Below are 144,179 nucleotides of genomic sequence, written 5' to 3'. Positions count from 1 at the left end.
TGGCATGTACACAAATCCTTTCAATTAAAGCTTTACTGTCCACGCTGGCCTACTTCTCTTAGAAGCCTGCTGCCCTTTAGTGCAGAGATATATAAAGGCCAGCCTGATTAGGACATCTTTAGCCTTGTTTGTCTTCCATGATGGAATGAGAATGAACTTCATGAAAATGAACATCAGCACTGTTTCTGCAACTGTTTTTTTTTCTTTTCCTTTTTACCGTTAAAGTGGGCAGAACAAACACTAGCACGCCTCATCTACAGTGATAGTGTCCCTGAAGGTCACACAGATGATTTTTATAAGCTATTAAGATTTTATGTTTGATAGAAGTCTTCCTCAAAGATTATGGAGGATTCCAGCAGGGACCTTTTAGAGCTAGCTGATTGCTATCGTGGCCTCTGAGCACACAGAGCCTCCATCACGCCAGAGCTGGGATCACATAAAAGTTTCCACTTCATTTAAACTTCTGTACAAAGTTGGGTATTGGCCAGAGACAGGGGGAACATTGTGTGATGTGCAGTTTTAGAAACATCAGCTATACAGTCCTACAGTGAGCAACATTATCAACAAGTCACGGAACGATCAGAGGAATTTAGCAACCAATGAAAATACACAAACAGCTTATGCCTTTCAACCCCCCCCCCCCCCCCCCCCCCCAAAAAAAAAAAAAAAAAAAATTATAATAATAATAATAAAAAATCTATAGAAACTTTAAAAGGCAGTGATGCTTAGGAGAACTTAGGGAAGTGTGTGTGTGTTTGTGTACCTGTATGTAGGTATGAAATGTATGTTAGTGAATAATCAACACAGATGAAATTAGAAAAAAATATCTATAAAACATCTAAATCAGTAAGAATTTAATACTAAAACACCTCAGATAATCTGCTTCATCAGCACTGTGTGGGTGTGATTTGAACAATGGTCATCAGATTCTGACACCGCCTTCCCCCATTCATCCAATCACTGCTCCACAGAGCCTCACAAAAGGTCGTATGGTTGAAAATAATAATGCCATAAAATCTGTGCACATGGATTAATAAATAAAGTGAACAGATTAGTAAACTGAGTCTTGGTTTTGGCTTCCATCATATGCATCAGACATGGAGACTAGAAATAAAGTCAAAATGATGCTGCATTTAATTGTCACACAAGCTAAAGGAATGTATCCCATTATCTTTGTGCAGTAATGGACATCCAATATTTTATCTGAGCAATTAATCGAGATTTCAGATACTTATGAATGATCATCATGTTGTGTTATGTGCAGAGTAATATGAACTATTCTTTCTTCCTGACACATGCTCCCTCAGGGTTACATAGTTAGTTATAATACTGTCAAATACCACTGTTACGCTGATGATACCCAACTATATCTCTGTTTCTCTGTTTATATATTTCAACAAGCAGTATACGACCAACTCAAAAATATAACAATAAAAACCAAGTACAATAAAAAAGTGACTTCTTTGTTTTGCATACAGAAGTGTCTTTCATCACTATTATATTTAGTTCACTAAAGCACAGTTTGCTATAGTTTGTATACTCTTTTATGCGACTGCAACGACTAATGAAGAACATTAAATTACCTCATTTCAAATTATGACAGGGTTGCAGTGACACTACAATGAGCAAAACTGCAAGACAGCCAGCTTCACAGGACCACCAGAGAGTAAATCTTTCCAGCAGTCAGATTTAAGTATGACACCAAATACAGCGACTTCAACAAAATGATAAAAGATGTACCCAATGTCAAGGATTTTGAACAAGTGAGCTCTTTCAGAAATTTTCGTGTATATTATTTAATTCAAGTGGCTTTTATTCGCAACAAGTGGATAACTGTGAAAATAATCAGCGTTAAAAGCACATTCCACTTATAATCTTGACCTGGAATTCCTACAAGATAAATATATGAATAAAAATCCTCCCTTCGCCATCTATTTTTGAGGGGGAAAAAGTGGTTTATTCACTTTTTAGCGAAACATCACTGGCAAAGTGGTCCAGGTGTAAAAGCTGGAAAGCAGGACAGAAGTAATGATGAAATGATGCCATTTAAAACCTATTCCTAACCTATTAACTTAAACGTCTAACAATCAACAGCAGTTACTGTTCTGAAGCGATAGTTAAGACCTTTAATAACTACAAAATCCTCAGCACCACTCCACAAACAAACATTACGTCCTCACCCCCGAGACAAACAAAATCACACCAACCAATGAGGAGAAAGTCAGAGGACCCTCAAATGTAAGAACTGTAGAACATTGTTTCCTGTCTGCCATCCCTGACAAAGTAGCCCTTATCGTCATCGCTGTTGACTTTCATCCATGAGCCAATGATGCAATGGCAACAGTTTTCATGGCAGCTAGCATGAATGAAGAAATGAATTCATGAACTGTGAGTTCCTGTAACTGTAAATGAATTATACTACACAGTCGTGGAAATGCCAAGCCTCCATTACACTTGCAGATACCAAGGGTATGGAGTGACAGGCAGCAATATGTGTTCCAGAGTCAGAGAATATTTAGGACAGTAGAATTTAGAAAAGTTATTCCTTCCTTTGAACAAACACTGTTTTGACATGTTGCTGTCATCAAATTCTAAATGAGGATGACATTTTCAAAATTTCAAAATAATTACATTTATCAGTTTCATCATTTGATATGTTGTCTTTGTGCTATTTTCAATTAAATATGGGGTTATGACAGCATGGAATGATCAGATCAAGATGACACGTTTCAAGAATGGGACTTGAGTTTAATTCAACTTTATATTAATTCAAATTTCTATTTTATTTATGTTTAATTAAACCTCATCTTAGAACCTAACCCAGACTGGTCCTGTGCTTTGTGAGTTTGGTCTAGATGAGTCCTTATCTATTATCTCTGTACTCAAATTTGCATCCATTTCTGTAATAAATCATCGCTGGTGACTTTCATCCATGAGTCAATTCTTTGATTAACATGAAAACAACATGAAATTCACCTGGACAAACCATAGCCTGTTCAAGTTTGTTTGTCTGTTCTTTATACTCTTCAGACTCTTTAATTTTGAGGAAGATGATGAACAAGCTCCAGAGTAATTGTTGCAGTGTTCTGTTTGCTTTGTTGAGTATGCTGATGGACGTGTCATTGCTCCTAATAAGGATGGTCATGTGATTAGTGAACACATTAAAATAATACCAAATCTCTACATATGAGGACTTAATAAAAGAAAGTAGCACTGTAAACTAGAGGATGAGTTTTATCTTGTCTTGTGAAAAAGGACAGTACTCTGGACAACTTTGCATCACATGCAGTTTAATGTATAGTAAATTGAGAGAGTGCAGTCTGTTAGTATGAGAACGTGGCAGTACTGAAAGGTGTTATGAAGTAACATAAAAGCATTGCAGTGAAATAAATTCCCACCATGAACTCTTGGGGACATAGAAGTAGTAAAGCTGTGAAAAATCCGTGGTATTCCTGTGGAAACCTTTCTCGCGCACCACCACACAGATGCAATCAGAGCCTCTCACACCACCCACCATGTGTCAGAATACAGCAATCCATCAGCCGCCCCACTCGCGCTGCGATCGCAGGGAACGAGCTGCAGATCCAGGAAGCAGTGCAACAGTAGGCCTTCTCAGATTGAACACAAACTTTGAAAACTTAATTGTAAATGGGTCTTAAATCTAATTGCGGGATTTACTTCCCTGTCTGTGCCCACACATCTTCAGACGCCCCGAGGAACAATCCTGATTGGATGGTTGCCCCTCCAGGGCTGCATCCTCCTGACCCCTGGGCTCTGTGATTGGTGCATTTGCTAATCAGAAGTGGCGGCCTGATTACACGGGTGGTCTAGGGAATAAAAAGCCACAGAGGAACCTTGGAGTCACCTTACACCGCTGGAAAAAAAAATAGCTCAGTGTCGAGTTGGATGTATCCATGTCGCTTTCCACCTACACACGCACCTGAGATAATCACTGCAGGTTCGGGGGGGTGACTGGTACAAGGGAAAAACGGTGCGGCCTCTGTTTCATTAGGAGATTGAGGTGATGAATCAACAAGCTATTTCTAGCCGGAGGAGCATTTAATGAGTTTGGGATCTCATTGCAAAGTGATGTGAATATAATTGTAACTGACATTTTTCTTCACGTGTAAATTAGATTTGCTCACCGTGATGCAATGCCTGGCAACAGTTTTCATGGCAGCTAGCATGAGTGAAGAAATGAATTCATGAACTGTGAGTTCCTGTAACTGTAAATGAATTATGCTACACAGTCGTGGAAGCCTCCATTACACTTGCAGATACCAAGGGTATGGAGTGACAGGCAGCAATATGTGTTCCAGAGTCAGAGAATATTTAGCACAGTAGAATTTAGAAAAGTTATTCCTTCCTTTGAACAAACACTGTTTTGACATGTTGCTGTCATCAAATTCTAAATGAGGGTGTCATTTTCAAAATTTCAAAATAATTACATTTATCAGTTTCATCATTTGATATGTTGTCTTTGTGCTATTTTCAATTAAATATGGGGTTTTGGCTGGGTGAAAGAAGCTGTAGTGTAGGTTTCAGCAAGGACAGAAGCACCATCAGATCTGAGCCACGTCTCCACAAAGTAGTGGGAAGCCAAACTGCTTATCAGAAATCAAATAATTTACTGTGAAGGACTTTGTAGAGACAGATCTTATGTTGAGTAAGTCCATGCTAGTTTAAATACAACTGGCAGTAGTTAGATTTGGAGAGGTACAGCAGCAATGTTATTTGGGTTGCTGAGATTATTCCGACTAATTGTTCAAATTATGCGATTAACAATTTCAGCACTCACTAATATTGGATATATAAATGAGTTTATGCCCTCTAAATTAGATGCAGGGTTTGGAAAATGGTCCAAGTATGGGCTCGCCAACTTACATCAGCTCCACAGTGCTGGTAATTTAAAATCATTTGCACAGCTATCGGAGGAATTTAAACTACCAAGCACAGATTTCTTCAGGTACCTACAGCTAAGGGATTTCTTATTAAAACACAAGGATTGCGCTAAAGTTGTTAAGCCAACGCTAATTGAAGAATTGTTGATAAAAGTACAAATAGGAAAGTGGGATAAGAAACTAATAAGCTGTTGCTACCAAATATTCTTGCACTAAGTTGTAAAATTTTGAGGGAAAAAATAAGGAAAAAATAGCAGATATGATGTATGTGATTTTGTATATATGTTCTGAATGCAACTGAAATAAAAACTAAGTTTTAAAAAAAAATTATGCGATTAAGAGCATCTGGGCACAATCGAGTGGGTCAATGCCTGGATGGGATGGTGGCAGCGGTGCAGGGAAGAAGCTGGATAATTGTGTGAGACCAGAAGTGTGTGGTGATGAGCCTTCTTCTGGACATGTGGCAGATGATAGCCAGCATTAAAAACTGTCTAAAACGTGTCCTGTAAAATATGTGCACCCAGTCTGCCAGGATAGATGCAATCCTCCAGACGAAATGATGGATGATTCCAGGAAAGATTAAACTTGCTAGTATATCTCTGCACTGCACAGACAGACTGGAGCCACGTATGGAGGCTAAGAATCTGGCTAAAATGACCAACGCTTTGGGAGCTGGAGGGACTGGACCAGAGACAAAAACATGCTTTCCTCAGCCATTAAACAAGTCCTGTTTGAGAATTTCAGAAGTCTGGCTGGAAACGCTTTTATCTTATTACGTGATGAAAAACGAAGGTTGAATAATTATGAAAAGCAGCTTTGCAGAAAGTGATCTTGTTCTCGGAGGGTATCAACACAAGGAATACATCCACATTCATTTTGATGGTAATGTAAAGGACAAGTAAACAGTGTTTTTATGTCGCCAAAAATGCAGTTAGTAAGTTAGCTGCTCAGGATTAAGTGCTACAGTGATAATATGCCAAATATCTTGTCTGCAGCTTGTTTTCCTGCCAACAAGTGGCCAGAAAAAATCACATAATGCAGCTTTGAAGTCCTCCACTCAAAAATGTGTTATGCTCATTGTCTCATATTCATCGGTAGACGGAGGAATTATATTGCAATATGTTCCATTATATTTGAAATCCTAACCTGCTGCCTGAATTTTGTGTTTTCTTTCACAAGAATAAAGACATTTTTACCATAAATTGATGCAGAAAAGGTACAAACTGGTGCAGAACAAATCACCAGAATGCAGAAAATTGACTTTTTTATTGGTGAAAATAAACTTTTAAGTGAACATCTTGTGTCCAGCGGTTTAACTTTTGAAATGAGAAACATTCACATATTCATGGATTCTGGATTTTTTACACGAGGGAGAAGGGGGAGATAACATTTTATCAATTGTTAACATGTAAATTAAACATTTAGTGTGGTAAAACCATATCAGACACTAATTATTATTCAAAACAGAGCATAGTCTGAAGACTGATGTCTGGAGGGGGCCTTTAATAATTTCGAACACTTTAAGGTGACAGCGGAGCTAGATGTACTTCTATGAGTCATGACCCATTATTTCGTCATGACTTACAGCATACGTATAATTACCGGCACTTCATACAAATCCTTAAGTGTTAAGAATTACCATATGCCAGTGTTTGCCCCACTTACATTATCTTACTACAAAATGTTTACTACTTTGTACAGCATGTCACGTGACACAGCATTGACACTGTACATGAAGAGATGTTTCCCCTCAAAGGCCTGTGTCTCTGCTGTAATAAGGCAACCATCCACTCACAATAGTGTAATCTACAGTTTGACTGCTCTCAAGGGATCACAGAACCGTTAACATTTTATTACCAGACCTTCGAGGCCACAGTGATGAATTCCGTTTCATCAGCTTGTGCTTTAACACTTTGGCTCCCTGATGTCTTTTTAAAAGCCACTGCTCAATAGAGAATATATGAGGTGCGTCCGCATATAAAATGTCACTATTAAAAATGTCCATAAAGAGAGCGTCCTCCGTGGTCCCTTGCAGCTGACATCTCTCCTTCTTCATCTCTTCCTCTCTGAGGCTGGCAGACCTTTATACTTCCCCCACCCTCCCCACATCGTTCTTGAGTGAGGTGAAAAATGAAAGGCAATAGTGTCTTGCTCTCAGGATGGGAGAGAGGGTAGTGGAGCGGAGCCATGGAGCTCTCTGTGTGGCCAGCTGATTGGCTGGTGAGGCTGTGCAAAGGCTCCTGGGAAGAAATGAGTTAAAGGTAACTCTCGACTGCATGGCACTGGCTAAGGAGGCATGATGTTTGGATAAGCATGATTGGAGCCATTTAGATTCCACATGGAGGATAGGGACTCCTGTGGAGGCTCGGTAGGTTATACACATACCATATATTTACATCCTTACAGGAAGGTTACTCTCTTTACGTATCATAATCTTTGTCCTATAATTGTTGTTAGAATTCAAATCATTATGTATTGAATCTGCAGTGAGACTGTACATGCTACTTTGTTACCTTGTCCCTGGATGTGTGTATATATATATATATATATATTAGCATTTTTTTATATATATTTTTTAGCATTTTTGGCGACATAAAAACACTGTTTGTTATTGTAAGAATAATATAATGACAATGGTATTAATTTAAATGATGGTAATTGCTATGGCAATGACTGCAGTGTTAATAGAGACTGTAACTAATCAATTAAATCTTCAGTCTGCAGTGTTCAGCTGGTCATGCTACAGCCATGGTGAGTGACACCAGTAGGAATATGTATAGTGTATTTATAACAACATGGTATCATAGCAGAAGTTGTGACTGTGGACATTCAAAACATGTCAATACATTGAAGACTCATTTGCTTAGTTACACTGTTCAGTCCAGATTGTCATGACATGCTTATTGTTGTGTGATAATTATAATCATTCCAAACTGTATTATTAATGACACACACATTATATATAACACAGTTGGGAAAGTTGTATTTTAATTCATGTTGATAGAGCCTCCACACCAACAAAGTGAAAATTATCTCTTTTAGTGATCATTTGGGAAGAATGCAAATAATAATAACCTGCATCATTAGTTATCATAAGAGCCTTTGAAAATGTTCATCATAGAAACATGACCTTACAACGACACAAGCTAAACTAATTGAGATACTGTTAACTAGTTAACACTGACAATTTTTATTTTTATTCATTTTTTTTTTTTTTTACCTTCACTTGGTTACCGTTGGAGACTGGAACAAAGGTCCTTATGGGGGATTGTGGGCTACCAGAGACAGAGGCAGACTGTGTGATTCTCTTGCCCCTTGAATGGACGGTACCACTGGGAGAACAAGCCTGATAGGAGAACAGTTTTAAAGAACTATTTCTCTGTTTCACTTAATTCCACAGAAGGAACAGGAGTACATGATGACATCCCTGAGGGGGGTGCAGGGACTGGTGAACATGAGTAAGGGGAGCACACTTGGGTCGCATACAGTGTGTGTCAGTGTCTGTCCTCGGCTGCCGCTCTGTGAAAATCCAGGAGAGTATTCCCATTTAAAAATGACATGACTACTTTTTTCAGCCAGTGAAGGGAGCCTACCAAACTAAATGACAAATCTGGCCTTTGTTTATGACCTGCACGACACAGGGCAGTGATTTCTGTCCTCTTCACGATGTGTAAGGCCACATCATTTGTCTGTGTCTTTCAAATCTGTTGCTGATCACAGTTTCTTTCATGATATCACCAAATGAAGTCTAAGTTTATACTCAAAAAACAATTGCTAAGGTTTAGGGATAAAGTGGGATAAAAAGATCTTCTTCATGAAGGTTATGGACCTTCAACATCATGGTTATCACTTGGTTAAGCTTAGGGGGCAGTAAGACAGATCTCCCAGGTTAAAGTCTGAAGTTTTGTTGATCCATCTCTCCACTGTGGACTCCTCCCTCTCGCTCATGCAGTCAAAAAATTTCAAGCTTCTTTTAAAATTGAGGGTGATCCCATTTTTATCCACAGTGACTCTACCTTGCTCTTATATTTGTGCTCAATTTGTTGCGGTGTGTAAATTATAGTTGAAAAATCAGTTTGTTTCAGTGCAGTATTATTCTATAACTACTGTTGGTGAACAAGATTTTCTGAAAACAGGTCTCGGAAAAGAAAACATTTCCCATACCAGAGATTAAACGTGTCAGAACCAGTGAGTTTAGAACCACAACCATTTGTGGTATTGCATCAAAAGGCACTTGTGCATTGTACTAAAAAGTCTCAAATGGTGACTCAGACCTGTATTGACCTCAGCTGCAGAGAGACTCTAGTCCTTAATTTGAGACAGGCTTTTATTACAGCCGGGCATTTACTCCTTATTTTATATCACCACATTATGGTAATGTGTTCAACTCAACACTTCCCCCATGTTGTCTTGATAAATTCAGCTTAATGTACATTTCATCATGTTACAGTCACCACTCTGCTGCAGAGCAGACTGCAGCCTTCTGGGTTTTTTTTTTGTTTGTTTTTTTGTTCTTTTTTTCTTCAGTTTCCTGTAAGTTACATGGAGTGAAATTTATCATTTCCTTCACAGGAAATCCTTTTTCATTAAAGGCTTTTAATATGAATTTTGAGTAGCTTTGTTAGATTGCAATTATACATCATAACATTAGTCAGAATGTGAACAAGCAGGTTGGTCTTTATTGATGTTGAGGCAAAACCTTCTCCACTATAGAATTTGTGCAGTGAGTCCAGAATAAGAGAGAGAATTTAGCTCATCGCTCATCACGCTGTCGTCCCATGTTCAATCGATGCCAGCTGTCCAGGGCGAAGTCACATCGGCAAGGTGAGAACATTGGACACCCTGGACCAGAACTGATGACCGGACAGAAGTGAGCCACCCTTCGAGCTGCCGAGTCTTCTGTGGATTTCAGCCTCCATTTACCAGAGTGTCCCTCAGCTCAGCAAAGCATCTGTCTCAATCAATGAGGCCAGTAACCACAGGCTCCAGACAGCTTGTCTGTCTGCCACTGTGTTGTCTCTGACATTCAATCTTCCTCACCATCTGAAGTTACCAGCCGCTGAGAGCTCCCACTCAGTTGGCTGGCCAGCAGAAATAATTATTAAGGGTGCAGTGTGTAGGATTTAGTGACATCTAGCTGTGAGGTTGCAGATTACAACAACTGAATACCCCTCGCCTCACCCTCCCCTGTAGTGGAAATGCCAAAGGTGTTCTCGAGAGCCAGTGTTGGGTTTCTACGCTCTGGGCTACTATAAAAAAGATGTCGGTGCAATATGGCAGACTTCACGGAGGAGGTCCCACTCGCTTCCAAAAAAAACACACATTCTTATTTTCAGGGAATAAATATGGAAATAAAGCAAAAATAAACAAACACATAAAGCATAAGCCACATAATAACTGGGTTGACACGGTCACACAATGTTAACAAGTACTCCACTACACATATAATGTTTATAGAAGATCAAAACCAAGTGTGAGTGGACGTGTGCTTCAGCATTAAGTGTCTTACGCAAAGTTCTACTCCTAAACATCCCCTAAAGCAAAGAAGAAATGAAACGTCCCCGAAAGCAAAGAAGACATTAATTCTTTTATAGTGAATAAAGAAAAGTGGGACTGATGGGAATCATAATGTAAGACCTGAGACGGGCAGCCTGACAGCAATTTGTGATTCTACAAAACCTAGGGCGAGAAAGGTTGTCAGCTCACAGGGCGGGCATGGGACAGATTCAGCTTTGAAGCAGATGCCAGCTTTTGGAGCCTGTGAGATCCATCAGGCAGACAGGGTGGAAGACAGTAAGCTGCTGAGAGGAAGTGAGCACTGCAAAGATAAATGCCTCCATGCTGACTTTTGGCTCACGGAGGCCCTCCCATTGCTTCTGCAGCAGTGGCTGCACAGCTGGGGAAGGAGCGGGACGGAGGTGTGGAGAAGTCAATGTGGGTACATCTTCTCTCCGCTGAGGTGAAGCAAATGATTTTCCTGTAATCCCTGCAAAAGCTGTGACCACTGGAAGGAAGTGAGTTACGGTCAGGCCACAGTGTGACTCTGTAGATGTGGTTCAGTCCATGCTGTCCATACTTACAATACATAAGGCTCGTTTTCACTCTAAATGTGTTAACACACGCCTAACAACACATCTTTAGGCCCAATAATCAGAGTTTGATCTTGACAGGCTTGATCTGCCTGAGTTGCCCCCCCACACTCACACAAACCTAGCAGTGATGTCAGTGGCTGGGGTTCAATGTTTAATTGGTGCACTTTCAATTAGTTGACTCCAGTTAATGACGCAGCAGGTCAGCCCAGGTCGTCACATACCGACGCTGCTTTGTCACGATCAACAGCGTCTCATACAGACTGACGAGGTGACCTTTAGAGTCTGTGTACGACGCGCAAAGCCTTCCCATCACTCGACCCCAACCTCCACCCCTCCACTACGCTGGTTGGGGAAGTTGCTGAGCGTCTAATATTACTGTGGATGGGTTTACACTGGTTAGTTAGTTGAAGCGTGGAGCAACTCATGACCTTGGAATGAGACCAGGACATTTAAGAGTGTTACATTTCTTTAGGAAAGCAAACATTTCAATATAAACAGACACTTTACTTTCCAGTAGTAAGTTGAGCAATTAGTCATGACAGTTATTCTCACTTCATATATATAAAACACCAGATTAAAAATGCATCTGCCATTGCACCCGGTGTCGCTACACCAGGGCCCAGAAGCTTTCAGGAGCAAGAAAACAGGAAAACAACTCTTTGCTGCTGTACTATTGTAGGCCCACCTGCACATTATGAAATGCAACTGCAGAGCGATCATCCTCCAAGTTTTCATTGTATCACCAGACATTTGAACCCACTTTCTTTCAAGGCGAGTGTCAGCTACGTATGTCTTGATGCACATCACCACCTTCAGCAGTCTACACTCACTGTCACGTTAACAAGTCAAACGATTCACCTGAGTTCATCACAAACAGTTAATGAGCATAAAATAGTTCCATCTTTAGTATGCCCATCATTTTATATCACCATTTGGACATTTTTTAGTGCTTATTAATGGACAGTATTTTCAACAATCACAACTTATCCTATTTTGTTTACTATATAGTCATTCATCATCTGTTACTGTGGCCTCCACAACTCCATTATAATGTACTATAAACCATTAAATGTGCAAACACAGCTTATGAATGCTAAATGTGGGAATTTAAAGTAATGTCTTGACAGATCTTCCAATGCAAGTAGTTGTACATAAATGTTATTTTTTGGTTTTTGCTCCCCTGAAAAATATCACCACATAATGTTTATTTCTTGGTATAAGTTTAAAAAAAAAAATAAAATCTATATGTACTCCTCTATCCAAACACGCTGAGCAAATATCAATAAAGAGAAGACAGTAGTAAAACTGGTGAAAGCTTGGCTTCTCACCGAGGCAATTAGCTAAGTGCAAAACAAGGCCGCCCCGGCACTCTGAGCAGCTGGCTGCTGGATGAAAGGAAACACTCTCACCTAACATCCTGATCGATATGTGTGTTCTCTGGTTGGCTGTGTCCCACAGCAATTATCACACACACACACACGCACCCACACACACACAGAGCGACAACACCGTTTGGGTCGAAGTACATTTGACCGACACCCCTCCAAAGTCAAATAAAAAGATCCACTCCAGCCTCGTCTGCTCTCACCGCAGTGTGCTGACACACACTCTGCACACACTCACACACACACTCACACACACACACAGTGCAGCTGTTCATGTAATGACTCCACAGTCATGGATTATCATGAACTATTTGTGTGACAACAAGTGATAATGTGATCACCCTTCCATTGCCGCGTGTGTTCTATTCATGTGTCAAAGATTGATTCAAGTCAACAAAAATCCTTAAAAAGACTTCAATACCACTTTCAATTAACATCAGGAATTTCCCATGGCAGGCCTACGAAGATGACTCAGTATTTATATTTGCATAAATAATACAGTGGCTGGGTTAGTAACTGAAGCTGATGAATCAGCAAATAGGAGGAAGATGGCGCAGCAAAGATACCAACTAGCATAACCTCGGGAAATTAAAGATAATAGATGGAAAACTATCATTTAAAAGAGCTGGGAAACCATTTGAAAGGTGAAAATAGTTGAAAAAATCTCTCCTAATCTTAAAGGGATAGTTCAGTGGAGAAAATGTTCTAGTACATATGTTGTTTGTTGTTGTGTGATTATGAACAGGGCACTGTAAATTCCTGTAAAATCACATACAGAGTGATAGCAGAGATTTCCATTTCAAAGGGAAATTCATGACAGCTTTTTCTACATTAACTACAATGCAAATGTATTTTCATGAGAGTAAATACGGTGAATTGATCTGCTGCTTTGAAGAAAAGTTTGTGGAGGAATGTGCATGGCAGGGCTGCTGTGCAGTTTGTTGAGACCATGTTGGTTAGAGAGGAGCATACTGATACTTGTCATCATGTCATTATGACTCTTCGCTGCGCTGCAGCTGGTGTTTCCGGACTGCTGTGGCCCGTGACAGCTCCTTCGCAAAGGTGTATGTCACCATTTGTCAGTGAAGAATCTGACGGGATGGTTTCATTTGCTTTGACTAAAGCAAATCTATTCATGCTGAGCTACCTATTTAATAGATACAAATCTCTATGTAGCAGTCTCCTTTAACTTGAGGAATTCTAATGTGTGTGCGTGTGTGCGCATGTGTGCACACGCGGTTGTGTGTGTGTAAAGCTTAAGCATGTCTGTTTCCAAGGTGAGGACACAGTGTGCTGTGTTCATCAATCACGCTTTTAGAAACCATTACTGTCTGTCTCTGTAACCTCGTGGGAACATGTAGGATGGAAGAGGCAGACACTCAAGGCTGAACATCCAACTTCACCACAGTTTGTGTTTGTTCATGCTGTTATACCTGTGTATGTGTGTGTGTGTGTGTGTGTGTGTGTGTGTACACATCCATGTGTGTGTTTGTAGTATTTATACAGAAATACCTCCTGGGTGACAGGTGTTGTGGAAATTTCTTAGAAGCACTCAAATAATGCACAAACACACTGATGGTTGTAAGCTAAAGAGATTGTTATTGTAACTACAATAAGGAGACATGCCTTAGTAAAAGCTAAGGTCAGAAAAAGTCAGTCACGCTTCTAGACGAAGAACTTTCTAACTTTCCAAATTTACCCAACATTTGACCAACTGGCAAGGAGCCATAAGGTATGCCTGCACTGATCATAACTTCATTGGTTCATTAATAACTCCACCTCAATGGCCACAAAGTCATGTTCTGATCATGCAGTCACCACACTGTCTCATGTTCCTTAACACATACTTAACACATACACAAGGGACACACGGGCGCCCCATGAACCTGTGCTCACCCTCCACAGAACATCTGTTTTTCAGCTGGCCTCACTCAGTGGGGTCTCTGCAGGTCACTGCAACACAGAAAAGAGAAGAGGAGAATATTTAACCTAAGTGAGTTTGACAACTAATGATTCTACTTCCACACAGGCGAATCCATCTGTGATGAAGTCTTTAAAAAACAATCAATACAACCAGATCGACTCAAGAAAGTAAAATATGTATTCCATCAAATCCTGCTTTCATACATGAAAACATTCTGTGTGTTTGTCTACGTGGTTCACATCAAGCGTGGACACGGGGAGTGACGGTGCTGAGGCGGCGCCTACAGTCAGGCTGTATCAGCAGTCGTCATCAGCCTACAAGAATATAAAGAACTTCTGGTGTGTTTTTCTTCTTTTTATCTGGGTATGTTTGTGTTTGTGGGATGATTTTTATTGTCTTTACCTTTTTTAATCAGTTTTTTTTCCAAGTGTCATTAAATCAAAATAACCAAAGTCAAAGCACTGATCATCCTGTCGAGGAGACGCATCCAGAGAGTTTCATCCAGCCAGCTATAGCTGCAGCACGCACACAGCTCTCCTCGCCGTTATCACGCTTGGATACTTTGTCCTGGTGCTGCTGTGAAAAATGTTTGTCTTTTTTTTTTTCTTTGATAAAAACAAAAAACCGGATCACACACAATTTGACAAAACATTGATGAATGAGAACAAAAAAGAAAATTACTCTTCAAAATGATGAAAATAATCATAATGAACATGCTTATGGCAGTGTTCGGAGCTGCAGTGTGAACATAGTTAACACACAGGCATGCAACAGTTTTTTTCCTGACGGATTTATTTTTTAAACGTTCCCTCGTTTTTGTCTTGGTATTTCTGTTTTCTTTCTTCCCTGCGTTGTTTCCAGCTCTTTATGTTTCGCTCACATCGCTGCAGCTCTTGAGGAAAAGCGTCTGAGAGGATGCCTGTGGGCTGTGACCTAGAATTTAAAACAAGAGAACACCATATCTGCAAGAATCAATATTGTTTCTTTAGCGTGCTCTTTGTTCTTTGTGACAGCGCATTGGCAGTCTCAACCAGTCGGCTTTACATAAATGTGGGCTCTGTGGTCTGAGAACAAAGATGATGCTGGCTGGGATAAAAAGCGCAGGGCTATGTGGGAGTGACCCCTGAGGCAAAATGCAACAATTGTTCTATATGGTGCTACAGTTACGGATATATGGCCAAAAGCAGCTGGATTGGTGACCTACATGCAACTGAAAAAAAAAAAAAACCCTGTGGAGGAATTAGGTACAAGATGAATTACACAGCTAAAACGTGAGACTAAAAAAAATAAAAAACACATATAAAAATGACAATGTAATGCAAAAGATTACATTAAACTCCACTAAAATAGACTACATTTTGATCAATATCAGTTATGAATATCAGGGTGATGTAAACAATCAATATGAATTATGTAGAAATATGCATGCATACAGTATATCATATATACTGTATATGATGTGCAAAATGACAAGAGAGAACCACACAAGAGCAAGCCCTACTGTGTTTATTGCTAAAAGTTAATATTAGCATGTTTGCATAATGTCAATGCTAGCATGTTTACCATGTTAGTTTAGCACACCATGCTAACATTTGCTACTTTGATAAACACAAAGTAGAGCTGAGGAAGATGGGAATGTTTTTAGTTTCACTGGTATTTGGTCATGAACCAAAGTACTGGACAAACTTTGACCTGATTACAGTCAAAGAGAGATCATTAATCTGTCTTGGTCAGGAGAGACCTGGCTCAACCCTTCCATCCCAGAGGAGCGCTGCATTCACCACCAGGACCAAACAACAGAGACAACAGCACTGACATTCACAGAAACAGTCATTGGCAACATCAGAAGACCTGGGTTCATTTGGATTGGGTTAAGGAACAATACAAGGACAGAGTGGAGTCTTACCACTCAGAGAAGAAGAAGAGGAGAACTGTTACAAGCTGTGGAAGGAAAGCCGGCAGTGGTCAGATAATGTCCACCAGATTAATTGAACCTCATGTGCATGCTTTGGATGTGCAAACACTTTCTTATCCATCCAGCAGCTACAGAGCAACATTACCATTCATTCAGAGTCATGTTTGCATCCACTGTGATGGAAAATTACTATTTCACTTATGCTTAGATAGTTTATCAGAATGTGCCCTTCTGTGCTTCCTGTACATCATGCACTTTCACCTGGTACAACATGTTTCTATTTTGCACTTCTAATGCTGCAGATACATGTTTTTTTTTTAGTCATAGCTGTGCACACAGCTGTACCCCAAACAGCTAACCACAAAACCGACCTGAACCAGATCTGCTCATGACCTTTTTGACACCTCTTGCTTGGTTCCTCTTTGCTTGTCTAATAGTCAGTTCCTCTGTCTGGTCACGGACTCGGCTCACTTTTGGTTTGCTCTTTGTCAGTCAGTTTGAACACTGCTCTGATCCATACTCGAGTGTGACTCTGTATTTGGGACTTCTCTTTCTCACACGACATCCACCTGTTCAACGTAAATAGCTCTGTTTTGGTCTGAACTAACTCCTGCGAAAAATATCTGGCTCTTTAGCTGCCAAATATAGCCGCTTTAAGGTGTGTGTATTCACTGACACGTGTTAACCTGATGCGTTATCTGCCTGGTGTTTGTCAGATCTTTGTCATTTCAACAATGGCGCTCTTCACATTCAGCTCACCTCTCTTGTTGTTGCTGCTGTTAATAAAAGCGTTCGCAGCATCGTATGGCGGCTGAGACCCACGAGACGACAAATAAAAAGCCTCCATGCTCAAGCAATGTTGCAGAAAGCAGTCAGGGGAGCCATTTCTGTGTCTCAATTAACAGCAGTCTGCCAAAGCTCCAAGCCCCCCTCCTGAATAAATGACTCCAAGGTTTATCTGAGCATGCATGTTAAATCAAACCCAGCGCTCTATTAAAAATACGATTTGCAGCAGTAATTGTGAGTGGATAGTGAGAGATTGGCTCAATTAACTGTGTGGAATGATCAATCTGTAGATGCAGGTCCGGCCGTGGTGTGATGGGAAGTCAGAAATGCTGAACACAGGCCTGTAGTTGACATCAGCTTGTGGCCATTTACAAACAGTCCCTGGAGTTAAACTCAGAAGCAGAACTGAGTGCTGTCCCCTGGTTCCGACAGACATTAACATGCACTGGACAGACAGCTTCACTCAGCTCGAAGTGAAACGACAGTTGAGCGTCTTGTCTCTGTGTTAAACAAGCAGATTAATCCAACTTTGCGCACTTTTACTCCAGTGCTCTGCTGTAAATCTGGCTCACCCAGTCGACTTAAATAAAGCTATTCAGAGTGGGAGGATGAGATAAGGCGGGAGAAGGGGCAGCTTAGCTCGGGGGATTTTGCCGGAGGATAAGATTCAGGCTGTAGCGCTCTGTGAAGGCACTCCCAGACCATAATGAAATGTTTTCCTGTTTTATTTAATTGAATTGAAGTTTCATTGTCTTCCGTTTTTCTTTGCCAGGTAGGGGAAGAAAAGTTTAGATATGGACTTTGGTTTTAATTCAGCCCAGCAGTGCAGAAGGACAGGCAGGGAGGAGGAGATTATGACAGGCATAACTGGATTTGTGGATGGATTTATTTGTTTAGTGTTGTTTCAGCCTTTAGATGGCAGAAATAGATTTTTTAAAGGCTTCACAAAGTCAGTTATGAGTGTTTGGAATTCATCAAAGACATTAGAGCTGATCATTGCTGACTTGGGGTGTCATGAATTAATAATCGCAGATGTGACCAATGATATGTTCATAAATAAAAGTAAACCTGCTGGCAGTTTTGGTGATGCTTTGTTTAACAGGCTCACAATTTCTTAGGAAGTTTCCTGGAAAGAGCTGCTCTGACACAACATCTGACACGGCTGAGTCAGATTCAGGTCATGAGCAGTTGTTGATTTCCAGAGGAATTACATTGAAAAAAATTGTCCCATTTAATCCCAGGTAAATATTTGTTCATCGTTCATTTATTTGTGGAAACTATATTCTTTATATTGCAGGACAGTGTGCAGGACACAGGACAGTAGTGCCTTTATTAGTCATTAAAAACAGTAATTCAGGGATAGACTGATGCATCATGATCCTTAAGCAAGACTTAAAGACTTCAGACCAAATTTTGTAATTTAGCCACTAAAAGCACAGCAGTTCCACAGCTTGCAGCGCATTTGTATGCCAAATACCTTAATAAAACCCTGACAACAATGTAAAGCACCACTTGACAGCACCATGTGATGTCAGCAAACAGCAGTAATATGTGCAACAGAGACAAATATACATTAGTGTATGTAGCATTATAATGACACAAAATCTGTGTAAACTGTTACAACCCTTTGAGACTCAGTTCCTGTACCCCTACGTTCACTCCCCTGTGAATGGGGTCTCCTGCCTTGACCTCTCCCTGTCTGCTGCTGCACTGTATGGGAGAGCTACTTTAAGCAGCACTGTAATCATAGACATAACCATGTTTTAGCCTTCTCTAATTCTGTTGAATTACATTTTCATGTTTCCTTGCAGGCTTGAACTTGTTGTGTAGCACACTCTTATTTTGACACTTTCATTATTTTCCAAAACGAGTCGTCTCCTATGGGCCCTCATCATCCTCGCCACTCTTTTCATTTGTCAGATAAAAAGTGCTATCAGGGCATCAGTGATGACATACAGACTGGACTCTGTCCCTGCTCTCCTTGGAAATGAGACCTGACTGAATCGCAGGACTGTAATGAAATAATTCCAGTGTTGAACACCAACCTCTTTCATCTTCTGCTGTAATCATTGAAAGTAAGATCATTTCAATTCCTGGATTGCAGTAGCCTTTTGCCTATTTTAGTATGACTGTTTATTGGGTATGGTTTTTGTTGTGGTATAATGAGCACCAGGAGATGGTGTTTGGTGTTCATGCCATGGATAGCATAGTCTTAATAAAAGTCTTAATAACAGTCCTCCTCAAAGTCCTCCTCTTTAGCTTCCTGTGTGGTGGATGATGAAGATGCACCTCCCAGTCCCTGGTTGAGCCTCTGATCAGCTGTCTCCATCCACAGATCAACAGCTGGCTCTGGGTCAGATGTCTCTGTGGTCGTCTTTGACAGGTGAATGAGGAGTGTGTGACAGATGAGATCTGTACCTGGTTTTCATGATGTTGAGATGTGAGAATCCCTCTCACATGCTGCACTGCTCAGCACCAGAGACCTTTTAACCACCTTGTTCATGTTGGAGTAATAATATATTCACTATTAGGACCAAATAAGCCACAGATGAAGCTGCCAAGTGTTTTCCTGCTGCTTTAAGCTCATCTGTCCTCTCACAGTGGTCTCTGTCAATCTACAAGGTGGTTTTTGTGATATCCTTCAATCCATCAAAGAGCAGCACCCAAAATTCAGTGAACTGCATTTCCAATTCTTTGACACGCATGTGTACCTGCAGAGCAGTTATGTGAACCTTTGCTGAGGTTGCGTATGTGTGTGTGTGTGCCATTTTTAACTTTACTGAGCATGCTGGTGTGAGTGTACCTCCATCCATTGTGTGTGAATATGAAGCAAACATGCCAAACTATGCAATGCTGTCGATGTTCTAATTGGTGTCTCTAGCATGACTTCTGATGATGTATAAGGTTTACATGAATAAACTGCGGTTCATTCAAGCAACTATAGTTGTAATACAGTGTTTTTCAGAACCTTATTAAATATGACCGGTCTTGGACTGGTTAGGCCCAACTGATTTTCTCTGAGCCCACCACGCTGTGATTTCTGCCTACACTACTGGTTTGAACTTTATTTTGTTCATGCCAGAGATGCTGGTTGAATCTGCTCCAAACTTTCCTGCCACAACAGATCAATACAGACAAATGACTACAGGATACTACACAATATATTACAGGAAACCATCTGGAAAGCTCGCACTGCTCGCAATAATTAAAACAGAAGATAACCCAGGTAACAGGGACTGGGAGAAGTGACATGGTTTAAAAAACAATATCCATTATATACCTCACCGACCTGGGGGTGGGGGTTGCTGCAGCACCCTTTGCACCCCTTCTTTCTTTAGTCCTTATAGGCTGAGGGCAACATGTCAGTATACGTGACACAGTGGTCAGTGAACTTTCCTCGATGTTCACAATGAATTGTCACCCACTGCAGTGGACACAGTAATTGTTGGGGAGGCATTATGTCATGCATTGCACCCCAATGCTCCTCTGAGCAATGGGCCCATTCGCAGAGTTGCCGTATTTACATGTTTTTTTAGTAATGGAGCTATGTGCAGTAACTGTTAATGGTCAGAAAATACCTCCAAAAACTGCTCATTAAACAACATCTAGTTTTCTATCCCTACATGTGTTATGGTGCTGGGCTTCATGAAGTCAACTGGCTGTAGACTAATTAGCAAAGTAAGGTTTTACTTTTTCAAGAAACTTGAAAGTTGGTTTTGTAGTATGTTCATCAGTTGATGTGGTGAGCTGCTGCATTCATACTTACATTGTGATTGATATAACAGTGGAAGTCCTGTGCATAACAGGGATGAAAGTAGCGATTGTGACTGGCTATAGTTGGCTTACCTATAATATCTGACAATGTATTCCTTCTGACCCTTCCTGCATCGTGCAGTTCACTCCCCAGGACACAAAACTACCAAAGGTGCAATGGCTCGGCTGTAGCTTACAGGCTGCAGAGCTCCTTGATTAATGACAACAGAGTCTGTTATTTATGTCACACCTTCACAAGTAAAATAGAAAAAAAAATCAATATGCAGTTACACCAGTGAAGAGTTGCTGGCAAGTCAAAATTCACCCCCCCTATATGTATTTAGACAAAACTGGTTAAGCAATGCAACAGAGTTCATTGCAGCCGTATATGTATGTACAATTGTGAGTCATATAATCCATCACTCTCAGCAGGAACTATTAAGCAGGGGAAGTAATATTTTCTCTCTTACAGTGCACTAGATAAGTGCATATCATTGTTCATTTCTTTCCATTCAGGACCCCAGTGAACACACAGCAGAACTCCAATGCTTTTTTCTTTTTGGTCAGACCAAGGTCTTACTAAAGCAATTAATATTTCTAATGTCTGAACACCTTGAGTCAAAAACAGGAGCACACAAGCAGCCGCTGTGTGAGTGATCTCTATGTTCCTTAATTTGTCTGACTGCACGAGGCCCTGCTCTGTCCACATCTTACACTTAATTCCTGCACAGTCACGAGCGCAGCGGAAAAGGTCAATGCCACCTCGCTAACGGCCGGTAAGCCAAGGATAGCTTCTCTCCAGAGGCCTTTGTGCCGATGGCCTATTTGCGTCGTCAGCTTCCCGTGTGTCACCGCTCTCTGCTTTGTTCTCGGCCTACCTGGGGGAAGGGCCTTCTGTCAGGTTAATTGCAGAGAGGAAAGCACTTTGCTGGAGAAAACACTGTGCATTAGTGATCATATGTACATTACTAACACGCCAGTTTCATTAGTATTCTGGGTCCCTGCCAAGATTAGTTTTGCGAGCTGGAATAACAATCGGAAGCATCGCTTTGTTTCCTTTCAATTTCGCGCAATGATTGATTAAAGCCAATGCAAGGTTTTGAAATCAAGCTAACATAACTGATAAATTGTATCAGACAGTAAACAAACATTGCTTAGAAGACACTTTCCTCACTCACTCATTCCCATATTCAAATCAGCCATAATCAATAATCCTGCCTCATCCAATCTCAAAGTTAATGTTGATCCTGTGGAGGAGGAGGAAACATTAGCTTCTCTATGAGCGCATTAAAAGCACCTTGGTCAGATTTATGAGTGTAATTTACTGCGGGCATGCCTGCTTTATCAATTTAAATCCAATGGACTGAACCAACATGCATTTGCATAATGTAAGATCACAGCTTTGTGCTGACTGCGGCGATGAGAGGGTGCGGGAGCTGCAGGTCAACATGCATGAATGCTGATGTACTGACGCAGCAAACACATGCATGCACAAGCATGACGGGTACGATTGTTGAATCAGTAAATCAGTGCTGAATCCATACTGAGTCAGTTCACCTAAAATGAACACAAATAAACATGTTTTTTTCACTTATGCCACACAGACAGCGTTTCATTTAATGAGATGTCTGCAAATTGAATTTGGTCTGGTGGTACAGAGCAAAGCATTTAAAAGACAGCAAATGGTCTCTGTATCAAGTCTGTAACATTGTATCTGCTTTTATTTATTTCTTCATCCAACTGAACGGTTTCAATTCCTGTTAATGTGATCTCCCCGCATGATAGCTCAAAGGCTGTTTCAAAGCCGTCACCACGCTGCCAGGACTAATCGTTTGGTGGAGAGAGATATTGGTGTTTACTTATTGTTCATTGTGTTGTCATTGTTTTTTTTTTATTTTTGCCTGAATGTATTCAAACTTGAGGGTAAAAACTATATTAAAATCAGCCTTCAGAATTCATCATTTGCATGTAAATATGGAGAGAGATCTACAAAACCAGACCTGACCCTGACCAAAACTTAATATTTTAAGAACCAAGAACCACTAATGAAATTCCATCTTCCATCTCCATTGTAGGCAAATCTCAGAGACTCATATCTCACAACCTGGACAAATAAGCACTGGGTGATAAGTCCTGCTTTACCATGAACACACACTGTAGTTTATTCTGACTCGACCCAACATACCGCTCCCAAATACTCACCGGAGCACCAAATGTGGATTAATCGACTGCTGAAAACAGCCCCCAAAAATGCACCATTGCTTTCTGTTTGAGTAATGTTAGTTGAAAACTACCAAATACACAGACACATTCACACTTTGGTTAATATGATTTAGGGCTGCTGCACCTTATATTTTGCAGTGTTCTAATGCACTGTGGCATGCTCAGACAGCTGCCCAGTATGAAAAAGCAGAATCCTCAGTTCGTGTGTTTTTTTTTACACGTCTTAACAGTGATATACTGTAGTTCTTTGTTATAAGCAATAAAAGTTTAATAAAATCTGTTTGGGTCCTTGGGCTAGGTAGTCTGTTAAATTTATGACAAGACCTAAACAGTCCATAATAATCCAAGCACTTTACCTTGAGCTGGGTGCTCCAGTTATATTATACACAGGGGTTTTACTAATTGACAATTATTCATGATTGCCGATTTCTCAAAACCTCAAGCATTCAATTCAAAATTATTTGTTTCAATACGTTTATTTTGTTTTATTAAAACCACCCAGAATATCATCATCCCTTGCCGTCCGGCAGGTGATACTGCACCACCAGACTACAGAGCAGCTTCTTTCCTCAGGCTGTAACTCCCCACTCCCACTCCACAAGCTCATTTTGATGATTTATTATTTATTCATCCATTTATATTATTATGTATATAGTCATCAACGCTGTTGATGTAGGGCACACTGGTTCCCAGGTCTGAGCTTAAAGCTGTGCATCCCTCCTCCTAGCTGCAGTTATCACAAAATGCCCCAGCATGAGCTCTGCGCAGTCAGAGCAGTCAAAGGCCCTCAAAGGCAGAAAACTAATTGCACTGGAACCCAAATGGCTGACTACAGCAGCTGATCTGTTTGGACTGAGCCGAGCCTGCTGAGTGGACCCTCTTCAGCTGCAGACTGGACTGAGAGGAAGAGTCTCAGGAATTCTGTAGAGAGGGCAGCCAAATCGGAACAGGTCCAGATGCATTTACTCAAAGTAGTCTAAAAGTACCACTATAAAGGATGACTGTTTGAAATCACTTATTTCCTAAAGAACTTTGGCATGCTGTACGATGAGCTTTAAAGGGTCAGTCACCTGAATTACAACACTTTCTTACTAACCTTGAGTGGTATCTAACCTTGCAGATGCTTTTGCTTGCTTGCTCGTAGAATGAAGCGGATTGTTGATTTTTTTTTTTTTCTTAAAAATGTGGTCACACTGTGTCCATTGTGCTTACACCTGGTTGAGATCTGATCGCAAGGGTCTGGCTGATCCATTCTGATCACAGTGCACTCATCATATGGATTGTACACCTGCATGTATTTTTACCTGATCCAGATACTGTTACATTTTAATACTAGGTGTAAATGGGACTTACAAATGAACAGTAGCATGTCTTTTTATAATCAGTACATGGTTACTCTGCAAGTAGTGTGGTCTTTCTCATGACACAGTGTGACATACTAAAAGGACACAGGTTTTCATTTTTCTCCACTCAGTTTGGTGGCTTATATTTATGTTTTAAAAGTTTACACAGCGCTACATGTTAGCTAGCAATTATATGTATATAATGGGCAAAGTCATACTTAGTTAGGTGAGATTCTTGAGGAGGGTAATAATCTTTGAAGACACACTGTATACCTGTGGCTGAAGCATATTTTCATGTCTCCCTGCTTCTTTTTTAGCAGTTTTGCACTGAAATACAGCCAACTGTTGAGCAGTGAATACTAATTTCACTCTCTAATTCCCACACTCTGATTGCAAGTACATTCAAACATATATGACTCCAAGGGAAACATTAAATGCTTGGGCTGCTTGCAATGAGCAAAATACAACTGCACATAAAATGTCACAACATACTGCAAGATTACTCCCTCAATAAAGATGCAGACTTTTCTGAGCAAGAATAATGTCTGCAATGAAAACAGCATCCTCTGCTCAGGGTTGTTGAGCAGCCATTTCAAGGATTTCAAGGAAAGTGAGATAAAAAACGTGATCAGACAAACGGGAAGACTGAGACGGGGGTGCAGAGAGGCTATAGGCACTTTCATGCTCAGGAGAATCAAAGAGAGAGATTAAATGAAAGAATGATAAAAAACAGAGTAGTGATACTTACTTGAAGGCAGCAAGGCTTCTGGAAGAGATTGAGAGCTGTTGTTTTTTACAAAGGAGATAAAGGATGAGGGAACAGGGATAATGATGGTGGGTAAGGAGCTGTTGGAAAAAGGAAAACAGAATCATGGTTATTTCTCTTGCTGTAAACCTTCCTGGATTTCTCATATAATAAATGCAGAAGTGTAAAAAATAAAGATACCTGTGATGCCGTTACTGCACAATGCAACTACTTTCTAAAAGATCTGTATTAGTTTTATTCAACATGTTTCCTGCATGAATGTCAGTGAAAGAAAAGAGGAGAAGATACTGTGGACAATAAAGATCTACTGAATTGAGCTCTTAATTCAATTCAATTCATTGTTTAGCCGCCTTCTTCTTTAAATTCACTGCAGAGTGGTCTGCCTCAACCAAGTTTCCATTCAAATGAGACACATTTTAACTTTTAAATACATTTAAAAACAGATGGAAACATATTTACAGAGCATGTCAGCGCTACAGTGTGCACACACACTCACACACATACTGTACGTACACACAGTTCTGATCAAAGGCAAACAGCCAGAACTCCTCAACTGCTCCCTTATGTTCATAAGCAGCCGATAAAACATCACGTCAGTCGGCTCAGGCAAACACCGCCGCAGTAAATCGCGGGTATGAAACATAGCGTCAGATGATTTATTCAGCAAGAACCTCTGTGATAGACTTTTATGTGATCTGGTGTAAGACTATACAGTAGCATTTAATAACCAGGCAAGTTCAGCTCCCAGCCAGTGTTCTGCGTTTTGATATCTGACAGAAGACCAGACACCAGTTAATTTAGAGCATTAGATGTGTATTGACAGGAGGGCCGACATGATGTATGGAGGCTCCTGGGAAAGTAATTAACTTTAGCTATTATACTCATACCTGATAGCCCAGAGGAAGAAGACCACTATGCAGAGTGTTCTGAATACACTGCTGAATATTGACGTAAGGCTAGAAAAGTCATCAGCCGTTCAATTATTTTGGGAAATTGAGAAATATCAGGGAATTTTACAAATGGGTCAATTTAAAGGATATGACACACAAAGTGCCTGAAGTTAGCCAACTAGCATGGTTAGCTGCTGCTTATTTTGCAGAGGGTAGCTGGCTACCAATAAAACGAAAAATGTTTATTTTAAATTGTATTAATTTGTCTTATTTCTGAGCACACAACTCAGTTTGATGAATAAAAAAAAAAATAAAAGCACATGAATTATATTTCACAGTAACTGCAGTAGTTTTAGTAAACAAATACACATTTTGTGCTCAATGAATAGAATAGAATAGAATGTCTTTACTGTCATTGCACATTGTACAAAAAAATTTGCTGTGCATCTCTTAAAATTGTCCATTCAACATTCCACACACACACACACACACACACACACACACACACACACACAAATCTTACACTGTATAGAGGATGTATCATGAAGGAATGAATATCAAGCACCTTTGGCTGGAAGAATGGTGTATGATCGAGCTAAATGTTACTGATTAACTAACTAAAAGATCTGCAACAATTAATTCATTAATCGAGTAATAATAAAAAAAACACAACTACTTATTATGTTGTTTTATTTATCCAGTCTTCATTATGTCCCAAAATCATAAATATAATTGCATCATTGCAGCCAAGTGAGCCATTTTCAACAGAATTTCCAAGATTTATTAGCTAAATAACATCAGAAATTCCAAAGTTAATTCTCTTTATTTAAAGCTTCAGAAGGGAAGGGCATGTTGCTGAAACATCCTGCGGTACAGGAATAAATTCCTAAAATGAGTGGCATTTCCCTTTTAAGCTAACTGTCGACCACTCAGATGTGAGGACTTAAGTAAGCTGTTACAAAACCTCTTTTAACAAATTCTGGTTTGAATGCACAGTTAGAAACATCGGGAGCATCATCGCTTGCTCCAAGATGGCTGCAGATGGCTTCGACTGAGGGGGCTCCATGGAGGCAGCTTTCAAGTGCATTGGCATTGATAGAAATACCGTCAACGGGGACAGCACCAGTTCCTGAACTTAACATGGCTGCTCCTGAAATCTTCCAAAGCCTGGAGCTTTGAGTGCAAGGAGAAACTGGACCTCTTCTTTTGAATGCTTGCCATCCATTACACAAGGTTTTGTGTAGTATGCATATGTAGCGGCCTGTGATTAAGGCAGTGCCTAGTACAAGGCGTGGGAAGTCACGTTAGAGCAACCACCCAACAGCTGACTTCACTCCCAGCATTACACTGGCCCCATCACTGCAAACTCCAGTGAAGACTTCCTGCAGTAACTTGACGGTGACGCCATTCTTAAACAAGTGACCCACAAGCTGTTCCTGGTTATGATCAGCACACAGACACATACTGTTCTGTTATAATAAAAGCATTCTGTGGGCAGCAGAAGTCAGCCAGTCAGTGTGACTTCTGTTGGTCCAGGTGAGTCTGAGCCCGCTGCTGCCCACTGTAGACATAATTTAATATTCCTCTGAGTGCATCATGAACCCTGCGTGCAGGCAAAAGTGCTCACTTAGAAATAATTAGAATATGCAAATGGTGAAAGACTCTAGGCATATTTGCAATTGATAGAGGTTAAAAGCAATATTATCACATGAAGTGCGTGTCCAGGCGGGATCAAAGCCAACAAAACATCCATTTGTTCACGCATCAAACAGCCTGACAGCAGCTTTGAATTACAAAACAGCAAATTGTGTTAAATTAAACATGTGATGAAACTAATGAGAGCTTTCAGGGTCTGAAGTCAGAACTTTTACATGTCAAGCTGGGTTGATGCATTAAGTGGATAGGGAGACATCGCCAGGTTTACTCCAGGCTGATTAAAACAAAGGCGGCATCCGTGTGCCCTCCACCCTCTGCTTTTGAACCACTTTCCCATCATATCTGTTTTATGAATATTTTAAGAAATGCTGACTATTGCATCACTCCCCAAGTGGTTCTGATGTAAATCTAAATCTGTTATGACGATGCAGCTTCAAAGATCAGGGATAGGCACTCCAGGAAGTCCGACCATTTTATTTTATTCATTTATTCTGGCTTCATTTTATGTGCAGTTGTATTTTGCTCATTGCAGCCCAAGCATGTAATGTTTCCCTTGGAGTCATATATGTTTGAATGTACTTGCAATCAGAGTGGGTTCATTATGTGTCAAGACATCCCAGGGCTGTTGCTCTGTCATGAGCTTGGCTGTAGTTTAGACAGGATTAAACCTGTGTTTTGTGGAACAGGATCATACGGTCTCTCAAACCCCATTGATATGTCCTCTGAAGCTGCAGTTTAAACTGCTCGTGCGGTCCCGTCTAAATCCTGCCTAAATGCCACCAGACATCAGAGTATCAGTTTAACTACAACCTGGCTGAGGTTTGAGCTCATGAAGTTCAGAATAGGGGCTGGTTTCTAAAGCTTAGATTTCTAAAAGCTCAACTCTTTCACCAGGTGTGATCTCATGAAGATACAATGTCATAAAGCATTTCCTGGAAGGTAGGTCTAATTTCAGATCCTTCTTTGTGCACTTAGAAGGTAGCTGTTCCTTCAGCCTCTATCTTAAATTGGGGCATCAGACTCATGTGTTACAATGTGAAAATAACATAAGCACAAAGACAGCTTATGTTTGAAAAGTTTTGGGAAAAAGTAATTCGTAATAAGCTTACTTTGTCTGAACAGATACCCAAGTAGCTGGGTAATTCCAGGAGTTATGGACTTTCAACAGCTGCATTAAGACAATGACAAAATCAGCCTACTAACACCTTGAAAACATATCCAGGAGTAAAGCATTTGAGTCACAAGATACAGGAAAACTTGTTGATATCCTTATTTACAGCAGGCTAGACTATTGTAATGGTGCCTTCACAGGTCTTAGTAAAACATGAATTAGACAACCGCAGCTATCCCAGAATGCTTCGTCCGGAATCGTCACAAACACCGGGAGAGTGGAGCACATTCAAAGGATAGTTTTTTAAAAATTACTTGTCTCTAAAGCACTAAGTGGTCTGGGCCTGAAATACAGCCCTGATTTACTTGTACGTTACGAAGCATCCAGACCCCTGAGGTCCTCAGACCAGTTTACTCAGTGTTCCCACGATCAAAAACAAGCAAAGCGAAGCAGCTTTTAGCCTCTGTGCGCCCCATCAGTGGAAGAAGCTTCCTGCACACCTGAACTCTGTCAAAACTATCAGCTCATTTAGAGACATTATTGTTTACTGCTGCCTTCCAATAAATTAAATATATAAATAACACATTTTTAATCTGTACCTTCTATTGCCTTTTAAATGCAATTTCAATGTCTTCTTAATGTCTTATTTTTATTGGATATCTATGCTCCTGTAAAGCACATTTGAATTGCCTTGTGTCTGAATGGTGTTGCCTTGCCTTAATCCCACACACCATGAGCTTTGATACTGTCATGGTAATACCTCTTTTTTTTTCCTGTTAAGGCCAGAACAGAAACACAACCCCAGGTAAGTCATTGCTAAATTTGTTTCAGTGCAGCCTGTGTGGCAGTAATGAATTGCACTGTAATGTAGTTTTATCATGTCCACGCATCTATAATCCTTTTCCAGTCACTAGTTGGCCTTTTTACTGTTATGGGATTGTTCAGTTAAATAGATCTACATACTCTGGCTTTGCCATGTTAAAGCCATTATATAGCATTCATGTCTTTATTTAACCAATGCAGCTTTGGTGAGCTTTGTGGTAGCTCGTATGGTTAAATGCAACTGCTGTATCCTTGTCTCTGAAATGTACTCAGATGTAGCGAGCTGGGTTTGGAAGTTTATGTTAAGTTAGAAGTTAGAAGTCTTCTCGTTCTTCTTGTTCGGGGCGAGAAACGATTGTTACCCAGAGGTCAAAGATTCCAGAATGTGGAAACCTTTTGAGCTTTCTTTTCTCACAACCATCAAAAGTCAACATCCTCAATGGATGTTTGTGCAGGCGGGCTTGGGGGGAGGAGAGTGTCACTGACATCTGACATCTGTCAAGTCTACTGCAGACAGCCTTTCCTAACATGGTACATCTGCAGGACAGATTGTATTTAAACTGATGCTTTTTTTTAGGTTTATTTTAAACAACAACAACAAAAACCAGGAATGCATCATGATTTGGTGTACCTAAATCAGTTGTTTAAGTCATTTTTTCTATGGAACAGGTGGAAATGGAAGGAAAGGCATTTCTTTCCTTTGCAGGCTGAGGGCTACACTGGAACCATACTGAGAAGCGCGTTAGGCGGGGGAAGGTTACGCTCTACAGCGTTCCTCTCCAGGATGAACTACAGCTCACAACTCTGCCTGCAAATGCACAAGAGTTCTCCCTAATCCTGAAGGCTAGCTGCAAGCAGTGCGAGACAGTGCCATGTCTTAATGAGATTTTGAACCCGTAAGGCTGCACTCAGACAAAGAGACAGATGTAGTGAAAGACTTTTAAAGACCAGTTAAAGATGATCCAGCAGAGGCCTTGGGTGGAGAGCAGGTCGCGAATCCCAATCCGCTGCATAACAGACGATTCGACGAGTACCGGGTGGAGAGCCAGGGCTACAAGAACGTTGGAACAGGTGGGTCTTCACTGGTGATGAGCGACAGTAGGAGTGAGGTGCGTAGGAGGGGAAGATCTGCTGGCTGTGCCCTGCAGTGACACACACACACACACACACACACACAGAGCGAGAGAGAGAGAGGAGAGCCATGCACCACAACTGTCAGGGGAAAGGCAGCCAAAAGCACCAGGAAATAAGGGGAAACAGGACTGCTGATCTCAACAGACAGTGATGCCTCTACAGATGCTGACACTCCACATCAAAAACTGTGTCCGGCCAAGCCCTGAGACGGAGGTGAACCATCTCCGTTTGGGTTAGGGATGATCAAAGTTGATACGTACTGTAATTTCAAGAACATTTGAAACTGCCATCTCTAAGATCTGTCATCAAATTATATCCCATGAATAAGTCGACATATGTGAAGCATGCCTGCATGTAGGAAGATGAGTTCCAATGCCGGATGCACCTGTGTCCTCCCTCTCAGACAGAAGTCAGAAGTCTGAGTCAGACATTCATTTTCACAGCAGTGATGCCGTATCATGTAGGATTTGTGTGTGAAGATTAATAACTACTACCTTTATTCTAACAGTGGTGATGACAGAACCTGTCGAAGAAACACACTTCATACTGACGTGGATATTATCTCATGGTAGCTTGCTTGACTATATATCATTTATTATAATATATAAAGTATTTATATGTATTTATAAAACACAGTTCAATGTGAGGCTTATTTTCAGATTGGATACTTTTTACAGTGAGGAAGATATTATCAGGTAGGTAAGATCCCGGGTGGACTCCAGCAAGACCTTTGAGATGTGCGTATCCAGAGAGAACATGGTGGAAGTAGGTCTGAAGTTATGGAAGCGTCAAAAAAAGTGTAGCACAGTGAGTCCCCCCGAGGATCCCATTCCTGGCAGAACCAGGGACATACTGCAGGGGCCCTCAAAAAGAAGTTTCTGTCCAGTGAGTAGTGGCCATGCATTAGTTATTTTACCAAAGAGGAAAATGAAATGAAACAACTTTCATGCAATTATCAGACACTTCACAGTGGGATCTTCTATTATCTTTATTGCATATTTTTGGACTATCTACAAAATTAGACTCAGGCATATCGCTTTTGTTTATTTCGTTTTGGGTTTTAGCAAAGGTGGCTTGTACTGAGAAACAACTTTTTGAAGGTGAAAGTGAAAAGTATTCCCTCAATGATTTGGATGATGAGCTGTTCAGGTACTTAGCCCAGTGACTGTGAAACAGCGCTGACATATCCTCTTGTACTCCTGTAGTTTAAGCCCTCTGTTTCAGTTTTTAGGGCTGCTGGTGAAACATATTTTTGCAAGAATGTTTTTTTTGCAAGAATGTTTTTTATGCAAGAATGGCGCTATGACAACATTGTGTCATGGCGACCTTCATCTCATGGTGCCCATGATTCCACTTTATCACATTAATTATAAGTTGACTTTTTTTGGACCTTCTACCCACAGATTCATGACATCACACCTGGGGCATGATGATCCGTTCACCTGAACAGGCTGTGTGCCGCCTTGGAAAACAATCTACAGTAAAGGCATAAACATATGTCAGACAAAAGAAGTGTGCGTGTGTGAACACAGCAGTACAGTCAAAGTTAATGAGATTGATATAAAATAAAATCCTAGTTTTAGCTGCCAAATAACAATGGTTGAACAGCTTTACAAAAGACCCAAGTTCAAGTTCACAGTGAGTCAGAGAAAATCTGCAATTGCTGTAAAATATTTAACCCTTTTCATCTTAATCTAAGTTATGTAGTTTTAATATTCCACATCATGCAAGCAGGATCATATTATATTTAGAGTTTACACATTCATCCACACCTGGATCAACTGGTGAGGATGTTGATGTTATGCCTGGGACATGTCAGATAAGGATAAGTTGCTGTCAGCTATGTGTCTGATTGTGGCATCATGGCCAAGCTTTCATAGGGGCTATTTGGTCCAGAGTTGTCAAGCGCACAGTATTAAATTGATGAACAACGTAAGTTCCACTGTTGCACTGAGTAATTACACTATGAGCTGTGAGGGTAGCAGCAAAGTCTGCAGCCACGTTGCCAATTAAAACACACATGTACACTGTTTGCTTAGAGCAGGGAATAGCAGAAATGTAGTTTATACCAAATAAGACCATTTTATGTTCTGAGATCAAATCCCTGAAAAAGGAGGATTCATGTCGAAACCCAGGCTAAAAAAAAAAAAAAAAACAAATCTGATGTAAAACAGTTGTCAGGGTGTCAAACACTAAAATCACCAACCAATAAAATGTGGACCTAACTAAGAACAAGATAACATCAGAAAATTCAGATAAAAAACTGTTTGGGTTAGAGGGGGCATAGATAATAATACAGCACACAGGGACATCAAGATTGATTTTGAGCACTGGTACTTCAAAGCTGGGAGGTTTCTCCACTGAGATGAGGGCACACTTTAAATCTTTTTTATAGACAACTGCGAGTCCACCTCCTCTACCACTGAGCCTAGGGGAGCTGAAGAATGCATAATTGGGAGAACATAATTCGGAAAAAAGCACTTATGTCGCCAGTTATAAGCCATGTCTCAGTTCAGAAGAGAGGGTCCAATTTAGAAGTTTTATTGCCCAGAGAACTTATGTTTAAGAGGGCACAGGCAACAGGAGAAGTGTATTTATATTTTATACTTCGTACAAGTTTTTTTTTTTTTTTTTTAAAGGCATGCAGATTTACTGCATTTACTTCTCCACTCAAAGCAGTCGCTTTAGCAGGAGAGAGTGAGGAGTCAGTTAGGATGGAAGAGAGTGAGGTATGACCTTTAAATAACCACAGCAAAATAAGGCTCTCTGCAATAAACGCACCGCCACAAACTTTTAGTGGGTCATCAGTAATGATTGAGAGGGATTACCTTAGTATGTGTCTATGCATTTTTTTTTAGGAACAACCCTTATAGTAGACCTTAAAACACTCATTGTTGCAGCTCTTTGCCTCTCAGAAATCACCTGCCATCATCAGCCTTATGGTAAGTATTAAGAAGAGTTTGTGTTGCTCGGCTGGATGTGTGTAGGTGGCAGCGTTTTTCTGTGGATAATCTTGATACAACTCCCATTCTGATATAGAGACAGAGAAGTCGAGGCAGAGGGACTCTGATTAGATTCTTTATTTGATATCAGTGATTTCAACAGACTAAACCAACTTTGAACTCAAGATGTCATCATTATGGCATCACGTCTCAAACACAGAAAGGACTTAAGTAATCTCCTCTGTGTAATCATTAAGGCTAATGACACTGATCTATGTGCCTGCAATTGAAATAATCCCGAGGCAAAGCAGTCTCTTCGGACCACCCCTGCTTCCTTGGACAAAAGGAAGGATTGCCTCTGGAAAGCTCCCATGAACACCAAGAGAAAAAAAAAAAAGGTTTTGATTTCTGTCTGATATTTTGGTTCCAACTAACAAGACAAACACTGTGGTTGAGACAGAGACAGAGAGAGCTTGCTAAAAATTTAAAGGTGAAAGCAGAGGAGTGATCCTCAACTAAACAGCTTCATGGTCCGCCCATTTCAGCAGTACTGAAGAAAAAAGGAGCACTCCATTAACACTGATCGATGCTGATGCCACATTCACGAGATTTCATTCAAACTGTAGTCAAGTCAGAAAAAAACATTCATGGCAGCCTTCTGCTTGTGATTCCAGATATGGGGGGAATTTTCTGATAGCTATGATGTCTCCCACTCTGTGAAGAGGGCTGTAGAAGCATCAACAAACCACTGACATCTGATTAAAAACCCATTAGCAGTATTGATACAATATTAGTGATACTGATACAAGCTTTACAATATATTCAGTGTTACTAGGTAACAAAGTGCTAACATGCAGTGTAACTAAAGTGGCCAATGTAAGCTATTTAAATGATGTGACTGCTGGTAGCCCCCTACAGTGTTCATGACGCTGGTGTCTAAGTGGGGAAAACCACTTGTACAACATATCTTCTGACCTCAAATGGCAAAAGTGTTTGTAAGTGTTCTGAATTATCACACGTTTTAATTTTATATACCTTTATGCTAATCTTTCGCCTGTATTGTATCTGAGGGCGGCACTAAAGAAAAGATCAACATCTAATATCTCCATTTTAACCTTTTTTGTGTCCAAAATGGAAAAGTTTTATCATCTGGAGAGTATGAATTTCATTCAAACCTGCCCATCAGATTTTGATTTTTCTCATGTTGGAAGGTAAAATCTGACCTAAACGTGGCATTAAAGCAAAGATCAGCAAGTCACCAACACATCCCAGGATTCATCCCTTGGGGACTATAAATACCCACATATTTTTTGGAAATCGGTCCAACTGAGAAAGGAAAAACACAGTATTACCAAATGTGCAGTCAGTCAGTGTTGCCATCTGAGCAGCACTATCAGCGCAAAAACATGTCAAGATAGAGGCGAACAACTGTCAGATAAGTACAAAATCAATTGAGTTTCATTTGCGCCTACTCCATTTGATATGTGATCAATCATTTCTAGAGTGTTGCAATAACACTCCTGCCTGTCTTCAAGGTCGTTTGGTTATGCACACTGTGCCTGTTATGATCCCTATCCATCCTGACTGTAGTATTGACCTCAGGCCTGATCACTTTAAGGGCAACAATCAAGACATTTATCAATATGGATTTCCTGGGACAGAAGCAAGTCCCATCGAATCACAGAAGCAGATTGGTCTTTGAGGAATGGATGTTTCGCTCCACGTTTTCCATGACAATAAATATCCTTCATAACCTACAATTTCTTTACAGGAATATTGTAAATGCTTCTCTGGACATTGTTTAGAATAAGTCACCATGACTTTCCATAAAGAATGTGCTACCTGTAAGAGATGAAGCACATCTCGGTGCTGTGACGACAGCCGTGACATTTTGGCGCATGCGGCAGGGCTGTAGCAGGCCACCCTCTTTTTTTAAGCAGAAAAAATGAGTCTTTTATTGAATGAGCACCAGCAGCTTCTTCCCACTTTATCACAGCTGACAGCTTGTGGCTGCTCCATGATAAAGGAGTGGCCGCCCCATGCCAGCTCTACGCGTGTTACCGCTGACCTCTGTGTTGCTTAACCTCCTTCACTGAGGCAGCCTGCCAGGCAGAGCCCAGAAAAATGGCAGCGTTCTGCAGGTCATCAATGAACAAGGTGGGAAAAAGTATTTCAGTGACAATGTTGAGGTGCTGACAATGACATATTTTACCATCATTTTACAAGACTAAAGGCCGTGATTTACTTATTCAATGTTTTTTGTATATGCTTAGATCTGTTTCAGCACCACATAGTGACAGTGTGGCCGGGACTGAAGTGATGTGTCATTTTTAAGAGATTACACATTATTGTTCACCAGGGAGAAAATTCAAATGTCATAGCAGCATGAGAACAAGTCTGCAGATGTTGGAAGCTAATAAAATAAATCAAATATAATAATAAAAAACTTTAATATTAGGACCATACATATGATTTGTGCAGAGTGAAAAATCCTTAGTGAAGACTCATACTTACAGTAAGTAGGAATAGCTATAGTGGATGTCCTCCACACACAGTCGCGTCATTGCTGCAGAACCAGCAGGGGTGCACCAATCACAAGGTGGATGTGTAAGCTGGAACCCATGAAAAGGCCACTTACTGTGCAACAGTAGGCTGAGAACACCGTACACTAAGCTGCAAAGTTTTGTGCAGTAGGAAGCCAAGAAAGGGACAGAAATATTATAAAACAGCAGTAAGAGAATATTCTGTATTACATTTAATGCTGAAGAAGGCACAAAAAAAAAAAAAACACAGTGTTTCATAGAGCATATAAAGTTGCCCGAACTCAACGAATTCCTAAAATTGCTAGGGACTTTCTCCCTGTCAGACAAAGTGATAGAATCTGGCCGTTCCTGTTTTTGGAGGAAAACACTAAAATGCTTAAACATATCCGTAGCCATCGCACAAAAGCAGGGACGATGTATGCATCTCCATATAGACACAGCGAAGGTAACTTTTTGATCGTTTTTTGCATTTTTGTCCTGTATTGTTGTACTTTGGGACAGTGTGGTGTCCAGAGGAGGATTCAGAAGGAACCTGTAGCTTCCCACTTTAACGCAGTCAACAGCAATGAACTGTACCATGTGCTGTCCGTCAAATTGTGGGGGTTTCTGTGGGTGTCGTGGCTGATGGGTCTGGGTTTCCCTCTGTTGCTGGGTCCATTCTGTTATCTTACTCGGTGAAATAAAACGTTTAAACTCAAACGCAATACAAGGCCTTTCGGTAGCGATTACACTTAAGTAGCCATGCTATGGCTACCAAGGTGTTCTGAAGTATTTTTCCTCCTGATGTAGCCAGTGACAACCAGCACGACACAAGCCTGACGGAAGGCTGAAGCCTGTCAGAGGACTGTTCTCTGCGTTTCCAAGCGACCCAACTTCTGCCTGATGTGAGTATTTGTTCTAGCTATGAATCAAACAGCTGTGAGCATCACTGCCCTCGTTATATACAGACCTCTCTCACACACACTCACACACACACATTTGCACACATTGAATACGCATGTGTTGAATGTGCATCCCTGACACACACTGACACACACACACACAGTACAAACCCATGGTGCTGGCGGTGGGAATAAGAGGGTGATGATGTGAAGAATGCATGCCAGCTGACAGAACATTGTACTAACTATGCATCAAACAGGTGAGACTGTGAGTGATGCGATATAAACAGTTCCATCCTGCTCTCTACTGTCACCACTCCTGTGCATTGCCTGCATCGTGGCGAGGGTGGAGAGTCTGCAGCCAGAGATGATACATGAACACAAAGAGCTGGGAACAAACGGCAAAGAACACGGCTGAAACAGAGGCTCGATTTCTACTCAGGTGAAATTAAAATGTACAGACACAAAATGTCTGAACATTGAAGGTCTTGTGTTATAGGAACTGCATGAAGCAATGGATGGGCATGTCTTCAGAGTTATTACGTGTAACATACTTGGGTCCAAGCTAAAGGCACACCCTCTTGAGCCCTTAAAACCCATTTTTGCTCATTCAGAGATTGGTGAGAGGGTGTTTGTGACAGTGGACGCTTGCCACATGTTGAAGCTGGCACAGAATATTTTGCAGGCTTTAAGTCCAAGACCAAGCACCACTGGCCAAATCAACCAGACATACAGCTTTCATGAGCAAAACATGGACTGCATGCTGCCAATAAGGTAAGAGACAAACATGATGACGGTGTCCTTGGCTGCTCAGACACTGAGTCACTCTGTGACAGCTCTGAGCACACTGAGGGAACTTGCCTGTTCACAACAGCTGAATTCATTTAGGAAATATTACATGCAAAAATAGTTCTTATCAAAGTTTATGGCCATGCTGCAAAAACTGAATCCTTCATAGTCCAAAAATTTGGACGAATGGTTCATGAGAACATGAAAAAGAATATTGTTTACGATGGTGATTCAGATGATGTCAGTTAATGCAAACACTTGCTTTCAGACGATTGACAGGCTCTTTGATATAATACAATCCCCATGTTAAGGGTTCAAAGCTCCCTGGATTCTTTGAATTGGACTGAGACAGCGGACTTCTTGCTGAGAGGCAGGGAATACTTTGGTTTGGTGATGGAAGATGGCACACCCCTTGATTAAAGTGCTCTTGTCCAAGTGTCTGTTGATGAATGATGAGTTCATAAGTTCATGACATTCTAACTTCATACGATGCTCTGATCTCTTGTTTCATTGTTTTTGCTGTCTGCTTTGTTTCTGCTGGAATTTCACAGTTTTTCAGTTCATACAGGTGTCAAAATGGTATGTGTGGCTCATATGTCATATCATGTGTTCATATTTTCAAGCTTTCCCACTTGTGTTCTAACATTGTTCCGAGTTGCTTGAATGTTCTAGAGGTGAATCATTTATTTAAAGGATCCTAACCCCGACACATTGATTTATACTCCTTTGAAGCACCAAGTTATTTTGCAGCATACACTACCTTAGATGCATCTTGAAATATTTGGGGTATAACTGCATTATATACACATTATTTATTAGACTTGTATATATGATAGATAGATAGATACATACTTTATTCATCTCCAAGGAGAAATTTGCAGTATACTGTATATACACATTTATATATAATGCTAATATTATAGTACTTATGCTATTATATTATTACTATCCGCTACTTATTACTATTACTTTTTTATTATTTATTATATTACACTACATATATTTACTATTTTTATGTAATATTATATTATTATGTTAATAATATAACATAATATACTCATATGCCTTAGTATTTTTATACTGAGTATATTTTATTTAGGCTATTAACAATAATAATATGCTACACTGCTGTACTTGACTGCATATTGTTGTACTACAGCTACATCTCATATTACAATTATTCTATACTCCACAGTATTTGGACTGTACGATAGTTACCTGACTATGTAAGAGTGAAATTGCTGCAACACTGAATTTTCCCTTCAGGGGACCAATAAAGGTGCTTCTCAACTAATAATTATTTTTGTAATTGTCTGTCTTGGAGTAGATCTGAATCTTTTCACTGCTATGAGAATACAGCAGGGCAGAGTGTAGAGTTTTTTATTTTGGAAACTTATAATAAGGGAATGAGGGAGTTTCAACACTCACATGGTTCATGTAGCTCTCAATAGCTCCAAACAACCAAAAAACTGTCAACTAGTTTGAGACAAACAGCAGCAGCGACTATGCCTGCGGCAATTTTCATTCAAAATTAATGCATAATGCACATTGATTGCTAAGTGTCCTTGACTGCACTTAAATCCAATAAAGCATTTTTCCTGGGGAGTGGCAGAGAGCACATTAATAAGTTTTTTCTGTTTATTTTTGGAGGGAAGGAAGAGTCCTCCTATAATGTAGAATACATTTGCAACAGTGGTGGAAAGTAACAACGGAAATTTCCTCAGTGCTGTACATAAGTACAGTTTCGAAGTACTTGTACTTTAACTTTCTGCCTTTTTCTACTACTTTCTGCTTGTACCACACTACATTTCAGAGCGACCATTGTACTTTTTTCTTACCCACAAAAGTACGATTTATTTGATAACATGTTAGTTATATACGACTAATTTGTTTTCACATTGCTGATCAGGCTGCACCATGTGTCTCAACATCCAGAATAAACTGGAGCGTCCTGGACTTCTGATCACTTCACTCAGCGTCCCAACAGGGGCTCTTCATCCAATATTGTAACAAACAATACATCAACATTTAATAGTGATGGCAGTAAGATCATTTTGTCCCCATGCAGACGGGAGGTAGATTCAGAGCAACAAACGGGCTGTATCATCATTCTAAAGAGGACACCCTCTCTCTCAGCAGAGAGAATCTGACATCTGCAGAGATCAGACTGTTGAACAAACTTCAGAAACAAAAGAGCAATGTCAGGACTTTTTCCAAGCTGAGGCTGGAAAATGAGCCAGAGTCAGACCCCTAGAGGGCAGTCTAGGACTAACCGAGTTTGATACTTGCACTGATCGTGATGAAGAAGGTTCACGAGAAGCAATACAAAAGACGGCTCACTGAAAGCAACGTTAACATTACATGCACATCCACAGTGATTGATAATGTTACGTTAGCTTACATTTTCCTAAATGTTGGCGTTCTGCCTGTGTGTTGGTAGCATAGTCATCCCAGCTGTATGGTTGCTGACAGACCAAACTCTTTATCGACAGAGACCCAACAATTACCTCATGAGCAAGCACTTAGCGACAGTGGCGAGGAAAAACTTCCTATTAGGAGGCACAAACCTCGAGCAGAACCAGGCTCTGGGTGGGCGGCCATCTGCTTTGACCGGTTTGGTGGTGGTGCAGAGAGAGAGAGAGAGAGAGAGACAGACAGAGAGAGAGAGACAGAGAGAGAGAGAGAGGTTTGGGGTTGGGCAGAAATCACAGTTTTGACAGCTATAATATAGTTATAGCTATATGAAGTACATAAGGCATTGTGTATGCCTGTCTGATATATTTATTAGGGATGCACGATAACTGTTTTTGAAAACCGATACCGATAACCGATAACACACACATATACCTAACATCATGACATCAATACCACGAACAAAACCAAAAACAGTTTTGACTCTTTAAATGAAGAGATATTTATTTTTCCAATGAAAAACTATTGGTAAGCCTCTCAAACATGTGCTTAAAGCTATCAAACAAACCTATTTGATATCTCACATCAATTTAAATAAGGTGCATTACTTACTGATATAAAAAATAAAGGCCCCTTGAAATGATGCAAATACATGCATCAGGATTACAAACTGAAAAAGTGTATCCCAGAAGTTTACAAAAAATAAATATACATAGAAAATGAATGCACTGGCACAAGATAGATTCAAACATTTCTTTTTAAACAAACTGAAAAAGTGCATTCCTCAATGACAACAAAAATAATGCACAGTGCATATTGTACTGACAGAAGTTAGAAGACGGCGCTCTTAAATACTCAATTCTGACTCAATCGCGGAAATTCAGCGGTGTTCCTAACAGTCAGACTAAAGGGGCAATCCCTTAATGTACCAAGCTCAATAACACATTGCCAGCTGATTTGAGAGGCAAAATACGGAGCATTTTCCATGCATTATTTTTTAATTTGTTTGGAGAGGACCAAACACTTGGCTGGAGAATGATGTCCCCATCAAAAAAGACGAGAAAAGTAAAGAACAACAGGAGCGATATTAAGACACAAAAGACTTGAGGACGCAGAGATTGACCAAATTGAAGCCGACAGACATGAAAAAAACACCAAAAGAAACACAGCATTGATGATCGGTCTGCTAAAAGACTGCTTAGTGGAGACAAAACTGGAGTCAGATTTTTTTGTCTGACGCTGAAAGCAGAAATCAGCTGATGCAGGACTTTTATCCATCAGTCCGAAAAAATAGCGGTAAACCAAACTGTCTCCAGCTACGTCTCTCTCAGGTCTGGGATATCCCGTCACTTCTCCACATTTGACATGATTTCGCTGAATAGCTGTAAAGAAATAAGTTTTCCTGCCTGCCGGCCTGCGCACAGTGAGAGGCGGTTGCTAGGCAACGTACGTGTTTACTTTCAGAGCCGCTGCGCAGTGAGAGCGGTGACAGGCGAGAGTAGACTCATTTTAAATCAATAACATATGTTTTAATCAGTATTTTGTGTCACACTATTGAATGCTTGAGTAGTAAGCCGTGTCCTAAGCGGGATAACGTATAGTGAGCAGTTTCCTACGGAGAAGCGTCGCGTCGGGCTTCTGTGTCATCCTGAAGGAAGATACATGATCCCTTACTTAGACTTACCTATGTAAACAAACTGAAAAAGGGCAGTCCATAGGAAGTCAAGCACCATCACGTCCATGATTAAATCTTCAATAATATCAGTTCAATATATCTTTGGCAAATTTCTTGGACTTTTCAAAAGCCTCTCCGTCGCGTAAGTCCCGGTGGCTTCTTTGCGGCTGCCTTGCTAACGTTAGCGTCTATAGCAGGCCAGGCGTCCTCATACGCTTTCCAAACTCTGTCAAAGAGGTGGTTATGTTTCAGGTGACTGATCAGGTCTGATCACACACTGACATTACACTCTGACATCACACTGTGACATCACATCACACACTGACATCACACAGTGACATCACACTGTGACATCACACACTGACATCACACGGTGACATCACACACTGACATCACACGGTGACATCACACACTGACATCACACGGTGACATCACACACTGACATCACACACTGACATCACACTGTGACATCACACACTGTGACATTACACACTGACATCACACGGTGACATCACACGGTGACATCACACACTGACATAACACGGTCACATCACACTGTGACATTACACACTGACATCACACACTGACATCACACGGTGACATCACACACTGACATCACACACTGACATCACACTGTGACATCACACACTGTGACATTACACACTGACATCACACGGTGACATCACACGGTGACATCACACACTGACATAACACGGTCACATCACAATGTGACATCACACACTGACATCACACACTGACATCACACGGTGACATCACACACTGACATCACACACTGGCATCACACACTGACATCACACACTGACATCACACACTGACATCACACACTGTGACATTACACACTGACATCACACGGTAACATCACACACTGACATCACACACTGACATAACACGGTCACATCACACTGTGACATCACACACTGACATCACACACTGACATCACACGGTGACATCACACAGTGACATCACACACTGACATCACACACTGTGACATCACACACTGGCATCACACACTGACATCACACGGTGACATCACACACTGACATCACACTGTGACATCACACACTGACATCACACGGTGACATCGCACACTGACATCACACACTGACATCACACTGACATCACAGTGACATCACACTGTGACATCACACACTGTGACATCACACACTGACATCACACACTGACATCACACACTGACATCACACAGTGACCTCACACTGTGAAATCACAGTGACATCACACTGTGACATCACACGCTGACATCACACTGTGACATCACACACTGACATCACACGGTGACATCACACACTGACATCACACACTGTGACATCACACACTGTGACATCACACACTGACATCACACTGTGACATCACACAGCGACATCATACACTGTGACATCACACACTGACATCACACTGTGACATCACACTGTGACATCACACAGTGACATCACACACTGACATCACACACTGTGACATCACACACTGGCATCACACACTGACATCACACACTGACCTCACACTGTGAAATCACAGTGACATCACACGCTGACATCACACTGTGACATCACACACTGACATCACACGGTGACATCACACACTGACATCACACACTGTGACATCACACACTGTGACATCACACACTGACATCACACTGTGACATCACACAGTGACATCACACTGTGACATCACACACTGACATCACACACTGACCTCACACTGTGACATCACACACTGTGACATTACACACTGACATCACACGGTGACATCACACACTGACATCACACACTGACATAACACGGTCACATCACACTGTGACATCACACACTGACATCACACGGTGACATCACACACTGACATCACACACTGACATCACACACTGTGACATCACACACTGGCATCACACGGTGACATCACACACTGACATCACACACTGACATCACACAGTGACATCACACTGTGAAATCACAGTGACATCACAGTGACATCACACTGTGACATCACACACTGACATCACACACTGACATCACACACTGACATCACACACTGACCTCACACTGTGAAATCACAGTGACATCACACTGTGACATCACACGCTGACATCACACTGTGACATCACACACTGACATCACACACTGTGACATCACACACTGACATCACACTGTGACATCACACAGTGACATCATACACTGTGACATCACACACTGACATCACACTGTGACATCACACACTGACATCACACACTGTGACATTACACACTGACATCACACACTGACATAACACGGTCACATCACACTGTGACATCACACACTGACATCACACAGTGACATCACACACTGACATCACACACTGTGACATCACACACTGGCATCACACACTGGAATCACACACTGACATCACACACTGACATCACACTGTGACATCACACACTGACATCACACACTGACATCACACACTGACATCACACTGTGAAATCACAGTGACATCACAGTGACATCACACTGTGACATCACACTGTGAAATCACAGTGACATCACAGTGACATCACACTGTGACATCACACACTGTGACATCACACACTGACATCACACACTGACATCACACACTGACCTCACACTGTGAAATCACAGTGACATCACACTGTGACATGACACGCTGACATCACACTGTGACATCACACGCTGACATCACACGGTGACATCACACGGTGACATCACACACTGTGACATCACACACTGACATCACACTGTGACATCACACAGTGACATCACACAGTGACATCATACAATGTGACATCACACACTGACATCACACTGTGACATCACACTGTGACATCACACAGACATCACACTGTGACATCACACACTGACATCACAGACAACACTTTGACATCACAAATCACACTGCGTAACCACGGTAACAGGGTTCAACATGAAATATTTCCAGTTTAACAGAAGTGAAAACTGACAGGAAGTGGTTGTAAGTTCTTTACATTTGATCTAACAGCTCAGTTTCTGTTTCTGTAACTCTGCCTCCAAGTAATCAAAGTAAAAAATGAAGTGCTTCTTTTCCAACATGTTAAAATAAACCTTCTGGACGCTGCAGCTTCACATTAGAATTAAAAACTGACTCAGATTCACTTTGTTCATTCAGGTTTGGTAAACAAACAGCTGTGAGCTCAACAACACCAACATGCAGAATGTGTGTTTTCCCTGAACGTCACAGCGTTCGAGTGATGGTGGGTCTCTGTAGTTTCTGCTCAGTCCAGTTAACTGATGGTTGAACCAAACACTGAAACGTCTGTAAATTCACAGTTTTTGATCAGCGTGTGTGTTTCTGACTGCCCGATTAAAACCAGTAAAAGCCACTCACCGGTTAGCGATGCTGAAAACAGGATAGTCGTGTTGGTGTCCTCTAGAGGCAGCTGGGTTCATTACAGCACCCGATCATTCAGATCTCCAGGGTTCATCCTCTGAGGAGTAAGATCCGCCTCACTGGCTTTGTTAACATGCTGATCTTTAGCAGCGACGTCTAATGTTTACCATGTCCGTCTTAGCTTAGCTTTTTAAGACTGCATGCTAATATTTAGCTAATTAGCAAAAGGTGCAGCTGAGGCTGATGGGAGTGTCTTTATTTCTGCAGGTATTTGCTCCCTAGCACTTTGATTTATGAGCACTAAAACACTGACCTGATGGTGGCGCTGATGAAAAGGATCAATTCACTTATTAATATTCATCTTGAGGGGAACATGAACTTCTGAAACACATTTATTAGTCATCAAACATCTGCTGAGATGTTTCAGTCGTTTCCATGGCGGCAGCCCAGCGCTCTGAAACTTCACCATCGACACCTTCTGTCAACCTGTGTCTGTCCCTCGGCTCTTTGACCTTTGACCTTTCCTCGTGAAGCAACAGGAAGTCTTTCTGCTGACATCGGTGACGTCAGACACACAAAAACGACGAAAGAGACCTTGTCGTCTGCTCGGCTCGTTTCTTTCCAAACATGGCTGACGCGCTCCGGGCGATCCCAAGGACGCCGGCTGACCTGAGAAAACTTTGTCAGGTAATCGAGTGAAGGTCTGCTCAAAGATGAAAAGGTGACTCTCGCTAATGTTTCATTACGCTGTCGGCTGTCGGCAGCACAATGTTCGCCTCCACGCTCTGCTGCAGCTTTCCCTCCATCACCTCCATCACCACTCAACACAGAGGCCATCTGGAACACAAGCTTCCTCAGGTCAGGTGCAGGTCCTGGTCTCTGACAGGTGAGTGGGGCCTCAGAGCAGAGACTGCAGTCTGTGGTTGGTTGACAGTTTTCTGACTGACTGACAGATGAGAGACTCTGTCTCAGAGCAGCCTGATAAACTGCATCTGCAGGAAATGACAGCTAGCTTAGCTTAGCTAGGTTAGCTTAGCATGACCTCTGAACGGATGCTTCATGTGAGTGACTGAACCACATGCATGAAGACAGCTTCCTGAGTTCAGCAGAGGAAAGTCAATGAGATGATTCAGAGCTGCTGCTGTTCACTGTCAGAAACCTGACCTGAGGTCAGCTCTGCTGCAGGACACCGAGCTCGTCTTCAGATTCCAGCCGGATCAAACTGTTCCTGCGCTCGATGAGACCTCTGCCTCACTGAACCAGTGAAGGCACTGCTGTGACTTCACCTCCTTCAGGCTCTGGTCTGTCGGGATGGCGGATTCATCCAGGAACCGGGTCGACTCAGTCAGAACATATGACAGCACAAAAGCAGGAAGCCAGAGAGCTCGTACAGCTGTGAGCTGCTGCCCCCTGCTGTCAGGAAGCTACAGGAAGCTACAGGAAGACCAGCAGACTGCGATCAGGCAAAGGAAGCAGCACATGAACGGCTGGGCTAACTGAGACGAGCTAAAGGTTCTGCTAATGTTTGCTGCTTTCATTCTATTCGTTTTGTTGGACACTAAAGTGCTGCCCAGCTCATATTTATTACATATGTGACATCTGTGCTGCTGTTATGTTTTGGTTATATCCAGATAATTATTGATCCAATCAGACACTCCCACAACTGAGCTTTGAAGACCTGAAGCTGCAGGATGCTGTTTCAGCTTCTGCTGCCCCACAATGCATCACTCCACAGGGAAAAAGAAGAGAAAAGATGCTTTGAAAACTAGACTGTCGATGAATTAATGTTTGAGAAAACATTTCAGCCACCGGGGTCGGAGGTCGACAAAGAAGCAGGGACACATGCAGTTAGTTCAGCCTATCACACATTACGTCACACACAACCAGCTCCTCCCTCCGGGCCGTAGAGAAACTATTGGTAAGCCTCTCAAACATGTTCTTAAAGCTATCAAACAAACTTATTTGATATCTCACATTAATTTAAATAAGGTGCATTGCTTACTGATATAAAAAATAAAGGCCCCTTGAAATGATACAAATACATGCATCAGGATTACAAACCGAAAGTGTATTCCAGAAGTTTACAAAAAATAAATATACATAGAAAATGAATGCACTGGCACAAGATAGATTCAAACATTTCTATTTAAACCAACTGAAAAAGTGCATTCCTCAATGACAACAAAAATAATGCACAGTGCATATTGTACTGACAGAAGTTAAAAGACGGCACTCTTAAATACAGACACAAAAGACTTGAGGACGCAGAGATTGACCAGATTGAAGCCGACAGACACGAAAAAAACACCAAAAGAAACACAGCATGGACGATTGGTCTGCTAAAAGACTGCTTAATGGAGACAAAACTGGAGTCAGATTTTTTATGTCTGACGCTGAAAGCAGAAATCAGCTGATGCAGGACTTTTATCCATCAGTCCGAAAAAATAGCGGTAAACCAAACTGTCTCCAGCTACGTCTCTCTCAGGTCTGGGATATCCCGTCACTTCTCCACATTTGACATGATTTCGCTGAATAGCTGTAAAGAAATAAGTTTTCCTGCCTGCCGGCCTGCGCACAGTGAGAGGCGGTTGCTAGGCAACGTACGTGTTTACTTTCAGAGCCGCTGCGCAGTGAGAGCGGTGACAGGCGAGAGTAGACTCATTTTAAATCAATAACATATGTTTTAATCAGTATTTTGTGTCACACTATTGAATGCTTGAGTAGTAAGCCGTGTCCTAAGCGGGATAACGTATAGTGAGCAGTTTCCTACGGAGAAGCGTCGCGTCGGGCTTCTGTGTCATCCTGAAGGAAGATACATGATCCCTTACTTAGACTTACCTATGTAAACAAACTGAAGAAGGGCAGTCCATAGTAAGTCAAGCACCATCACGTCCATGATTAAATCTTCAATAACCTGAGCCCGTGGGTCATCTTTGGTAAATTTCTTGGACTTTTCGAATGCCTCGCCGACGCGTAAGTCACGGTGGCTTCTTTGCAGCTGGCTTGCTAACGTTAGCGTCTTTAGCAGGCCGGGCGTCCTCATACGCTTTCCAAACTCCGTCAAAACGGTGGTTATGTTTCAGGTGACTGATCAGGTATTAAAGCTTGTGCCAGTTCTCGCTCCTAGTGGAACTCGCTTGGAACATTTGTTACGAATAACCAGCGAACTGTCTCCTTCGGAAACTTTGAAGAAGTCTGAACTCTGTTTTCATAAGCACGCTGTACCGCATGCTGCATTCAAGGTGTAACGTACATTCCCCCGTTCCCTCGTTTGACAGTCGTTCTTTCGGCCTATTTAAGTTCATGTTTTTAGATTTTGTGTGTAAGAAATACTGCGAATGTTAATTCAAGTCAGCAACTAGCAAAATTATGACCGAGTTAACGAGTTGAGTGAGAACGAGTTTTTCTGATTATGCTAACGTAACTTGAACGCAGCATTCAGTGCAGGCCATTCTGGTCTCATAGTGGGAGCGAGGCACTGCCGTGTTGACAAAAACACATATGTTATCGGGCAGTTCGTCATGATATCGGACTTATCGGAATGACGTCATAATTTCCTGTTAATTTTTTTAAAAATTCCTGATAATTATCGTGCAACCCCAATATTTATGTATGTGATGTATTAACATATGAATAGCAGATAGTATATGAACATAGTACGGCACTACGATCTAATAAGCAGCAAAGTAGCATATGTAACCCTGTTAAAATTATTGCATGCGATTTCCAAAATCCTTTGAATGCATCGTAGTTGTTTCTTGCCAGGTAGGCGTGAGGGACGAGTCATCAGTTCAACTGTGATTCCACACCACCGCTGCCACGTGGAGGCCCTGGCAACCCGCAACACCGCCATGCTGCATGGAGGCTCTTGGGTCAACAGGATCACAGTGTGGATACCAGTGTGGTAGAACAGGCTCAGTCCTGAGGAGTGACACCTTTTATTTGCACTTTATTTTTCAGAGATCTCAGTATTTTTTTTTTATTCATTTTTCTCTATTTTTTGCATTTTTGCTAAAAAAAACGTTCTCTTTGGAAGACCCTGAAAGACAATAAATAAACTGAGTAAACAACGGACAACAGGGAATAAAAAGGACAATTTAACACATTTAAAGGGAAAGAAACACTTTTTTTTATTTTTTCCTGTCTTTATTTTCTAAATATACCATGAATTTAATTTAATTTTCATGTGGAAAAAAAGTGTTCAATTTGTGGAATGTTTTAAGTTGAAGGAAAAGAATTAGAATATATAAACCCTTAAAATACATTCTGTGTGTGTGTGTTGTGTGGGTTGGAAGTCAGTTGCTTAAATGCTCAGTGCTACCGCCAATCTCCTTACCCGAACCTAGTGAATAGACAGGACCTGATAGAGACCTGAGTAGACTGAGCAAAAGGTTACACATAGCTAATAACATTAAAAGATGCAGTGGATGTCCGGCAGGTGAACTCAGTAGTCCAGGCTCAGCCGCTCTCCATTCGGACCTGTGAGACCAGAAAGCACAAAGACTCCGGGGAAGAAGCCAAGTCAGTAACATGCCTTGATAGGACAGGAACACATACAGATTGAGAGGGAGAGAAGAACAGAGGTTTGGGTGTCATTGGAAGTCCCTCGGCAGCCTAATCCTAAAGCAGCATAGCTAGGGGCTGGTCCAAGGCAAGCCTGAGCCAGCCCTAAGTGTAGGCTTTATCAAAGAAGAAAGTTTTGAGCCTTCTCTAAAATGTAGAGAGGGTGTCTGCCAACAACTGGAAGGTGGTTCCACAGGAGAAGAGCTTAATAACTAAAGGCTCTGGCTCCCATTCTGGTTTTAGAGACTTTAGGAACCACCAGTAAGCCTGCATTCTGGGATCGCAATGTTCTGCTGGGGTAATGGGGTACTATGAGTTCTTTGAGATAAGATGGTGCTTGACCATTTAATGCTTTGTAGGTAAGGAGAAGGATTTTGAATTCTATTCTGGATTTTACAGGCAGCGAGTGCAGAGTCCTTGAAATTTGTTTTACGTATGAGTTAAATGACATATCCTGAAATGACTCCCAGATTCCTTCCAGGGGTGCTGGAGGCCAACACGATGCCATCCATAGTTACGATCTCATCAGTTGAGATGAGTTGAGTTAACGTAGTCTGTCAGTTCATATGATTGAAATAATGTAGATAATTCACTTACAGATGATGTGTGCTGAATGAAGTAACCAGGGATGCGTTTTGTGGCCACCTACAGGACAGAAACACAGACATTTGGTCAGTTTATACTATGTACAGAGAGGATACATGAATCAAAGTGTGTGTGTGTTTGTGTGGCAGATTGCCGTCTTTGCGCTGGCCAGCAAACACTGATCCAAAGCTTCCTTCACCTAGCAGTTGCTCCTGCTGGTATTTGGCCTCAAATGCAGCTGCAGAAAGTAAAGACAGATAAAAATGGTTTGATTATACTTGTTCATAACTGTCATTGATTACACTTATAAAGTAATCTCTCATCATAATTTGTATTTTCTAAAAATTTAATCTTAATTCCACAATAAATCTAAACCCCAACCCCTCGTCAGTGGAGGAAGCCTGGGTGGCTTGGTGACCGGATGCCTCAGAGGAACCGGAGCTCTTTCTGCTCCTCTTCCTGGGTTCCTCTGTTTCCTCAGACTTCCTCTTTCTGCTGGTCCCCTCCTCACTTCCAGAGGTGGTGCTGGAGGAGCTTTGGTTTGTCCGGCTCCTCTTGCTACAACTTAGCAAAGGCTCTTGAGCTCCTTTGGAGCCCTGTTGAGGAGGAGATAGATGAGGAAGAACCTGCAGAAGAAGAGGAAGAAGTGTCAGAGGAAGAGAATATAACTGAAAATGATGAGGATTATGCTCCAACTGATGAGGAGGAATCATTTGATGAAGAGGAACCTGCTGACACTGAAAATCATTTCCAATCCAATAATGGAAATGTAGTCTGGTCCTCCATTCCTCCAACTGACCGAAGGCTTATGTTGGGTGCAGAGAGGGAGGGGAGTCCCCGAGGGCCAACGAGGTATGCTACGAGGGGCGTCGTGTGTATAGTGACAAGTGGGACAAGATGGACAAAACTCAACTAGAAGGATATTTGGGTCTTCTTATTCTTGCTAGCGTCTACAAGTCAAGTAAAGAGTGTACATCTAGCCTATGGTATGCTCAATCTGGGAGGGCAATTTTTCGTGCCACCATGCCACTGAAGACATTTTACATCCTCTCAAGGGTCATTCGTTTTGATGATCGTGACACCAGACCAACAAGCCGTGTAAGAGACAAACTTGCTGCCAAACCGAGAGGTGTGGGATAAGTGGTTGTGTCGCCTGCCGCTCATGTACAATCCTGGTACAGATGTAACAGTGGATGAGCGCCTGGTCCCATTTAGAGGTCGCTGTGCTTTCAATTTCAAGTAAATCAGGAAAATACGCCATCAAAATCTGGGTAGCCTGCGATGCCCAGACCAGCTACTCCTGGAACATGCAAATGTACACAGGCAAACCTGTGGATGGCCAGCCGGAGAAAAATCAGGGCCAGCGCGTAGTCCTCGAGGTGGGTCTTCAGGGACACACCATCACCTGCGATAACTTTTTCATCTCCTATGCCCTTGGCCAGGAGCTGCTGAAGAGGAAGATGGCCATGGTGGGAACAGTGAGGAAGAACAGACCAGAGCTTCCCCCTGTACTGCTGGCGACAAGAGAGAGGGAAAAGTTCTCTTCCCAGTTTGTGTTCACTGACACGCATGCTCTGGTCTCCTACTGCCCCAAACAGAGAATGAATGTGCTTCTCATGAGCACTCTGCATCGGGACACTGCAGTTAGCTCCATGGAGGACAAAAAGCCCCAGATCGTCCTTGACTACAACAAGAACAAGGGGGGAGTCGACAACCTCAACAAGGTATTGAACTTTTGTCATGTAATATTTATTGATATTCATACAAAGCTTGTGTAAATAAGCAAATAACAAATTTTGAATGATTTGTTGTTTATTACTTTTGCTGCAGATCACCAGTGTATACAGCTGCAAACGGATGACAGCCCGTTGGCCCCTGGTGGTTTTCTATAATATGATTGATGTGTCTGCATACAACTCCTTCATCCTGTGGACAGAGATCAACCCAAGTTGGAATCAGGGGAAGTGCCACAAGAGGAGGCTGTTCCTCGAGGAGCTTGGGAGAGAACTTGTGACACCACTCATTAATCGATGCCAGGTACTTCCCCGCACACCAACCTCTGCCAGCTTGCTAATGGAAGTCCAGCAGGGTGGAATGACCACTGCAGCAGCTCCCCCTCACCAAGCTGCTCCTCCTCTTCCATCACCCGCAAGAAAGAGGTGCCGATTCTGCGTGGGTGACAAGAAAACGAGCACCACGTGCCACAAGTGCGGTGTATATATTTGCAAAAGACATTGCATCATGACCATACACTGCCATTCCTGCAAATGAAAACACACACACACACACACACACACACAGTTGAAATCACATTTGTTTGTTATTTGTATCAGTCAGTTTTGACCTGGGAATATCCTGGCTAATGTTTGACATATACCAGTGAGTGATTATCCAAAATAACCTTTTTTTTTTTTTACTTGAAAACATAATACAATATAAATTTCATGTACATGTAGTATATTGTCCAAGTGTAAAAAAAAAGTTTAAAATTTGTGGTAATGAGTTAGACTGAAATTGGCTAAATTATGGAACACAGAATTGTGTGATTATTTTATAATTTATGCTTTATAAACAGTCAAACCAGAAAAGGTGCATAGTAGATGGGAAGACAATACCAGGGTTAAGAAAATAATGTCAGTAAGTAATGTATGCAGTTGCGAACGTGTATTTGGTACTTTTTCAAGATTAAGACTGAAGTCCAGTGTTTTTAATTCTAGTTTCACTGGCAAGGATCATGACACAACAGTGTTATTTTCACAGGTTTAGTGCAATGAAGTCATATTGAATGTTGAGGACGGTTAAATAGATGTGAGGAAGGGGGTGAACGTGGGGGAGGAAGTTGTCCTTTTAGGTCAGTCTGGGGTGGATGTACTGGAGGACTGAGGAGGAGGAGATCCATCTCTGGAGTCAGCCAAGCTGATTCAGGTCCCAAGACAACACCTGGAAAAGGAGAGACAGGAGAGGTATGCACAGGATTGGATTAGACAGGAAGGAAGACAGCATGGAGGATGGATGGATGCAAATAGGGACGGGCAGAGGGAGGACAAAGTATTTTAAGTTTCCTAATGCGCCAAACACTTTCAATGTGCCACACGTTGGGGCTATAGACCGGCCAGTTTAGCAGCCGAACTCTTTTTTTGCGGAGCCATGATGTTGGGATACACGCAGAATATGTTTTGGCATCATCTTGGCAAATCCTGTAGATACCATTCAGCATTAGTGGAGGCTTTACAAATGTGCTAGTGACCATGTGCGCTAATGCAGCCTCATATCATCATGGATGCTGACTTTTCAACTGTGCGCTGATAACAAGCCGGACGGTCCTTCTCCTCTTCAGCCCGAAAGATCCGGTGTCCATGATTTCCAAAAGCAATTTCAAATGTTGACTTGTCAGACCACAGGACAATTTCCCACTTCACCTCGGTCTATCCTAACCCTTGTGTGGTGTTCATATTTTTGTTATTCAGCCAGTGTTCGTTGGTCTGGTGGACCTGCTGCTTTTTGGGGTTTTTATTTCAACACAATCAAACTATTTTATGTTAAAATACTCAACAGATGTTTACTTCATCCCAATTACAAACAACATAAACAGCACATATGGTTAATATTTACCCTTTACCGTTGTTAGATCACATTTCTGAATTAAAGTGCTACTCGTTTTTTGTTTTCTTTTTAACAAAATGAACCAAAAAAAAAAAGAAAATCAATTATAATCAGGATATGAGTGGAAAAAAAATTCAACAAATTTACAAATGAATCAAGGTTTTTCGTAAATATTGATCATATCATACCCACCATAGTCAGCTTCCTCTTTAGGAGATCCTGTCCCATCTCGTCAAAGTGGACTCCTTAAAAAAAAAAAAAAAAAATGTCGCATGTGATGTTGTGCCCACTGAGTCCCTGAGTCATGTCCAAGACAAATCTCATTCCTTGATTTTTCTCGGAGACATTGTTGCACAGAAACGTTCTCTGCCAGTTTCTGCATTGCACAGGGATTCAAGGGTCCATCTCCTTCCACCTCGACATGCCTTCCCTCTAAATTAGTGTAATCCAGAATAATTTTCTGGATGTAATCTGGGACAAAAAGATCAAAAGAAGGCTTGATGTCCTGAACATGAGTCACTGCCATCCGTGTTGGCCCGGGTTGCATCCTTATCACACTGGCAGCCATGCAGGGTTGCTCATTTCTTGGACAAGAAGACCATTCAATTTCACCATTTTTTGACATCCATATTTCTTCACTTGCTAGCTGCTGACTTGCTGGTTCTGGTCCTGATGCTGGCTGCTCACAGGCTGGTCCTGAGGCTGGTTGCGACAGGCTGGTCCTGTGGCTCGTCTTTGTTTTGAAACTAGCAGATGCTCAATCTCATCCTCTTCTTCAAAGTCACTGTCAGACTGTGAATTTTCAAAAATGTGATCCTCACATTTTGAAAACTCTTCCTCTACATCATCATCAAAAGCTTCTCTCTCTTCCAAAATCAATTGCAAGGCCAGTTGTGATAGAGCCACAGGAAGGAACCACACTGGCAAAGCTGTGGTATGGTAACCTAAACATAAAAGGAAGAAGCAAGCTGCAGAGGATAGTAAACATTGCCTCAAAAATCATAGGGATAAGACAGAAAACACACAACAACAACACAGAATGATCTGGTGAAGTGCAGAGTGAAGGACTGAGTTTACAAAGTCTTCAGGTGTAGCTGATGAGTGGATTGGCAGCAGGTGTGCAGGTGAGTAGGCGGGAGGAGAAAAGTAGCTTTGAATGTCCCTCGCCATATTTTATCATGTCTTCACCCTAAAAGAGAAAATCTTCCAACAATTTGAATATAGTGATTCATCAGAGTAAAAGATTAAGTCTTTTACTTATTGAATTAACTTTCTTTAAGGAATTGAACTCGTCAGTTTTGTCAACATAAGTACTTGCAGACAGCAGGCTAATCCAATAAAGGCATAAAATAATGATGAAATATTAATCGTGCCTTCAGGCTGATTGCAGCTACTGCCTGGTTAATACAGGTGCCTCCCTATGTGTGTGGCAAGTGGGAGAGCAAACAGTTTTTTGACCACAGTGAAGATGTTGTTTTTGAAAGGCTAAACACCAACGAATGGACTGAGCAACATATTCCATTGGAAAGAAGCACGTTGCGAATTTTGGACATAATTCCACCTGTCTTTATGAAAATTAAATCTTGACTTTTGGACTTTACAACGCTCTGGATTTTTCACACATTTTCACACGAGTCAGACACAATCTTGCACAGCCACCACTGGAATCTAACTCTACAAACAGTATAATGCTAATGTTAGTAGTGTAGACTAATCAAATGTGCAGACATACTAGTCTTAAACAGATTGAATAGACATGCAAATGTTGATTTAGAGCTCAAATATCATGGTTGTGAATTGAGCTTTCAAGCTTCAAACTGTTTTCCTCTCTCAGGACAAACTGGGAAGGCTGGAGGTCCTCCTGGGGAATGAGGTCCTTAATGGCCCCACAAGATGGCCACCACACTCTGACCTTTCGATTGACACCTTTATTGGTCAATTAAGATCTTCCATTTCATCTCTACAGCCAACAATAGCCAGCGGATGTCTGCGGTAAAAGGAAGTGCCTCGATCTGTTTTCTGTAAAGATTGAGCCATTTGCAACTGTTTGCAGATGATTGGTGCTTCGTACAGCCAACAAAATTCCAAAATAGAGGCTATTCTTCAGTGGGTAATTTACAGCCAAATCAGGGAATTCAGTGCAAATAGGAATATTACACAGTGTTTGAAATGATAAATATAATACATGGCCTCAATATAAACATATATAGCATTAATAGTACCCAAACATAAGTACCCAAACATACCCAAAGTATGAATAAAGATGGCCTAAATATTGATTGTGTGAATATAATTAATAAATATTTATCAAGAAAAATATAGTAAATACACTTTTTCTGGAGAATGCCTTGACACACCGTTTGTATAATATTAATTTGCTATTGTTATCAATTTTTATTAAACTTGAACTCGGGTAAGGCTTCATGCTGTGGTCCCATTGTGTTTTCTAGCTTATATAAGGCCCAGAAATAGTGATCTTCAGGCATCTATTTGCAAAAAAATATTCAGGTGGACATAAAAACCTCCTACTTCAGTGTGTTCAGACTTCTATTACTCGACATCAGCAGCACTTACAGCGATTCTGACTGCTGGGAATAAAACTTCAGAGTGCTACATTTCAAAAACATCAAAACTATGCATTTATTCCTAAAGGTTCACGACACCTTTCAGTTTACTTCGGGTATGCCTTGGTTAGGCACTTTAGGCTAATTTTACATGAATGAGAAGGGCTTTTAAAATCCCTCTTACCATGGTGTCCAAATAATTATTTATTTATTTTTATTTTTTTTAATGTTGCTTATAGAGGTACCAATCACGTTTTCAGTGTTTGATTAATACTAGTTTAGCTTTTGATTTGTGGCTTTTTGCTAAAATCATGTATCAACTACTACTACTATTATAGTCTGCTTGGAAATGGAAGAAGATTTGTGGACAGTGAATGCAGGAGATACTAGACATGGCGGCGAGTGTGGAGTTACCATTGGAGGGAAGGCCATGAAATTACAGTGTATTATACATGAGGAAGGACACGACAAGAGCTGTAGGCGATGTGATGAGAGCCTTAGTGAAAGTGATATGCTAAAATGATAAATACGAGGATGTAGTCAAAGACGTGTGTGGGTTGGCTGTGCGACAGGTCTGAAGCTGTTTTCTGAGATCTGAAAGCTAAAGATCCCAGCCTCGTTGAACTGAGCATCCCTGAGCTGTTGGCAGACGTTGCTTTTTGTGGTGGTCTCACTGACCATCTGAACATGCTGAACAAAAAGCGTGCAAAGAAAAGATTGCCTTTTGTCACAAATGCGAGCTCACATGAAATCCTTTGTTAAGAGGCTTCAGCTTTTCGAGCAACAAATCAGTTTCGGCAACACATCCAAACTCTGCAGAGGTCCACGTTTCTGTGAAAATGGAGGAATATGACTGTGCTCATATCATTTCATGGAATTTGAACAGCACTTTTGAGATTTTGCTGCCATGAAGGACATGAACCTGTTCTAAAATCCTTTCTCTGGTGATGTGGAAGGAGTACAGGAGGACGGTCAGTTGGAGCATGTTGAAATGCAATGAAAAGATAATCTCCAAAGTCTCCACCAGCAGCTCCAGTGGTCTTCTACGGGGGTTAGGAAAACCCCAGATTTCCTCAGATAAGGCACCTTGCCCAAAGGATGCTCCATTTCTCTTATGACACTGAAGAGCAAGCTGAGGTCCAAGATATCTGGCAGTCACCTCCATGACGTACTTCAAATCTCCACTACAAGATTTACACCTGACCTGACAGCAATTCTTCAGTCCAAGCCCCAGCACTAATGTTTCCATTGGCAGTGATAGTTACTGCTGAGTGAAATGTAATAGTGATAAAAACATTGCACTGCAGATTCAAGTGTACGACTCAAATTGTTTAAAATTCATTAATGAAGATAATTTAATACTTTTTCTCCTCGTTTGACATGCAACGTTTGGACACTCGCGATCTAAGCCAAACTGTTGTTTAAAATGTCAGCCCTTGGTTGCCATAGTGAAGACAACCAGAATAAGCGAATGATTCAAGGCTGCAGGCCACCAGTGACCAAACCCTGGGGGCAAAGGGGAAATCTGTGATTGATGGTTATGTTGTTGAATCAGAGGAGGTTGTCTGCACAATCCCAATACTGGCACTAGGGAGCCCCTGTGAGGCTGTGTGACATAAACATGAAAAGAAAAATGTTAACACCTGAATCCTGAGAGATGACACACTGCCCACAACCTGTCAGTCAATCTGAGGAGGATGTCGGAAAAACAGCACAGGAGATTCACCCTCTGTATGCATAGGAAGTAGGGACAAAGAGATGAAAAGCAGGGCCCTGTTGGATGTGTTGTGTCAGGGCGCACAGGGCCATCAAATCGTGTACTTGAAGCTGTAGGTCATCATCGACAGATATGTCGTGTCGTCAGGCACCGAAGAAGCTGAGATTTGAGGTCCTCTCCTGTCGTCAGCCGGTGGGTAGAATGTCCTAATTGGCATTCAAGTAGACACTGTATGTAAAACCTGTGGAGTCTGTGTAAAATGTGACTGAAAATTGTGTGCTGTGGAAACGTCTGATGAAGGCTGCGACACCTCTATATGATATATGCAAACACGCTGTCGGGCACACTCAAAACTGGAAGCTGACTTTTTTCCTGTGGGTCACAGGATTCCTGTGGGATCCATGTAGAATTCCCTCAGGATGGGAGTCCATTTCACTACTCATCACTTGACTAGGATGAGAGGAAAAAAGTCTGGAGGAGCAGGCAGGATGGGAATCATAATGAACTTGAACTGGCTTTTTTTTTCATATATAAATGCTGTATGTAGCATTAATGTGAATAAATACTATTTGTAAAACCTAAATATTCTCTTGTTGTTTGTTCATTTTCTAGGTTTTTTTTTATAAAGCTGTATTAAATTTGCCTGGTAAGCTACATTATAAATAATGTTGCTTTTATTTTGAAAGAGTAAATTTGTGCCTGTTTGGCACCTGGTGCTGTGTTTGCTCTATGCACTGTAATTCCAGTCACGTTAACAAGCAGACTGCATGTAACAATGAAGAAATGCTGTACTGTGTTTACTGGGATGGTTAAACATGCAATTTACTAGGTGTGATTTTCACAGACACAGTTTTTGTTATGTTTTAAGTTGACTGCAGTTCAAAAGAGACTAATTAGTTTCAATCACAGATAAATATGTGTACCTGCAGCACCCTGTCACAGCTTGTCATTTTGTCAAGATAAAATTGGTATTTTGTGGTTGTACAATTAAATAACAATAATAATCAAGTAATTTTAATGAATCAGGATGGTTATTTTTCTTAGCTCTTACAGTGTGTTCACTCATGTCAGCATGTTTTTGGAGCTATTTGTGAATCATCAGTTGGAGAGCTGGACCAGGCTAGGGATGCTACACTATTTTATTCACGGTATTTGGAGCAGAATTATAGTCCTCCTGTTGAATTTTCTGATTTTCTCCTGTTTGCCGCTCTGCATTTGTTCTCCTTCTCTCTGTAATTATCCCATCCTTCTTTACTTGCACACATTCAGTTAGAATACTACACCGTTTGAGTTTAGCTTATGGGCCTCCTGCGTCAAAGAAACTAGCGCAAAACCATCTACCAGAGTCAATGAGAACAAACCTACAACTCACATCTGACCAGCGCTAGCCAAGTTTAGCAGCAGCGATAACATTCCTCTTGGCTGATTTATCTTAATACTCATTTACTCATCTGTACTGTCTTATGTATCCTATATTATCCTTTATTTCCCACTTGGTAACCTCTCAAGCTCTCGACATCCTGCCAAGTGGAGATTTCATGAGATCATAAGGATTACTCGCTTTGCATGAGTGGGACTTGGGGGGTATGGAGGAATATTTTGGCCTGAATAAGAAATAGGATCGTAGACCATCTTGCACATTTCTAAACTGTTAAAGCTTTCGTATAGATGTAGCTGGGATGCAAAAGATTTTTCATTCTATATTCAACTCCAAAGCCAGAGGCCCTGCTGTTAAACAGAAAAACATACCAGAGTTATTGCAGATCCAAACTTTCTTTATTGTACCCAGCCAGCTCCTGAGGAGATGTCTAGTTCTAGTCTGGGATGAAAGTAACCCTAAATTATTTTTTCTTTTGGTTCTCTCGCAAATACTGTTGACCATATCCTGATCGTTGGTGGAGACTTGTGATCACAATCATTTTATCAAGCCTGAATTTCACTACTTCTCTTGAATGATACATCCACTGGTGACTGAACTACCGACAAGAAAAGCCTCATCACGCCAGACATGTTCCTCTCAGTTTATCACAGTCTGGTCATTTCAGACCAAGCCCCTCTCTCTTTTGATCTGGCTTTCCCTGACAGCCCTACATCATTCAGACCATGGCGCCTTAACCCCGTCATCTTATCAGGCTTTGATTTTATAAAGTTTATTGATTCACTGATAACATTTTCTTTAATTGAGACCACTAAACACTAACACTAAAAGCCTATTCAAGAGGGTTAATCATTAGTTATTCATCACAGTACAAAAAGAGGCGACTGGTTAGAGTAAAGGAGCTTTCTGAGGCCATCGTCAAGCTCAATAGTCTGTACTTGGCCTCACCCACACCAGAAATTTACTACAGGCGACTTTATCTTGGAATTTAATTTGATGTGGACAGCCCAGGCTAGACAACAGTTCAAACACCAGTTGCACAAGGCAGGCATGTTTTTGGCCCATCATGCCTGGCAATCGTTTGTGACTCATCAAATTCCTCAGATAAAAACATCAGACTGATGACCACCAACCATAAACCTCCTTGTCATGACAGATGGTGGGAAAAATCTACTTAAAGTTGGTTAAAATACGCAACGGGGAAGTAACTAACTTCTACAGCTAACTTCTACAAGATATGGAGAACATTTTTAGTCATGGGCTAGGTTTGGATTTGTCTTGTTGTGTCTTGTTATCTATTTAAATGGTGTAGCTGATAAGTGGATTGGCAGCAGGTGTGCAGGTGAATAGGCAGGAGGAGGAAAGCAGGTCACCATGCCCTGATTAAAACACACCCATACAGGGGGACAGGGGAAACAGACAGGGGAAAGCAGGATAAAACATTTAGGAATGAGGGTGGAATCCATACATTATGATGTGAAGTAGTTCCTAACTGATAACACCTCCAAGCATACCTTACCTAGAGATGTTTGGCTGCTGCTCTATGACCTAGGTATGAGATGAGTTTACATATTCTAAGCCTGCTTTGGAAACTGAGTTGACTGGTGATAACTAGCTTGGTTGCTCAGATGTCTTGTGTCGTCTGTCAGCATGTCTTGCAGCATGAACGACTAAATGTATGTGCTGCATTTTGTAAGGTAAACTCACAGATGAAACTGACTTTGAATGTAATCCTGTCAATTTTACTTCTGAAGTCGACTGCAACATCTTCACCCTTGTAGTTGTTTAATATACTGCCACCCTTTGTGAAAACATTGTAAAGTTGATGGCTGGTAGTTGAGAAGAGGGTATTGAAGTTGTTCACGTTGTTGGTTTTTAATTTTGAAGTTAGCTTGTCTTGCCTTTGTTTACGGAAAATTTGGTAGTTGACAGGTAATTTATTCTTTCTCCATCTCTCTGCTGTACGACAGTGTCTTTCTCATTGCTTAATTCTTTTATTTCTCCTGGGAGGTGTTGGACTTGTGGCTTTTTCAGTCTTAGTGGTGCTAGTGTATCAAGGGTTGACCTTAATTTACTGTTATCTCCAAAAACTACGCAGATGCTGCAGTCGGGTCAGTAAGATGCTGTGGTCAAGTATGAGCTGCAGCTGCTGTGACAACTGCTGCTGTCAGTAAGAGAAAGTCAGCTGGAAATAGAGTTATGAGAAGCACATTGTGAAGGTGAGCCTCGGCCATCTTTTGTGCAGACCACTGAACACCCTCTTTTTGTCTAGGCTTGCCCCTTGGCCTGAGCTTTCCGAGGGTGCTGATAGTGGTGCCCATCAATCGCCTGGCCTCGTGGCTGGTGGTTCTTTGGCAGCTATCAGCTTTTACTCCTCTCAAACCCTCCACTGGCCTGATTAACCCAGGCTTCAGTAGGGTGATCTCCCTTGAGATCCCTCCTCTTCTAGCATACCCAATCTTCTGACATTTTTTTTTGCCTCTGGCATTGCAGACCCTTGATAGTGGATTAGCTCTCTTTTTTTTTACATTAGGTGCATGGGAGGCTCCTGCCCAACATGGGTCAATGGAGCTGATTCCTCCTTCTCTGTTTCTGGATTGGTCAAGTTGTTGGTGACCACCGAACTGATTCTCCACAATTGCAAGAGGTCGCCTCTTCCTGTAGGAGCCCAATGTTGTGAGGGGAGATGTTATTACTTCCCTTCCTGTGACTAGCTCAGCTGGCCCTGACTTTTCTCATTATATCTTAGGGAAAGGCCCCATTGGGCTGTAGGTTTTAAATCTGGACACAGGTTCTTCAACTGAGCTCTTTGGTTTATTCTAATCCATGCTCAAAACCAAGACTCAGTCAAACTTCTAGTTCTCAGCTGTCTTCTGGGAACAGAGTGTAAATGGTTTTGGTGACCCATCATCTTTGGATTCGGATAGGTTGAACCTGGCTTGAATGAATTTCAGGCTATAATATATAAAGTGCCATATTTGAGCCATCCGTTGATATGTGCTTGATCCTACAACATAACATATTCAAGTGGTTAGTGAATAAATGCTTGGACCACTTATTAGCACGTACAGGCCTGCTAACATCACAGTTGTCTTGGTTAAGCCAGTTACAAGGTTAACTCTACGTTTCCTTGGATTTAGATTTTTGACCATCCACGCCTGGATTAAGCACCAGGTGCTCCAGGCTGAATTAGTTAATGCTTCAACATCTAGTAGGCTGTACATGAACAGGCTTCGAGATCTGGAAAGCAGACCTAACACTAAATGGAGCATAGGACTAGTTCCAGGCAGAAAGAAGAATCCAAAAATAATAGTCTGTCTGGCATTCCTCTTTCTACCAAGAAAGCACACATAATTCAACTAAAACCTCCAGAAATTGAACAACAGTAATTTGACTTAATAATAACTATTATTGTAATAATGTTGATGAGCTTCCATATGCATTTGCCCTTGAATTTCGTTGATTGATAATAATAATTGATTAATGTCAGTTATCTCAAGGAGGACCTCTTTTCTGTGTGAGACTATACCATCCTGTCCCTGACTGGCGAATTCTCTCATCCAAATATAGTAAGGCACTTTAAGGTGTTCTGGCAGCCTTGGTTTGCATCTCATTCAGTATCTCAGCAGCGTTGTACAGAGCTTAAATAACAGTTTGCATCATGGCATCGTTCCAGCCATCGCAGAGGTTGTTCTGATATATTTGTTCAGTAATTTAGTACGGCCCTCAAAGGATGTTATAAGAATTGAAATGACCCTAGACAAGAAAAATGTTCCCCCCTCATGTTGTGGTGTAAGTATAGTGTTAACTTTAAGTTGTAGTTTTACCTTTAATCAGTTACCATAAACCATTTCATATCAGTGATTTCCAGTTTACTCCAGTACTACTGCTGTTGATATCTGCTTCAAAATGAAAATTAAAATGTACGATGATATGGTTCCAATCTTCGTTCATAATTTTATATATTCTGAGTCAAACTATTTTGTCACTGCGCTTGGGTAAGGAAAGCATAATAGGTGAAGGCAGTTCCAACGCTACCTTCCTGCAACCCGATATGAGGTTGTGGACGTGTATTACTCATGTTGTGGGGACGTAAATGTGTTTAAACAGTCACATTGTGGGGACACAAGTCCTTATAATGTAAATCATTTAACTTCAGGGTAAAGATTTGTGCTAAGGTCAGGGAAAGGTTAGGTTTAGGTTAAGAATAGGATAAGAGTTTGGTTTAAGCAAGTAGTGGTCATGGTTGTGGTAAGTCTCCAGGAAATGGTAGTAAGTCCATGTAATGTCCTCTGAAGTGTGTGTGTGTGTGTGTGTGTGTGTGTGTGTGTGTGGAGGTTTCTCTGTGTATATGTGTGTGTGTGTGAGTGTGTATGTGGTGTGGTTGAAGAGTGTCTAAACTGTACTCAGATTTCTGGAATCCTGTTACATGCACTTTGCAGCTACAGCATGCACCATGTTCCGTCACCTTCTACATCATGACAGTGTGGCATGGAGCTGAAAATTGAGCTGTATGTAATGCAAATGCCTCCACCCCCCACCTCCACCTGCCACCCCTTCCTTCCATCTTCAGATATGATTCGGAATTTGCATAAGCAACACATGCAGAGGCTGGCAACCAGAACCTTGATGTAGGGAGGATTTAGTTTATGGTTGATTTGACAGTTGGGGTGACATTATTGGATTTTACAGCAAGTAGAAACAGAAATGAAGTACAACTCAAACGTGCTGTGCAGTTTTACAAAATTGTGTCCTAATAATCTTCCCCAGTATGCTCTGCTGTGTATTTCGAGTTGACATGCCTGCACAACCCATATATTTATTCTGCTAATATTTATGTATTTTTACTTGAGTAAAATTTTAAATGCAGGACATGTAATGGAATATTTTTAGAATGTAGTACTGTAGTGTAGTGTAGCAGATTCATTTCCTCTGACACATTTTTGACGATGGTGTGAGACCCAACCCAGAGAAAGTGGGTGGCATAGAAACCTGCACAGCAGACCTTTTCTGGAGACTGACGTCTGCCTCAGCATCTGCACCTGTACCCTCCTTTTATCATGCTACCAGGCCTGGCAGTCACAAGCGTGTCCTGCTGCAGCAGCATGATGAGGACTGGAAATCTGTGGCCCTGCTGCGCCAGGAGACTCAGGGATTCAGAGACCAGGTATGCCCATATAGGGAAAGCATTCCTGGCTAGTGTTAGACATGTAAACACTTTGATAAACAGCTGTTTGGACTTGACAGCTTCAAACTGACCACTGACACATAAGCTCCTGATACCTTTAATGAACAGTAAAGACCTTGACAACATCTTGAAAAGGTCACAGAGGCTGCTGATGAGACTCAAGCTCTTTAACATACAGGCTATTGCTCCTGCGCCAATTTTCTCTTTTTCTATACTCAAAAGCTGCTGAAGTCCCTTTTGTTGTTTGTTGCTGTCATTTACACTCTTAGGATAGGAGACCTGGAACCAGGCTACAATCACCTTTTTCAACAATTGGCAAGATTCATGATCAAGGACAGTTTCTCATACAATAGACACTTGTGGTTCCTGTGCCTGCAGCATTTACGGACACTCCAAGTGTGACCGACTCCACTTTGAAATCTCTCATCTGATCCCTCCAAGTAGAAATGAAGATGTTGTCCATCATCTGAAGTGAGCAGGTACACGAAGACAGGCATGTGCGGGATGAATCACGTTTGCCTCACGCGCGAAAGGTCCCCGGTTTGAAACCTTTGCTCCTTACTCTAAGCCTTAAAGTCAAGCTGTGTTCGGTGGAATTGGACACATCCCAGTCCTCTTAAATTGCATCCATGTCCATCTCACTTGCGTCTTCCTCCCTCCCACCGGGGATGCATGGAAAGACGCAAGGACAGAAGAAACGTGGAAATAACTTTCGGCAGAATTGAGATATCCTTCCCTATGCAGTGTCTGCTTCTCATTTTGTGGCATGCCTCAATCTGCTGCATTAGCCGTTTTATTCTCACTGATACAAACTCCCCCCACCCCCTGCCCACAATACGCCATTTAGACACATTATTAGGAAAACGTCACAGGCACTAGCAAATAAGTATGTAGCACTTTTATTAATGCACATGAAAATTAATTGCTTTATGTTTGGCTGGATGCCTCTTCCCGGTAAACAGGTTTAGAGAGGAGAGCAGAAGTACTTACGGTTCAAGCCAGGATGGAGGAGCAAGGAAATGACAATTAAGAGAATTGAGATGCACCCCTGGATGAATGAGAATCTTCACAGACAGCCTGGCTGTATGCTTTATCCTCAGTAGATAACCAGAGGCTGGTTAAAAAGGAGACTCTCCCCATCAGGGAATCGAACCCCAGTCTTCTGCACGATAGGCAGAGATATGCCTGTGAATATTCTCATTCATCCAGGTCATTGTAAGCTTTAGGGCATTCGTTCGCAACTGGACCTCGTCAGTTTGTCTTAGAAGACGTTTCGCCTCTCATCCGAGCAGGCTTCATCAGTTCGTATGCAACCAGACTAGATAGGACAGCTCTAGTCCAATGCAATGATGTTAGGTTCAAGTATTTATCCCCTGAGTGAGACCAACCCACAAAAACAAGAATGGTATCACTCTATTGTGAGGCAAACGATCCCCCCATTAAGGCGGGGTGGGGTGCAACTGTCAACGACAGTCGTTAGCCTCGTTAGTGTCCCATTGTTGTCATTGGGAGGCTCCTTGAGCCATGTGTGAATGGCTTTGTTGTTTGTTTTCAGTGTTTTGGGGAAACCACTGTTTCACTGTTTTGGGGAAACCAAACAGCCACTGAGCAGACGCATGGCACAACACAGAAGGGCTAACTCTTCAGGGCTGGACTCAGCTGTTTACCTGCATCTCAAGGAGAAAGCACACTCCTTTGAGGATAAAAATGTGCATATTCTGGACAGAGAAGACAGATGGTTTGAAAGAGGGGTAAGAGAAGCTATCTATGTCAAGGTTGAAAAAACATCTCTGAACAGAGGGGGAGGTCTTAGACACCACCTATCTCCCACATACAATGCTGTCCTTTCATCTCTCCCTAAGAGATTCAAAGATTTAGCCTCTGAAAACAAACAACAAAGCCATTCACACATGGCTCAAGGAGCCTCCCAATGACAACAATGGGACACTAACGAGGCTAACGACTGTCGTTGACACCAAAGGGTTACACCCCACCCCGCCTTAATGAGGGGATCGTTTGCCTCACAATAGAGTGATACCATTCTTGTTTTTGTGGGTTGGTCTCACTCAGGGGATAAATACTTGAACCTAACATCATTGCATTGGACTAGAGCTGTCCTATCTAGTCTGGTTGCGTACGAACTGATGAAGCCTGCTCGGATGAGAGGCGAAACGTCTTCTAAGACAAACTGACGAGGTCCAGTTGCGAACGATTGAATGCCCTAAAGCTAGGCAGAGATACTGTCCACTATACTAACGAGTACTGCTTAAACACCTTTTTTATTGAAAAAAAAAGTAAGAAAAAAGCCTCTTGGTGTTGTGCCAGCATTTACAGGTAATATAGAGAGACCTACAGCGCAAAACTCTTACGATGAAGGACAGAAAAGCATTCTTGCTGATGTTCAGCTGCCACTTGAGGTCCTGGGCTGCGATTGTGGTGCCCAGGAAGCAGAAGGACTCCAAAGTGCCGACTGGGGAGTCACACAGGGTGATGGGGGTGGGTAGGGCTGTGCTCTCTCTGAAATCATGTCTGTGAAATTTCCAGGTCCAGGTCACAGTTATCCATGGAGGGCTAAATCAAGGGCAACTGGACTTGCTAGTAGAAACCTGAAAATGTTTCCCCTCTCATCCAAGACGCTTCATCACTTCAAACTGACCTTTGGGGAGTCCAAGGTATTTCAACTCTGTGGGGCTGTTCGATTGTGCTCGGGGCTGTGTAACAGCTGTTCTTTGAGTCACCTTTGTTTGAAACCATGCTGTCCTTTGATCTGACAGCGTTGTTTACATGCATCCCAACAATGGATGTGGAGGAAAGTGTAAGGAAATGACTGCTACGAGACAGCACCCTTAACAAGAACCAACCACAGCTCGGACCAGATTTGCCAACTGTTAGACCTGTGTCTGAACACCACCAGCAACACTGCCCATGCGGAAAAAAAGAAGAACAAAAGCAACAACATCTTCATTTTGTCCCTGGCAACACACTAAGGCAGAAACTTTCAACCCTTCAAAGGACATTGACAACTGCTCACTAGTTAGCCTCTGTTGACAACTCCAGCAACTGTTGTTCACACCTTGCCCCAGGTGAACACCAGTGCCCCAGTGGAGCAGTTTCTACAACCAAGTGCAGTTGCCCTTGATTCAGCCTCCCTTGGACCCGCCTGAAATGTGCAACTATCTCTACTGTCTTTACAGCAAGGAGCTTTGAGATGTTCTGTCCGCACCAGGTCAGCAGATGGTCCATCTATGGTCCGAACTGGGATGACCCACAGTTTTTCCTCGAATATCATTGCCAATCTTCCCAATCCCAGTAAGTACTACTTGATTTTAGGTGGGGATTTTAACTTGGTGTTACAACGTAGCATGGACAGATCCAACCCTAAACTTCAAAACAACGTATCTAAATCTGCAACGGTAGTTCTGTCGTTCATCGATACCTATAAATTATCAGACCCCTGGAGAAATCTCAATCCCACCACCGAACAGTATTCTCTCTTCTCCCTCGTCCATCGTTCCTTCTCTAGAATAGATTTTTTCTTGACCGAAAATAGAATTCTTCCTTTGTTACTAATTGTCAGTACCATAGTATTGTAATTTCTGACCACTCCCCTGTCCAACTACATATGGGTTTTCCAGACAGTACTGCACCCCAACAATATGGCATGTCACAAATAAATTTGTGAAATGCCATCATGTTTCGATAAATGCTGTCTTTTCTACTAAAATGCGGTTGGGTTTTGTCAAATGCTCTCGTGTTTTGTCAAATGCTGCACTGTTTCATGATATGCCTTCGTAAAATGTTGTTGTGTTTCGTGAAATACATTTGTGAAATGCTGTCATGTTTCATGAAATGAATTTGTGAAATAACGTCGTGTTTTGTCAAATGCTGGACTGTTTCATCAAATGCTGCACTTTTTTTCGTGGAATAAATTCACGAAATGCCATTGTGTTTTGTGAAGTAAATTTGTGAAATGCCATCGAGTTTCGTCAAATGAAATTGTAAAATGCCGTCCTGTTTCTTGAAATGCCTTCGTGAAATGCCAACGTCTTTTGTGAACGAAATTTGTGAAATGGCACTGTGAAATTCAGCTGTTGTTCGTCAAATGCCGTTCTGTTTCATCGAAAGCCTTCTTAAAATGCTGTCGTGTTTCGTGAAATAAATTTATGAAATAACGTTGTGTTTTGTCAAATGCTGCACTGTTTCATCAAATGGTTAGTAATGTGTGTTATCTCATCACAGGACATTTCGAAGGACTAAGGTTGTTTATTTTTTTAACTGACTGGACTTTGGACTACAGATGTTAACCAGAGACTTTTGTTTCATTTCAATTGCCTAAAAGTTAATTTTTTCATTACATGAAGTTGTGTCTCACTCGCTCTTAGAGTCAAACCTGGAGGTGATTCATTGGTTTGTACAAATACTGCAAGGTGAAATAGCTCTTTGTAGAGTGACCCGGTGCTGCAAGTGCACATCTTGAGACACAAATGTTGGCAGAAAGATTATGAAGGGACTGATGTATTATCTGTGTTCAGGCATTAAACTCTGCTGAGTGCTCTGAGTTCTCTGAGTGTCCTTCTAAATGTTATTACAAATTGTGCATGAACATCATTTTTAGCAGACAGGGCTACACATATTGAGTGTCACTCTTCCAACAAATCCTTGAAAGTAGATATCTTTGGAAGCATATAATGCAACAAACAGGCATATTCGCTTTTTGCCAGAGAATTAGATGAGAAAATCAATACCAATCCTACGTCTAGACAAGTCGCCCACTTAAGCACAAAGAAGAAGCTCACTAATTAAGACGTAATAGCTCATGTTTTATCTGTACAGGCAAGTCATTATGTATTAAGCTATAAGGTGTTGTATTTTTTATTTTTGTAGAGAGCCATGCTAGCTGTTTCTCCCTTCTTCCAGTCTTTATGCTAAGTTAGGCTCATTGCCTCCTTTCTCTAGCTCCATACTTAATTAACAGACATGAGATCGATACTGATCCTGTCATCTAACTCTTGGTAAAAATAAATTAATAGACAAATTTTTCTAAATGTTGAAAAAATCCTTGTAAAATGTCCCATAATTAGGTTTTTCTGTTTGTGCAGGATGACGTAAAAAATCCATGATCCAAATGACCTTTTCTTGATCTGTTCCCTGTATGGATATGGTTTGGTCAGGTTTAGGCAAAAATACTTACTACACATTCAAAGTCAATCAACCCTGCTGGTTTGGTCCTTTCTAACTATTCATCAGTACTTCCACAAGGACTGAGTTACCATGACTACTACACTACATCCCTGCCTAACAGCGAGCTCATCAGCTTGTTTGAGGATTTATGCATTTTGTCATAGCGCACAGGAGAACTGGGGAGGAGAATGAAAGCCTACTCTGGAGTCTCTAACAACAAGGGAATATTTATATCCATACAGTACATTTTACAAGGTCTCACTCCTCCCAGAGAAACATCAGTATCTGTCAGAGAACCAGAGGACAGAAGAAAGCATGGCCCCTACTCCCTGCCTTGAGGAACAAAGATGAGCATTTCTAAATTCAAAACATCCGTCTAAAAAAATGCAAAATATGTGAAAATGTCATTGGTGATACAGATTACATATTCTCCAGACTGCACATGTTCAATTGACAGTCTCACAATCACATTATTGCTGAACTGTTACCGCTGTTTTTAACTAAACATCCTGTCTGTTAAGCTACGCAGGTAGAGTGATTGTCCATTTTATCCCTTTTTGTGGCTGTCCGAGCATGAGACCACTTAAGTTTCCAACACTTAAGTTTCTCAGTCTCAGCACTCTTGACCCCAGATCATCCTGATTACAAGAGGGCACAAACATTTGTCATGTTTCAATCATGTGTCAAGTCATTTTGGCATTTGGAGAAATGACTGATGCTGTCATTTTTTGAAGGAGGAACTTAAACAACTAAGCTAAATTCTGCCAGGGACGCTGCCTTTCTCCTCGCTTTTTTAGTGACATTCATATTCATCTTGCACGTCACATTCAAAGTGCTGAAGCAGAAATAGAACAAGCTATTTTCACTGGTGATTGTCAGTAATAGCTCTACAGACTCCCTGAGCAGACATAATGGTCCCCACATTGCAGTGGTCTCTGAGTAGCAGTCACCGAAGATAACCTCCTGACTTAGCGGCAGGAGTGGGCTCGGAATAAAGATCGTATCTTTTAATTAAACTTTCACTTAGTCGAAAAAGGGGGTGGTGGAGGGGGGCTGTGCGGGGGGGCGCACCTAAGGTCTTCATTCTGCACCCGCCCTTGGTATTTTATATCTTGAGGAATTTTATGGTTGGCCAAACCTGTAGAATTTACATTTTGTTGGCAGATTTAGAGCTGCTGGAGTGTTTCAGAGTGTCTTATAACATTACCAAGCATTTGCTGAGAGGCCCTGGAGGAAAGGAAGCTACTTTTACAGGACAGCACACCTTTTTTCCTTCCTTTATCGCATTTGACAAGTTGACAGATCAGACCAGTGAAAGTCCAGCTATAGGTTTTATATCTCACTCTCTTCTGAAATGCTACATCTATTGTGTGTGATATGGGTTGAATGTGCGTATTGCTTTAGTCAAATGGGTTCACATTTGGAACACACCGGAGTCTGAACTCCACCTGTGTCTCTGCTATTTCTTTAGGTTGTTTTGATGATTCACAATGCAAAACCCACAGTATGCCTGATGTTCAAACTTTTAAGTGCCGTTAATCTCTGCAAACCCCCTTTCGTCATTTGAAGCTCTTTGGCATAATTCTGTCTGACAGCCAAGAAGACACACTTTGACAATAATGAAGTGTAAGTACATCAGAGTGTTTCCTCTGGACTGCTCTGCTCCCCATTTTCCACTTCTAGCAACTCCATTCATCATAGGAAATTAGACAAGTACTTTCTTGCATTATTATTCATTTGATCATAGTGCACAGCAGTGTTCAACCTCATGAAATAGGACTGGCTAAATGAAACACATGTATTTCTAGTGAACAATAAACATAAATTTGGAACTTAGGATCCATTTATGCTGCCTTGAAGAAAGGAGAGGGTGTATGCTGTATTTAATGCACAAAGGTGCAACTGCTAAATTATTACATGGGGATAACATATTTAGATCTTTTCCCCAAAGGGGCAAAGGCTTGCAAGGCTGATGTCAGTCTGCGTACAGCATCACCTGCAGACCAGGTATTCATTGTCTTCAAAGGGCCATTTTTGATCATTTTAGTGGCTCCTTAAACTCCTATCTAGCACCATCAAAAAAAATTCCATCAATTTCTCTGATACTGATAAATCCACAATAAGGTACCTAAAAAGAGGATGAGTCGTAGTGTGGATGCCACTGACAACACAACTCTCACAAGACCGTGCAAGATCCAAGAGGGCGACCCCCATGCTGAACTACTGATTCAAACATCTCTCCTCAGACATAAAACCTTTTTTTCTCCTCCATTTTTCCTCATTCATTGTTTCCATTTCCCATTCAAAAACTGGAGGACAACAATTAAGCGACCTCGACCATCTGGAAGAATACAATAGGATGAATTCTTCAACAGAATCTCCATTATAGACAAGGACAATACTGGCAACACAAAAGCAAAGCAAGCTTCACTCCGAGCAACTAGACACTCTGTCAGGGTTCATTCAACCTCAGCACCGTCCACATCCCTGACACCACCGTGCTGTACAGAGGAAAGCAACATGCTCATTTCTGACAGGGGGAAAAAAAACAAAACTTTGTGGACTTGGCTCCAGAATCGCACTCATTGGAGGACTGAGCAGGGAATTTCAGGCACTGTGCCAAAGCCTGGGACTCAAATAGATACACTGAGGAAAGCAAATCACAACAACACTCTGTCAACACGCTAACACACCCCGTTCACCTCTGTCACCGCTGACAAGAAAGCCGTGAAAGAAACCGTTCTGAAGTTACAAACACGTAGTTTTCACCAGCATTCCTGAACAAAACCACCGACGCCCCAGAAGAATCAGTCAAGGATTTCATGATGATACAACTTCAAATACCCACAGAGACCGTCAGCATCATCACGTTCCCTGCGTACACTGCCTGGGATCAAAGAACAGCAACAACCGACCGTGGCCAATCATCGCAGAATTTAAACACCACAAAGAAAAAGAACAAGTTCAATGAATGCTACTGCTGGTCTTTTCCTCTTTGCCTCTCTCTGTTCTTCTGATGACACAAGTATCAAGCATTAATGACTGTACCGATTATTCATGCATTATTGCACTCATGTCTGGACTCTACCGTATGTGCCCTCGTCAGCACTGAACACACATTTTGTTCTGTTTTTTTTTATGTATTTTGTTGCTTTCATTTTTGTGCCCTTATTGGTTTGTTTTTCTCAGTTTTCTACTATGTGTTTACAGGTCCAGCTGTGCCATGCACACACACAGACACACTCATATATCACCATTAATGTCCACGTAATCATTTGACCAAACTACAAACAGATATAATCTATAATAAAAGACACACCTTTCAGAATCAGCCTATTGTAGATTAAAATAATCACAATTCACTTATTCTCTGCTCATTATTACACAAAACAAAGAGGGGTATGTATTTTAATAAACAAAAAGTCTCATTTGTTCATAACACCACCATCACAGATCCCGAAGGACATTATCCACATACCGACATATCAATCAGCAAGCACTCCATAACAATTGATAATGTTTCTCTTCAGTAGACAGAGCTAACATTTCAAACAATGAGTGAATCTGGCAGTCCTCAGAAACAATAAAACAGTTCATGAAAAATTTTGGTCTTCGCAACAGTTGGCGATTGCAGCTCCCAGGAAGAGAATACTGATAGTCCTCATGGGGACACCACTCACAGTCACACACTGACTTCTTCTTCACCGGCAGCTAGGTTATATTAGATATTTCAAACTGGGGTGTATCTTCTTTGAGACTGATGATCCACCCCATCATTATTAGTGACCATGCTGTCAGAATACTTAGATGGAATAGAAACAGTCTCCATAAACCCAACACCAGATGACATTTATACACCTCCTCTCCTAGAAATAAATTGTTCCCCAAAGTCATCAGCAACTCTTCATAAACTCTGTTTAGAAAATAAAAGAAAGAAAAAGAACAAGAAGCTGGTCATTTCACTTAAAAACACTGCAAAGATTTGGCTTTGTGGAATCATTTATCAACTGGGCCAAGATTCTGTACGCCTCACCTTCAGCCACAGCGATCATTTATTGACAAGCTTCGCAAAGCTTCACACTGCACAGGGGGACCAGGCAAGCTAGCTGCAGCCATTCATCAGAACGGCCACATGAGAGGTTGGAAAAAAGGCGTTACACACCTCAAACACGTCCTCCATGACAATACCCTGGTTTCATTCACCCACTTCGTCCAGAATAGCGGCATCAGGAGCAAACAATTTCTGGAATATCTGCAATACGTTCAAGCAAAATATTACGGTCACTAACAGAGATCTTCCTCCCTCAAGATCAGAATTAATTCACATCCCTTCAGCAAAAGTCTCCTCTCAGAAATATACAGAATGAATCCTGAAAGAAACCTATCCATCACTCCTGATGCCAAAAATACAACTCATACAATATAAGATCCTCCACAGAATTCACTTCAGTGGGCAAACATGTTTAAAATGGGACTTTCATCAGAAATCTGTTCAGATTGCACACAAAATAGCCAAGATAGGAAAGAAGTGGCAGACTTACTATCTGTCTTCCTGGGCCCCAACATCCCATTAACCCCTCCACTCTGCTCACGAGGAGACGTTTGAACAATCACCTTGAACAATTCAAAGAGGAGATTACTCCTTGTAGCTCTAACAATCACCATGGGAAATCAAGGACCGTGACACACATTGCACACTGGAATCATTTCTGGATTATATTTCTATGAAACAAAAGCCCATTCTACCTCATTCATTATCTGTCTTCACATTTATTTATTGTTTTGCCTGTTGACCAATCATAGTTAGATAATATACTACACCTATATTGAAAACCACATGCATACATACTGATACAAGGGGGCGGGGGGTTAACCCCTTATGCATACATATACATTCCTAATTCTAATAAATATTTGATCTACATCTACTGTCATTGTCATCTATTGTTTAGCTTTCCCTTTCTTCTCTATGGATTTCATACTGTATGTTTGACACGCCGTCATTGTTATAATTACTGACAGTATTTACAGTATCAGGATGACTCAGGACACTGACAACCTCCTACAATACATTTATTCATTCTTATCACTGATTAATCTTTGCATACTTCTCATGACTTTATTATTAAATTCTTGATATTTATGTGTCATGAATATTGCATCGTTTGTATTCTTTTGTATATTGTCACCCCTTCACACACTCTCTATTCTATTCATTTAATTATTTCCTAGTTGTTTGTTTATCTATCTATTCTTCAGCCCCAAAATATTACTGAGAAACAGAAGAACTGTCAGAGCCATGCTCCACCCCCTCTCTGGTGGCGAGAGCTCCATTCATTGCACTCTGACGGCCGTAAATTAATGCCTCAAAAACATGAATAAAATCTAAAGTGTCATATTTCCAATCAATCCTGATCAAACTGGAGACATCCTGTGCGACCACCTGAACATTTCCACTAAGTTTCATTCAAGTCTGATGAAGGGGGAACAAATAGTGGAACTTTGCGTTCACAATTATTGAAATGCTTCCGGCTTTGTGATGATGAAAGTGTGTGATTGGTCTCACTGCTCGTTTAAACAGACTTAAAGTAGCTGAAGTGGCTTTGCTCACCTTTGTGAAGCCTGAAACGCACTTGTTGCTTCTTGCTGCTTTAAGTTTGGCCGATTGACCTGCTTCCTTCTGTTGAACAAAAAAGAACCTGAACCTGCTTGTGGCCATATTATTATTATTATTATTAGTAGTAGTAGTAGTATTGGTAGCAGCAAAGGTAAGGCTAGTAATAGTTTTAGTGTATTTTTTTTTTTATTTTAACTATTTCTTAATTATTCTCAATGTTTTTTTTATTTCCCTTCCTTCACTTTCCTTTAGTTTTCTTTCTTTCATCCATCCAGACACCCACCCACACACACCCTGACACACAGCTGTAGCTGATATAACCCTGTTCTGTCATTCCTTATGACATCTTGTTAACTAGCCCGTCTTCTCGTCTTCCTCATGTTGTTTTGTCAGTGTTTTATCTTTTGTCTTGCAATAAAGAAATCCACCTGTACAGAAGAAATGTCAACATCTAATCATGGTATTGCCTTGGAATCTGTGGAGCACGTTCACGCTCACAGAGGAAGAACTTTCTCCATTTTTGAAACGTAATTATACTTCATTTTCATGGCCTAAAACAGCTGCTGTGCTGAAAAAAGCACAAAATACAAAAACAAAAAAGTCACACTTTCTGAGCATGTTAGCATGTTAGCCTTCGTGTGTGTGTGTGTGAGAGAGAGAGAGAGACAGAGAGAGAGTAAGTTTATGAGTGTATGTGTGAGAGTGGCTGTATGACAGTATACATGAGAGGTGGGTGAGACTGGGGCAAGCTGATTGGTCTGAGTGTAGGAGGCTTCTGATTGTCAGTGGATACGTCTCACAGACCTGCCAACGTTCAGTCTGGCTGGAAAAGTTCAATTAATTAATTCAAAAAAATATTTCAAACTATATCTTCAGCTCTACAAAACATGCATCTCAATAGATTTGTTGGTTTGTTTTTAGTTTTCATTAACTTGTCAGTTTACGGCTAAATTCGTATCTCCTCCCTTGCTGAAATGCACTGCATTGTATGATGGTAGTTTGCATTAACTGCACACTCAGAATATTGAGCTTGCTGTGTATGAAGCGCTTTTCAGACACAGCTGCATGTCTTCCCCAAAACATTTTTTTATTAAATGTAGAAGAAAATATAGTATTTAATTCAGTAAAAAATAAAATAAAATAAAAAATAGAACAATGTGTTAAATTATTCAGCTCTCCCATACACTCATTCAAAGCTTTTTGGTAATGCTGAAGGAGTGCATATATGAAGCTAAACAGAAGGTAAAATGTATGTGTGTCAATTATTATTTATCACGTTGTATCACGTGTAAATATTAAAGTTAGTGGCGTGCACGCGTGTCTCCCACATAGCTGAGGTGCACACACTCATCACAATCGCAAACACTGTGCTGTACATCTGTGCCCACGTGTGTCTTTAAAGCTCATCTCACGATTAATAAAAACGGAATGATTGGATTTTGCAAAGTGGACACAGGACGAGATCACAGCTGTGAGATTGTCTTTAACAGATCAGCCAGCATGGCTGAATTAACAAGACGTTATATGTGACTGCATGCAGCCGGCCCGAAACGGGGAGTCCGTTGACCTCGGGGACGTTAAAAGTGAAAAAAAGTGTTTCCATTACACTTTTGAGATACACTTGTGGCGACACGTCTGAAAAACCACCTCATGCGAGCGTATATTTGAGAGGATTTTCGAATGTTAGGTGTTTCCATTACCGTTTTTTATTGCGATATTTAGGATCTGCGCATTTCTAGGGGCAACGCAGCTAGTCTATCTATCTATCTATCTGTCTGTCTGTCTGTCTGTCTGTCTGTCTGTCTGTCTGTCTGTCTGTCTGTCTGGCTGTCTGTCTGTCTATCTACACTGCTTCCACTCACCCAGTTGCCTGACCCAGTTACAAAAGACTGTGTTAATATTAACAACAGGATGATGAAACATTTAGTCGCTTTTCTGAAAAAGATAAAAGAGAAGGAACATTGACTTGATCTAATGTGAATATAAGCAGGTTCAATACATTCATTGTCATACTTGCATGTTGTGCTGCCAGAAAGTTTAGATTTCTTGCCCTCACTGAAGCTTGTGTCGCTAACTTGCTACTGTGCATCACTCAAAATGAAATCACTGTAGCAGATCTGTTGCAGAATCAGGCCAGACAGCATCAGGTCAAACAGTGCAGCAGCAAATTCTCAAAAAAGACCTTATTTTTTAGATTTTCTGACCCAAAGCATAACAAAAACAACACAGCCGTGACTCTGAAATCTCCAACGTGTCTCCTTTAAGAAATGCAATGTTCTGAAAACTCAAAGTAACACACCCAAACTACTCAGCTCAGACTTTTCAAACTTTGCATGCATATATGGAACTGTTTGTTCAGCAAAACCATATAAAACATTCAATGTATTTGCAATTCAGACAAATAACTATCTAAACACAATGTTGAATCATGCAGAATTGGACATTAAACATTCTCACTACAGCTGAAGATGAAACATTTCAGCATCATGCATCACCACTGGTGAGGCATCAGATGTATTTGTGGCTGCCACCTGATTAAATGTACAACACTTGTTTAAAGTCATGACATACTCACTTAATGATACTGTTTGAATGTAGGCCACAATATCTAACTTTACAGCCATTTTGGGGAATTTTGCTCTTTTATCTGAGGCCGTTTTGTGAGATACAGTTTGTCATGATTCAGTCTGAGCTGAGGCCATTTGCTGTGGTTCCATCCAGCCTGATGCTGTAATCCCGTTTCGACTGTGGCTGTTGTCTTCGGGTCAATTTTGACCCGTTTTCAAGTGTTTGCATATCATAACTATGGTTTTCTCTCTTATAATTGCTTGAAAATGACATGGATGGTTCCATACTATGCTCTTTGCAAGCAATATTAATTATGACTATATTCTTTGAATTATGTGTGTTTTATTAAAATTTATAGCATCTGTGGTCTTCCTGGTGGTATAATGGATCATACTATTGTGCTTTCCAGTACAATAAACACACACACACACACACGCACACACACACACACACGCACACATTTATACTTCATGCTTTATAAACAGTCAAACCACACTGGGTCAATTTTGACACCTGTTTGAGGACAACAGGTGTGACTATTTGCTGCCATTAAAAAATTTTACATTATTTCAAAACAGTGTCCTGACTAAACTTTGACATATGCCAGTCTGTGGTAATACATCAAATTTTTGTGCCTCAGATCATAACCATAGTCAAAATAATGAGAATTTCTGTTTTTTTTAATCAAAAATGAAGTGTAATTTTTTATAAATTACATCTATTATATCATACATTACAAAAATAAGTGTAAAATATATGCTGATGTGTTGGAAACAAGTTGACTAAAAAGGTTCAACACAGAATTTGATGATTATTTTATACTTCATGCTTTACAAGCAGTCAAACCAGACACAAAAGGTGCATCGTAGATGGGAAGACAATACGAGGGTTAAGTTTTTATTCTGAGACCTTGATGGACATAATGTGTTCAGTACTCACTGGAAACATCTCAGAGATACTGACAGTGACTGATGTCAAGACTAGAAAAGGCAAAATTATCTGATGTGTGTGTGTGTGTGTGTTTGTGTGTGTGCCAGCGTTCAATCATCCTTTCCACTGGAGGCTGTTGAGCATTGCCATCCACTTCCGCTGAATCCGCTATCTTGCAAATTGACGCTGGTTTTTGTTTGATGTTGATATAACAAGTAAAACCAGAGATGGGTTCATATAAGTCTGACATAAAAATCATATTTCCGCATGTGTAAAAGTATGCAAGATGTGATAGAACAGGTGTATAGTTAAAGCACATTTCACTTTCACGACTGCAGCAGCCGCGAAGGGGCCACTCCTGTTTGTTTGCCAGTTGCCGCACTCACTGCCGATCAACTTCAAATATACCTATCTCCTCCTGGCAGAGAATAAACTCTGATGACAGGCGTGAACACAGTTAAGAGGTAGTTGTGTCCCAGGAGATCACGCCAAATGAGCAGACTTTGAAAACAGCTGGAAATGCTACACGGCTGTATTTTCCCTCTCAGTGCTTTTTGCACTGTACTCGTTGGTATTCCTGCCCTGCTCAGCGCTTGTGTCTTGTGGGAGGCCTGAAATTAGATTAGCCTGTCTTCCAGAGTGGGCTTACTGCAAAGTTCCCAAGAAGCAATTCTGCACACACCATACTGGAAGTCACTGGAAATCAGGGGTGTTGTGAAAAATTTCATTTTGGACTGACTGGTCTAAAAATGCCTTTAGAAAAGCCTTTTGTTATCCCACAGTGATGTGGGAAGGCCAGCTGCTGCTGAGCTGCTCAGCATCTCAGCGTTTCTGAGGGAAGTCTTTTGTTAACTTTTTCCTCCTGTTATCTAGAAGACACGTCAACAGCTGACTGCGGCTCTCTGGCTTTGAACCACCTGGTTAAAGTTACATTTGGACTCTAATGGAGCACAGCAGCAACACAGTCTGGGTAAAAAATGGCGGATTGATGATTTCTCCCTGGCCAAGAACGGTGTTTCACAGGCCTGCTGGGCTAATCTCCTCTTGTTAAAATGGCATTCAGTGCAGGAGGAAAGTGTGTTGAAATATTTCATTTTAAAACAGGCAGCTGGAGAAGTATACATGAAGATGGCGGTTTTGAAAATCACATATCGTGTTTAAGCCAGATGAAGTGTGCCTTGGACTTGGTGGACTGTTCAATATGCTTATCCAATAAAATTCAATTCTAAGAAATCTATTTGAATGCAAGACAGCATGAAGCGCTGAGTGAGGAGAAAGTGGAAAAAGAGGCAAGAGAGACTGAGGATGAGAAAGAAGATGGACGAGAAAGCTAAATATGGAGAGAGGCAGAATTGTTTATCATTTATTTGAATCCCCATTAGTCTTCACCTCGGCTACACCTGGGCTGAAACGTATATTTTCTAATTATTCAGTGTAACTGTGATGCACTGCAGGCTGGAGTCTCTGCTTTATGGTGACAACCATCAATTAATCTGTGACAGCTGTCTCACATGAAAGAGCCAAAGCTGGTTGAACCTTCATTCAGCAGTATGAAGGGGTATCAGGCTGCTGAAGCCTCATCGGCCTCAGCTGAACTTCACACCAACATTATCTTCCCAACAATGAAATGCAACAAAACGTGCATCTAAATGGAATGAAAACATCAAAAGAAAGCTGGGATTAACATGAGCTTGGGTCTTATTTTCATGGTTCTGGCTATCATGTCTGTTCTGCCTCCCAGGCAGTTTTAAAGTTTTGGCATTTTAGCGCCCCCTTTAATGTGGTTGAATATGGTATTGCAACAGGAAATTAGAAATTAGGGAAAAGGGAAGCAGGAAGTAGTTGTAGCACATGCTCCTGTTAGTTAATGGAGAGGTCAGCTGAAGATGGAGCTGTCCTCTCATCCATTGCCATCTGTTTGATTTGAGCCATAAGAAGCATTGTCTGTAATTTTACACCTTGTCTGACAACAAGAGTCTTCATTAAACTTGAGACGCTACATCCTGACTCTCGCGTTGATCATTCAGGGAGTTTGGCTGGCTGTCTGATTTTGGTTATGAACACCATTAGGAGGGCAGTACAATGTCTCTCAGTTTAACGTGACATTCACCAAAGTGTTGAGCTGGAGGAACGTGGTGACGCTGCCACGACGACGTACGAACACAAGCAGCCAGATGATCAGACAGACTGTACCTGGAGGTCCAACTGGAAGTGAGCACATCCCAGACTGTGCAACAATAACTAGAGGAGGGCAGTTGGAGCAGGAAGTGTGTCTGTAAGATGTAACGGATGTTTATGTCAGATTGTTCACCTTCGTTTTTCTTCCCTTTGGGGCTTGTTTCCAGTCTGTCTGATGGACTGACTGCTGCTAAGTTATGTCGCTGCACCCTCAGATCTCTGCAATGAACTTGATCAGTACAACCTTCTGACTACTGACAGACATGATGGACAAAAAAACTGCGACAAGACAAATTATCCATAAAATAGAACATTCCGTATAAAAAAAGCCCAATAAAATCGAAAAATAGTCGTGGCAGAAAAAGTGTGAGTGAGTGCTCGCTGGATTTGTTTTGTCTATATAACCGGCCACAGCAGCAGTGCACCCGACTGGCTTCTTTCGCTCGCGGCCAAGATTAATCTTTGTCAGAGCAGAAGGAACTCTCATTGTTTCCGAGCAAGGCAGTCCATTTATTTGACTCCCTGCACATACTTGAGACCACAGAGGGCAGATTTAAAAGGCAACCTATAAACCCACAGAAGATTGAAGTGTGTGTGTGTGACAGAGCGAGAGAAAGTGACTCACACTGCTTAAGGGGACAAATTCTGGAATACACACCATTCAAATGGAGATCGCATTTCCAATTGGGGAGAAAATTGCCACCTCCAATTAGATTTAATAAAATGTAGTTCAGTATAATCTAAAATTGCTCCTGTCTTAAAATCTCAGGCGTCCACACGTACAATTCTTCGGCATTTCTACGTTTCTGTCGTGTTTTGCTGTGGCTCAGTCGTGAAATCACACCTAACAGGACGGAGGCAGGTTTGCCAACTTTTGCTTTTGGCATGGGACACCTGCTCTCAGGCAGTTTCTCCTCCTCTCACACTGTCCAGACACATCTCACAGCAAACAAGAGGAAGTCACTCAGTGACTCCTTGATGGAAAATATAGCACATAGGCGACCTCACTGGTCCATGAACGTTACAGTGAGGCTTTCACTAACAGAGGTGCACACACACACTCTTCTCCCAAGGACATTTCACATATGTTAAGTTTTGCCTTTATTCACGATTGTCTACATATTTTGTTTATTACTAGTTGAAATGTGCTTTTCATACAATGAAGGTAGAGTCTGTGGTCGGTTGAGTCAATGAGCCTGACCAGTTATGTCATTCACATGTCACTGACTTGAATCCAGGGTTTTACAGAGCTGTCAGTATTCTGTTCATTTGAGTTTATTAGACATCATACAGCAACAGGAGTGATAAGATTTCTATCACCACCGCTTGAGTTTGCAGCTCCTGTATTTACTGTGTCTACTGATTTTCTCCCCATCAAACAGGTGCAGACACTGAAACTGCTTCCATCTTGGTTAAATGGAAGTTAATTTGTGGTGCTCACAGTACTAAATAAATCATCGAATTAAATCCAACAGCAACGTTTCCTACCAGAATGAGTGCCCAAAACAATGGAGGTGAATGGATAACCCACAGAATACACTGTCAGCACTTTTCACTGGGGCTGTTTTCTACTGAAGAAATAGTCAAGATGAAACTGAATTCCACTGATGAAAAAGTTCATCTCCATGCTGAGAGTCAACTCAGACAACAGATGCTGAAGGTGAGAATTGTCTTTTTTTGTTGATGTGTTTTGTTTTGTTTTTTAAACTGAGTCTTAGTTCAAAATGGAAAAGTGATGATTGCTATGTGGCATTTGTGTTAAGCAGTAGGCTAACTCTTTCTCTCCTCCTCCTCCATTGTTCTCTTCATCTCCTCACATCTCTTGACTTATCTTCTCGACTCCTCTTTCTCCTGTCATGCTCCTCTCTTCCTCTCCTTGTCTTCTCCTCTCCTCCTCTCTCATCTCCTCACCTCACGTCTGCACTGCTCTTCTCTCCTCTCCTTCCCTCCTCTCCTCCTCATCTACTATTCCTTTTATGTTCTTCTTCTCTGCTTCCTCTCTTCTTCTGCTTCTCTCTTTGTCTTCGTCTTGTCCCAGCTCACTTCATGTTGTGATTTCTGAAGAAATCTGACATTTCAATAGTTCTGCATTTAAAAAGCAACCTGCTCGTTTCCGATCATATTTAGAGTTCTTTCCTTTATATTTTTCTCTGCTTCAAACTTGAATGCAGTACACAAAAAACTTTTTTAGTTAAAAGAACCTCAAATTTCTTTCAGTGGTGTTCAGAGTTTTCAGTTCATTGTGTTGTTTTGTCCTCAGGCTGCAAATCGATGAGCAGAAGAAAGGCTTCAGCAACAAGGAAAAGTTATCTGTCCATCAGAGAGTTGAGGCAGCGCAGCCGCAGGACATGAGAGGGAAAACCAGCAAACATTTTCTTCATAATATATGATCCAGTTTCACAGACGCAGTCGGTGGTGTGTGACTTAGTGCCGTAAATACACTTCTCACAGCAGATCACACCCGCCCACCCAAGTTACATAGAGCAAGAACAGGTGCTCGTGGCCCAGAGTGGGAATGACAGAGGCACCATTCTCCCTATTACAAGTCAGCGTACCATCAAAATGAGACTGATGCTGTTATTTTAAGGTGATACAGTTACATCATGCTGCTGTAAGTCTGAGGAAATATCTGATGTTGTCATAGTGATTTCATTGGGGTCATATCAGCTGAGTTTCAACACTTCAAAGCATTTAGCAACGAAAGATGCTCTCCATGTTAGGGACTAAAAGTCAAAAGTAAAGAGTCAAGATTTTGACCCTTATTGTTTTTCAGTATCTTGCAAATATTTTGTATCATTGTTGGATTTACAGTATTTTTGCATCAATGTTGACAATGTACCTGTCACAGCGTCCTCCGTCTCTTACCTGCCGCCATTCCATTCATCTGTTCACCTGCACAGCCAGCACTTTTCCACTCTCACTCCCCCTGCCAGCCACGTCCACCTGTCCACTCACCTGATCATGGTATTTGATTTTGAAGGTCCACTTCCTGTTTTGTTGTGTTTGTGCGCTAACTTTATTTTTGTTTCCTGAGGCTCCCTTCCCCCCCTGCGTCGAGGAGTGATTGGGCGCACCTGGATTCACCTCCTGAATCAAAGACGGCTATTTATTCTCTGCGGAGACGCTCCTCGACGCCAGAGTATACTTCTACGTACCGTGGTACCACTTGGCTTTGAATCTACCTCTGTTTGACCTTGTCTTTGGAAAGTTTCTCTTGGAGTAATTATTTGTCTCTCCAGTGCCACCCGTGCCCGCACAGCCCAGCACCCTCTGGACCTTTTTGAGTTTTTGCTTTGGACCGTATGCTTTCTGCTCCCTGTGTTGTAAAATAAACCTTTGTTAAACCCTCTCCGTTTCCGCTCCTGGGTCCCTCTCAGCAAACATTGTCACTTAAGACACTCAGAAGTTTGGTGTTTTGCAGCACCAAGTATATAGAAAGACACTACTTCCTGCTCCCTGTGCTTTAAACAGTGCTGCTGCTTGTCTGTCTCTGCCAAGTTTGAAATTAAACTCTATAAAAGCAACCTCTGTGTACTGGTGGTACTGCATTGGGCTCATAAACCAACCTGTTACAGTACCTCGACTTTTCCAGTGTTGTGTTTAGTTAACTGGATACTGGACACAGACTGACCAGTGCTCAGTGTAGCATGGCCAGAGATGTAGAGCGGGTAGTCAGAGCCAACCAGCAGCTACCATCAGACTCTCTGTGTCTCTGCTGAAAGACAGGAAGTCTGCTGGAGCTTTCACTGGCATTACAACATCGTTTATGCCCCTTTCAGATAATCACTGTGTGGCTACCTGTGTAAAAGCTGAGCTGGCAGGTCTACTACCAGCCACTCTCTGCTACGTGTGTGAGTGTCAGTACATACTCATAGCCCTGCTATGATCCAACTCAGGATCCCTTTCAGACCTGCACCTAGCTGCAGTAATGTAATGGCAATTTGATATGTTGGTATCACGTTTGAATAAGTGTCACTTCAAAATAAAAGTGATGATGGCAGCCTTACAAGGTCTTACCTGATTCCTAGTCTGTGTGTGTGTGTGTGTGTGTGTGTGTGTGTGTGTGTGTGCGTGCCTGTTTGTTTGTGTTTTGTTTTTTTTTTTTGTAGAACTAATTTTTTGAAAGAGACTATAATTGATGAATTGTCTCTGGTCTGAAAAGATTACTCAATTACCCAATCCTAGACAACACTGATAATCATATAATCACATTAGTCCCGTCACACTCCTTTATTCAGTTTCCCTGAGTGATGTCAATGAAGTTCATATTTTCTTATCACAGTTATTTACGAAGATGAGCCATTGTTTCTCTTGTCTGTCAGGACAAAGTGAGCCGTTTGACTCATCTCATTGTGCTTTGGGAACTTTGAAAAGACACATGGATGAACTGATGACTTGACTTGTTTTTTACTTGCAAGAAAATGATAAGTTGAGGAAGCTCAAAGAGATACCAAAAAAAAAAACATCCCTATTATTTCTCATGTAAACACAGCAGTAAGGCAGTTTACTTCCACGACAGACCATTCTACTGTTTCGACTCAGTTCTCGGCTGTCAGTGTCTTACCTTTTATTCCCTTCTTTCCAGGTGATGTCTTCATCTTTTTCTAACTGTCACAGTAGACATGAAAATCCTTTTACCCAGATCCCTACAGCCCACTGCCCCTGCTAGAAATAAAACATTTCCTTGTGAGCCATAGCTGAGGAAATAGCAGAATAACACACAACAGACTGGCAGCACCCATTATTCACTTTATAAAGGGAACATCTGAAATTCTGAAACACTGAGCAGAGGAGGATTGTGATTGTGATCAACAGTGAACCTTTAATGTCAAGTCTCAAGGCCATTCTGACTGTGGGTCATGCTACAGAGTGTGATTTATATAAAGCTGCAGTTTGTCTGAAAGGTTTCAGCTGATGTGCTGCTCACCCCAGTAAATGTTGTTTTTCTGAAATCACGTTTCCTGAATCGATGTAACAAACTGGAGTGCAAAGTTATTATGACCCAAAGGCAAAACTCTTCCAACTATGACATTAAAAATACAAGAATTTCTCTCTAAAATGCTCAAAGGAATTAACATAGGAAGATCTACAATTTCTTGACAACTGGGGAACTCAATATGTAAGGAAGATCATGTGATTTAACTTGCAAAGTAACTTCGCTACAAACTTTAGGCAAAATATGAAATAGTCATGTCCTGTAAGGTTTGCGGCGAATGAAATTTGCTTGCAGATGGTATTCTCTAAGTCTGTTACAGACTTTTATTCAGCTGTTTCTCCACTGTGGAACTAAAGAAGAAACACAGTACCTGTGTGTATGTATTTCAAAAGCCTTGACATTCAAGGCAAGTATTTTGTTAGCATTTACTCAAAGACATTAAGGGCAAAAACTCCAGGGAGAGCGTATTTCCGGAGCAACAAGCCTTGGGAACACTGGGTTTTTGTTACTGGGGATAACGGGCTGGACTAATTGGCTGTTAAAAAACTATACATCTAATAAACTGCTGTATACGACTGAAAAAAGAAAGAAATCCTATACTCATGTCAATGGACGTCAAGCATAGTATTAAGTCTTTAGATATCTATTCGTTTAAAGCTTGTGGTCTCTAAAGGCAGCATCTGAGCGTTTATTGACCACTTGATGAGCCCCCGAGTATTCTGCGGAGATCACTATCACTCCTGTCCATCAGTGCACTTTGCATGTCGCTAACTGGGAACGTGTTCGCACTGAAACATCTTCATTCTTGAAGCAGATGAAGCGGGGTGACTGTTTGGAAGAAGACTAAGAAGTGTTTATGAAAAGTTTGAATATTGCACTTACTGCAGTGATGTTTTATTTGAATGTTTGAGACATTAATCGTCTGTTAAGTGGTTTGAAAAGCTGAAATTAAATCTGATATTTTCTTATTTCTTATTTCTTATTATTATTTATTATTTTAAGTATAACCACGACATTTGGTCACACAATTTTATCCTTGTTCTTACTTCTTTACAATCAATGGTTCACATTAGTCCAGTGGGCGGCCCAGCTGCCAGGTATTGTCCATGAAACTGCAGCTATTAAAGGTCCAGTGGGACTTAAGATAAGATAAGGATTTAAGATAAGATAAGATCGACTTTATTAATCCCCAGCCTGTGAAATTCGGGAGCAGCGGTGCGACTGCAACAAACTGAACAGTTTAATGTGACTCAGGCGGGTCTGGCAGGTTAGATTGATGTCTGAATCTTTCAAAAATGTGTTTGCTTGTCATTGAATATATCACAATTGCCCACAACTGGCAGTGCATCCGATTCTCGCCTTTAAGTTTATTTAATACCTTCAGCCTCACACAACAGCTGAAACGATCAGCGCATCACATACACACATGGCATATGGCAGCATATAGCTGTATTTTTGATGTTGTTCTGAAGATTTTCACATCAGCATTACACCTACTTTAACACACACACGCTAATGTGATGGTTACACAGTTAAAGAAAAGGGTCCACCATAAATATGCTAAGGATATAGATAGAAGCGGCTTCAGATATATTGTGATACAAACATCCCAGACAGAATAATAGTATGTTTCCTAACTTCTCTTGGTTATTTGTATCACAATGCACCTGATGCAACCTGTTTCCGGCCATCATGTACATTTCAATACAGATGTACAAGAGAGAATGAAGAATTTTTCATGTAATTTAACCTTCGTGCAGCCCTCCTCTGGTCAGACTGCAGCCTCAGCCTCCGGCTCTGACAGGACTACAACACGCCAGACTGGCTCGTCAACATGTGCATAAGTCAATCCACATTAGCTGTGTTATGTACTAATTGATCAAAGAAATTGACTCATAATACCAATAAATGTCTTGAATCTATCGATTGTCTGCCTTTATTAGATGTGTAACATTCAGTGATTTATACAGACTGTATAATGTTTATCAAAGTGAAGAAAATGTGTGGATGAAGAGAAGAGAGAAGTAATAGTTAATGATGACCATTAACAGCTAGCAGTAATGATCACTGACGCTCTGGCCCAAGGCATTGCTGAAAAAGATATTAATCTCTCTTTGAGGTTAAATAGCAGACCACTAAGAGCTGACCACATCATGCTGATCATGATCATGCTCATTGTCAAACTCATTCCTAAAATAATGAAAGTCAAGTTTTTGTGTGAGAGTGTTCAGCTTCCAAGTTGAACCAGACAGCAACAGCAGGAGGTCCAACACGTGGATCATCGGGGAGCGAATCAACCTAACACCCCACTCGTGGAAAACGGGAGGGATGGCATTGAATAGTACACATAGAACACTTCTCCCACTAAGTTCAAAGATTAATGTTTGGATTGATTACAGAAAAAAAATAAGTTTTAGAAAATTTTAGTTAATTAGGCTGATAAAAATTTATTCCGTAATGTTCATACTGTCGGCTATCTGAGTGACGTGATCTGATCGATGTACTGTATGTAGGGATTCACCGTGGCGCCATGCCAGCATGGCATGAAGAGCAGGCAAGTCCAAAAAATTATGTTATATTATATATTAGAGAAAGGCTGGAACACTGGACACACAAGAACACAGTCTTAAATACAGTAGAGAGGGAGATCACAAAGGCAGGAAAAACCACAGACAGGAAGTAAAACAAAACATGACACATGAGGAGAGCAACTTTCAAAATAAAACAGGTAACAGACGAAGCAAACCCCCAAAACCACAACAACTACTGTACATTAATATGCTCTGCATGTCGCTGGAAATGTTTGGTGTACTGTAGGACAGGAATAACATCACTTAACTTCGTCTTCCTCGTTGCTGTTGCCTCGTTATGAAAAAGCATGGCTCCATGGACTGAACAGAACAACGACCCTGTGTTTTCTACATTCAACAATGTCTTCATTCAACAACAGTTTGCAGAGTGTCAGTCTCTGGCTGCATCCCAAGCATCTTCAATTGCATCCATGTTTCCTTCAGATGCACCTTTCCTTACATCTGAGCACCTCCCACTGAGAATGCATGTTGAGATGAGGGGAAACCGTGCGAGGAGAGAAATGAGACGTCCTCTTCTCTGAAGCATCACACGAAGCGCCGTTCGTTTCTGCTGACGGCGGAGGCTCATCTCAGCTGGATCAGCTGTCAGTCGGCTTTACCAGCTGTAGACACTTCTGGTGGATTTGTTTCTGCCACATGTGCACTGTGCTAATACTAATAAAGGTGCACAGCGATCAGTACCAGAGCAGCTGTTTGACGAACACCTGCACATGAATAACAGCCTGCAGTCTGTATTGATACCGTGCCGTGCTCTGTAAAGTCTGCCTGACATTGAACAAAGCATGAGGACACTCAGAAAAGTTGAAACACTTGCTGTGGTGTTTAATGACCGGCTCCGAACTGCAACACGGCAGTCCATTGTGACTGTTTGTGTGCTGCTTCACAAAACTTCAAAGCATCACAATCGCTGCTGATGCCTTCAAGGCACCATCGCTGTCATTGGAAATGCCATATATTACATGCTCAAAGGCACAGGAGCCATTTCATCTGGCAGACTACATTTGTATTATTTATTTATTATTTGCATCTGGACTTATTTATATTCTGATTGTGAATTCATTAGTTAATAACCCAGAATGTGATCACGGTGCCTTCTGAACACTGCAAATAATTTATTCGCCGAATGTTTCAGAGAAAACTGAAATTATGTAACCAATATCAAACCTGCCGCTCATCAGCCTCATATATGACTGAATGCAAATGACAATAAATGATGCAGGAAGTGTTACTTGCTGACAGAGAGCCTCTACTCTCTGACTTTAATTGTATCCATAATAAAAGTTCAAAAGGGAAATAACAGATCATGGGAAAAAAAATCTTTCTCACAAATGAAGAAAGATGTTTGTGGTCCTTTTGTTTTTCAGACCTATAATTAACCTAGATTTGTACCTGATGGTGTCTGCAAAATATGAATGAATTCTAATGTCACTCACCAGAGGAAGAGGCCCACACTGTCCTGAGAGTGGCTGATTAGTTTAACACCTGGCAACGAGCCAAAAGGTGTAATTAATAGTTCACCTAATTTTACTGAAACAGATTATTCTCCAACTCCATCCTCTCTCCTCCATGGATCCTCCATCAGACTGCTCAGCTGCCAGGCTGGACATTCCCTGGCACACTGGCTAAAATATGGGGGGTAACTCCAGGGCTGTCGCCAAGTCACAGAGCTTGTCTATTAAACACAAGCTGTACAAGATACAAGAATAAACCTGGGTTTAATCTTGCACGCCATCTGTTGTGTTGAGTATCAAACTGAGTATCTTTGTTTGCTTCATGGGACACTAAACAGGAGTTTTTCGTTGAGATAAGGACACATTCATTGGTAGTTGAACTGTGTACTGAGCACTGACTGCTTCTTTGGAGGAGCTCTGAGAGCATTTTCTCGTTGAGTATCTGGTTATGATGTTTTCACCCCACAGTCTCTGGCCCCTGGTAGTTGAGGACCCCTGTGTTATGAAGAGGCTACAATACATTATTGATGTAATGTTTTCTATGTTGCACAAAGTTTTTTATTGATCGATAAATTGCTACTGAAAGCGAATATAGAGTGCAGCTGGAGATCAATCACAGCGATCCTTGCTCCGATGAATGTGGCGGATGTCGTTGTCATGGCGATGATAACTGCTGGAGAGAGTGTTGTTTGTTGTTCAGGTGTCACTTTAATGAGTTCACACATTAAAGTTACTCCAGAGAATTTGCTTTCAGCTGCTAAATCACAGAATGTGTCTCATTGCGTTCTACAGCCACTGTAAATGTAGTGAAGACTCATAAATCTGGACGAACTGTCTGAGCCTCGGCTGCCTCGGTTTCAGGCTGGCCCACACATCACAAGACAGGTGACATTATTTCATTGATATTGTTGTTTTCACCAACCGTTCCAGACCTCTGACCAGATGTGGACCTTTGAGTAGTAAGTTAGAGTGCGGAGTGCATTGTTGCCGAATAATGGATGCACCCCTGAACACTCAGTAATGGGACTTTGAATCAAATTCTGATTGGAATCAAATGGTTTTATTAGTTCATACTTTTTTTGATCAACTTGGACAGAGCATATTTAACACTCCACATTTTTCTGCATTGAAAAACCTCACTATTTATACAGTATATATATATATATATATGTATATATATACACGCACACACCACATATATACAGTATATACATACAGTATATATATAACAAAATCCTATGATTTTCAGAACACAGAGTGTAATGTGTAAGTATACTGCACAGGCCACAGTGATGTCAATCATTCCAGAAGAGTTTCATGACATTTCTCTGCTCCCCCTGTCGCTATTTTGTATTGACTGCCCTTCAGTAGAGAGACGGTAGAGAATGCTGCAGACATACTGCTTTGTCATAACATTGTGCTTTGAACGTTAACCTCTTGCTCATATGTTCATTGCAGTCGAATATTGAAGAAAAAGTTTTTAAAAAGTATGCGATTTGGAATGGATGCAAATACTTTGTCTGAACCCTGCTGCCGGGGGCTCAGTCAATGTGACGTATCTTCCACTGTGCAGAGGACAGAGGGTCAGGATAGCATCCTGCAAAACACGAACAGACGCGGTAAGACATCCTGATATTTTTGACACACTGCATTTGACATACTTTCTATTGGGACACTCTAAATCTTTCTCTGGCATACTAGATAGTATGGTAATATGGGTATTGGAATGCAGCAAGAGCGGCTGTGTCTGGACTGCTCACATGTGCCACCATGAATATGAATTTGCTTGAACTATTCTCGTTATGGTCTCATTAAAACAATTCCAGCCTGCTTAGTAACAGTGTGTCAGCATGTCAGCAGCTGTACTTCAGTTTTCAAGTCACTATTGCAGTGCTCACAATGAGCTGGAGGCAAATGTGCTGCACAGGCCTCAGCATCACTTTGTGTGTGTATGTAGTCAGGAGGTTGCCAATGATACCTGTGGCCTGGAATGTTTTCAAACTCAGTTTACTTTGTTCCACCATGACATGCTACCATGTCCCATGCAAACTGTGCCCTACTTTGGTGAAATGAGTATAAAATTTGTGTATTTGCATTTCTCCAAATCACATCTGCCAGACCTGCCGGTGTTGCTTTACGTCACAAAAAAACATGTTATTCCACGAAAAAAAAAATTAATATGTGTGATATTTATTTTTCTGCCAATTGATAAAATCATTTAATGTAGTGCCAGGTTGGTAAGGAGGTTGCTGCTTTAAATCAACTGGAAGAGCATGAGTCATATTTCCACGACCTGATATTATTCCATCACGATTAATTATCTGAGGTGATTTCTCGTGTATTTAAACTGTTCCAGTACATTTAGTTTGATCTTTATTAGTGTTTTCTTCATAGAGAAGTGGAATCAAGATGTTAGCAAAGGGTTTGTCTCTGAACTGGAACATACTGAACACCTTCAGTCTGACTGAGTCAGAAGCTCAGGTAAAAGCAGAGAAGACAGTTCAGACGTGGTCAGAAATACAGAAATACAGCTCCTGTCACTGAATTTACCAGCTGTGGAAGCAAAGACATGAATGTGCACCTTAGTGAAAGTAATGAAATAATTGAAACTACATGGTTTGGGCTATGCACTGTGCAGCCCAGCTAAATGACATTTACAGTAAACAGCCTGGTTGCTACAGCCCCATTACGCTGTGTTATTTTTGAGCTGTCTGAGACAACACTTGACAATCAGGACAGAAACATGTTGAAATCTTTGGTCATCAATCCAACGTGGTGGGTGTAGATCTACTGGGAGATGCTGTGGAGATCCGGTCACCAAAGACGGCCTGCGGCAACAATCTGACAGGGTCTGAAGTTTGGGACCAAATTCTCACAATGTGACTGCTGCTGGGATTCAAGAGTACAAACCAACCAATCAGAGTGTGAGGTGAAATGACACAGAACAATGACACACACAATGCTTCCACAAAGTAAAAAGCGAGCTAGTTAGTTGAGCCCAGAAGTTCTCAAATGTTTATTTGGTCAGCTTTAATCACATATAAAGGCACACCTTTACATATGCTTATAGCTGAGTAAATCATGAGAGAGAGTTAACAACAGCACAACAGTGGAAGGGAAGAGGCCATGAAGATATATTGTCAGATGGAAAGAGAACAGAGGCCACTGATTACACTGCAGTCAGTAATAACAGCACCAGCACGCTCATTGATGTGCATCTGTTGCTGCACTCAATAGTGGCCTGTAGCTGGCATCCAATAGTGTTGCTGGGTTGTGTGACTGTCGGGCTATATCGAATAAAGAGCACTGATAACTGGTTAGTCTCTATGAGATGGAATGGTGAATTATTGGTTGGTGTGTTCAAATAACTGGTTAAGTCTGTATTTAAAGTTGATAAATAGCGTGTTTATGATCTAATCATTACATCAGAAATGAGAGATTTGGTCATGGAGGAAGTGTTGTGTCTTTAAATGAATGATGAGTTCGGTCCGTCTAGATCTGCTCCGTATGAAAAGTGGCACGAGATCATTTTTCTTGTGGTTTGGTGCTATATAAATAAAGCTGAATTGATTTGGTGCGACAGCCAGATGAGACACCAAAAGAGCTGCTGGAGAGGTGAAGAAGAGGACAGTGTCGGATAGATAAGACAGTTTACACAGTTTGTCACAGTTCAAAAGGAGCCCTTGTCACACAATAGAAGCAGCAGCTATCAGACCAGAGTCGGTCAATTGTCCCAATTGAACAAAGAATTGGAAACTGGCCTATGCTTCATCAACGTCAAGGCTCTTATTTTCTCAGAAAAAAATAAAGTAACAGCAAAGTTGAATGAGAACTCAGATTGCTCTCATTATATTTTGATGTGCAGGCCCGCCAATGCACCTGACCTGAACGGTTATTTCTTCATTTCACTCTGAAATAACTTGAAAATAGTGCAATTATCATGTGAAGAGCAAAATATATCCGGGCTGGGCTATGCCCCTAACAATTCCTCTGAGCTCAGCATTTCCTCCACACCAGCCCACACACTGCACCCCCTGTGTGCACTGTCCATAACAACGAATGTGCAGAAACCTGTGCGAGTCAGTGATGGAGCTGCCACTGCTCTCACACGCTGTAGTGGGAGCTGTAGACAAATACACAACAAGCACAAGACAAGAATAACAAGACGAGCCTCCTGTGATGTATCTTGTACTGTGAAGGTTTGGCTTATATCAACCCACCACAGGCCCTGGGACAGAAACCAGCTGTGGACCTGTCTAACCCCTGGTTTCTCCCACACTCTGTGCATTGTGTATGTATGAGTTGGTACTTCGTCATTTCTTTGTGATCATAAAATGTGCAGTGTGTGCAAATTATGAAATGGTTGTCTACAAACGTCATCACTGATGTTTCTCATCACACATTCATTGGAACAATCAGTCACAAAACTGGCTCTGCTGTGATGTCATTAGTGACAGAACCAGTGGCCATACCTACATATTTAAACCACTGTTGAGCTCATCTGTGCTAAAGTAATGACAATGTTCCTCCAAAGTGGACTATGATGTTAAAGTACTGGGCTTTAAGGCGACATTTTTTAATCAAACTATCGACCTGCGCCATCCACTGCAGGGTGATCATCTGTTAAACAGTTAAAGCTGCCTCTGACCCGCCGGCTGTCCTCTGATAATGTGCTGTCACACTGTGTATTGCTCTAGTAAAAAGTCAGAGAGCACCTCGAGAAAAAGAAATGGGGAAAAAAAAAACACATCCAGAAAGAAAAATGACAAGTTCTCGTGGGTGTCTGACCACAAGACAAGGAAATTGTATCTGAATCAAAAGCGAGCGTGCTCCGCTGACATTTCAGCAACAACGAGCCCAAAAACTCTGAGACTCTGTCACATGTCTTTCCATCAATTTCACTGGTGCAGAAAATGGGACGGGAATGCTTTAAAAAGATGTGACGGTTTATTACAGCATGTACGACATGTCCCTCGCAGTGTGGCTTTGAGATGCCTCAACAAGAACTGGGAATCTGCACTGGCATGGCTGATCACATTTAATTAGGCCGCATCACAATCACAAGTATGTCATTTGACTATTGCAAATAGGAATATTAGGGGGTGAGGGTTAGGGGGAGTTTTTGGGGGGGAGCAGAGGAGCTGCTGCACAGCGTCTAAATGACATTCAAAGGACGTGTTTGAGACATTGAGACAACAGCCACCAGTTCATGACAAAAGGAGTGAAAAAGTGTCTGTCAATTATACCACATCAAGAAAGCACACCTGTCAACACTTTGAATATGAAAATAAGGCAAGGCCGTCCCACCACCCTTATATCTAGACAAAGGTGCACACAGTGAATCCTAAAATCACCAGCAGGGAACCACTTGCTTCAAAACATCAGAGCAACAAGGATTGAGTTAACTAGTTCCTACATTAAGTGAGCACAGTCAGGTGGTCAGAATCAGACACCTGGCTGAAGGTGAAATGCTGTGAACACAAAAGGACACATAAATTCAGCACTTAGCTTATTCATGCATTACTTGAAGGACATGTTCACATCACTTATTCATTATGCTTCAGTTGTGATTTTGAGAGAGGCTACTGGCAAGAGAGACAGCTGGTAGAGGAGGGTGACTGAGGGATTGGATGGGAGAGCGAGCATAAATGCAGCCATTGGTGGAGCTTGTTTCTTGGGAACGCTTGTGCTTTGCAAATTAGTCACGCTGGCTCACATTGATTTTCCCTACGTGTGAAAACCTAAAATCTTTGCGGTATAATTTACAAAGATGTGTGTTAATTCAACACACAGGGTGCAGATGTTACATAAATGTAACATGTAGTGACTGTTGGGAGGGGAGTCAGTGGCCTTGTTGATTAAGCCAGCTGCAGTTGGGAAAATGCTGTTCTTCTGGTGTGAGGTGTTGATCCTGACAGGTCCTGTAAGGATGGAGGATTGCTGCCGATCACCTTCTCAGTGGAGCGAATGATACGCTGCAGTCTGCCTTCGCCCTTGGCAGTGGCAGCAGCGTAATGGATGGTGATGGAGGAGGTGAGGATGGCGGTGTATAAGTGTACCATCATGCGGGGATGTTTTTTCTGCAACAGGGACTGGGAGATGAGTCAGGATAGAGAGAACGACGGATGCAGAAAAATATAGAACAATCCTGAGTGAAAACCTTTTTCCTAAGCGCTCGGGGTCAAAGGTCGACCTTTCAACATGACAATGACAGGAAGCATTCCACCAAGCATACCGAGTGGCCGGGGGAAAACACCTGGTCCTGGAGTGAACCAGATAGAACATCTCTGGAGAGATCTGAGAGAAATGACTGTGCACCGACCCTCCCTATCCAATCTGGCTGAGTTTGAACGATTCTGCCAAGAGGATGGGAGAAATTTCCAAAATGTGGACGACATTAACAGGCTTGAAAACTTTCTGTGTGCACTGTACCTCCACTGTGTTGCCTAGTAGCGTAGCGTTGTGTGTGATTGTGTGCTGCACAATCACACACAACGCATTAAGCAGATTGCCCAGAAAACAAATCATATGTGCAACATTTCCCGATTCATAACCACGTGGACATAAAATAACAGTATGAACCGGTAAAGGACTGTGAAAGTAAGAGACAATTCACTCGAGTCCAAAGCCTTTAAAAGTCGCTCCAGCTGTAAATGTGCTTGGCTGTTAAAGTCTTCAGGGGGGGTCGTCGGTCATCGCAGTATACTCACTGGAGTAAACTAGACTACACCAGCGCAGACACGGACAATCACATAAAACAGGCAACGTGTGCGCACACAGCTGTGGGCAGATGGTACTCCCATCATTCAGCAGAGTGCAGAGCTGATCTGCTCCCCGAGCTGTCGGCCTGTTTACTGACTGAAGGTCATCTGATGGTCTTCGGTTAGAACAGTTAGACTTCTCAGTCTGTCCTTTAGCTCTTTGGATTTGTTAACCGAAAAGACCAGCCTCTGAATAGTTTTGTTCAATCGCTATGATTATGTCAAGCAAAACATAGGAAATCCTCACATTGGTCATTGTCTGGGGCCTCCGAATCACTAAAACTGCCCCTGGACACACATCCAGGTCAATGAATTAGAATTGCCACTCTATGGCTGTATACTTCTGCCAACGAGTCAAGTTGTAGTTTATGGCCAAGAGTGTCCAGACTCATATAATAAATGTACTGACTTTGACTTTGAAGGCTTTGAAGGAATTTTATAAAACCTGTTGTGTCTTGTATGTATGATTTCAGTGAATAATTTCCAGTGAGAAACATGTTGTCTTCACTTCATTTTTCCAGAGCAGCACAGAGGACTGATAGAGAGCTTCATCACATGGAGCAACAACAATCACCTGAAGCTCAATAACAGCAGAACAAATGAGCTTGTGCTGGACTACAATGATTCAAAGAAGCTACACACGCTAAAACGTGGACGCTTCACACACATCTTCAACCCAGTTTCAGACCAGATGAAGGATGATCAGATAATGAGAAGCATTAATCTGTGGAAACACAAAGGAACAAGTGGATAAAATCTTTAAGAGCAAGCAGTGAAATAAGACTTTAGTCAGTGTTCAGCAGCTGAGAGTGATGGGAATCTGAAAGGAATTAGGTGATAAGATATTGGAACTGTATTGATGGGAAATTCTTAATTTGATCTAACGCTTCTTAAGTATTCCTATTAATCTACAGCATCAACCCAATATCACAGGAGCAGCATTGTTTCACCTGTTGCTTGATGTTTTGGGGGGGTCGCTCTGGAGGGATGTCTTGGATCCCACATGGCAACGTCGGCTTCAGTCTCTCTCAACAGACGGCGGGGTGATAACCTTTCCACAACACACCCACTTGGCTGTGTAGGAGACGTGGCGGCAGCTTTGACAGAATTCGTCACAGTTCTGACTTTTTCTAACTTTGACCAAATTAGAAATCAAGGCATTGAGACGACTTGAGTCCTCACATGACGTTTTTTTTTTTATCCTTGCAAGCTAACTGAATGTCCTAAGCATGCTCGGCGCAACTCAGCGGGGCAGCCAGGCAAGAGCTTCAAAATCAGTCGACTGAGCTGAAGAGCAGATGAGGAGCAAGCTGAAGAAAATGTTTGCTTCTTCTTGCTTTAGCGCATGTAAAGAGAGGCGCAAAACTTCAACCCTCGTCCCTCCACAGCTGTCTTGTTCAAATTATTTTCTTTTTACTTTAGATGTACAGAAAAACAAACAGCAAATTTAAATCAACACAGATCTGTATTCCTGCGTCTGCCTTCCCTTGAGCTGGGTAAATGCAGATTTAACACACACAGAAACATCTGCCCTGTGATTGCAAAGTCAACTTCTTTTACCTTTGTCTGCTGTGTGAGTCCTCGATGAAGTCCAGATCATGGAATACTGCCACTTAAGAGGGTCAGTTGGTTGGTGTCGAGAAAGCGGCCACAACAAACCAACCTATCATGGCATATATCGATTCACTACTGATGGAGACGTTGTCAATCAAATCAGGTTAGATTGCAGCAAATTATAACTGTGCTTTCTGATTGGCGACTTTCCCACAGCTGCTATTTGTGCATTTATTTATTTTATTACTCAGTGGTGTATTACTGAAGGAGAAAAATCACCACAGAAACATTTTCTGGTAGGATTGCACAATTATTCCATATTTCATGGGCATTTTGCTCGGCAGAGAAACACAACACACACAAAATCTCTTCTGATTATCTCCTTATTCATATTAAACAGCTTATGGTAATACACTCAGGGGGAGAAAAGTTTTTCTTGTTGCTATGATCGTAAATCATTTTTGGTGGTGAAAAAAAATATTCCAAGAGTTTTTAAATGTATTTCAGTGTCCATTGATTTACACATGGTGCAGTCAGTTGTACTGAAAATAGAAGGTGGAGTTGGAAGAAACTTTAAAAGGAATGATCATGGTGGAGTCTGCCGTGGCCATGTGAGGATGACACACTTGGGGGCGGCTCCTGTGTTGATGGTCTGCCTGTCGGGATGTTGATGATCCAGTTGCAGAGGGTGGAGTTAAGTCCTTGGTCTTCAAGCTTTGTGACGAGTTTGGAGGTAATGAGCGTGTTAAATGCTGAGCCGTAGTCCACAAGCAGCACTTGAACATAATTCCTCCTTCCAATCCTCCATCCAGCGGGGCCAGGGCCGTGTGGATGAGGTGGCTTTTGGCATCATCCATGGATCGGTTGGAGTGGTGAACAAACTGCAGTGGCTCCAGGGTCAGAGGTAGAGACAAGGTAATGGAGTCTTAGAGGAGCCTCTCGAAGCACTTCATCACCACAGAGGTCTGAGCTACTGACCGGTACTCATTCAAGCAACTGGAGTGAGGTTTCTTCAGGACAGAGAACGTTGGACAGGCTAAAACATGTGGGAATGAGGGTCTGGGCCAGGGAGAGCTTAAAGATCACCAACACTCGTGCCACCGGGTCAGCTCGGTTCGGAGAACATGTCCATATATTTTGTCCAGTCCTACTGCATAATCAATACCAACTCTGCAGCTTCTGCAGCTCTATTGAGCTTTTATCCTCTTTAGCCATTTGTTGTTGTTTTGTTGTTGTTGATTTGCTTTTAAATGGACAAATTGACTAATTCATCACAAGACTGGCCACTGCAAATGCATATTGATGCAAACCTTTACCGTCTTGTTGCTGAGGATACTGAATCTGGTGATCTAGCCTCAAGGCAACACTTTATTCAGCACGGCATCAAACAATCAAACATCACAGCGGGTATTCCAAAAGTAGCAAAAACAGGAGCGAAAAAAAAAAAAACTTAAAACCTCGTCTTTGTTTCACCCCCTGAAAACACGAGCAGCCCCTCCTGAGAAAAAGGTCTGACTCTTTGCTGCATCAGCTGCTTTGTTATATGACCACACCACTCACCCTGACCCCCATGCAAACAGTCACAAAGATAATGACGATAATATAGAAAACTAATTTCCGATCCATCATTTTAAACTATTCTCGTTTCTACAGTAGAATGCTTGAGCTTCACCGTGCAGAATCATTTCTGTGCACATTTTGACACCAGGACACTGTTTTCACATTTTGTGGAAAAGTTTCTTTGTGTTCACTGAAAATTTGGCAGCCAATCCTGGTCCAACATTCAACTTCCACAGGTGTGATGTGGAAACTGGAAGACTCCAGTGCACATACACCGAGAGTGGACCTTTCAGCGACGTCTGAGACATCACGGATGAAGGAGTTAAACTTTTGAAATGACACATATTTGCATAATCATAGATTCAGGATTTGTTAATGGGTAGAAGAAGTGGATATCATTTTAAGGATTTTAAAAAAGATAACAGAACATTTTGGTGTTCTATATACTTATTAGTCAAAGTACAATATTGTATATACATCTTAAAGCATGTCAGAATGGGATATTTAATCATTAATAAATAATTTATTTGAATTTTGGTAAAGGCACAGAAGTCTTCATATAATTACATACGACTGGACTATTAGTGATTCAACAGTGAATGTAAGTAACTGTCATATAGGTTTAACCAGCATTAGCTGGTCAAGGTGGTGCACTGTTGCCTCACAACAAGGAGCCTCTGGGCTTGAATCAACTGATCGACTTTGTGTGTGAAGTTTGTGCGCTCTCTCCGTACCTGTGGGGTAACACATACGGGTTACGTTCACTGCCAGGTGTGAATGTGAGTGCGAATGGTTTCTGGTCTCTTTGAGTCAGCCCTGTGGTGAACTGTCTGCACCCTGCCTCTCACCCAGTGTTAGCTGGGAGCGGCTCCAGCCTCCTGCCACCCTCAAAGCAGTTACCGAGAATGGATGGACAGATGGACAAGGTGTAATCAGCTGAAATTATTTTATACCCTGTTGGGTTGTTTGTTTAAGAACACTGCATCATTTTATAAGCTGATCATTTGTTTTGTAAGTAAAATCTTGATCTGTAAAGTAACAAGTAGCATTAACCGTCAGATAAACGAAGTGCAGGTAAAAGTACAAAATGTATTTTTGAAATGTAGTAAGTGCAAAATGATATCAACTGAAAAATCTGGTAAATAAATAAAGCTCAAATACAAGCATCTTGCCAATAATGCTGCGGAAATGTTCTGCACATGTGCTCCATTTTTGAACTAATCTGAACCTCGAAACTTTTAAAACCCTCTAATCGAAGTCACATCTGAGATCCTATTTACACCTTCTGTTCAAACGCATTCAGTATCTGCACACGATACCTGGATAAGGAGGAACGCACATTAATACAAGGTGTAAATACGTAGAGATCGCCTTGTGTCCTGTTCTTAGGTAGGATCAAACGCAGTCCAAACAACGTGCTGGCATCAGTAGGCTACGCAACATGTTTTTAGCCTGATCATAGATCTATTCTGTGGCAGGAAAAGTGCCAAAAAATGTGTTATTCAACAGAACTGTGTGAAACTACGGTGAGAAATGAATGATATAGTAAGAAATAACTGTGTGTGCAACGACATGTGTTGCATCCATTCACCTCTACAGCTCATCTGCTATCAAGAAGGCATTGAATTCATCTAGTCTCAGAGTAACCCACACCAATACTGCAACACACTCACAATCTTCTTTTTCTGCAAAGGAAGGAAGAACTCAACACATTCCATTTTTTAAAATAATTACAAATTTTCAAAGACAGGGTTTAAAAGTTTAAAAAGTTTTTTCTAACTCAATAACTCACAAAACTCTGATTTCTTGAGGGATTCTGGGGCTAATTTGCTGTCATCTCAAAATTACTCACATGCAGGTTTTGCTCTGGGGGACAGAGAGCTGACCTTAATGCGCATAACAAGAACGCATTAAAAATAGCGGGTTTAAACACAAAGGTAAGGATCATTTAGGATCTGGATACAGGTTGCACTTGAATGCCAGGTGTAAATGCTGAATTAGTGTTTCTGACAACGAGACAGAAGAACTTCTTGGACGTATGCTTCTCTGTGTTTCGTCAGGGGATGCAGGACAGGCAGCCATTTTGGCAAAGGCCTTGATAATGCTAATGAATTTGGCCCAGTTCCCCTGGTCAGCTTCCAGGAGAGTACAAGTGGACCTGCTAAGGCCTCAGGCTAAACTCTACACTGGTGACAAAGTATCCCCATCTGTCAGACCTGCTGCTCCCTACCTCATTTATCTTGGATATATTTTATCCATCAGTGTTTAAGACTATTATGTATGGAGATAGCATTCAGTTAACAAGCACGGCCCTGACCCACTTTAAAATAAGGTCCTTCTCCAGTGAAGCAGAGTACTTCATTCATTCAGAGAAGACCAAAATTCTGCACTAAGAAGCTATTTTACAATCATCATGGTCAGTTGTGACAGATTATATCAGTGTTTCTCAATCCTGGTCCTGGAGTACCACTGCCCTGCATGCAGGACAATGCCTGTGATGTGGCTGAGGATTCCTCCCAGCAGGCCACGATTCCCATCCCTGAGCGCCAGCAACAGCAGCCCAGAACCATATTCATGGAGGAGATCAACATCAAGAAGGAGGAAGAGGATGTCGCAGCTCTGGAGCAGCAGGACAAGGCCTGTGATGTGGCGCCCTGACCCACTTTATAATAAGGTCCTTCTCCAGTGAAGCAGAGTACTTCATTCATTCAGAGAAGACCAAAACTCTGCACTAAGAAGCTATTTTACAATCATCATGGTCAGTTGTGACAGATTATATCAGTGTTTCTCAATCCTGGTCCTGGAGTACCACTGCCCTGCATGTTTTAGATGTTTCCGTGCTCCAACACACCTGATTCAGATGCTCAGCTCGTTACTGGGCTCTGCTGAGGCCTGATAACGAGCCATTCATTTGAATCAGGTGTGCTGGAGCAGGGATACATCTAAAACATGCAGGGCAGTGGTACTCCAGGACCAGGCTTGAGAAACAGTGGATTATATCACATTATTAAGATCACTACAGAAACCACGTGACTGAACCTCATCAGTGGTTCAAAACCTTTAACAACCAGCATTCGCTCAAAACCAACAAGTGATCGTGAGTGTGTTAACATCGACTCTTGTCCGGCACAAGCAATGGCAGGAGTAGTGTGACACTGCCACACCACCTCGCTGAGGGAGGTTAGGGTGGATGTAACTTCAACCTACCTATTTTTTGTGTTTCTGAATAAATGAATGAAGCACTACTTTCATGTTCCACGGCTGTGTCACAGAGAGGTGGGTTCTGGGGTTCATGTTAATTAACATGTTGTGTTCCTTGCACTGTAAACTTGTTTGTATTAAGTCAGACCACTATCTTTCCCTAACTTTAACCACGTGCTACCAGGGCCTGGCCTCAGTGCCTGAATCTCATAATGATCTCGTCTCTGTGAGGAGATATTGTATTGTAACGTTGGATAATTGGGTGGAAAACAAATGAAATACATTGACAGGGAACATTTGACTGTTAATTTCAGTGTCGACATTTTTTAGACTCGCCAGAAACGTTAGTTATGGTACATTTCCTCATTATGTTGACAGAAAACATAATCTGGGCAGCAGTATGTCTCCTTCAAAATGTGTTTGCTGTTGCAAATTGGTTGTATAGAAACTTACATTTCCAGGAGAAAGTTGTGCTCTGCCGATGGGGCGTCTGGAAAAACTTAAAGGAGTCATTTGGAAAGTTTTTTTAGTTTGAAAGACTTGCGCCTCCATTTCCAACACAGCTGATTTAATATAATATCATCATTAACAAATTTGATGTAATAGTACAGAAACAAATGTAAAATATAGGAATTTAAAGGTACCCTGGGTCATGCCTTTTTTGACCACTAGTAGCAGAATGGAGCAATGTTTTTATGACTTTTATATGTTCTTGTGAGTATCAGTGTTAATTTTGGCACCTGATTTAGTTCCAGTCTTTTGACAATAATATGTAGTTTCTATCACAGTAGTATTTATTTATTTAAAGTTTTTACACAAAAAAAAAAACATTTTAATTTTCATGAGTGAAATTTTTGTCATGTAATTCTTATGTCTTCTAAGCATTTTTGGCCATCTTTTTTGAGCACAGTTACCATGGTTACAGGTGTTGCTGTGACGTGGTTAGTGGAACAGGCACCGTTTCCTCGTTCAAGCCAGAATGAGGTGGTTCACACAGTTATCATTGCAAACTCAAACGGTTCACTGCCTGGGTTTTGCTTAAGAGGAAGCTAAAACATTAGATAACATTAACGCTGTGATTTATCTTTAAATGTCCAGAGGATTTTTTTTTTTAAATGACTGTTTTTTGGGGGCAAAACAAAAGTTGCCAGCTGGAATTAACCATGGTTGCAACCATATAGCCATGTGGCCTGCTTGGGGATTTGTGAGTCTGGTTGATGAAGAGGTTTTCGTTGTAGTATTTATTTATCCACTAATTTGACAGGAGAGGGGCCTGTTCAATTGAGTCTGATGAGCAACTTTTTACTCGGCAGAGGATGTAGTGGTGATCAGGCCCATCAGGCACCATCCTGTCCCCACACCCCTCCTGATACCCCCCGCCTGATATGAGGCAATATTTATGCACCCCACTTCAGGGAACTTCAGCATGTGTCAACGTTCAAAAATTAGTATGTCCCCAACGAGTATAAAGTGTAGTTTGGGGACACGTTTCTTTTGTCCTTCATTGAGTCTGAATATGGGAAGGGATGTGCACACAGCTACCTCTCTGAATGTACTATAAGGATAGTGAGGGAGATGTCAATCAAGCACAGTCTCTACATGCCCACGCAGGTGGTGGGTGTGCCATTATCTCCTTTAAAGTGAGAGATTTCGTTGACTGATGCAGTCGTTTTTCTTACTTCTCATACAGCTAGGTATATTTAGCAACTTTGACTTTGAGGATAAATTGCTGTGCTGTCAGTTTTGACTTTGTCCACTGATGTCTGTTTCCCGTACTCAATCTGTTAAAATGACGAGTGTTACTCTAGTAAACTAGTTTTTTTATTGTTTGTCTTTTGGAGAGCAAAAATCTACCACGAACGCTAAAGGATGAACGCCGGCTGAGAGAGGCCAAAGCTGCAGTGGCACATTTTCCGAGGCTGAGCTGTTTTCCTCTTTGGGCCTACATTAGGCTCTCACTGATAGACCGTCAATATCTCTCATCCTTATTCTTTTCCTCTGTTTTTGGCAGGGGTGCTGAGCTATGGCCACTGTGTCCACGGGGGCCAACGGGCAAGGCAGCAGTAATGAGCAGCACAGCCTCTTTTCCCCGCTCCAAATTACCCCACAGAGGTTTGAAGAGGGGATAGTCGGGGGGAGGAAGACACCCCCAGGCAGAGTTATGCTTGCTGAACCACTCAATCACCTCACATTAACATCTTAAAACTCAGTGCTCGCCTCCGGAGAGCTCGGCACAAATGCTGCTACTCAGCAATTAAAGGCATGCTTGTGGAGAGTTGACAAACTGCTGCATCCTCAATGATTTTTCCTTGCCGTCTTTTGCTCTCACTCCCTATAGCCCTTCACTCGCGCTCACTCTACTTGGAAATCACCATCCCAGTGAGCACATAAAGCCGCTGCAACGTCGGCAGATTGTGACACCTACAGCTGATCGTGCTGCGTTTTGAGAGGTTGTGTATTAATGGTCTGAACATGTGTTGAGGTCCGGGCACACTGGCTCTGTTGACGGATGCCGAATGGACGGATCCTGTTCATTTTCTACGGAGAGCAGGAGGTGCGGCCGGCCAGACCACGCGTGAATTGCAGGTTGACTTGAATTTGCATAATCACAACTCATAAACCTACACATAAAGGTGAGGATTTTTCATCATCAATGACGTAATTGATGAACAGGTGATGAAATCCCAGTTTAATCTTGTGTGTGAATTGTTTTCCTTTCTTTTGTTGAGACCGGTTCAGTGATCACCAGTGGAAGCGGCAGGGAGATGGAAAGAATTTATTATGGTAAGGCCAACAATGTTGTGGTCAAACAGTGTTTAATGTGCTTTAATGCTTATTAACATAATTTCAGAAGGTTTTGACTTGAAGATCCATAATACCATCAAATAGGCATCTGTTAACTTTTTTTACCCGGGCTAACTTTAACTACCTGAATAGATAGCAAAGTTTGCTAGCATAGCAGATTTTCAACTTCAATTTTGAGGGTGTCACATATGATATCTGAGAATGGATCAGTAAAGTAACTGATAACTGAAAGCCTTTGGTTAAACTGACGCCATCAAAGAGCTTAAAAATGCATCATGACAAACAAATGACACAGGCGGGTGTACATACAGGAATGTGCTCTTTGTCTTTAATTTTCTTCTCTGTCCTGCCCCCTGAACCTACAGCTGAAGACAGATCTGAACCCTCTTTCAGACACAGTTTTTTTGCTTTTTTTTGCTTGCTTTTTTTTAATGCATGCACACAGGTGTACAATGTCAGTGTGCTCATGTTAAAGATGAGGATCACTGAGGAGGAGGAGGTGCTGGATGAGGTACGGTCACACTTGGGTACAAGATGAATTATGTTCTCACCCCATGTCCATGTCTTGTAACTTCTGCACCATTTTGGCATCTATTTGTTTGTCTTGTCCTGGATGTGGAGCTTTGATGAGGTGAATATTTTTTTTCACTTACCTGATGGACTCTTCTTTCTCCAACTTCTTTAATCTCGTCATGATAAATCTTGGCTGTTGTTACTGTTTTGTTTCGTCCACCCACTCCATTGCTTCCACTGTCTTCTTCCACAGATCCCTGTTGAAACAGGAATGTTTCTGCAAGGTTGCACAGACATCGGCCACTGTTGGAGAAAAGTTCCACCAAAAATGATAATCGGTCAATTAATCAGTCAACCTGTATGTCATTACAATAGTCTTGTAATGGTCACATCATAGGTTTTTAACTTAAGTCTCTGTCCTCCTCATTTTTGTCCAGGCCCAAAATGACTCTGAAGAGCGCCCAGGCTGAGCTGAAGACCAAGCAGATACAGATGGACGGTGGCTACAAGCTGGATCAAGACTCCCTGCAGGCTATCGACTATCAAAGTGCCATGTCTGTTATTTTTGAGAGCAGTTAAAGAAAGACTCATACGTGCTCACAGCAGCTGCCATTCTTTATATGACACATATTGCATTTTTGTGTGGGGTGTGTGTGTGTTTGTTTGTATGCAGTTGGTAAAGTCTGCTGGGCCAAAGAAGACAACCAACCGTGCAGAGAGTACAAGAGTTAGGTTGACTATAAAATTCACTCACACATCCCTGTATTCAATTTTATGTCACGTTTCACTTTGTCCTCCCTCCTTCTCTGCAGGAACAGTAATCATACCTGGAGCCCCACGAACAGATACAAGAGATCCGGCACTTGTCACGGCTGAGGACGCCCAGAGAGTAATGCAGACCATGACAGGTACCTGAAGTGTGCACCAGAGAGAGAGTGGCTGTTTTTTCAGGGATTTATTTGTCTTCTTCGTGTTGGTGTTAAACAGTTTAAAATTGTGCTTTAACAGCATTCAGGTATTCACAGGTGAAAAAAGTCAGACTCTCCGAAACCCATCCTCCTCCTGCACTGCAGATTGAATAGTTTGGAAGTCTAGCTATGGCAAAATAAATTGTGACAGCTGCTTTCCATCATATTTCTTCGGGAAGGTGCCACAATCTCTTTTTCGAGGGAGTCTCATTTGATCACATTCAAGCTATGCCACGGACTTATTTAGAGATGTTTACATTCATGTGCATGTATAGGGATGGTATTGCAGGTTATGAACAGCAAGTTATCACGACCTGAACAATGCTTGAAAACATGGAATATATTAATCACTGATTCAGGCTGTATTGTCATATCTTGATCCAATTGCTAACTAGGTTATAATATAATTAAACGCCCAGCTTTGTACATTGTATAAAGAAAATGGCATCTACATATTTTTCACTATTGAAAAGTAAGACCACAGAGAAGTACCACAGTAGTACTAGTAGTGTAATGAATTATTCGTCTCATCAAAGCATTTCAAGTAATTACCAAGTAAAGCTGTTTCAAGCACTTTCTTGTGCCTAGAAACAGATTGCCTTTGTCTCTTTCCTACATTTTGTTATTTCCCATGCAAGAAAACTCTCTTTTGCAGCGAGAGGGATTTTGCATGGTCACCATGTGGGACAGAGGATAAGCGCTGTACTGGCATCGGATAAGAGTTGTACCCTACTGGCATCTACAGAAGGTACAACAAACGTCAAGATGATGTGACTCCCAGCCTACCATTGTCTATTTAAGTTGCGGGGAGAGCGGCTAGATCGGCTGAAGCATTGTACAGCAACGTCTCACTGTCACTGGGCCAGTGAGCGAATGATGACTGACTACACATTCTCTATGCATTTTCATTACATTTGGTGACATCGCCTGAACATCCCAGCAGCTCAAATGTGCTCACTGGCAGGAACCTTGTGTCCCAGCTTCACCCTATACACTCACTCAAGTACTGTGTATTCTGCTGCTGCTTCAAAGCTCGTCTGGTGAAATATTTATCCAATAAATCTGCAGAGCCAAACCACCAATGAATATCTACTAACAAGCATTGTGTGTGCATCAAAGCCTGATAAATCCGTCGCCATAGAGCTCGACTGTTGTCCAAAAACTATTAAAAATGCATCAAGGAGCCACACTGTTGCACTGGGTGACATTTTCCTTCATTACCATAAACACACACACTGTAGTTGATTTCGACTCAATGCTGCACACACTGTCCTGCTGCCCCAAACACTCACTAGACCACCAAATGTGGATTAAACTGCCGTGGAAAATAGTCCCCAACAAATGCACTATTATCTCCTGTTAAATGGTTGTGAAAAACCTCAATCATCGGCCGTTTCAGGAGAGGAATGAAACTACTATATATCACTCAGCTGTGTTTACAAATTCACATCTTCCAGCTGAGAGCCACAGACAAGGTAGGTAAATCAGAAAGTATTGAGACTAAAGCACTTTTTAGACATGGCATACAGTCACGGCACACTTTATTTTCTACACACTGCCATTTGCTGTAGATATTCTTTTTTGTGCAATACTTGTTCATTACTACTGTTTACCATTTTGCTATTATTATGTATATAATGTTTTTATTGCTTGCTATTTTGATATTTTATTATGTATAGTTTGTTCTTTATGGTCTTATTTCACAATTTTTCACTTATTTCACTGTGTGTAATGCTGCTGCACTGCAATTTCCCAGCTTGGGATAAATAAAGTCTATCTATCTATCTATCTATCTATCTATCTATCTATCTATCTATCTATCTATCTATTTGCTGGTTTCATCCATTTGTTAACATGATATGAATACATGGATGACTTTTACATTAATGTTTCGTTTAGACATGACAGGACATTTACATAAAGAGACATAATGTTTGCCTCATATTAGGCACCTACGCTTCTCCCTGCATCACTAATTTTATTGATTTGGGTCTGTAAAACTGTACTTTTTTGACTCTGGCATCTCTTTGTTTTTGTTGTGTTTTGTTGGAAATGTAAATTTCTCTTTGGAGATTAATAAAGTATCTATCTATCTATCTATCTATCTATCTATGTTTTTTTTCTTCTATGACCATCCTGCTTACAAAAAATTTAAAGCCTTAACTTCCACTCTTTTGGTCTCCTGTCCTATCTTGTTCTTCTATCTGCTCTGTCTTGCTAAAACTAATATATATACTGTATATATGTGTGTGTGTGTGTGTGTGTGTGTGTGTATAAACATATATGTTTCAATTCTAAATCATTATTACTGAAATAATTTGGCGAGCACCAGATGCACTGTATTTAGTGTTTGTAGTCAAACTTTTAACACCTGTCCAAAAGTCTACTATGTTACTATTTCTGCTGCCTCACTGTTTTTAACAGCCGGTGACATTAGTGCACAGATGCAGTCAGTTGTCTTGTTTTTGTAATATCTAAGCATCCACTGCAGCTCAGTGAGGCTTGCCATAACGTGCTGATGTTAAACAGATATTTCCCGTGTTCACCATCTAAATTCAGTGTGTCGACATGCGAATTAGCATTTAGCAACCCAAAACTGCTGAGACTGATGGGAATGTTTTGCAGGTGCTTGGTCATGAAACAAAAACTATGTCAAACTGAAATTTTGACCTGACGGAAAAGTCAGAGGATCACTAAAGTTATCACATGCATGTTTGTGTTTCATTTAATGGCATTGTTATGACGATATTTCATTGAAAAACACAGATGTACCCTGTAGTGATGCATTAGGGAAAATCAGTGGATGATCGAAGTCATTAAGATTCACCCTTTGCAGAGCATGAACGTCTGAACTTTTTCAGTTCTTGTTGTAGTATGAAGCTAATGTCCAACTCTTTCTTCTCCACCTCTTCTCCTGCGCACACACAGCTTCACCTGCTGTTCCAGGACACCCTGCCGCAGTCAACCCCTAAACCCAGCTTATTCCATCCAAGCCATCCACAAAGCCTTCAGTTCCTGGAAAATCCAGAGAGAAGACAAAGAATTGACTCCTATTTCAGTAATTTGTGGCGAGCGGAATCATGTGGGACATCGTGTTCAGTATCTCCAGCAACCGTTCTCCACATTCCCAATGAAACAGTCTGATCTGATCCTCTTCAGAGTGTGTTTGTAGTCATGCACAGTGTGCGGTTTCAGCCTCCATCCTCCGGGCTTCTGGTCATCCAACCTGTGCCTGCATCCCGTCTATTGATGTATCTGTTATTCTTGTTATTTCCAGTCAAGGCACCCTCTGCATTACATTCTCACATCCAGGCCATTAAATGTTCTCAGATCTTGCTGACCACATGGTAGCTTTGGTCATTGCAGGCTATATAGGTTCTCCAATGTAGCAGTTAGTCATTGGCATATTATGCTGATGGTAACTGCTAAATTCGATCACATCTGTCAATTGCAACCTCGTTGTTGTGCTACATGTCATTGCTTTTGACAAGTACTGTCATGTTCATGCTCTCTGTGACCCCATACATGACTCGTGCTCTGTTGTGACACTATGACAGCCAGACTCAGTCACTGTCCATTGTGACCCATGTCACCCAGACACACACGGTCTGAATGAACCCGTCTTCTGCTTTGATGTACTACAACAGTATTGTGTGTGAGACGTGTGGTGTAAGGAAGTGTGAAAACACAACTTCAGATCAGATTCAGAATATTTCCTCAGGCCTCTGAGAGCACAGCCTGTACAGGGCCAGACATTTGAAAATGATCACCTCAATGCTGAAAAATGTTCCAGGAGGATACTCATACATCTCTCTCTGCAGTTCTCTTTACAGGATATAGTAAATGCCTTTTAATAGTCTTATCCTACATTGTAGCAGGGAAAGGTCAGAAGTAAAATTCTGCCTGACACTGGAGGTTTTTGTGGGGTAATTTACAGACATGTCAAGAAAGACCTTTTGCCTGGTGAGCGGAGAAACCTTCCATATTTATGACACCTCTGTTTGAAGGGTATTAGAAGAATAGGTGAGAGGGTACTGTCTGAGTTGTAAAAGAAAAAAGATGTGCTCATACCTCAGTGGCTGAGGAGGAGCTCAGGATCATGAAACTAGAGAGGATCCTGAATCACAGACTGAGGGGAGCTCAGTATGGAAGACGAGTTGAAATTGTGGGTAAACAAGACGGATCTGAATCAATATGGTTTTATTCCCCTTGATAAGAGCAAGAACCTACACTGTCAGTACGAGACAGAAGCATGAGGCCCTCTCCTGACAGTGAATTTCACATTGATCCATGATGTTGGAGCTCTGACATGTTAGTGAAGCTTTGGGAAGCACAGTATTTTCTGTAGTTGTCTCTGCTGTGTGAGACTTCAATTCTGTGAAACATAGCATGTGCTTTGCTTTCTGAAGAAACTACATGTTCGCACTCTGTTTCTGGGATTTCAGTGAACTGGCTCATGTTCTCAAATCCAGGCTGACCTGCCAAAAGCAATCAATAAAAACTTGATTTCTGTTTTGGGGCTTTATTTTCTGAGAAAGTGTGAATGTTGCCATACTGAGTAATAAATAATACTGCCAGAGAGCATAATTGTGAGTGTAACACAGTTGAGAACCAACCTCTCACTAACTTCAATTTCAACTGTCTGCACAAGAAATCTGGATTTAATACTTATTATGCTCCTCCAAATCTGTCTGTGTGGGATCTTGTGACCGATTAAAGCCTTGGTTTGTTTCATGGGTGACTAATAATTTTGCTGTCAATAAACATCCACAGACTTGAGTGAGTATCTGCTCAGACCAGCTCCTGGTTTTTGCTCGCAGCTCATTTTTGCCTTTTAAGCAGTGTTTTATTTATTCAGCTGCTCCAGGCAGTTTTGCTCTCTTGCAGCGCCAAGTGGGGGTCTGAGATGAGTGTTCTTGAAATAAAAATCATTTTGAAAAATAAACAAGTAATAGTAATAGCATTAAAAACCAAAGAAGTTCAAGGACTGCTGCTGTGTCATCCGATCTTAACTAACTTGAATTCTTTTTCTCTTGATCAATGACCACTGTAACTGTTAGATAGGGAACTAATGAAATAAAAAAAAAACTATATTATTACAATTATTGTGAAATTAATAGCGGAATAAGTTTTGGTATTAGGAGGGGTGGATCTCTGTTTTAATCCAACACCAGCGCAGAATGTCCTGAATTCGAAAGCTTGAAAAACCCAACGCAGCACTTAGGAAATGCGTTTTGGGTGTCTTTAAAATGCAAACCAGGCCCTTCTAATCCCAAACTGTCCTTGTGACTGATGCTGTCCAGCGGCTGCTTCAGGATGCTGTAATGCTCTCTGACAACAGTTGCCAGTCGAGTTGATGGCACGCAGGGCTAATGTTAGCTTTAAACTGCGCTGTTGACGAGGCAGCCTGGAGTCTTCGTAGCGCTTGGTTCTCCACCACCCGCCTCCCCCCTTCCCTCCCTGCCTGCCTCCCCAGTGATGGAAACATCCTGACAGGCCTCAGGGCTCCGCCGCAGCACCGCTGACCCTCCGCAAGTGCTGCATTTTTTTTCTGTGAGGATGTGCTGTCCATGGCCTGACGATAACACATCCGTTCCCCGAGCCTCGTCTTCACACATCTGAAGGAAAAAGCCATTTGATTTATGCTCAGCTGCCTGCACTGCTCTTCCAGCTATTATTTTTAGATGTAATTTTTCTATACTCCGGCTTCGGAGTGCTACTGCCCACATATTGATTGACTGCTCAGCTAACCACGGGGGAGTTGCACCAAGTAGATGAGTTAAGTTATGAAAAGATATGTGGACTGTGGATGGATTTAGTCATGCACAGCAGTCCCCGAGCTCTCTGTCAGGAGTTTGAGAAGCATTAGTTAAGATATTGTAATCGTTAAGGTCTCAGATAAATTGTAATTTCATTAAGTGGACTTTAACATAGTGATGGTTAATCACGTACTATAAGCAGACATTTGTTCTGTCAGGTATTAAAATTATAATGTGGCGTACGGAAAATCTAACACTGAAAATTAGATTCAAGCCATCACATACAATTTACAGCTTCCAAATTGTATATGAAGGCTTGAATGTGAATGTCATCAGACTGAATTTAATTTACATATTTTGAGTTTGTGCATAAGGTTTTGAAGCTGAAATTGTGGCGGCACAACACAATTCAGATTAGATGGAAGCAGTTGAATGAATGGAATCAGTGGTTGAGGCATGTTCATCAGTGACAGACAGCCGAATCTCCTGTGTGAAGAACTGAATTTAATCTGCTATTTATACTTTAATTTCATTAAACTGCTTTTACCAAGTTCATTTGGGAGGAAACGGAATTGCTGGCTGGATTACATTTGCTGGCAATGTTTCTTCAATCCAGGAGGTGCTCTGTTTTGTTCTGCACAGAAGTTGTAGGGATGAGGTTGTGGTGGTTGGGAGTTGTGCAAACTGCAGACGCTTTGACACAATGGACCTCACGCATGAACATTTTCTTATTTTTCTCTTACATTTGTTCTTGTGCAAACCAATAAGAGCAAAGTAAGAAAATCCTTTGTGGGATCATGACAAATGTGCTGACAGCCAACTCTATGTATGTTGTTGAATAATATTTGATGATGGGGCCATTTATCAGGCAATTTTCAATTAAGATGAGGGAAACGCCCCAATAAACCCATGTAAGGGAATTAGGCAAGAAAAAGGAAAGGAAAATGCCACCAGAGGGCAGCAAAAAAAAAAAAAAAAAAAAAAAAAAAAAAAAAAAAAATCTCCTGCAGAGACTTTACTTAATGAAGTTTAATTAAGAAAAATAGTGTCATTTAGCAGTAAGATCACAGGTTGAGAAGAGCACAAAGCTTGGCAAGAGATCACCGGTGCAATTAAAGCTGTACGTACAGAAGTCAGAAGTGCATTAAAATTTTTGCCAAATGCCAAAAAATGACTGTCTTTTGACAGGCATACCATTAAAGCCACAGGAGCGGGCCAGGAAACTGTCAAAGCAACAGACACAGATGAACTCATTGGAGGGGTGCAGTCTGATGTTCCACTGGACAGCCAGGCAACATCCCACCAGCACCAGACAATGCTGACACAACAGTAACCACCAATCCAAATTTTAAATCCTAAAAAGGAATTTCATTAAGATGATGGCTTCATTTGATGCCACATTAAATATTTTAAAAACACTTGAATCTATCCCTAACCTGTGACCCACCATATGCCTTTTTCCTGGTTTATGCTACATGACAACTTGAAATCATTGGTATGTGAATAAATGAAACAAGACAATATATGTATTAACTTATTTTATTTTCCAGATACATCTGACTCCAGCATGACATCCACCTCTCAGGGTGGGCCTGGACCATCAAGACGACCCACCTGAGCAGAGATCATCCTGAAGCCGGTCCTACAAAATCAAACGTAGATTTCAGAGACTCTCCAGCATTTGTAATCACTTATTCAAACCATTGGTTACGGTCCTGTCACAGTCCTGTCACGTTTTGTTGCTTTCTGGGTTTTTGTTGTCTGTTTCCACTCTCATTGTGACAGAATGACTCAGCCAGTGATGCAGCTTTTAATCCAATCCCAATGATTCCGATGATGAGTCTGCTAAAAAGTTTTTTCCACGAGGAGGACCCAGATCTGGCCAAAGAGGCTGATGGCAGTTCACTGGAGTCTGTGGAGCTTGAGGGTGGATTTTCAGTGTTTCCCAGCAGCCATCCGAGCCTTTTCTCCGTCTCTCCTCCCGCTCACACACACATACACAGACACACGCCACATGCTTGCTTGCTTGCTGTTGTTTTATGCTTGTTATTGTGGTGCTTGTACCTGTAGCTGTTAATTTATTGTAGTTGCAGTAGGACAGAGGCTTTGACTGAAGTATCACTGAATGTTAATCAGTGCTGCTAAAGTTAAGTGAACTCAGTTGCAGATTATCATTATTTGTGCACGTCCTGTGATAGCAATGCCAACCACAACCCAGGGCTCCAGATGTGATGATGTGATGGATCAGAGCTGACTGGGGGTTTTGGATTAGCCCCAAGATGGAGCCAGTGGTCCTCAGGCACGGTGACCGGAGCAGGAACAGCAGCAGCAGCTGGAGCAGGTGTTGCTGGAGATGTGGCACCGTCAGCAGAATAGGGAGCACTGATGGTGGTGTCCAAGTGCCTCTCAGCCTCCTGGATTTTGTGTGCTACGGGGCGCACTTTGATGATGATTTGACACCTGGCAGTGACAATGAAGCTTCTGGGGGGCATTTTGTATTATTTCAAGGTGTATATGACTAACAATAATTACAGAATTTCACATGTTTTATATGTACACGTATGCTATCGTAATGAATCTACAGCTTTTATAGGCCCCTTACAGTGTGGAATTCCAACCTTCATGGCTTGTGACACCATAAAACACAGCAACAACAACTACCCATCATTATAGCGACCATATGTGACAGATGTTACCAGTTTAAGACCAGCGTGAGTGAAATGCTGATCAAATGACAATAAATGTCAAAACCAACATACAGTATCAGTCCAAACGTGCAAATATCAATATATATACTATTAATATATATTATGATAGTTCCATCATATCTCAGGTTATATATATATATATATGTATGTATGTGTGTGTGTGTGTGTGTACACAATGTTTTGTTTTCTTTTTAACCTAACTTTTACCTAGTTAGTATTGCATATTATATGGTGAATCACATGCATAAACTGAAATAAGACATGGTTGTAAAATGCACATGGTTTTGGACAAACTAACAGTGCACATGTGACAGTCTTAAGGTAGAATTTAAGCGTGTTGACAAATGGGTCAAAATAGCCATATTTTTGACAATAATAATATAAAAACACTGACGCTGGGTCAAAGCACCCAAACCCAGTCTAATTTGGCCAGTACTGCACTAACACTAGTGATTTTTATTGTGTAGAGGCACCGAAGTGGAAGAATGTGGCCAGTGATGATGCTGTGTTTATGCATTCACCTTCCACCTACACCTGTGTGCACAGTACACCATGCTACATGACATTAACATTTCGCCTACAGCTGAGGTTGAAGGAGAACTTTCAGCTATACTTCCTTCTTTTTTAGTGGCTAGTAAATGTATGAAACATATCGAATCATCTCTGGGAGATTTTTGATTCTAATACTCCTTCCTCACATTTTCCTGCTGTTAACAGAGCGAGAGGCAATGGTGATAGACTATGTTGGAAATTGGTTTTGCTCTGTTGCTTTTCTGTCCTCTTTATTCTCACACACGGAGGGAAAAACAACAGCATCGCACCAGAGGATGCAGAGGACAGGATGGAGGGAGATGTTAGCCACTCAGCATGCAAACATCTGATTTACAGCTTGACGCGTCTGCGCTGCACCTTGATCAAGTGCTATTGATTGAGTCTTGAATGAAGCTCAATCAATGAGTGGAGACCTTCAGCAGGACTTGATGTTAATAAATGTGTTGCAGCAGTGGGCGGCCAAGGTTCAGCTCTCTGCTGGTCACGTCCCTTCCTTTACCAACTCTTTGTGCGTCTGCTTTTAATTCTACTTAACCTTCTCCCACCCTAGGTCCATGTATATGAGAGTGTGTAGGCGGCAGGAAAAAAAGAAAGGCTGTGGGTGTTCACAATGTCACTGTGTAGGTGTTTTTCTCCTTAACCCACAGCGAAACAAGTAAAAGAAGAAATAAACAGTTTCTCTGTGGAGTAGTTGCTCTATAGAGCAGATATATATTTTCTACAGTTTTGGTATTGCTTTTCATAATGTTACATTATTTTGATGACTGAACATGAACATGCAGATGTACCTAATCCAGCTGACTGCATCTTACACTATCAAGAACGGCGTAAAACAAAGTTTGATTGATTTCCTCTATTCTTACTTAACTTACTCAAAGAGTAAACATGTTTTTTTGAGCAGAAAGGAAGTCTGTTCGCCACCATAGAGATGATCCCAGTGCCAGATCTACCAGCCACCACCATGATACTCAAGGCCAGAGGGACAACACTGAGCTATGCAACAGTGTTTGTGTAGTGGCCACAGTTAGCACTAAAGGACGACTCAGTAAAAGGAGAAAATACAATATAATGTATAACAAATGGGAACATTAAAAACATTGCAGTAAGATTTGAGACCAATCAAAGAGAGGTTAATAAAAGGAATAGTAAATAAACTGACATTTAATGCTCTAGGTGAGGTTAAAATACAGTAAAACTTTCTATTCTGGAGTCTGGGGTATGGGAATTACAGTATATGAAGCATCGGTGTAGGCTTTAGTCACTGGTATGAGGAGAGAGAGTCAGCAAAACGCCACAGCCTGTTAGGAACATAACCTGTGTGAAACTCTGATTGTAGTAGTTTGGAATGAGGCAGTGAAGCAATTTGAAAGTGATTAGTAATAACACAAAATCAATTGAATAGCTTATAAGCAGCTGTTAGAGAGTTTTAGCATGGTAGTGATATGTTTTGGTGAGGTTGTGGCTGCAGGGTTTGAATCAGTTGTAGATGTTTGAACAGGATCATAGGGAGGCCTAAGAAAACAGAATTTCATAAATCCAAACAACCGTGAACAAAAACGTGACTGGCTTGTCCACAGTTGTCCCGGCAGAGATGTGGTGTGACCTTGGCAATGTTGTTGGAGTGGTAACAGGCCACTTTGGTGGCATTCTGAATGATGGTCACTGGTGTCGTGTGTGTAGTCACCATCTCCTTTGTCTTGCTGCTGTTTATGTGAAGATGGGTCAGTTCACACCGTTTGACAAAGTTGGTAATAACCTCCCTGCACTCTGGTTTGTGTTCTTGTGACACTTGTCCAACGGTGGCTGTATCATTGGAGAACTTCAGAAGGAGACAGCTCTGTAGTCTCTGCTCCTTTTCCCTTTGAATGCTCCAGTGTTTTCCTTCCTCTCGTCTCCTGTCTGTCTAGTCTAGTCTGAGTTTGTGTCACTGCAGGGCGTGGTCAGTCTGCTCTCCTATTGAGCACAGCTGGGCTCTATCAGGCAATCAAGACTCACCTGCCTCCACATTATATCAGCAGCAGGATCTCATTCAGTATTCGCTGAATCGTTGGCCAACCAGTGTGGTAGCGACCCAGACTGAAGAGTGCTTTTAGTGCGTTTGTCAGTTTGTTACTTGCCTGTGACCAGTCTTCCTGACTTTCTTTTTAAAAGGCAGGACTGAGCTGTCTGTTATCAGCATTGCTGTTGATGGCAGCATTATGTTTTGCAGTATTCAGAACCTGATTAGGCTGAAACTTATTTGATCCACACTCCAGAAGACCTGGCAGGCCGCCCTTACCCCTGCATCACCCTGTGCTGGTACTGCTGTAATGCTGACACACACGTCTCACTTTAATATTTTACAGGGTTATGAAGTGTCACCAAATGTTTGGAACAAAGTCTGCATGTGCCTTTGAGTTGTGCAGGGAAACAATGCACATGGATGCACTTGTTTGAGGAAAATTAACATCTGTTAGATATCAAAAGTTGGACTTAGTCTCTACTTCAAAGACAGACACAGGACAACAGCTTGGTATGAATGAGAATTTATGATTCTACCATCTATTAAAAGGATCAATGAAAGGACTGATAATCACACCGTAATGATCAAAGTGGAAAAAAACGAGCAAGAATGATCTGTAGGTGATAATATATCTGTGCAATGAAATGGGCAGAGTGGATATGATTACCTATGGATGTAATGCTAACTAATGCAAGGATATCAACAATGAAATTAAAGGGTTGAAAACACTTATCTCAACATCAACCCAGTCATGAGCAGGAACTAAGAGGGTTTTACCTACTTTGAGCTGCATCGGCCATTGCTGGGGACTTTGTTGGTTGGAACCAACAGCAGTGAATGTTGCAGCGTGGAACATCTTCACAATGGTTTCCAGAGTGTTCTCTTCCTGAGGCGACGTGTGGTTGCCAGGCGACTGCTCTACCATTGTTTTTCTCTGGTGTTCGGCTGGTGAAGTCTGCCTGTAGACCTTCTCAGTGGATGCAAAGCTTTGTTGTTCCTGTAAGCAGTTGTGGACGGAGGTACAGTTTGATGAATCTCATCCTCGTTAATGGTGAAATAACTATTTTACTGTTCTGAACTTTCACTAGATAACTTTGGAAGAACCTTCAAAAGTCTTCAAAGCAGTAAAAAACAAACAAACAAAAAGTATGACTATGGTTTCAAGCACTTTGGTTCCAGTTCAGTTTGCCTTAACTTGACTTGTAAAATAAAGAAAGTAAAAATTGCTCATTGTAGGTTAAGTTACTCTGGAGCATGTGGCAAAAGAAAGAACAGCGTAAGCGTGGCAAGGCAAAAAAAAAAAAAAAAATGAGGGAAAAAGTGCAAAAAGGCATCAGATGTTTTAATCCTTGAGTGTCACCAATCAGGGTTCGTCCCTCTCCTGCTAATGTCCTCCACCATAACCCATTAAAAGACTAAAATAAAACAATATGAAACTACCCTACTACTAATAAGACAGAAGAAACAACACAAACATGGTTCGGCATTCAAAAATTTCAGCATGCACACGATTATTCGATCAAAAGGGAATAAATTGTTCCTATATAAGCAGATAGTATGTTGTCCTTTTATCAATACTAATAAAACCCCACTGTGAACTAGCATGTGCAGAGTACCTGTGAGAGTTTGAAGTTGTTAGCTGCAGCTGCTGTTACGGCAGTAATTTTTTAAATGCCACCTACAGTTGTAATCGCATTAAATGCAGATCAGATGCAGCATCTGTACAACTGCGCTCAGTTTGGTTGCTATTGAATGTTACATTCGGGAGATGCTGCTGTGAATAAGTTGTATCGTGATGTATTACTAATGGCCACATGGTACCATGCTTTAGTACATTATGCACATGCTCATGGAGAACTAGTTTATCAAATTTCATTGCATTAAAGTCAACAGAATTGCGGGTAGAATTGTATGAAATGTGGCTGTATGCACAACATTTCCAAATTTGGTAGCAATCCAATTTAGCATTGAAGAGTTATTCCTGTTAGTACATACGCCACAACTTCAATGGTTTGGTAACCAGTTATAGACAGTTAATATTAAACCCATATACATAATTTATCCCTTCAAATATACATAACTAAGAAATAGGTAGTGTTTTTGAAAACCTTCAAACAGTTATTCAGAGCTCCAACATCAACAGTGTCAATGAATGTGATGAAATGAGGGAAATGGTGTGAGAGGTCAGTGCTCGAGGTAAGATCTTAAGCCCAAGCCCAAGCCCCAGCCCGACCCAACCCGACCCGAATTTCGGGCCGGGTCGGGTCTAAAATGTCAATCATTACGTTCGGGTCGGGTCGGGCTTCTCTCTCGCTGACTTCTTTTTTTTTTTTCTTAATAAATATAAAAATGTATACTAAAACGATACTAAACTACGGAATACTTGTTATAAAATAAATAATTTGGATAAAACAGAGAAGGCTAAACAGGAGCCGCAGAGCCAGAGCATGCTCTGCGCACATGAACGTCGTCCTCTTAAAATTCTTCCCCTCCGCAAGTCCACATCTGACCTGCTGGTGTCCCCGATATGGAGCAGCAAGAAGTGAAGGATAAACTAAAGACAGGGGAACTGAAAAGGCAAACACCCACCGGTAAGAGTGAGGTGTGGAAAAGCTTCAAATTGATTGTTGAAAATGCTACAGAAACTTGCGCTGATAAAACTTGCGTCTCTGTCTATTATCCATCCGTCATTGTTCTTCTTTGTCTCTCTGCCTCTCTCTCTCTTAAAGTGCCGCGCTAAATTCTTAAGGACGTACTGCTGCTGTGGTTTATGGCCCAATTTTCAACCCGTCAAAATGACGGACGGCCTTAAATTTTTACCGTCAACTCTTAAAAAATTCGTCAATGATGGAAAATTGTCGGTTAACGTAACCTCTGCAGACACAGAAATATAAAAGATGTAAATGTTTATAGAGTCATGTTTAACTTAGATTTCGTTACAAAAGACAGGCTTTAATTTGTTCTCATAAATCACCCCTCCTCCTCCCGAGTCCTCACAAATAAAATATGAAATTTCGGGTTTGCTTCAGGCTCGGGCCTGCAAATCACGTTAATTGGTCGGGCTCGGGCTGGGTCGGGCTTTAATACTTGCGGGCCTGGGTCGGGTCGGGCTGGACTTTTTGGGCCCGATCTTAACTCTAGTCAGTGCTCATGAGTTTTTAAACCCACCGTCCTGTTGGCTGGACGTACTGCCTTTCACATCCCAGGCACAACACTGCACTGTCTCGTCAAGCTGTCCAGATGCCTAAAACCTCCAAACCAAGGAATCAACGCAAAGTCGGGTCTGATCTTTCTGGTGCTGAGATTGTTATCATCGATTAAGTGTCCACGGTGTCAAAGCCTGTTTTTGCTTATGTTGATGCAGGTCTCAAACAGATCAAAGCCAGTCAGAGACCCTTTGGAGGAACGTCAGTAATAGCTATCAACTGTCACCAATGCAACGATCCAAGACCCTCTGTGTGTGTATGAGCCATTACAGATTGATTTGTGGCAGGAACACTTTCAGATGACTGAGATTATGCATCAGAAGGATGGTGTTGCCTTTGTAGAGATGCTGAACCAGATGTGGATGAAAAGTCAGAAAAGTTGTTTGAAGCAGAGCTTTGCTGTCACAAACCTGTCACTGAACCAGCACACAGTCCAACTTCACGTTTTTATTCATTTAATAAAAAAGTAGATACCCACAACTCAGCAACATTAACTGAACTTCACTATCACATCATTAAAACATATGACTGTAAAAAGGAACCAAAGTATTTTTAGTTTATTATATATATGACAAATTAGATGACTGTAAAAGGATTACAATAATAATATATACAGTTCACCTTTGAAAAGAAAGTAAAAATATATATATACAATGACAGGGTTTTATAGACTTGGGTTCATATTTGAACGTCTGCAAGACTTCTGCTGAAATCAGATTCTGATTCTGCTATTTCTGATAAAGTGCAGCTTATATAATATATGCAATATGTGTAAGGTGTCAAAACATTGCCGTTCTTGAACGTGACGGCTCAGGGCATCTACAAACAAAGTGTAAAGCTTTAACAGCTTTTATTTCTGGGAAATCATTTGTGACATGTATGATGACTGCACAAACATATCAATCACAGAGCTTTCAGACATGATTGTTATATGTTTTTACACAGAATCTCCAAAGACTGACCTCTTATTATATCCAACACCTTTTCTAATGTACTGACTTCAGAATGGTTGACTTAACTTTTCCCACTCCCTCACATATAGCTGATATAAATAAGCTAATTCTGAGGATATGCAAAAAATTCCTTCCAATGGTCAGCAACCATCCAAAGCAGAGCTATTTCCACAGTGTCCAGAGTCGGATGAAGTTTTGGGTTTTGGATGAAACATTCAGGACTCTCCAGCAGACACTTGTGATGTTTCCGGCTGGGGTGGTTAGTCTGACAACCATAGAGGGTCTCACCCCGATACTTCAGCAGATGGACGATGACAGATTTAACGCTGTTTAGGAACACCATCGGCAGCAGCGCACTCTCCGACTCGTCTCCGATCATCACTGTGGAGAGGCTCCTGGTCAGCTTTGCCTCTTTTACCACAGAGATTACAAAACCATGTGGCACACTGTATGAAACATAAAGAAAACAGAATGTGATAACTTACAAGTTCTTTTAGACAAAAATACACAACTGTACAACAGCACAAGACCAATATATTGAATGCTTAACCTAATCATAGTCATTGATTTTTACAAATGCATGCTTATTCTGAATTTGAGCCACAGCAACACATTTCAAACAAGATGTTTCAAACAAAGACTGGGACAGGTGTGGAACGCCCCAAAAACCCCTGTTTGGGTTCATTGGTACCAGGTGATAGTATCATGTTTTGGTATAAAAGCGGCTTCTGGGAAAGCTACAACACAACAGCCTGAAGTGTTGCAGCATGTACTGTATTTAGTTAGATAGAGGAATTTCAGCACCTCTTCTTCAACTTGACAGTTCTTTCCAGAATGCTTGTTGGTTGTTACCGAGAGCTGTTGGCTCTAATCAGTCCTCTCTCTCTCGAGGGACCAGTACGACTTGCAAAGTGAAGTTCTAAAAGTTTTTCAGATAAGAATTCATAAAACCATGTCATGAAGAACACAGTGCGGTCTATTAGATACCACTGCACGCTCACACAGCCAATAGTTGACAGTCAGCATGCCCACAGATTTGCAATCATTTCAGCTCCATGACCATTGGTCACGTTGCCCTCGTCTTGTTTGTTGAAGCGACCCGTCGAGACTCTCCCATCTCTTCAAGCCCCAATGTCAGGCGCAGGACGGTTTATGGGGAAAATCTTAAATTTGACAGCTAAAACGCCACATGTGGTACCTTTCAAATGAGACATGTCAGCGTTGATTCAGTTGTCAGTGTTGCAGATGGCAAGAGTTCTGTTTGAGTACACTATTGTCTTCATCCAGCTAATTTCCTCCTTCCAGTCAGAAATGAAAGCCGCTCAACAATGAGAAAACAAGTAAAACAAAGCTGAAGCTTCGCCAGGCAACAAAGAAGTTACTGCTGTAATCAATCCAACCATCCTCACATCTTCCTCTCCAGCACATCTTGACAGTGCTCCATTGTTTTTGTGCCATTTTTATTTGCCAGCCTCCTTACTTGTCAAGCCAACATCTGCTTTGAAAGCGCTTGAAAGGAAATCAAAGAGTGGTTAAAGCTCAAATCTCACATTCACATTTGTTCAAGAACATCTGTTACACCAACTTTTATGGAAGCCTATTATCAACGCGAGTGAATAAGATATTGTTGGAGAGAAAAGAGAACTTTCCTTAAAAAGCTGTACATGTGTTGTTGCAGATATGCGCGCCAGGAGTTCAAATCCCCTCGAGTCCAACTTTGATTTAGTGAAATGGAACGGATGTCTTTGTTCATGTACTATTAAGGAAGAGGAGTCGAACATCCCGAGCAGATTTCAGTGGACAGGAATCTTGGGACGCATCGTATCTGTCAGGGCATTATTCCAAAGAGCTGACACGACAGCACTGTTCTCCCGACCATGTCTCCAGACAGAGTTTTTGCATGTTTTAACATTAATGAGATCGGTGGAGGGATAGAGATCCTCAAAAGACTCACTTTGGGCCAAAAAAGCCGATTTACTCCCTCAAACGCTTCCTTTTTTTTTTTTTTCCTTGAGGAAGTTCACCTTCAAATCTGATCTGCTGATGCGGCACATTTGACAATTGAAAGAAGGGATTGTGAGTACAATAGTTAGCGGCAGACAAAAGAGGGCGATAAAAGCACAGATTTCCCATCATCGGCATGAAATGAAGAAGCAGGTGTTGTCAGATCGCTGTCGAGACATATTGATCTCCTGATGAGAGAAAGTTGTTCACGACCAAGCCCATAAAACTGGAATCATCATCCAAGAACCATGAATACTTTATGACCCTAATAAAACGTGTATTTATTGTAGCAGAAGCACGGGGAATAAGGCCCTGTTATAGTTCGGGGTACTGATCTCTTATAATTATGTGTGCCCTCTAATTTGTGCCTCATTAAACATACAGCTCAGTGCCGTGGCCATGAACCGTGATATTGTGGTGGATTGAGAGTTTGATTTTACACATGGAATCAAACCTCATTAAAACATCTGTGATGCACAGACAGACATTCAGTCTCATATTCAGAATAAAAGAGTCAGGAGGGCACAAGAACAGCTTTGTTCATTCTTTTCATAGAGTAAGTGAAGCATGAACTTGTTTTGACCACTGAGTCTGAATCCCTCCAGCGTCAGGCTCCAAGATATGTGCCGGAGCTGTATCAGCTAATGCTTTGAGAATTCACTCCAAGAGCCCCTAGAGTCCCCTGGAAAGATTTAGTGTTTCCGAATAAGGAATGGACGAGGAAATAGAGCACAGACTGCGAGCTGGCACAGACAGCGTGAGTGTGCTGTCACACATGACATAATCCACACACTGTGACTCAGTGTATATCCAATGCTCCCTTTGTCAAAGTGCAGTGTAATAAAATACTAGTGCTCTGCTACCGGTTTGCCTGCTGCTACGCTGCACACCCGAAAACTGCTATAACTGATGTCTTCACTTGCTGCTGCATTTCCTCTAGTCTAGCATAAGTGATTATTGGCTTGCAATTATACTGTATATTGCTTTACTATTTGACTCTCACTGATGGCAGCACAGCATGGCCACTGGGAGCAATATGGGGTTCTTGCTCAGTCCATGTGGAGTTAATATCAACTGCAGACGCTGCAATTACCTGCTGAGCCATAGCTACACCACGTTCAGTCAGTGTATATGTCTTCTCCAAAAGGCAGCAGTCAAAGGCATAGCAAAAAGCCTGCAGGTGACTTTAATAACAGTGGGTAACAATATGTGTTTTCGGACAGTCTGTCTTCAAAGGCACTCAGGTACCCTCAGTTGTAAACACAGAAAGTGATGGAAATGTTCGGGTAGAAAAAGAAAAAAAAGACAGAACTGAGAGAAATTCAGAAGACGATACACATACTTTCTCACCTTGACACACCTGGCCAGTCACTGTGTGAAATGGCCAAATTTGTCAGATTATCAGTTTCAGAAAGTTCCAAACACGATGAGAATCAGCACCCTTATATCAACATCATAAACATGTAGGAGGGGGGGGGGGTTTCAGACCTGTTTAACAAGCCAACATTTCAAAAGAAAGTGAGAAAAAAAAACAACATATGCACTATTGGATACAGTACGACAAATAAATTAACATTAAATTTAATTCCATCTTTTGTGTGTCTCACGTGTTTGTGTGCTCTTTAAAAGCATCCATTTAATAAGCCAAGTGGATGCACAATACAAAGCACAATACACCAGTGGTTATAGGGCCACCTTCCCTGTCCCTGACTCTGCTGCAGATATGTGCTCTACTACCCTACTCTGCTCTCTTTCTGTGTTGTCTGAAAGAGACACAGAGCGTCCCCGTAACCATAGTAACTCACACTCGCTCCTGCCTGCACTGTGTCAGAGACAGCACAGCGCTCTGTGTGTGTGTGTGTGTGTGTGTGTGTGTGTGTGTGTGTGTGGGTGTGTGTCAGGTTCCCACATGTGAGTCAGGGGGCAGAGATAGCCATGTATGCCACAGATGATTCAGTGGTGTATGACCTCAAAATTCATATTCACATTATTATATATTACATATTTTGGCAGAAATAAAGACCTGTGGCTTTATCAATATTCCCCCTGCTGAAGTTATGGGTTTCCCCATGGAGTTTAAGTTTTTATCATTTCTTCCCAATATCTATACCTGTTTGGCTGCTTTGTAAACAGATACACCAGTTGTTCTTCATCTATTGCATTTGCATGTGTCATTGTAGAACCAAAGTGGCCACCAAATCAACTGAAATGCACACAGATGAAAGATTCAGATCCACATTAACCCACTGTCTTGATGTCCAAGTCATAAAGTCTATTTTTGTACAAGCAGCCATGCTTTCCATGGGTCTTGGAATTCCTGGAATATCATTGAAATGGTATTATATCAAGATATTACCTGATTTTTCCAGACGATGCCAATTATCTTGGTCGCCACAGGAGAATGTCAGTAAAAAGTCCGTTTTAAGCCAAGGTGGAGTAAAAACAATCTGAATTTTCTCTCCCACACACATATCTGTTACTGCAATCCTACTCTTTTCTTTCTTCTTAGATTTTTCATCTGTGGAACTTGCACCTGAAACGAAGCGAACTAAATTTGTCACACAAACATAATGTCACTCCATTGATTCTTCTTTCCAAACCTGTTCTGTATTCAAGACTAACTATTGTTCTACTTTAAATTTAATGGTTTCTGACATGCTGTTAGATTTAAGAAGTATTTTGGGGGTAATTAAGCAGAGAATTTAACATAAAAGACTGCCGTTAATGATGCTGAATATAAACGCACTAAATTCAGACAGGAAGAGCTGAGGCCTGCACTGTGTGACATGTACCAAAACACTTCTTTCTTTGGTGATTGGTGTTTCCTCAACAGGAAATGGCAGAGAGTAAGAGATGAAGCAATCTGAGGCTTCCTTTTGAGGAAAAGGCAGATTGATAAAGCTATTTCCATTCATAATGTAGTCAGTCCTAATTCGTTCCACTATCGCTGCTGAAAAACAGTTTGGAGGCGCGGGAAATCAATGTAGCTTCAATGACATTTTGCCTCAGTATTGTGTTTCCTTGAGAACAATACTGAGAAGAGCTTCACACAGATTGTGCCCTCAGGCAGATGGAAGGGCATGAAAAGAAGATGTTCATATGTGACATCCATCCATAAACATCAGCGGCATGTCTGAAGCAACTACCTGCTTGTGTTGAGCATTACGTAAGTCTCTATTCACTGTACGGAGGCAGTGTGATTATAGTAGGAGATACTGCCCATCCGACCATCCATCTATGTAGTCAAGAGCAAAATACTGATCGGATTTCCATTAACTTCAGTGTTTATATTCATGGGCCCAAGATGATTACAGATGATTTTGGTCACCTCGAAATCTTTCCTGTAGCACCATCCTCAGGTTAAAAGTTACTTTTAATCGATGATGACATCCATAGGTCAGGTTGCAATGATATTTCCTGATCACGAATGCTTTCCCTTAGCACCACCCTCAGGACAAGTCTGCAGATTACAGCATTTCAAATTAAGTGACGCCATCATCATTTCTTGCAACAATCACTCAGGACAATCCTGTTTTTTATTTTTTATTTTTTTTATGCCAACACTTTAGAGGCCTCTAAAGGGACGGTGAGGCTCCAGCCTTGTCTTAATTCCATTTTATGGATTTTAATGAAGAAATGACATGTACCTTGTCGTTTTTTGTGTTGTTTTGTTTTTGTTTTTTTTTTTGGAACAAAGGAGAATAAGAAAAGGGTCAGAGGTTCCAGAAATGAACCCTTGTTGGACAAGACCTTTAACGCCCGCCAATGTCAACCAACATTTCTCTAGGGGTGCATCAGATAATGTCTGTTGAACCAATTCATTCACTCCTGGTGACCTCAGTGGTTATGGTCATTAGTATGTTCCCAGAACTAATGTCTGTCAAATATAGTGTTCTTTTTTTGCAGAGAACACAAAAGCGAAGCTTGCAGTGTTTCAGCCATCGTCATATGGCTAAGTCTAGTCTTGCAGAGTCTGTTTAATCCTCGAAGTCGTTGCTCTGCATGTTGTAGACTTCTAATGCGTCCTGTTCCAGTGCGGGCGCAGGTTGTAATATCGACGCAAGGCATAACCGCCTATTTGATGCATTTGTTTTATTCCCCACTGGTACAGCAGGTGGCAGTATGTAGAACATTAGCTATAACATCTAGTGATGAGAAGTCAGTCACTTATGCAGTTAAAATTTTGATCTGAAGTAAACTGTAATTCATTGTCTCATTACAGTGTTAGAAATAAGTTAAAACTATGTGTTTATGTGCCTAAAATTCAGCGTCACAGGGTTACAAATGCTCAAACTTCCTGCATGGTGTGATGTGCTGCAATGAGTATGATCATTGAAAAGCACATTTTGTTTGGTTATACATTTAGTTTTTGTGACTAACTGAGAGATTGACTCACCATTATACTTGTAATTGGTTGGTTTTTGGTATGTTCCCAGCCACTGGTTTGAGAGTAGCAGGGCCACTTTGGCCCCTGATGAATACAAATTTACTGGAGCATGCTGTCAAAATGAAGGGCACAAAGGCCAAGACCAATGGTGCAATAATAATGACATATAATTATACTGTATGAAGACAAAATAACATAGAATCAGCAACTAGGAGTCAGTGTATTGGAAAACAGTACAGAGGTTATTAAAACTGTAACCTGTTGCATGTTGACTTTTCCCCAAAATGCTGGTTGATTTTTTTTTTTTTTTTAACAATTCATTATGTTAATTATATTTAAATGATAAAATAAAGCCTATAAATGATCTTAAAGGTGACCAAGGTTAATTTAAACAAGTTTTAACACCTATGCAACTATTAGCATTTGATTCTGAGATCACAAGAGTAGTCACAAAACTACTTGTCTCTTATGGTGGACACACTGCAGACACACAGCAGCTGACAGGAAGCAGAGGTCATATTATACAGAGGAATATAAAAGGGAAGCTTGAAAAAGGGCAACGAGAATGCTGAGCTTTCAAGTTTCATCAGGACTCATTAATAACACCATTAAGAACATCATGTTTAGGAAGGTAGTTCAAAAACACACACACAAGGGGCAACCACTTACTGCATACTGCTGTTAGAAGCTGAGTACAGTTAGCTGATATTTAGCCTGATCAGCCACCTGTCACACCGCGGTGAGATTTGTCTCGTCTTGGGTTTTTGTCTTGTCATCCCCTGTTCTATTTTTTGAATCTAACTCTCCTCTCGTTTCAGAGCACCTGCCCTCCCTCGTGTGTCCTGTGCGTCCGCCCTGATTACCCATTGTTTCCACCTGTTCCTGATTACCCTCCATGTGTTAAATAGTCTGCGTCTCCCTTGTCTCGTGCCAGTGTGTGTTTGTCCATAGGTCGTATCACCCGTGCCTTCTCTTGTACCACAGCCACAGATCATCCCTTCGTGTAAGCCATTGTTCCTCCTCGTGAGCGTTTTATGTTGATTAAGTTTCATAGCCTAGTCAGAGCTTTCTGTTCCTTTGTTAATTCCTCGATATTCCAAAGTTCTCCTTAAGAGTGTTTTTTTCGTTGTTCTCGTTTCATAGTCCTAAGTGTTTATTTACCAGAAATTTCCTTATCCTCAGTGAGAGCGTTTTTTGTTGTCTTATCATAGCCGGTATATTCGTCCTTGCCTTTTCCTTCCCCTCCTCCTAGCGAGCGCTTTATGTTCTAACCTCCCAGAGATATTGTGATTATCCTCCGTCTTTTTAGCGGAGCGTATTTTGGTTTGTAGTGATCTTTTCCTCATTGAATAATTTTGATAGCCTTGTTTTGTTTCCTCCCTTTGGAGCGGTTATTGTTTCTTAAGTTTCATAGCCTATATTCCTCCTCTTTGAGCGATTTTCGTTATTCTAGTTATTCGTTTGGTTTCCCTAGACCACAGTCAGGTCCTCATTATATTTATTAAGAGTAATTTCACAGCTATTGTTTTCACGCCTGTCGAGGGGTCTTTGGTGAGTTGTGAATAAATAAACTCTGTTGCTGTGTACTCTGCGCCTGAGTCCTCTTTTCCAGTATCGGCCTGACAGTACACACTGGCCAGTATGGACTCAGCAGAGACCGGCCAGCTCACGGCCGCCGTGCACGCCCAGGAGGCCCGCATCTCCCGTCAGGAGGAGTTCCAGGCGGCCATGGCCTCTCAACTCGGTCAACTCTCGTCCCAAGTGAGGGATCTGGTTGATCACCTGCGGCAAACCACCATGCCTCTCACAGAGCCACAGTCTCCGCCCCCCGCCACGGGTCCGGTTCAGAGCACTCCAGTCAGTGGAGCGGGTCCCAAGCTGGCCCCACCGGAGCGATACTCCGGGGAAACGGGACAGTGTAAGTCATTTCTCATAGACTGCTCAATACACTTTGAACACTCTCCCCATGCTTTTCCCACAGAGCGATCCAAGATCGCCTTCATGGTTTCGCACCTGACCGGGCGGGCACGGACATGGGCGATGGCGGAGTGGGATCGGGACTCACCCCTATGTAACACTCTCAAAGACTTTAAAGAGGCATTGGTGAGGACATTTGATCCGGTGACTTCCAGCAGGGAGAAGGCTCGCGAACTGAGTGGGCTCAAGCAGGGCAATAATTCTGTCTGCGACTACGCCATTCATTTCCGCACGCTCGCGGCGGAGAGTGGGTGGAATTCGACGGCGTTGTACGACGTGTTTTTGAAGGGGCTTTCGACATCCATTCAGGAGATGCTGGTCCCACTGGATTTGCCCGCTGATCTGGACTCGCTCATCGCTCTGGCCATCCGCACCGACAACCAGATTCACGAGCTCAAACTTCGCCGTGGGAATCGGGGCACCGAGGAAAGGCTTGCACACGCTCCGGCTTCCCCATGGCTAGAACCCCGATCCTCGCACCCTGACCCACACCCCCCGGCATCCTCGAGCGCAGGACCCGAACCCATGCATCTCGGCCGAGCACGTCTGAGTCCTGAGGAGCGCCGACGCCGGCTGTTGGAAGGCAGGTGCTTTTATTGCGGGGAGACCGGTCACCTCATACTCTCATGCCCCTCCAAGAAACTCAAGCCGGTGCGCGCGGTCGCGGCGCCGGACCATTCTCCACGAGCCCTCACGCCTGTCAAGGTAACGCACCATGACACCACCACAAGCCTCAAGGCGCTTATTGACTCAGGGGCAGATGAGAGCCTTATGTCCTGGGGATTGGCCACCCAGCTGGGGCTCAAATCAAGGCCGTTGCCTACCCCTGTTCGGGCCCGGGCTCTTGACGGCAAGGAGCTGTTTTCCGTCACACACACCACCGAGCCAGTAGAGGTGCTCATAAGCGGACACAGGGAACTCACCAGTTTCCTCCTGTTCAGATCGACATCACAGACTCTGGTCCTTGGGTACCCATGGCTATGCCGGCACAACCCACACGTAGACTGGAAAACCGGGGCTATAAGGGGGTGGGGTGCAGACTGTGTTAATCACTGCGGGGTCACCTCTGTTCCTGAAAACCCCATACCTGCCATTAACCATGTCTCTCTTCATGTTACCACAGACGCAGAAACCACCCTGACCTCCGTGCCCGCCTGCTACCACCACCTCCGTGAGGTCTTTAGCAAAACCAAAGCCACGTCACTTCCGCCTCATAGACCATACGACTGCGCCATAAACCTGGTTCCCGGCTCCACCATACCTAAAGGCCGATTGTATTCGGTCTCCGGCCCTGAGAGAGAGGCCATGAATGAGTACATCCAAACCTCTCTCAGGGCGGGTCTGATCCGTCCGTCATCATCCCCGGCCGGAGCAGGGTTTTTCTTTGTGGCCAAGAAAGACGGATCCCTTAGGCCCTGTATTGACTATAGCCCGTTAAATGACATAACCATAAAGAATCGCTACCCACTTCCCCTCATGTCCACCGTGTTTGACCAGCTCCAGCAGGCCAAAGTCTTCTCAAAATTAGATTTAAGAAACGCTTATCATTTAGTACGAATCAGAGAGGGTGATGAGTGGAAGACAGGGTTCAACACTCCCAGTGGCCACTATGAATATTTAGTCATGCCATTCGGTCTAACCAATGCCCCCGCAGTATTCCAAGCTATGATAAACGATGTATTAAGAGATTTCATAGATCATTTCGTGTATGTTTATCTAGATGACATCCTGATTTACTCACCCGACTTAGAGACTCACAAGAAGCACGTCTCAGCTGTCTTACAGCGCTTGTTAGATCACAGACTCTATGTCAAAGCCGAAAAGAGTGAGTTTCATGCCGAAACCATCTCCTTCCTGGGCTTCATCGTAGCCCCTGGGAGGATGCAGATGGACCCGGCTAAAGTAAGTGCGGTGACTGAATGGCCCACTCCCGATAGCCGCAAGAAGGTTCAGCAATTCCTCGGATTTGCGAACTTCTATAGGCGGTTTATCAGGGGCTTCAGCGCTATAGCGGCTCCCCTGCATGCTCTCACCTCTCCCAAGGTGCGCTTCACCTGGACACCAGGAGCAGAGACCGCTTTCAGGAGGCTCAAGACGTGCTTCACCACGGCGCCGGTCCTCATCCTGCCGGACCCCCAGCGGCAATTCACGGTGGAGGTGGACGCCTCCAACGAGGGCATCGGGGCAGTGCTCTCCCAGCGGTCGGAGCAGGACGGTAAGATGCACCCGTGCGCGTTCCTGTCGCGGCGCCTATCCAAGGCTGAAAGGAACTATGACGTGGGCAACCGGGAGCTGCTGGCAGTTAAGGTGGCGCTGGAAGAGTGGCGACACTGGCTGGAGGGGGCTGAGCACCCGTTCATAGTCTGGACAGATCATAAAAATCTTGAATATATCCGCAAAGCTAAGAGGTTAAACTCTCGCCAGGCCAGGTGGGCGCTGTTCTTTAACCGCTTTTCTTTTTCTCTCTCTTACAGGCCGGGGTCTCAGAATGTCAAGCCTGACGCTCTATCACGTCTCTATGACCCTGAGCCTGTTGCCAAGGACCCCGAGCCCATCCTTCCACGGACCTGTGTGGTAGGAGCGGTAACTTGGCAGATAGAAAAGGAGGTTAAGCAGGCAAATGGGGAGACCCCGCCACCTAGTGGTTGCCCAGATAATAGGTTGTTTGTCCCTCTCAATCTGCGCCCACAGGTGATCCACTGGGCTCACTCCTCGTTGCTTTCCTGCCATCCGGGAGTTCGGCGGACGATGTGCGCCATCTCTCGGAGGTTCTGGTGGCCATCCATGGAGCCGGAGGTCCGGGAGTACGTAGAGGCGTGTCCGGTCTGTGCTAGAAATAAGCCGTCCTCCGGGTTACGTACAGGTCTGTTGCAACCCCTGCCTATTCCCTCCAGACCGTGGTCCGACATATCCATGGACTTTGTCACGGGACTCCCGGTCTCACAAGGTAATACCACAGTTGTCACCGTTGTCGATAGATTTTCTAAAATGACCCGGTTTATAGCATTACCCAAGTTGCCTTCGGCCAAAGACACGGCCGAGATCATGATTAACAATGTGTTCAAAATTCATGGATTCCCAAAAGACATCGTTTCAGACCGGGGTCCCCAGTTTGTGTCACGGTTCTGGAGGGAATTCTGCCGGCTCATCGGGGCCAGGGCCAGTCTGACCTCAGATTACCACCCGGAGGCCAACGGCCAGACCGAGCGTCTTAATCAACAACTGGAAACCGGTCTCCGGTGCCTGGTGTCCCAGAACCCCTCCACATGGAGCAAACACCTGGTCTGGGTCGAGTATGCCCACAATTCTTTACCCACGTCAGCCACAGGATTCTCCCCATTTAAATGTGTGTATGGTTATGACCCCCCATTGTTCACAGACCAAGAACCCGAAGTCTCAGTCCCCTCCGCCCATGCCATGATTCGCCGATGCCGCCGCATCTGGGCGGCGGCCCGCCAAGTGCTTATTCGCCAGGGAGACCGGGTCAAGAAAGCAGCGGATCGTAAGAGACGCCCGGCACCTGACTACCGACCCGGACAGAAGGTATGGCTAGCAGCAAAAGATCTGCACCTTCGAGTCCCGTCTAAAAAACTGGCACCACGTTATGTCGGCCCGTTCCCTATCTCCAAAGTCATTGGTCCGGCCGCTGTCCGCCTCCGCCTGCCCCGCTCCCTCCGGGTCCACCCCACCTTCCATGTCAGCCAGGTTAAGCCTGCCAAGGAGAGCCCCATGGTCCCGACCCTCCCACCCCCTCCTCCTCCGGAGATGCTGGACGGGGGGCTCGTATATAAGGTGAATCGCCTGTTGGCAGTGCGCAACAGGGGTCGGGGTAAACAGTACCTCGTTGATTGGGCGGGCTATGGCCCGGAGGAGAGGCAGTGGGTCCCCGCCCGTTTCATAGAAGACAAGACTCTCATTACAGACTTCTATAGACAGCATCGTGACCAGCCTGGACCGTCTGGTAGCCGGTCCTAGAGGGGGGGGTTCTGTCACACCGCGGTGAGATTTGTCTCGTCTTGGGTTTTTGTCTTGTCATCCCCTGTTCTATTTTTTGAATCTAACTCTCCTCTCGTTTCAGAGCACCTGCCCTCCCTCGTGTGTCCTGTGCGTCCGCCCTGATTACCCATTGTTTCCACCTGTTCCTGATTACCCTCCATGTGTTAAATAGTCTGCGTCTCCCTTGTCTCGTGCCAGTGTGTGTTTGTCCATAGGTCGTATCACCCGTGCCTTCTCTTGTACCACAGCCACAGATCATCCCTTCGTGTAAGCCATTGTTCCTCCTCGTGAGCGTTTTATGTTGATTAAGTTTCATAGCCTAGTCAGAGCTTTCTGTTCCTTTGTTAATTCCTCGATATTCCAAAGTTCTCCTTAAGAGTGTTTTTTCGTTGTTCTCGTTTCATAGTCCTAAGTGTTTATTTACCAGAAATTTCCTTAGCCTCAGTGAGAGCGTTTTTTGTTGTCTTATCATAGCCGGTATATTCGTCCTTGCCTTTTCCTTCCCCTCCTCCTAGCGAGCGCTTTATGTTCTAACCTCCCAGAGATATTGTGATTATCCTCTGTCTTTTTAGCGGAGCGTATTTTGGTTTGTAGTGATCTTTTCCTCATTGAATAATTTTGATAGCCTTGTTTTGTTTCCTCCCTTTGGAGCGGTTATTGTTTCTTAAGTTTCATAGCCTATATTCCTCCTCTTTGAGCGATTTTCGTTATTCTAGTTATTCGTTTGGTTTCCCTAGACCACAGTCAGGTCCTCATTATATTTATTAAGAGTAATTTCACAGCTATTGTTTTCACGCCTGTCGAGGGGTCTTTGGTGAGTTGTGAATAAATAAACTCTGTTGCTGTGTACTCTGCGCCTGAGTCCTCTTTTCCAGTATCGGCCTGACACCACCATCAGTAATCAATACAAGCACACTTTATTAGACTGCAAGTCTGCATAACTGCATAACTAACAACAGTCATTGACTGTCAGACAACTGTATTATTATTCAGCCATTAATGAGTTTTTCTGTGGTGGTGACAAAATGTTAAAAGATGTACATACAGTACTTCAACAGAGGCTCCCTGTGCTCTCCAGGCAAAATATTACACCAAACTCCCTTCAAGAAATAACATATTAACAATTCTCCATCTGTCCACAAACACACACATTACTCTTGAAACACATGACAGAAGGTCAACAGTCTTCTTGTCAATTTGGCATCAATATAATCCATAATATGAATCTGTGACACTGCGCTGAACAAGTAGCAACAGCAAGTCAGATCTCACAGTAACTTATAAACTTGTTTGTTCATAGTTTGCTAACACTCAGCAGCAATATCCTGGTAATCTATAACACATGTGTATTAATACTTCAAATGTACTGTGTTTATCACATCACATTAATTATTAGCCAGAAAGTTAGCTGTTAATGTTTACAGAGCGGGTGAAATTTGACTTACTGTCGATGTCTGGCGTGCTGACAAAGCCAAGCATGTAGTTTTAAATGAGGAAGCTCAGCCAGTTGAATGCAGGGCAAACTGTCTGTGTGGTAGAGGGGGCAGCACGGCCACACTCCACGGCATCCACGACACTGGCTGTGGTATAATTCCTGCCCTCATGTAACTCAAACTTATTGTACATGACATCTTTATCTTAGTGCAGTTGATAAATGTGTAATACTGAGCATTTTGAATGAAGTTTGTCCTGCATAGAGGTACTGAGTTAAATACAATGGGGCTGAAGGGATCCTTATGAACACGACTGTGTTATATAATTCATAAACCATACATGTGATCTTAATGAGCTTAAATAGCTTGATTAGTGTGTAATTGTGAGTATTGTATTTTGAAAAATGAATAGAGTTTGTATCGAATAACAAATTTCATATTTATGCTTTTTATTTTAGCAAGTGTTCCCTCACGTCTCTCAGGAAGTGTAGGCAAACATTTGTTTGTCTGGAGGCTGATGGTTCTCAGTGATGAACTGAAAGTTCTCTTACTTCCCAATTTCGCCCATAAGTCGCTCGCAGGGGAGGGAGAGGTAAACATCTGTTTCTGCATGCCTCACTCTGCTGATTTTGACAGAGAATCATACCATAATTAAAAATTAATCAGCACTCTGATAGCGCCACCCTCTGATGTGAGTGCTCTGACTGGTTGTCTCTACGAGTGTTGAGCCTTCTCCCTTGTCATGGATTCAGATTCACATTCATCTTGGAACAGAGTTACAGATCTTAAATATTCAGGCACTAACTACAGCCATACAGGGTTCACCAGCTTTTCCTCACAAGAGAAGATGGTTTGATACCTGATAGAACATTTTATAAAGGTTCCAGCTGGCTGCCAAAAATAAAAAGTTACACCTAGAATGGAGGTTCCACCCAGAACCCCCTACGAGTGGGTCAACAGAGAACTATGTATCCCACCCAGAATCCTCTCTCGCGGTTTCCACCATCTAAGGGCGCTAACAAGAACCTACCCAGCGTGTTCTACCAAGAACACTTTTATATTTCAAGGGTTTCATCTTAAACCCGCCCAGGGTACTCCAGAAATAGCCGTTCTAGAAGGGTTTAACCTATAAACCTTGTGTATTCTGAGGGGTCTATGAAGAAACATATTGCAGTCTATAGGTTAGGTAAAGATGCCTGTGAATATTCTCATTCATCCAGGTCATTGTAAGCTTTAGGGCATTCAATCGTTCGCAACTGGACCTCGTCAGTTTGTCTTAGAAGACGTCTCGCCTCTCATCCGAGCAGGCTTCATCAGTTCGTACGCAACCAGACTAGATAGGACAGCTCTAGTCCCTAGATAGGACAGCTCTAGTCCCACTAGAGCTGTCCTATTTAGTCTGGTTGCGTACGAACTGATGAAGCCTGCTCGGATGAGAGGCGAAACGTCTTCTAAGACAAACTGACGAGGTCCAGTTGCGAACGATTGAATGCCCTAAAGCCTAGGTTAGGTAAAGATTTGAATCTCATATATTGTGGTCAGCTGTCATTTTAACAACACCAATTTTTACCATTGTTTATACTATTCTAAACATTCAAAGACATTTTAAAGAGTAAAAAAAAATATTTAAAAACCTTGGAGCAATGATGGATAAGACGGAGAGACTCTCTGAGGATAAGGCAACAGAACAGGAGAGGCTGTGTGTGTCCTGAGGGAACCGGTAAAAGTAAGCACAGGACCAGTGGAATCAGCAACATGGCAGAGAGGACAAGGCCAGCCACATCAGGCTGTACACATCCTCAGCAGGTGAATCCATGTAATCTCCAGCTAATGTGGCATAAAGAAAGGGAGGAGAAAAAAAAGATAGCTAATAGCATAATGCCAAGGTCCACTTAGTCTACCTGGTGAATCATAAGCCATCTACAAGCAACAAAGTGATGCAGGCTCCAATGAGAGCAGTAGGAGCATGAGCATTTAATAATGATGACTCTGGAAAAGATTGAATAAGCCTGTCCTCCAACTCCTACACTAAGAGCATCCACTGGCACACAATCAGGTGAAAGTGAGGGAACCTCAAACAGTTATCACATACATTTTTTTTAAATAATGAGGAACAACTTTTCAGTAAATATAAATTTCTGTTTAAAAAAAAAAAAAAAAAAAAAAAAAACATTGCTTACCGTCACTTGAACCAAGAAAAACTAGGGAAGTCTGTATGCCAATGAAATCTTGCTGTGAATACAGCAGAATGGCGACAACACCTCTTCTCAGTGATGTTTTGGTGTTTTCAGAAATGCAGATTGTGGCTTTGTGATAAACCCTCAGATATCTTGTCTTCCCGGATCATCCAGGTCCAGTCAGAGTCCTCTCTCGCAGCGCTCCTTCAGGTCACACAGTGATGCTCTTTGAACAGTCTTTTTCAGCCTTTGATTCAACTCCGGGACCATTTTGCGATCAGCATCTAAAAGTCAGTCCTCCTTCATCTCCCACAGACGCTGGAAGGAGGAACAAAAAGTATTAGCTCCAAATATCCGACTATCATAATATGCAACAACACAATTGAAGTAAAATATGATCAAATCAACGCTTGAAGATACCAGATATTGTAGGAAACTTCAATGCTGGAAAGCTTTGATGATTTCCTCAGTCTTGGCATTTACTTTGAAGGTTTTTTGGTCTGCTGAGGTATATTCCACATGTGGGTGTACATTAAGCAGCTCTATTCTCATACAATATGAGATATGAGCTTAAATGCTCCGTTCCACAGTGTTTGTCCTCCTGAGCCTGTAATGCATTCATCAAAATGAGACAAACAATACAGCAAGAGCAACCAACAAGATGAGGTGCAGGTCATTGTTTCCAAAGACTGAAATGACAACCAAAACAATGGAATACATTTTCTATATGAATGAAAATGTGTGAAATAATTTAGATATGATTACTCATACACAGAGCTGGCACGTTTCTGCTGAGAAGCTGGCTTGGCTGACTCAGTGAGTGGTGCTTCCTTCCAAATCCTGCCACAGCAAATTTTCCATGCATCTGCTGCACCATTGAATCACAGTGAGGAGTCTACATACAAGCTATACAGCTGAGAAAGTCACACTCATTAGGTGCATGTATTTCCTATTCATTTTGCACTGAGGTACAGTTTGTACAGTAGCTATAGCTTTATAATTGAGAGATTAATTATATTTCTACTCACGTGTTCTGAAACAACTTTCTCCCACATGACAGGGATGCGTGCGTATGACCAGGCTTAGTAATCTACATTGTCTGGTTGCTGAGGGTGTCATACAGTACTTGGATAAGAACCAATTTCATCTTGGTACTCCGAGGTGCCAAAAGATCAGGATCCTTTACCCTGAGTGCATCCTGTAATGGCTTAGGGAAGATAGACCAACCCAGTGAAAGAGGCCGGGCCGTTTGCTCACAGTGAGGTCTTCTGTGAAAATGCAATAATGTGTTAGACCGAGCTTTGTGAAATAGTACTGAACAGGCTGGGACTAGATTAAAACAAAGATTTTCTGTACTGGTCCCCGGTACATAACAAGATAAGACTTAAAAAAACTGACCCTCTGATTGCTCCAGTTCCATTAGACTGAATTGAAATCACCTTTACCAAGTTTTAAATCCTGGTGTGTCTTCACACATTAATTAGCATGGTATAATTACATGTGTACTTTGAGTTTGTTAAAATTTCAATAAAAATAATCAGAGCAGAGCCTCTGTTTCTTTGCTAGAAATACACCAAGTTCTCCAGGTGGTAGATGTATTAAACTGAATGTTCACAGTCTAGAATCTGCCTGTGAGAGTGAAAACTGGAGGTAGAGTGTTACAGCATGGCCAATACAAACGGTTTGTTTCATCAGCCTCTGAGAGGCTCAGAGATAATATTTGAAGTTGCAGAGTGATGTAGACTAACCTGCTATGGTGTAACACTTTCTATGTTTAATGGAGCACTGACAGTGAGAGAGACTCCTCTGGTCTGTGTCATATTTACTGTTTGTATCACTGAGCTGTGCTCTGCATGGATTGAAACATTCATACAACATGCATCAAATATTGATGACAACAGATACCACTTTTACACCAACAATACCACATATATAGGCAGGTTTTTTAAAATGCAGGTAAACCTGCTAAAAATATTCGATTGACTCATTTCCATTGGCAGTAGAGTTTGTCATGAGAAGGTTTATTTGGTTGTGTTTTTTCCTGTTTTATGTTGAAAGTTTTCCTCATGTGTCACATTTTGCATTACTTCCTGTGTGATTGTTTGATTTGTTTCACCTGTGTCTCATTAGCTCTCCTCTCAGCGTATTCAACCCCTTGTGTTCCCCTCTGTCTTTGTCAGTGTGGTCATGGTGTGTTTCTAGTTCCTGCCTGTTTGTGAGTGTTTTCTTGGATTACCTGTGTGTTGGACCCTTTGCCTTGTTTCTTGCCGTGGACCTTGCTTTTGGCCAGCAATGTGGTGTTGGTGGTCCAGGAGAAGTCCTCAGTGACGTGCACACCCAGGAATTTGGTGCTGCCTACCCGGTACGGTGGAGAGGGTAAGCAGCACCAAATTCCTGGGTGTGCACGTCACTGAGGACTTCTCCTGGACCACCAACACCACATCGCTGGCCAAGAAAGCGAACCAGCGCCTCTACTTCCTCCGCAAACTGAGGAAAGCTAGAGCCCCGGCCCCCATCATGCACACCTTCCACAGAGGCACCATCGAGAGCATCCTGACCAGCAGCATCACCATGTGGTATGGCGCCTGCTCCACGTCCTGCAGGAAGAACCTCCAGCGCATCGTGAGAGCAGCCGAGAAGATCGTCGGTGCTTCTCTCCCCTCCCTCCATGACCTCTACACCTCCCGCCTCACTCGCAAAGCCCTCTGCATTGCGAGAGACCCCACCCACCCGTCACACAGCCTCTTCAGCCTGCTGCCATCAGGGAGGAGACTGCAGAGTCTGCGGGCCAAGACCAGCAGACTGCGGGACAGCTTCGTCCACCAGGCTGTCAGGATGCTGAACTCTTTCCCTGCCCTCCCCCTCCTCCACACAAACACTCAACCTGGACTATAACTCCCTGCTGCCCCCCCCCCCAACACACACACACACACACACACACCCTGGACTCTAAATGCCCCCCACCACACACACACACCCTGGACTCTGAAATGCCCCCACCACACACACACACACACACACACACACACGTATACACCCTGGACTCTACAAACTCTCACTGATGTGAACCCCTCCCCTCAGGAAAACAACACACTGTCACTTTATTCACCACCAATTGTTAAGCTAATTCTTTTTGCACTACTGTTTACATTTGCACTATTACATTCTCAATGTTTCATTGTTTAGATTGTACAGTTTTTACTTAGTTTATACAGTTTTTATTTAGATTGTACAGTTTTTATTTATCTCTTTTTTAATATATGTCCTGTCACAAAGGGTTGAAGAGTAACCCAATTTCGATTCTCTGTTTGTCCTGTACATACTGCAGAATTGACAGTAAAGCTGACTTTGACTTGACTTTGACTTTTGTTTTTTGTTTTTTTATATTTGGACTCTATTTACCTTTTGGACCTAACTTCACCCTCCCCAAAGCCATTGTTTCTTTTTTTCCTTCCTGTAAATAAATTAACTGAACTCCACCAGTCCTGTCAAGTCTGCATTTGGGGTTCAATTTCTGTTTTGTGGTTTTTTTTTTTTTTGTCTTTTTCTTGTTTTGTTTCATGACACTGATACAACAGTTTACCTTTTCTGTTTCTTTGTTTTTTCTGGAGTTTCACGTTCAGCATCACAAATGTACTGGAAAACAGTGAACAGCAGAAAGCAGCATGCAGGCCAGTGAGATTTTTCTTTCTTTTATGAGATGATGATGATGATGATGATGAGAAGGAAATGGTGTAACAAGTTAACAGTTCTGTCTGCTGTCAGGCAGTATTTACACACCAATGTCTAGAAGTTCAACACAAGTCATCCTAAAACTGGAAATGGGCAAAAATGTGTCATGTTTCTGCTGATGGGCTCTGGAGTCGGTAAACACCTGGGACCACTGCAGAGTCATTTGAGCCAGGAACGGATGCCGATTGTACCTTCTTCCCACTGGAGACAAAATGTAGATGCTGTTCTCAGTTTGACCACTGAGACTGACCTCTTTGAAATAGCACCAGAGTCATTTTATGCTGTAATTTTCAGTTTCTGGAATGCTTTCGTAAAAGCCAGTTCCCAAATACTGTACAACAAATGAAATCAGTTTTATTTAAAGTGAAGAATCACCATGCAGCATGGTCCCAATCCAGTTTACAGTTAGAGAATACCAAATGGCTTTGGTCAATTCTACTTCTGATAAATCCATCCTGACTGAGCCTGTTTTCTGCTGTAGCTGCGACCGCTCAATTTTATTATAATCTGACACTAAGTGCCTGGTGGCTGTTTCTTGCTCCTATCAATTTCTGGTTCCAGTACTTAGCATGTTATTTGATCAAGAAAAAAGCATCAAAATGCTGAAAGCAAAAAAAGAATTCCTTGCAAGCCTAACAATGACATAGTATCTCACCAGTTTATCATGGGACTAACACGTGTAAACAAAGAAACACATTCAAACCAAAGGGCATCTAAAATCTCAAATCCACCTACAGGTGCTTCATTTTTCTATTTGAAAAATATAGGTAGCAATTGTACTCACTTGTTATCTGAAAGAAACTTCAAATTAAGCCATGCAGATGTGGGGGGAATGTGTGATATCTCCTCACACTCAGTCCCACCCCGTTGAGCAAGGACCCTCTTACACCTGCATTTTGGTATATGCACATGGGTGAAAGAAAATAGATTTGCAGCCTAAAAAGACACTTTGTCAAAGTTAAACTACAGTACAAGTGAAATGTTGACGGTTGTTTGGCTACAAAATGCTACATTTTACAACCAAAACTGTCTGTCACCTCTATTAAACTTGACTTTTTACTGACTGCACTGCACTAAAAAGCTACATGACCTGACATAAATTTGGTTTATGGATTAGCAAAAACTGGTCATTAATCAAGCCTAATAAAATGTGGCTTTAAACCAGCAATAAACATGTGGCGACAAAGTGATTGACTTTAAACCATTTAAACCAATCATTTGTCAGTGACAGATGAAGGAGAAAGTTGTCACTTGTTAATTTACAGGCATGTTGTTTCCCCCTGTGGTATAAATGCACTCAAGACACATTGAGGATGTATTGAGATCTTATCACTCAGGTCACATTCAGAAATATTTGCATCATGTAGCATCACAATGCAAACAGGTGATTGTAATCAAGTAAAAATAGATGTTATAAAGGCTGGAGTTGTAATCAGACTGTGGAAATAGAACATTCAGAATGTATTGATTTATTGATATTTATTCAAATTCTAATGTTGGTTGGATAAAAACTGTCACCTGATTCCCAGATACGCTGCAGTCATG

At 41.8% G+C, this 144,179-nt stretch overlaps 1 pseudogene; it reads left to right on the top strand.

Annotated features, from left to right (window-relative positions):
- The first annotated feature begins 51,381 nt into the window (after positions 1-51,381).
- LOC121618585 lies at positions 51,382-107,359 on the top strand (annotated as a pseudogene).
- Positions 107,360-144,179: the final 36,820 nt, after the last annotated feature.

The sequence above is a fragment of the Chelmon rostratus genome, chromosome 15 (genome assembly GCF_017976325.1).
Source record: "Chelmon rostratus isolate fCheRos1 chromosome 15, fCheRos1.pri, whole genome shotgun sequence".
NCBI lineage: Eukaryota > Metazoa > Chordata > Actinopteri > Chaetodontiformes > Chaetodontidae > Chelmon > Chelmon rostratus.
The sequence above is the reverse complement of the archived record's forward strand: the minus strand, read 5'-3'. Positions and strand labels throughout refer to the sequence as shown.